The sequence below is a fragment of the Oryza brachyantha genome, chromosome 1 (genome assembly GCF_000231095.2).
Source record: "Oryza brachyantha chromosome 1, ObraRS2, whole genome shotgun sequence".
Taxonomy (NCBI): domain Eukaryota; kingdom Viridiplantae; phylum Streptophyta; class Magnoliopsida; order Poales; family Poaceae; genus Oryza; species Oryza brachyantha.
In genome coordinates, this window is record NC_023163.2 from 7,442,182 (window position 1) to 7,557,299 (window position 115,118).

The 115,118-nt window shown below is 39.5% G+C and overlaps 12 protein-coding genes, 2 long non-coding RNA genes and 4 other non-coding genes across 21 annotated transcripts; 5 read left to right on the top strand and 13 right to left on the bottom strand.

Annotated features, from left to right (window-relative positions):
• Nucleotides 1–6,471: 6,471 nt before the first annotated feature.
• LOC102709600 (protein argonaute 4A) lies at nt 6,472–13,820 on the bottom strand. Its single transcript, XM_006643989.3, has 23 exons — nt 13,699–13,820; nt 12,161–12,396; nt 11,861–12,066; nt 11,546–11,767; nt 11,297–11,433; nt 11,097–11,194; nt 10,894–10,991; nt 10,578–10,743; nt 10,381–10,497; nt 10,194–10,301; nt 10,030–10,092; nt 9,822–9,935; nt 9,580–9,745; nt 9,387–9,499; nt 9,155–9,292; nt 8,925–9,055; nt 8,734–8,799; nt 8,505–8,568; nt 8,278–8,389; nt 8,111–8,184; nt 7,057–7,151; nt 6,952–6,983; nt 6,472–6,865 (listed from the first exon to the last, which is right to left on the bottom strand). Exons 2-23 carry the CDS (start codon nt 12,380–12,382, stop codon nt 6,690–6,692), a joined length of 2,718 nt encoding a protein of 905 aa, XP_006644052.1. The 5' UTR covers nt 12,383–12,396; nt 13,699–13,820; the 3' UTR covers nt 6,472–6,689.
• A 6,554-nt stretch (nt 13,821–20,374) lies between these two features.
• LOC102704022 lies at nt 20,375–27,953 on the bottom strand. 2 transcript variants are annotated; one of them, XM_006645699.3, is made up of 10 exons: nt 27,315–27,953; nt 26,569–26,705; nt 26,407–26,469; nt 25,721–25,810; nt 24,838–25,003; nt 23,678–23,864; nt 22,279–23,117; nt 21,118–21,705; nt 20,954–21,019; nt 20,375–20,823 (listed from the first exon to the last, which is right to left on the bottom strand). In XM_006645699.3, the coding sequence occupies exons 1-10, from the start codon at nt 27,924–27,926 to the stop codon at nt 20,707–20,709; spliced, it is 2,865 nt and encodes a 954-aa protein (XP_006645762.1). In that variant the 5' UTR covers nt 27,927–27,953; the 3' UTR covers nt 20,375–20,706. The 2 variants fall into 2 exon arrangements, with proteins under 2 accessions (XP_006645762.1, XP_015699181.1); XM_015843695.2 differs by having other exon boundaries at nt 23,663–23,864; nt 27,315–27,937.
• On the top strand, nt 24,336–27,884 carry LOC107305589. Its single transcript, XR_001551799.2, has 3 exons — nt 24,336–24,608; nt 27,646–27,696; nt 27,797–27,884. It is a non-coding gene; the product is annotated as an uncharacterized LOC107305589 (long non-coding RNA).
• Nucleotides 27,954–28,599: 646 nt separating the features above from the next.
• Nucleotides 28,600–34,225, top strand: LOC107305590. Its single transcript, XR_001551800.2, has 5 exons — nt 28,600–28,851; nt 29,243–29,640; nt 29,736–29,802; nt 33,483–33,523; nt 33,959–34,225. It is a non-coding gene; the product is annotated as an uncharacterized LOC107305590 (long non-coding RNA).
• A 1,643-nt stretch (nt 34,226–35,868) lies between these two features.
• Nucleotides 35,869–35,954, bottom strand: LOC121053347. The gene has a single exon (XR_005811030.1). It is a non-coding gene; the product is annotated as a small nucleolar RNA Z102/R77 (small nucleolar RNA).
• A 137-nt stretch (nt 35,955–36,091) lies between these two features.
• On the bottom strand, nt 36,092–36,191 carry LOC121053346. Its single transcript, XR_005811029.1, has one exon. It is a non-coding gene; the product is annotated as a small nucleolar RNA Z101 (small nucleolar RNA).
• A 2,454-nt stretch (nt 36,192–38,645) lies between these two features.
• On the bottom strand, nt 38,646–41,228 carry LOC102709880 (60S ribosomal protein L30). Its single transcript, XM_006643990.2, has 5 exons — nt 41,117–41,228; nt 40,865–40,970; nt 39,428–39,529; nt 38,983–39,051; nt 38,646–38,894 (listed from the first exon to the last, which is right to left on the bottom strand). The coding sequence occupies exons 1-5, from the start codon at nt 41,135–41,137 to the stop codon at nt 38,857–38,859; spliced, it is 336 nt and encodes a 111-aa protein (XP_006644053.1). The 5' UTR covers nt 41,138–41,228; the 3' UTR covers nt 38,646–38,856.
• Nucleotides 40,107–40,199, bottom strand: LOC121053358. The gene has a single exon (XR_005811041.1). It is a non-coding gene; the product is annotated as a small nucleolar RNA Z103 (small nucleolar RNA).
• On the bottom strand, nt 40,298–40,394 carry LOC121053357. The gene has a single exon (XR_005811040.1). It is a non-coding gene; the product is annotated as a small nucleolar RNA Z103 (small nucleolar RNA).
• Nucleotides 41,229–43,630: 2,402 nt separating the features above from the next.
• On the top strand, nt 43,631–48,480 carry LOC102710341 (isocitrate dehydrogenase [NAD] catalytic subunit 5, mitochondrial-like). Its single transcript, XM_006643992.2, has 8 exons — nt 43,631–43,733; nt 44,042–44,223; nt 46,595–46,915; nt 46,991–47,152; nt 47,250–47,324; nt 47,509–47,618; nt 47,698–47,770; nt 47,968–48,480. Exons 2-8 carry the CDS (start codon nt 44,068–44,070, stop codon nt 48,157–48,159), a joined length of 1,089 nt encoding a protein of 362 aa, XP_006644055.1. The 5' UTR covers nt 43,631–43,733; nt 44,042–44,067; the 3' UTR covers nt 48,160–48,480.
• Nucleotides 48,481–49,042: 562 nt separating this feature from the next.
• LOC102710630 (mitochondrial import receptor subunit TOM40-1-like) lies at nt 49,043–53,578 on the bottom strand. Its single transcript, XM_006643993.3, has 11 exons — nt 53,365–53,578; nt 53,170–53,251; nt 52,966–53,065; nt 52,785–52,880; nt 52,628–52,678; nt 51,690–51,755; nt 51,125–51,226; nt 50,140–50,208; nt 49,973–50,056; nt 49,670–49,765; nt 49,043–49,359 (listed from the first exon to the last, which is right to left on the bottom strand). Exons 1-11 carry the CDS (start codon nt 53,558–53,560, stop codon nt 49,303–49,305), a joined length of 999 nt encoding a protein of 332 aa, XP_006644056.1. The 5' UTR covers nt 53,561–53,578; the 3' UTR covers nt 49,043–49,302.
• A 1,516-nt stretch (nt 53,579–55,094) lies between these two features.
• On the top strand, nt 55,095–55,988 carry LOC102704301 (embryonic protein DC-8-like). Its single transcript, XM_040530009.1, has 2 exons — nt 55,095–55,582; nt 55,673–55,988. Exons 1-2 carry the CDS (start codon nt 55,095–55,097, stop codon nt 55,986–55,988), a joined length of 804 nt encoding a protein of 267 aa, XP_040385943.1.
• A 4,739-nt stretch (nt 55,989–60,727) lies between these two features.
• LOC102710915 (presenilin-like protein At1g08700) lies at nt 60,728–62,537 on the bottom strand. The gene has a single exon (XM_040525879.1). It carries the CDS (start codon nt 62,458–62,460, stop codon nt 60,988–60,990), a length of 1,473 nt encoding a protein of 490 aa, XP_040381813.1. The 5' UTR covers nt 62,461–62,537; the 3' UTR covers nt 60,728–60,987.
• An 881-nt stretch (nt 62,538–63,418) lies between these two features.
• On the bottom strand, nt 63,419–67,299 carry LOC102704578 (histidine biosynthesis bifunctional protein hisIE, chloroplastic). The gene is made up of 5 exons (XM_006645701.2): nt 67,054–67,299; nt 65,443–65,688; nt 65,252–65,347; nt 65,029–65,180; nt 63,419–63,857 (listed from the first exon to the last, which is right to left on the bottom strand). Exons 1-5 carry the CDS (start codon nt 67,282–67,284, stop codon nt 63,656–63,658), a joined length of 927 nt encoding a protein of 308 aa, XP_006645764.2. The 5' UTR covers nt 67,285–67,299; the 3' UTR covers nt 63,419–63,655.
• A 3,047-nt stretch (nt 67,300–70,346) lies between these two features.
• LOC121054955 (E3 ubiquitin-protein ligase SIRP1-like) lies at nt 70,347–72,615 on the top strand. 3 transcript variants are annotated; one of them, XM_040526173.1, is made up of 2 exons: nt 70,347–70,535; nt 71,135–72,615. In XM_040526173.1, the coding sequence occupies exon 2, from the start codon at nt 71,204–71,206 to the stop codon at nt 72,257–72,259; it is 1,056 nt and encodes a 351-aa protein (XP_040382107.1). In that variant the 5' UTR covers nt 70,347–70,535; nt 71,135–71,203; the 3' UTR covers nt 72,260–72,615. The 3 variants fall into 3 exon arrangements, with proteins under 3 accessions (XP_040382107.1, XP_040382111.1, XP_040382114.1); XM_040526177.1 differs by lacking the exon at nt 70,347–70,535 and adding an exon at nt 70,550–70,667; XM_040526180.1 differs by lacking the exon at nt 70,347–70,535 and adding an exon at nt 70,674–71,032.
• Nucleotides 72,616–73,576: 961 nt separating this feature from the next.
• Nucleotides 73,577–79,275, bottom strand: LOC102711194 (pyruvate kinase, cytosolic isozyme-like). Its single transcript, XM_006643995.3, has 3 exons — nt 78,892–79,275; nt 74,730–75,191; nt 73,577–74,659 (listed from the first exon to the last, which is right to left on the bottom strand). The coding sequence occupies exons 1-3, from the start codon at nt 79,144–79,146 to the stop codon at nt 73,847–73,849; spliced, it is 1,530 nt and encodes a 509-aa protein (XP_006644058.1). The 5' UTR covers nt 79,147–79,275; the 3' UTR covers nt 73,577–73,846.
• A 3,932-nt stretch (nt 79,276–83,207) lies between these two features.
• LOC102704856 (glucosidase 2 subunit beta) lies at nt 83,208–90,539 on the bottom strand. Its single transcript, XM_006645702.3, has 16 exons — nt 90,388–90,539; nt 90,174–90,287; nt 89,862–89,957; nt 89,441–89,680; nt 89,135–89,313; nt 88,196–88,270; nt 88,008–88,100; nt 86,534–86,885; nt 86,341–86,445; nt 86,161–86,262; nt 85,451–85,508; nt 85,255–85,323; nt 84,132–84,219; nt 83,965–84,026; nt 83,822–83,873; nt 83,208–83,738 (listed from the first exon to the last, which is right to left on the bottom strand). The coding sequence occupies exons 1-16, from the start codon at nt 90,485–90,487 to the stop codon at nt 83,679–83,681; spliced, it is 1,845 nt and encodes a 614-aa protein (XP_006645765.2). The 5' UTR covers nt 90,488–90,539; the 3' UTR covers nt 83,208–83,678.
• Nucleotides 90,540–92,629: 2,090 nt separating this feature from the next.
• Nucleotides 92,630–93,504, bottom strand: LOC102711473. The gene is made up of 2 exons (XM_040519816.1): nt 93,202–93,504; nt 92,630–93,108 (listed from the first exon to the last, which is right to left on the bottom strand). The coding sequence occupies exons 1-2, from the start codon at nt 93,278–93,280 to the stop codon at nt 92,891–92,893; spliced, it is 297 nt and encodes a 98-aa protein (XP_040375750.1). The 5' UTR covers nt 93,281–93,504; the 3' UTR covers nt 92,630–92,890.
• Between the last annotated feature and the right edge of the window lie 21,614 nt (nt 93,505–115,118).

The following is a 115,118-nucleotide window of genomic DNA, read 5'->3' on the forward strand; positions in this document are numbered from 1 at the left end:
ATCAAAATAAAATTATTAATCGTAAATTTTTTAATAAAACGAAAAGTTAAACATTGTATCTAAAAACTGAAAAATTGATTTGTTTTGGAACGGAGGGAGTAGTATAGTAGTCGAGAACGCCGCCTACAGATGGAGCTCCTCTGACGAGGGTTTGTGTTACTGTGGATGGCTTCGAAACGGTTGTTTGACAGAGCACGATCATTGCGATTTTGGGCAATCTCTCGTCGCGTGTGGTTATCGCTATAATCGGGGTAACCACGAAGGAGGTATCGCTGGCTTTGGCAACCCTGCCTCTAACATACTTTTGCTCGTAACATACTAACATGGTCGTTGATATGTGGAGCCCATTATTGTTAGGTTGACATGTCAACCAGCACGCTCCTCTAATTTTAAGTCCGAGTATCTCAATCCGCATCTACTATTTATCCTAGAAATAAATGAATTCCTAGCTACATATCTAGATTTGTACCCAAGAATTCGTTGTTTTTTTTTTGAATGGAAGGAGTTAGTGATAGTCGTGGTTTCATCATCTATTGGTTAGCTTATAGCTAGTAGCCAAAATTAAAATTTTAAAAATAGATTTCAAAGTCTTGAGCTTTTCAACATTGGTTTTTAAGTTGATAAGAATATATATATATAATGATTTACCTATAAATTCTTTTTTCTATCTCATTATTTTATCCATGGCTTATTATTAGCCATAGAGTACACAATGAGAGGCATAGTTTACATTTTTTTTATTCTAAAACTTTTTAAATAAATAATTTTATTACTAAACCTTCTAGTTAAATATTTTTATCATCTGAACTATTTAGATACATCATCCTATCTAGGCCGAGTTTCGTTACCCCCCTCAAGTTAACTTATCTGTCTCGTTTTCCGCGCGTACGCTTCCCGAACTGCTAAACGGTGTACTTTTTGCAAAAATATTCTATAGGAAAGTTGTTTAAAAAAATCATATTAATTTATTTTATATTTTTTTAACAATTAATAATTAATTTATCATGTAGTAATCTATTATTATATTTTCCGTGCCGGGGATAAGTTAACTTACCCCTCCATCCGAACGCGGCCCTAGTGTGAAAACATAACGCAGTCGTGCTTGAGTAGTTGGCATAACAGCGTGTCCTACCTCGCCAGCCAATTTGGGGTGACAACTATTTTTATCATGCCAGGAGGGATAGCGTGACAAAAAAAGTTCAAAGGGTGAAAAAATTTACGTAAGAGATTTAGTAATAAAATTATTTATTAAAAATATTTAAAAAATTCTTAATTTTTTTTTCCCCTTTTATTCCTACTGTAGCCTCCAATATAGAAACGGGGGGGAGGAGACTGACGGCACGCCAATTTTCGTGTCATATCATCGCAGATCAGATGTTGGGCTTGTTAGAAATTATTGGGCCTAGCCCACTGGGCCGGGAAGAAAGAAAAGAACTTGGGTACTACAACCTCCATTCAAAAATAAACGAATTTATTTGTTTTTATAAAATTTTTGACTCTTCGTCTTATTTGAAAATATTTTATGATTAATATTTTTATTGTTACTACATGATAAAACATGAATAGTATTTTACCTGCAACTAATTTTTTCAATTTTTTAATAAAATTTTTAAATAAGACGGATGGTCCAACACTCAACCTGCCAAACCCAGAAATCCTTTTTTTTTGGACGGAGTAATACGTTTCTATGAAGATTTACATATTACATCTCCACATTCCAGATTAGGCCTCTTAATTGTTTGTGCTAAGGTTAATCAGTCGTGGGGAAAAAAGGAACGGAGCAATACAAATTACTTTATGGGTAGAACTATTATACTCCTTCCGTTTTATAATGTAACATGTTTGACTTTTTTCTTGTAAGTTTGATCATTTGTCTTATTCATAAAATTATGAAAATATCATTTATTTTGCTTGTGACTTACTTTATTATCAAAAGAATTTTAAGCACAACTTAACATTTTTTACATTTGTACTAAATTTTTGAATATGACGAATAGTCAAACGTTGCAACCAAAAAAAATCAAACATCTTACATTATGAAACGGAGGAAGTATGTGTTACTAGCGATTCTAAGATTAAGATTTAAATTTTAAATTTTAGCTGCAACTAGGTAATCTAATGAGAAAACAGCGAGAGACTAAAGCCCTTGTTGGTGGAGTTTTTGTTAACTGCAACTTCTCCCAAAATTCCCAATTTCCAAGATAGTTGCTTCCTCTGTCCTAAAATATATGACGTCAAAAATTGTCGTAAAATAAGTAACTACTTTGACTTAGAAAGGAAAAAAAAACCCAAAGAAAGTATGCACAATTATTGCACCTATTGAGGAGTAATGTTAGCATATCATCCTATCACCAAAATGATAGATACACTTGTATTCTCATCTCAGCGATTCAAAAACAAAGCGAAGTGCAGAAACAACGAAAAATTCAAAACTGGAGCTCGATCATACGATCAGGCCTAGTTGCAGTGTTCCGGGCCTTGGGCCTTCTGTCTGAACCTGGGCCTGAAATTTCAAGGAGCCCAGAGATCGGCCCAATGACAAAAACAGCAAGACTCGGCTGAGCTAGCAGAAGAACATGAACAAGCGCCAAATCGTCTGGTTTATCTGATCTGTGCGTGCTTAGATCATTACCAAATGAGATGGCCGTCGTGCTCCTCTGATACCTGACTCGAGTTCACAAGCATCACCAAGCTAAACTAGATTTCAGAAGAGAATTAAGAACGCATGAAGTGAGTCGAATGATCGTGAGACTACTGGTTTTTTTTTCCTTTTCTTGTGCAGTTTCAGAGTTTCAGTGTGCATGGCTTACACGTATGGGAGTCATCAGGGAAGAAATTGTTCTCATCATGCAGCACATGGCAATGCGTCGGCCTTGTAGTACCCTGTCAAATGCAAATCCTCCAATAATTCATCTACATAATTAGAGCAACAGATTGCACTTGCATTTGATAGTAATGTTGCATGTAAGAATATTTCAGCAAATTTGTCAGAGAATGGCATATGGAGCCCACAGATGTACATTGTCACCGGCGCGTGGATGGGCTTTTTTTTTCCTGATTATGTAGTATTGGTGATGGTACTGAGCTGTGAGGAATTTAGACCTCCGATAGAGAACTTTGGTGGTGTTTAGTTGCCAAATTTTTTTAGCAAAAAAACATCACATCAAATTTTTGACCGGATGTCAGAAGGGGTTTTCGGACACGAATGAAAAAATGAATTTCACGATTAGTCTAGGAACCGCGAGACAAATCTTTTGAGCCTAATTAATCCGTCATTAGCACACGTTGGTTACTGTAGCACTTATGGCTAATCATGGACTAATTAGGCTCAAAAGATTCGTCTCAAGATTCCTTCCATAACTATGTAATTAGTTTTTTGGTTCATCTATGTTAAATGCTTTATTTAGATATCCAAAAATTCGATGCGATGTTTTTAGAAAAAAATTTTGGGAACTAAACAAAGTCCTTAGGCCACGTTCGGTGAGATGCTGGATAAGTTAATTTACCTCGGCAAGGAAAACGTAGCAATATATTAGTATTTGATTAATTAGTTATTAATTATTAAAAAATATATAATAAATTAATATGATTATTTAAAACAACTTTGTTATAAAAAATTTTTGCAAAAAATACACCGTTTAGCAGTTTGAGAAGCGTCCGTGCGAAAAACGAGGTAGATAAGTTAACTTACCGCCCCCGACGAACCAGCCTTATGCCTTGTTCGTTTTGAGTGAGGATAAGTTAACTTACCCTGGTACGGAAAATATAGTAATAGATTAATACATAATTAAATAATTATTAATTATTTAAAAAATATAAAATAGATTAATATGATTTTTAAAACAACTGTTCTATAAAAAATTTTCGCAAAAAATATACCGTTTAGCGGTTCGAAAAACGTACGCGTGAAAAACGAGAGGATAAGTTAACTTACAATGGTCAAATGAACGCGGCCTTACAATCATCCCAGCATGAGCACACATGTAGAAATCACAGTTCCTGGGGTGAGAGATTCCCTTGTCAATAACAATACCTACAGACTAATGGCACATCTTAAAGAATGAGGTGAAAATTTTGATGGTTGGTACCTGACCAAAGTGAGGCCTAATTTAGTTTGCAAAAAGTTTTTGCAAAAACATCACATCAAATCTTTAAATATATATTTGAAGTATTAAGTGTAGTCTAATTACAAAATAAATTTCAGATTCCGCTTGGAAACCGCGAGACGAATCTTTTGAGTCAAATTAATCCGTCATTACACGTTGGTTACTGTAGCACTTACGGCTAATTACGTCATAATTAAACTCAAAAGATTCGTTTCATGATTTCTCACATAACTGTGCAATTAGTTTTTCGTTTCATCTATATTTAATGTTTTATTTATATGTCCAAAGATTTGATGTGATGTTTTTTGGAGGCCTGAGATGAACCTGAGATGAAGTACGAAGTAACTGTTACCAGGAGGGACATTGACAATATTGTTGGATCGATCTGACGGAAAAAAGAAAAATTGGTGTGATGATTCTTCTGCGCAGCGCAGCTATCACCGTGAACTTGGGGGACCAATCCCTGTGACTGTGATTGTACTCGCCGCCACCGGCAAGCAATTCGCATGCTAGTGACGATTCAAAATGCATAGCCATCGCAGAAATTGTTGTGTGTTAAGTAAGAGCACAGGGCTGTCCACCAAAGTTGCAGGGTCTCTACATATAACATAGCTCAGCAGAATGCGATCAGTTGTTTTCTCAACACTCTCTCCGGCGTCGGCCAAAACTAGAGACGGCAATGGGACCCGCAACCCAAGACTCGATGGATATTTACTCTCTATCAGGGTATGGATATAAGCTAAATATATTATCCGTGAGTAAGTAATTGGACAAATAGTTTTACCCGATGGGTATGCGGGTATAAAAACGTTCTTATGATCCCCATACCCGTTTACCCATGGGTAATAAATACCCAAAAGTTTAAATGCATGTCATGGCCTAATATCATGTTAGTCTAGCCTAATTAACCAAAACCATAGGTATTTAAACCGTACATATATTTTCCAGCACACTATATGAATGTGTGATACCCTAAGTATCTGGCGTCTATACATATACTATATGGAAAATGTGATATATGGAAAATATGATATTTAGATTGTTTTGAACTTTTGCGGATATATGGGTAACCCGATGGGTAAGATTTACCCAAGTGGATATGGGTATAAGGACCTTTTCTTACCCGTGATAGGTATTTTAATGATACAAAATTTTACTAGTGATATAGATATGAGACAGCACTACCCGATGGATATTTACCCATTGCCATCCCTAGCCAAAACCACTCGGATTGGACGCGACTACTTCCTCTAGCTTCGGTGCGAGTCGCAGGCACAGAATTTAGACGAGTCTGGGGAAGCTGTGGAGCAGGCTGATCGGCCGGAAATCTTCGGCCGAGGCGGCGTCACTTTTCTTGGGCAACAGAGTGATGAGAGTGCGATTCACCCGATCTGTCAAATTTTGAATTTTAATTTTAAATTTAAAGTTAATTTTAAGATTTTTTTACCAAAATTTATTTTCAAACATTAGGTTTTAGTTCGCTAAGAATACGTTTATAAACATTTTATCTATAAATTATTTTTAATTTGTAAATATATCTGTTGACAAACCACCATGTGGAAAGAACCATCTAATCTATGAAGCTGCTCTAGGGCCTCCATCGCATCCCCTTTGATATCTGGACTAGTTAACCTGACTAAACTGGCTCTCACTGACCCCGAGGCATTTAATTTTTTGCCACTATTAAAAATGACACCTAACATATTTACCACCCACCCGCTGTCATCTGTGACATGTGGACCCTCATATGTCTATAACACATGTGGACCCTCATATGTCTATAACACATAGACACAATAACAAATATACAAAAAGTTAATTATTCCCTAAAAACTACCTGGGATCTTATGTTAATCAAGTCACTGCAACCACTAAGCTCCATGTCCTTTCACAAAAGGGTATAAATTAGAAATTGCTAAAGTTGATTTTTTTTTTCTGGTTTTCGGTTAGAACTGTTGTAGAAGGGCATTAGTAACTCCCTGAGGACAACAATTCCGACTCTCAGAAAGCAAAACAATTATGTAAGTATAAAAAATTTCCCTCCAAAAATATAATTACCAAGCCGATATCACGCCCCCATGTGTTATGCAAAATCTGCATTGGCACGCTGTAGGGCTAAGAGATCTGCTTATCTCCAGTCCGGGTCCTAAAAAGACTTAATTGTACTAGAGCCTGATTTGGAGCCAACCAATATCTCCTATCAATTATATATATTGGGCTTCCAAACTTGTGCTCCAATACATGAAAGAAAGAAACTATCTGCAACATCTATGGTATCAACGTCTATCAGTTAAACACATAGATGGTACCAAAAATGCAATAAGGGGTAAAAATAAAAGGCAATTCACAATCAGACTAGCAGAAAGCCAAAGCAAATGGCATCAAACAAGCTACGATTAAGTTCAGAGATTCAGCAGTACCCTAACAGGTTCAAGTTCAGGTGCACCAAGTGCGGCATCCAGCCTAACAACATTCACATCCATCCGAGTGGAAAGTGTACTCAAAACAACTACAGAACATAAAACGACCAAAACATCCACAAGTTCAGCACAGCCCGTAGCGTAACGGCTGATCTGCTCATCTTCAGCAGAAGAACATGGAGCTCCTGACCTTGTTATGCAGGCGAGGAAGCTCGGGCACTGGAGCACTGCCCACCGAGGTATGCCCGCCCTGGCTCGAAGAAGCGTCCGACATATCGTCGAACTTTATGAACTGGCTAACCTGAGCAGCAGCGAGATGCGCATAGCAAATGGGTGCAACTGCAAGGAAACAGGAAAACGGTAAACAAACAATGCTATACAAAAGTTAGAAGCAACGTCAGTAACTAGAGCATGTCTTGGCTTACCGACTGATATGGCTGTAGTGCTCCTCTGGTAGCTGAAACGTGTAAAACTTGGATGTCAGAAAACCTTCTTTCAAAACTGAAAATGGATCGTGGAAAATATCTTACACATAGGAAAGGGAGTGAACCAACTCCTGCAAGTCATCCGCTGAAAAGCCTATCTCATCATGAAGGATATGGTAATGTGTTGGCCTTGTAGTTCCCTGATACAGACAAGCACAGGTACTTAGCTCTATCGATTCAAGTGGGGGATATAAAACCACATTCCAATTAAACAGGGCTAGCAAAAATCAAAACTTGATTAGAAAAACAAAAATTATAAAAGATGAAACACAAACAAACTTGATTAGAATAATAAACACTATAAAAAAATGAAAGACAAACAACATAAAAGCAAAAACACCTATAGAAGTTTTGAAAAAAGCTATAATAGCCAGTGGCAACTTTTCACACATGCTACTTCAGCCAAGATAGATGGTATCATCAATGAATTCATTCCTTCAACCTAAATCAGTAGAATGCACATATTACATAAGTTACCAGCTGTAGCAATACAATTAAGGCCCTGCTTCTTTCAGCTTGGGATTATTATAATCTAGATTATTGGAAGTAAGCTAAAAGAAACAGACAACTTATGAAGTAGCTTAATCTAGAGCCTGGCTTATTATAATCTGATAAGCTCATTTAGATGAGCTTTTTCCAGATTATTGGGTGAAAAATTACCCACCATGCCACCTCCACTGCCTCTTTAGACTTGCAAACCCAATAATCTAAACTCTAATAATCTAGGAAAGAAACAACTCACAGCTTATTCTACTACAGATTATAACAATCTAACTAATCTAGATTATAATAATCTTAAGCTGAAAGCAACAGGGCCTAAAACTCCTTGCTGATCAAGGAGTCCTTAGATACCGATTCAATTGTGCAAGGGACACTCATACAAACATATATGTAAAAATAGTTCAAAAATTGGCATGACGGGATCAAGGCAAGTCCAAGAGCATTCCAGGTTAATTTTGTAGAGACAAGTACACAACATTGTAAATACTATCAAGCACAAAAGACAGGGAAAGGATTGAACAACGCAAAAGCAGATAAGTGCTCATGAATCACAGCCCATTAAAGCCAGCCTGAATAAATAACACAAGATGACACTTACAATCATTCCAGCATGTGAACACATGTAGAAGTCGTTGTTCCTAGGATGACAAACTGCGTTGTCCACAACAGTACCTAACAGATTCCATCATTCATATAAGAAAATTATATATTATTAAGGTTGTGCAGCTGTCAGTTTGTCAGATCATAAAGAGCAATGCAATTTACCAGGAGGAACGTTATTTTGAGATCCAGGCACAAAAAATTTGGTATGGTGATTTTTCTGTGCAACAATCAGTGTGAACTTTGGAGACCAATTTTCATCAAGAAACTTGCATGCCTACAATGATTACGGATACAACATGAGTCCAGCAAGTGATACTTTGTAGTCCTGCATACAAACATAAGAACTGGAGTCTAGAAGCAAATGGTCACAAAGCTATAATGAACAGTACCTCAATTATTTGATCCAACTCAATGTTCAGCACCTGGGTAAACTGGCTCTCGCTGACTCCATCTCTATATTAAAGGCACCAAATAAGTGCCAACATATAAAACAGTTGCACGAAGGTCCATTAAGTCAAAACATAAAGTATAATAACCCATAATTTAGCTGTTGCTTTTACAATTCTACACTTAAGCTTATTAATGTCATTTACAAGTAGCATACATAGAGAAACCGACCTGAAGATAATAACCTGATCAGGCTTACGTTTACCAGTACTGGTATAGAAGTCCACTAATAACTCCCTGAAATAATTTCCAGCACGAGTTGCAGAAGATATCATTAGCACCGACTCTGAATTTAAAGAAACATTGAAACATGCAATGAAATGTTAATATAATTGCACCATGGCCCAGATAAAATTGCTTACCGAATGAGGCCATCATCATCCTGAGTTCCTTGTGGCTTAAACAGTCCATCAATCATTTCCAACTTGGGTGACTGAGAACGGACCGAAGCCCTGTATTTCGATACAAGAGGCCATTCACGAGAACTAACAACCTAAAAAAAGTGAGGTATCAAAATCCATGGCACTCTTCATTATAATTCAAAACCTTCAGTTTCTGGTACAGCAGAAAATTAGAAAGGTCAATTACTTACTGCAGCAATAGAAGGTATATCAGACTGTCCAGGTGAACCATGGGAAACATCCATTCCCAAAATTATTGTTGGGACCTTTGATACAAGAGGAATGGAAGGTGACGTTTCAATTTGCAGCAATGAATTCAAGCCCCCAAGCTGATTAAAAAAACCACCAGAAATGGATGTTAATACCGACCAGATAAAATGGGTTGAAAATGCAAAAGGGAGGATGGGGGAAGCCACAACAAACCTTTGCATTTATCTTTAGCAGTACATTTGTAATATATTGATCATTAATTCTCGTAGGGGCCACACATTGTGTAATAATTCCAAATTCAGCAAGACATTTTCGCTTCCAGGGACCTAATAGAAAGGGAAAATGTGAGAATGACATAAAGGGTAGCTTATTTGAACAAGCACTGCACAATGATAGTATAACTGACCATAAATATCAGAATTCTTCCTCTCAGCAAGAATACATAGCAGAAACTTTGGTTGCCCAGGAAGCTTTTTTTGCATCTTGTCAATCATCTCTTCTACCCTTTTTGCAGCAGGAGCTCGTCGCATTGAAGGGTCCTCTTCAATGACATCAAATGGATCTTCTACTTTCTGCAAATCCAGTAGGTAAAGTGAGAGGAACACATTTGATGAAACATGCAAAATTACATGAAACGGAGAAACCCACAATTCCTTTCATGCCACCACACTTGATGATGTCCCGAACAAGATCCCTAACATTACACCGTGCAGAAAAGTTAACCACTGCCCATTTCTCAATACTGCTAGCTTTGATGAGCCTCTGGAAATATATATATATATAACAGAAGTTACAATATGAGTGACAACACGGAAGACTAAAGAGTAAAGTAGGAGTAGAATTGAGAAACACTTACCTTATTGTTAAAGTTCCAGCGCCCATTACGTGCAAAAAGATCTTCACCATTTCCAGCTTTTAGCTGCCAGAGATAAGCATCCAATTGATCTAAACCATATACATATATGGGATAACACCACAAAATGTTGACTAAAAACCACAGCACAACTAGTTCTCACTGACCTTAGGGGGCTGAAGCACCCTACCAGCAACTTGTGTGAAACTTCGAGCAATTGATATACCACATGAATTCAGCATAGGCTCTGAATCATAGTTGCTGCGTTTCAGTACCTGCAAATTTGCCATCGATGATTATTCAGCCAGGAAAGAGGCACGACAGCCCTTAAGCTGACATAGAGAGGTAACTCACATCAGACAAAACCGACATCCGTTCTTCAGGTTTCTGCCTGGACTTCTCAACAAGTGAAGATCTTTGAAGTGTACTCAAGGCCTTAGTATACCTTTGCAAAGGCACGAGAGAGCAGAGCTGGCAAACATAGGAACTTTCACCACTATCAGAAAGGATATCAGTTGGAAGAATCTATGTTAGAATAAGAAGAAACAAACCTCAATTGGAAAATAAGTTGGTCGCTTTGGTTTCCCCACATTGATACAGGGAAAATCACCAGAGTATCTCAACTCTATGCCCCGATTCTTCACAAAATAATCATAAACAGACACCTCCAGACCTTCAGTGTCACCATTGTCACTGTTTCTTTGCTTTAGAGTAAACCTAGATAATCATGAGAAGACAAGACCTCAATAAAGCATATTTCTTAAAGTACATGAAAAACAAAGTTGTACTTGCAAGTTGCAAAAGGGCAAATATCCAGAAGCACAGCAATATAATAATCATAAAAACAAAAAATGAACATGTTCGCACTGTTGATCATAGCAGTTTCTCTCACTCAAACCAACAATCTTGTATTCAGTATTTGCTGGACTTGTTTTTATCCTTAAATTCTTCAGAGAGCGCTTGGCCTACAGAATTGCAATAAGGATATGGTTCAGTATCTTAAATGGTTCACATGGTTTTTACCATTCATTCTTAAATTATTGTTTTACTCGATTAAATGAAGACACTACCTTTGCCCAGTCAATCTTGTTTGGGTGATCAACCTTCTGGTTGGCAAGTAGAAAATCAATTACAGGACCAGGTTTCACAATCATCGTTGTGGACACATCTGCACAAATTAAACAGAACATGCAAACATGTATATCAGTTATTGCATACATGTGGCCACATACAAAGTATAAAATTGGGATCATGTATGGCAAAAGTCCACCGATATTAAGAGATAGTCCACTCTGTGTAGCTCGGAAGCTCGAGTGGAATCCTCTGCAGCCCATCACACCACCACCCAAGTCCACAAAGTTGGAAGGATTGTTATGGAAAAAGGATTGACGGACCAAAAGGCAACCTCTGCAAACAAGGAAATGTTCAGAAAAATGTAAATCAGCCATAATGTCAATGATCCAAACAATATACAAGAAAATTTGCAAACTAGGGATTTCCGAAAGATATGGAAACATACTGTTTTGCAGAGTGCTGCCTTAAGATGATATCAATAACTCTGATTGCTTCCTGGGTGTTCTCAGATTCCTGGCCCCTCAAGGCCTGAGCAATGGCACTCATAGGAATTTTTGCTGCAAAGTTCAGCTCCACTTTGAAAGTTTTTGTCTGGTATGGCCTTCTAACCCTTTTCTTGTCATTTCCAGGACTCTCATTGCCAGGGCTGCCACCATTTGCCGCTGACCTAATAGCAGTAAAGTTCTGTGAGAAATGGGAACAAGCAAAACCAATGTTTGTATCATGGAAAGTAGCCCAAATAGTTCAGATAGATAATTACTTTCCAGTATTGACATCTTCCAGCACTACAGTGAACTCATTGTTCACTTGTGGAAGAGCACCAATGGTGAACAGGCTTTTCTCACCATCATATGCAAAATCTTTATTTGCAAGCTCAGATGCATAAGTCTGCTGGAGTTTGTCAATCACTTTTCTGCCTACGCCTTTTCCATCCACTGGCCTGTCATCTTCGTACTTCAGATTCACCTGTGTTCAATCAAACAAAGCAGTGACAATCAGACATGAACACAAGGAATTCAAAAGAGAACAAAAGAAACTGTTGCGAGGGCTAGAGACGCACATAGTAGTGATAGAAAAATTCATCTGTTGTCTTCAAAGATACTTTGAAATGGTTGGTTAACAGTTGTATCGGCTGGCCTTTTTTGCCATAGCCAGCACGGGGCATCAAGGCCCTCTTAGGTTTTGAGGGCTTTTTTGTTTCATCAGTTTTAAGTGGCTCGACATTTGGTGGCACGGGTGGTGGGGGTGGCAACTCCTCAACCTCGCCACTGTTGGACTCCATGTAAGCACAAGTCTCTGAAATAGAGCATAAAAGTAAATCAAATAAGCTCAAGACTCAAAATAGAAACAAAAGAAACAAACTTCAATTGTGTTGATCATAGCAAGCCAACTTTCTAAAAGAAATCATACAAGAGAAGAAGAAAGCTCTCCAGCCAAGCCATTCACACAGTAAGTTCATCATACTGATCATGGAAAAAGCTTAGCTTTTTATCAAACTAAACAGTCTGTTCTACTCCCTTCATTTCATATTGTTAGATATTTCATCTCAATGTAGTATATTGTTTGTATATAATCTAAACAATGCTAGAAAGTTATTGTGAAAACGTAGGTAGCATCAGTTACTTCATACCAGTTAATTTTGGTACTAGAACACTCCATAACACGCAAAAATGCAGAAGCCTATTATCAACAACAGATACATATAACAGTGAAATAAAGGTATAACATACTACTACATGTCTAACCTACATAAAGATAAATCATTTTTTTCCACTCAAGATGCATATAACAGTGAAATAAAGGCATACCATACTACTACCTGTCTAAACTCGATAAAGATAAATCATTTTTTTCCACTCAAGATCGGTACCATAAACCTCCCTAAACCCCCAAAACCCCAAACAGAACCACCAACAAGTAGACAACCACAAAAACAAGACACAAAAGAGGAGCCTTCCGAACGAAAATGTATACGAACCCCAAACAGAAGTACACAAGAAATACCCAAGAAAGTAGACAACCACAAAAACAAACACAAAAGAGGAGCGTCCGAAACAAGTTTGGAAACATCAATCAAAGAACAAAAGAAATAGAAAAAGACTCGCACAACCACTGTTTTGGATGAACTTTCCAACACAAAAAAAAAATCAAAACAGAACCGATGCCATAAACCGCGAAAGAACAGGACGAACAAACCCACAAAAACAACGCCAAGAACGGAAACAAGAAAAAAAAAAGCCCAATCCAAACCCCTTCACACCATGCACCAAAATGCAGCGATCTTTCAACCAAGAACGGGGAGAAAACGCACAACCACCCAAAAGAGCGGAGAGCCTTCAACGCTAAAACCCCATGAATCCGGCCCCCGACAAAAAAAAAAGCGCCACCAACAAAAAAGAACGAAATTTCCACGGTAAAAACCCCCCGACGAATCCACCCACCGAAAGAACAAAAGAAAAAACTCGCCACCAAGAACCACACCAAAAGACACAGCCAGTCCATCCCACAAACACGCACCAACACCAATCTAATCTGCAAACAACAACGAACCGCGCCAAGAACCCTAGATTTTGGGAGAGGGGCCACCCCTCGGCTTACCAAAGAAAAGGATGGATGCAGGGACGGCGGCGACCTCCCCGAGAGGGTGGGCTTGCTGCTCCCCCCTCCTCCCGTTGTCTCCTCGCACTCGGAACTCGAACGCCTCGCCCCCCTCCACTGCCCCCACCCTTCTTGTAGTAGGGAGGCCGACGCAGGCGCAGCAGCCGCAGCAGGAGGCGGAGGCGACGAAGGGCATAACGGTAATAACCCCCACACGCCGCAGCGCCGCGGCCGCATCGGGGTCGTCCACGTGTCTGAGCCTCCCATCACGTGGCTCGCGGGGGACACGTGGACGGCCCAGATGGCTCCCCGGCGCGCGCACGGCGGACGCTTTTTTGCTTCCCCCCGTGCTCCTCCACTTCCCCGCTGGAAACCTGTCGCCGCACCGCTGCCGCCTCACTGACACGTGGGCCACGCACGGTTCTGGCCCCCATCTGTCATCGAAGTGCGTGGTTTTGCGGGTGCTGCGGCGTCGGCTTTTCGCAACGGAAGAGGAGTGTTTCCTGATGCGGCGGCACGTACCCCCCTACCTGTGGGCCCACACGACGCTGTGGCCCCACCTGTAAGTGAGAGGGGTTGGTAACCCTTACTCCCTTAGCCCATCCGCCTGCAACGCACGGCGTCACCGCGACGGTGAGGCGAGGAATCCGAAGCTTCGAGGGATCCAACGGCCGGAACCGCCTCCGCACCGTACGCGCGCGGTGCGATCTCAGCCGTCGGACCTCACGCCGTCCAGAGCCGTTACCACGACCACCGAGGTATCCTATCCACGTGGGCCCCCCCCACATCCAAAAGGCAGCTGCCGCCGCGCGGGGCGAAGGAACCCGGTCTACGTACGCCGTTCCACCGACGCGTGGGTCCCACCGCGCTGCACTCCTCTCGGCGGGGCCGTGGACGCGGCGCATTCAACGCGGAGAGGGGAAGAGGGTGTACAGGTACAGGTACGAGCGGTGGGCTGCGTGTGTGTTGTCTGGCCTGGTTTTGATCGGAGGAAGCGAAAGCCGGGTCGGTGCATTTCCCCTCCTCCATTGCTGCTGCTACCTACCTGCACCATGCTAGTACTGTCCCCTGCAATTGCCACATTTGGAAGCCAAGCCTCCAAACCCCTGTGTGTGCCTGATGGGCTGCCAGAATTCTCCCTCCGTCCCATATAAACCAATTCATTTGGCTTCTATGTCCAGCATTTGACTATCTGTCTTATTCGAAAAATTTTAAAAAAAATTAAAAAATAATCACATGTTAAGAACTGTTCATGATTTATCATCTAATAAAAATAAAAATGTTAATCATAAATAATTTTTAATAAGACAAAGAGTTAAACATTATAGATAAAAAGTGGAAAATTGGTTTGTTTTGAAACGGAAGGAGTATCTTTTTACTACTCCTACTGCTACTTCCAGTATTTTTGTTGTAGTTTTGGGGTGTTTATGTTAAGAGAGGTAGAGTATGATGTATTGGGATCTAGAGAGGAATGGTACCGTGAATTTGGACTGTTTTTTAATTATTGGATAAAAAAATAGGTGGACCCGATCGAGCGCTACCGTTATACTATAGTGCCTAAATCGTTATGTCTATAATGTTTGTGCCATTGTTTATGGCATTTTTACTATTCCACCCACATAAACCGTGTCTACCTACAAGATACGATCCATACTTGAATATTACTTGAATATGATAGGAAGGATTTAAAGTTTCAATAATTGGTTGTTTGTGGGAGGAGAGGTACAGTATAATGGGAAGGGTTTGAATTCTGAGTAATGGGAGGATAGGGTGGAGCATACATGGCTGTGGATTTTAATTATTTGTTTTTGTATGTACAGATAAGGACTCTTTTGAATAACAAATATATTTGGAAAGCAACAGTGCAAATATTCAATAAGGACTAATATTGGTTTGGGTTTTTTTAATTAAAAAATGGGGAAAGTAATGATATTACATATTTACTGTCAGCATTTCAATCTTTCCGATGTTAACTTTTGTCGATAAACTGATATTTAGAAAGAAAGATTAATTAATTGTGTGTGCATTCAGGATAAGACAGTTTTGCATTTAGTATGTAATAACCAAATTTCTTTAAGGCACACATAGATCATTTTATCTCTAATAGAACTATAACTAGAAGCTGTTGTGGTTTCATTTAATTCTATGTTTCATACCCTCTAGAATTGCAAAAGGAAATCATCAACCTAACCAAACCAACAAATGAAAATAAATTATTAGAGAGTAAGGCTAATGTAGGCGACAATCATAACATACCATCTCCGCAGCTTTCGTTGATGTTATTGATCTGTCTCCATTACTGCACGTCTGGTGTACCATGATATTGGATCTCTTTGTTATCTTAATGGATGTCGCACCACCAAAGATCATCGCTCCACCCCATGGATCTTACAATCTCTTCAAAAAGAATGGATATATCGAGAACAGTGAAGTTGTGACACAAATATGGAGTTCAATGAGGACACATCAGAGCAATAATGTGAATATTCAATGAGGGGAAGTAATATTGGTATGTTCTTTTTAAAAGGGGTAATGATATTACATATTTACTATCAACATTTCAGTCTTTACGTCGTTAACTATATTGAATAAAACTTATATTTTAAAAAGTAAAGATTAATTAATTATGTGTGCATCCAGGGCAAAGGCAAGCTTGGATTTAGTATATATTGGCAAGATTTCTTCAAGGCACATATGGATCCTACAATTCCAAAAAATATATTACATTCTCATCTCCAATAGAACTACAACCAATTGCGGTTATATTCAATTGTAAACATGTTTCACACATTCTAGAATTACAAAAGGAAATCATCAACCTAACCAAACCAACAAATGAAAAGAGATTATTAAAGAGTAAGGACGATGTGGGCAACAATCAAAACTTACCATCTCCATTGCTTTCGTTGATGTTGTTGATCTGTCTCCATTACCGCACACCCAGTCTACCATGATATTTGATCTCTTTGTTATCTTTAATGGATGCCGTGTCACCCAAGATCATTGTTCCACCCCCATGGATCTTATGATCTCTTCGGAAATGATGGATCTATTGATAAGAGTGAAGTCATGACACAAATATGGGGTTAAAGGAGGATGCAGAAAAGCACAATTGAAGCTTGAGGCCAAAATGTTGTGCTTGTTGATGAAGCAAATCAAGGTCCAATAAACTACAACATGAGGGAAGGATGCCGAGGTGTCAACAAAACACATGACAAGTAGGTTGCACCGGCGACGACGATGGTGGCGGTGACGCACATTTGGAGGAGGTTAGAGAGATGCAGGGGTGGAGGCTAGAGTGTCTAGCTTATAATTCGTCGAAAGGGGAGGAGCAGGGTCCTCTGGCAAATGAGATCGCGAAATGACATTTCTTAGCCCAATTTATAGAATCCAAATGGGCCCTTAAAGTATTCATTTGCTTCGACATTTTAATTCTTCCATTACTTGCCCCGAGATTTTCGGTGTTAAACATGTAATCATGTTATTATGTTTAAGAGAAACCAAACTAACACATGGTAAATACTAGCTCATCTTATCGAAATCCCACATAGTCAGCCGTCAACGTCCCTTTGCTTTGTCAAAGTGGAACACATGTGATTGATTGTGTTTCAAGGTGGTCGCATGACATCTAACATAGCTTCATGTTGGCTCAACATTAGTCAACAATTCTGAAATTGATATCATCGGCGAGCTTCAAATGAGTTTACCGTGACATATATATTGATCATGTGAACTAATACATGTAAACATGTGACAAATGGATATGGACCTAAACAGATAGTGAGGAAGTAAGTTATGTTGACATTTAGGTGTTCAATGAAAAACAAGGTTTAGTGGATACAAAGCAACAAACCAGCAACCCAGCTATAAAGGTTGCAGTTGAACCAAAAGCGACTGAATGTGCATCTAGACCCATCTAGACCCCTAGTGGGTTTTGGATGATTGATGATTGATGACAAACTAATGAGGGACTAATGATCTTTGATGAGCGAAGCACATGTTTAGACACTAAGGAGATTTGGAGTATGCTTGCTAACCCCTACAGAAGAAAGAAAAGGCTCAAGGTAGATAAATTTGTTTTGATTTTGGATTTGAGTCCTACGTAAGCCATAATGTTAGGAGGGGGTCATGCCCTCAATTTGTAGAATGAGAGAAATAAAACATCTCATTCACAAGGGAAAATGCTCTCAGTTGTTAAGTGGTGATCGGAAGTTCTGGTTGAGGTGACCGGCAATTTTGATCGGCCTCCTCTGTTTGAACGAGAGATCTAATCAGAAGTTTCAATTATGGTCATCGAAATTCATATCAAGGCCCTTTGCTAGACAGAGATTGTTTATTGAAAGTTCTAATCAAAAGTTCTGCTTTGATCTTCTAAGAGTGTTCCTAAGTATTGAGTTAGCTCTAATACAATATTTCCCCGCAAAGAAAAGCTTTAATACAATCTTACCGTTCGAAACGACATATAAAAGTGACTGGATGGAGTATTTGACAACCAGTGCAACCCCTTGGTAAAAGGAAATGGCCACTAATTACTCACAATGAGTTTCATTCAAAGAGTATGATCCATTCAAAATGTAGGAATATCTTTTTATCGTTATTCATTCAATAGCCAACACTAAGGCTGCGTTCGAACTAGTGGTTCGACTGGACTACTCTCTTGTCAGCTGGAGCACACCTTTTGAATTAGACTATGTTTTTTTTGCAATATATATAAGTTTATTTAAAAATCATATCAATATATTATTTAAATTTCAAATGACCGATACTCAATCAATCATAAGCTAATGGTATTTTGAGTGTGTGCTAGATAATGGCGAGGATAGAAGGGGTGACGAGCGGCCTAGCCATCTCCAATAATTGCATATAATCATCTAGTTAATTAGGCTGTTAACCCAAATAATAGTGTACTAGGCCTTCTCCAAGATTCAAGAGGGTGAAAAAATAATCCCAAGTTAAGACAAGTCCAACCAAGCCTAAGGGATGATACTTCGGCATATTTGGAAATAAAAAATATGTTGTGATTAAAACTTTTATAATATGTGTTCTTAGCGATCTAAAAATCAAGGCTAAAAATAAACTACGATGAAAAAACATCAGAATCAAGTCTAAATTTAAGATAAAAAATTTAAAATTTGGTTTATAAGCATAAGCAGACGAGGGTGTAAGTATTTGTCGAGCTATTTCAGACTTTCATATGCTCTGATAAGTTAGGTTGCTGGCATGATATTTGTTACAAAGGTCCATCAAGAGCCCTAAGCGTGTACTGTACCTAAATAGACTATTAATCCTTAAAAATACTCGTATTAATTACGGTGTACTATACTTGTATCGCTACTCTTACTATGCAACTAGCCTATACTGGCACAGTACAATTGTACACGTATTACCGGAGCACACTTTCCTAATTATATTATGTTTTTTTGCAATATATATATCCTTTAAAATCATATCAATACATTATTTAATTTTAAAATAACTAATACTCAATCATTTATGTGCTAACGACATATCTTGTTTTTTTAGTGCGTGCTAGATAATGGTGGAGAGACGGAGGGGGTGGCCAGTGGCCTAGCCATCTCCGATAATTGCATATAGTCATCTAGTTAATTAGGTAGTTAACCCAAATAAGGGCATATTTAGCGTGGAGTGCTAAGACAAGTGCTTAGAAAAGAGAAAAGGTTAAGCACCTTGCATAAGAGCTCGGTGTTTCAACGCAAGGAAGCTAGCTGGACGCTTGATTGTCTATGTGTTTGTGCTTGTTTGCCGTTACATATATGTAGTTGAAGTGCTCAAGCGTCGATGTCAAAGAAAGCAGCGCCTTCTAGTATAAGTGTCGTACAGTTAGGATGTGAAAGAAAAAACCGATTTCTCTCTCTTAAGCATTCATCTAAGCATCGCGTTGTGGATGTCTTAATAGTGTATTAGGCCTTCTCCTAGACTTGAGAGGGTGCCCGAATATGGTTGGCAATAGGGCAAGACGGGGCCGGGGATGACCGTAACGCCCCTGGCCTCATTCTCGCTGGGTTCCCGATCTCGTACGGGCCCTTAATTTTCTGAAATGAAATGAATACCCTCACAGAACACCATCAAACACAATAATACACAAAAATGAAATGAATACTCTCACATATATGCATCGGGTGACACTCCATTTGAGAATGGGGCGACGTCAGGGCCTTAGGGGATGGGGCCCGACGGAGGAGGGTGGGTGACGAAGAGCAGATTGGAGGAGGCGGAGGAGGAGTGAGGTTGTGAGGGATTGAGGGTATCGGTGGCACAAGATACAACAAACATGCATATGTTTGCTAATTGTTATTTTTGGGCCTAACCAAACTATTTTCATTTTCCAAAAAATCGGGGCCCGTGGGGATCCCCGCGGGGATTTTTCGTCCCCGAACAAAACGGCCCCGATCTCAATTCCATGCGGGCCAAAATGGTCCCCGGCCCTAGGCCTTGGCATGGAACTTGTTAAGCCTACGTTAAAATAATGACGAGTAAAACCAAGCCTATGAAAGTGATCATTTCGGCATATTTGAAGATGAAAAATAAATTGTGAATAAACTTTTATATACGTGTACTTATTTATCTAAAAGTCTAGGCTAAAAATGACCAAATAAGCTCTAAATTTAAGATAGAAAAAATTAAATTTTGATTTATAAGTATAACTAGAAACAAAAATATGAGCCTGCGAGTATTCAAAGAGCTATTTGGGTTTTTCATATGCTTTGATAAGTTAGGACGCGTCATGAACTCATGATGTTTGATACGAAGGCCCATCAAGAACCCTGAGCGTGTACATTCTACTCTACCTAAATAGACTATTAATCCTTAAAATATACTCGTATTAATACGGTGTACAGTGTACTATACCCGTATCGCCCTACTGTGCAACTAGCCTATACTGGCACAGTACAACTTACTGTACACGTATTACACCTTTCGCTCGCGCCAAAATTTCAGCGCCGCCCGCGCGCGCTGCGCTCTCGCTTCGGCGGGCGGCGGCGGCGGCTACGTGGCGACGGCCGTCCAGTAGCTGGTCATGCAGGCGCTGGCCGGCGTGCCGATGATCCGCGCCCACTCCCAGCCGCCGCACCCGTCCGCTCCTCCTCGCCGCAGCTCCGCCAGCTGCAGCCACAGCACAAGGGCCGGTAATCAGTCAAACCTATTATCTCTATCTCCCTCCTCGATCGAGGCGAGGGTGAGGAGCGGGTTGGGGGGGGGGGGAGGGGGGCTCGATCTCGATCGCTTTGCTTACCCTGCCATCCCGTAGCTCGAAGACCACCGCTTCCTCCGAGAACGGCACCGGCCGCGCGCCCGCCACCTGTTCGTCGAATTGCCCCAGCGCCAAGGGGCGGCTTTAGCTGGCACAGTACCAAGAAAGAGCGAAATGGGAAGGGCCGGGGTTGCAGGTGCGCATACCTTTTCGTCACAGTTCCCCACGAAGCCGTCCGCGTAGTGCGCGTCGGCGGAGCCCGGGGTGGCACAGCTCTTGTCGCCGCCACCCGCCGTGTCCAGCGCCGGCACGGCGGGCGGTGCCGACGGGTGCCCGTGGTTCGTCCACTTCCACGTCCAGTCTTCAAGGTGTCGCCGGTAGGCGTTGCCGTCGGACCCGATGACGAACAGCTGGGAGCCGTCGAAGCACGGCCCCGGGGCGCCGGCGATGGTCACGTCCCGGTGGGGAGTCCCGTGCTCCACCCACTCCCACCCGTCCTGGGGGCTGAAATGGTACTCAACTAGGCCGCCGTGCTCTGATACCATGAAGATTGAACCGGTGAGGGAGAGATGGGACGGCCTCATTGCTGTCCCTGGTGATCGTGAGAGGATGAGATGAGGTGATTGGTAGTGCTTATGCCATAGCTCTGTGATTCTGTTGTACTGGTATAGGCGGCCATTGCGGCCAACCACAAAGATGACATTTCGTCTGAAGACTTCCTGATCCACTATGAATGCAACCTTGGTATCTGGAGGGCTTTGGCAGTCCTTCCACTTGAATTTCCGTAATGCAACCTGCACAAGTTTATAAGGGCATCAGCAAGATGCTGTTCTGAACAGAAGTTAGCATACTGACGTATTAAATAGTTAACTTGATGTACTTTCCCATTTAATCATAGAGTACTTTGTTTATGGTTCGTATTATTAATAAAAAAAAGTATATTAAACTCTTTAGCTACTGTCTATCTTGTCTCATCTGCAAGGAATGCGAGTTATGATTGTTTAAAATTCTGATGTTCCTGAATATGAATCCTCTTTATTTTTTTGTTGCATTGCTCATACATGCTAGCTGCTAAGAATGTGGAAAGATGTATGGTTCAAGAAAATAAAATGCCCATCCCTTAACTGCTTCTCTACTCTAGATCAGTATGATGCATAGACATGCCATTATCTTGAGTAATGCATTCATCATTTGTTCATTTAATCGTTATTCACCAAGTGCTAATCAATTTTTGCTGCCAAATTATGCATGTTTTTAAATCTTGGGGTAAAACAATAGCTCAATTGAAAATGGGCACAGTCGAAATCTTATTTTGTAATAAGGTTAACAATGACATGAATGAGATTATAGCATGTTTGGACTTCTACCGTGAACTGTAGCAGCCTGCCTCTCTTGTTAACAAAGAAGAGTGCGTCATCTGTCGTCACTCTGCGTGGTAAACCTGGGATGCCATCCCATGGAGACCCACTCGCGACCTGTCTTCCCTTCCTCATTGCTGTGCAATTGATCCATAATAGTTCATCTCCATTTCTTTCTCTAATATGCAGGTTCCCGTAAACGTCGACAAGATACAAGCTGCCATTATAGCTTCCTACTGTACCTTTCATGGAAGTACTGTGTTCATGTCTTAGCCATAGCCAGACACCGTTGTTGTTTAGATATTCAAAAGTAAAGCCATTATCTGTTATGAGAAAAAGTGATCTATCTGCATGCATCACCCGCATATGGAAGTTTAGATCAATACTTCTTGATAGAAAGTAATATGATTCCGTGTCATCTCTCTCATGGGTAGTAACATACAGGTATTGTTGCTTATCGTCTTCTTTACGCCTTCTGGAAGGCGGGATATTGCTCAAGTCATTTGGTTTGGTATCTGCAGCTACATTTTTTGCTCCGGTAATACAGTTTATTGGACCATGCTCCTCTGTGCAATATTCTGCATTCCACCCTTCTGTTTCTGGTGCATCTAGAATGGACCACTCATACTTGTTTGGCACTTTCCTTTTCATGCTATAGTGTTGACTTGGACCAAAATCGTCACCACCCATACCAGGCAAATGCAGCTCCCCAAGCCTGCCATCATCCAGTGGGAATATCATTCGGCTAACTTGAATCTGTACACCCTGGACGTTTCTTGCGACCTTTGTATTCTCAGGAGACATATGATTGACCCATAGCCCTCTGATCTTATTGCTTTGAGCTCCACCTTGTCCATTGAAATGATAGACCATGTCAGGTCTGTTTTAGCTTGATATATCAATAATAAATTGTTGCTCTGGTATAAGAATTAAAATAATTGAATATACATTTTGTTCAAAGAAGAAGTTTACATGAGAATGTTCAACAATCATTAATCTAGTTGACCTGCATCTAATGCATGATTCTATTGTAGTTTTACTGTTGCTGTTTTCATATAACACGACTTCTATATTGATTAAACAAGAGCATGAAGTAAGAACAACCTTTTTTTTACAACATCAAATCATGATCAATGATTTAGATAGAAGAAATTTTTACTGGAGATATCAATTAACTACCTGTATGGAGTAGTTTCTTCCTTTTTATTTTTCTTTCGTTTTTCAAATTGAAGCCACACACTGAAATAAATAAATAAATGGCTCTGCTATGAAATTTTCTTCAAATTCACATTTATTGTTTGATTGTTTTTATTGACCTTTTTAAGGGAAACAATATGGGAGAGCTCTGCTGGAATGTTTGAATGACCTTGAAGGCTTGAGCAAATGATTATACCTTTGGAGTTTATACCTCTGTATTTTGGGAATTGATACTCATATACTTTTCCTGTGGTTGTCGTAAAATACATTGAAGGTGCGTCATTAGATTCATCCTGTTGCACTTCTGTAATGGAACTAAGTCTTTGACTCTTAGGAGCTCCATGTTTATACCATTTCCACTTCCTTCTATGCAAGCGACGCTCCACTAATAAACCATCCTGCCAATCTATAAAATATCTTTAGCAAACAGATAAATACTGTTCTGTAATAGAAATGGAGGTTCTAGTCACGACAAAATCTTGCTTTACTGGTGAACAAAGAATTCCTATTTTTACATATACATTCATCTGAACTTATAAGTCTCTCATTGCTTGCTTGTTAGCTTATGAGCCACAACCAACATTTGAATTTTCAAAACTTAACTTTTGAAGTCGATTTTGAGGTTTTTTTTTTCATTGTAGTCTGTTTCCACTATTGGCTTTTAAACTGCTAATAACACAAATTTAAAAGTTCAAGCCATAAATTATTTTCAGGTGTTTCATTCATTTTTCATGGCTTATCAGCCATAGCTCAAACGTCCATGGCTTTTATCGATGGTGAGTTTATGAATGAGTCATCAATTTTCTTAAATTGTATAATATGATTGGTCATAATGTTCTTTTCAACACTCTATTTTTATTGTTCTGCTACTAGATATCCAACTAAGAAACCACAAACATGTTTCTTTTCGTTAGTACATTTCTTGAGACTATGCTTATTTATGCAAAACTATCACAAAACCATTATTTTAAGACAGGATTTTAATGAACCATACGAACTTCTCTAAAATATTTCTCAGATAATGGACTTTCAGTCAAGGTGGCTCTGATACTTTGGACCAGATGAAAGAGATACAGGGCACATTCTTCCTGTTTTCTTGACATGGGGGCATATTCCACTTGAGGCCAAAAGATGCACATCAGGTACATTAAAAGGATTTTTAACATGTCTTAAAGTTTTGCTCCAAAAACATGGTCTCAAGAAGTATATTATTTTGTAAGGACCTTTCATCAGCTCCATCAGTCTATCAGGAATAGCTATTATATCATTTTCAGATTATAACAATCAGTATCGCAAGAACATATACATTTATAATCTTGCTGTATTAGCACAGTTCCATTAAGTCCTTTATGAAAGCAAATTCTTACATACCTTTGTTATCAGGAAAAGGGACACTGAGTTAGATCCTAGCAGGCCATGCAAAGCACATCCAATTGATGAGCTTAATGAGACATTTTCTGCTGTTTCTTCACTCCATATGTGCTTTTTCCATGATGGTCTTGACTCTTTGTCAAACTCATACAAGTCTCCCATAGAACTGCACCGCAATATCCCATATTAGCACTGGAGTGCAGGAATGGTGCAAGGTACTTTACATTTTGGATAAAAAACGTAAAAAGTATAGCCCTTTCTTGTATGAAAAACTAAGCATAGTTTAACTAGCAGGAGGTGTGAATGTGCTTCCTGTGAATGACCTAATCTGAAAATGTAAGCATGGCTGAGCTGGTGGAGGGGTGGATGTACTACCCTACTACCCGGTTTGGTCTTCTTCCATTTGGATTTGGCTGTTTTTCTTCTTCCTAATGACATCCTCATAACTCTAGATATATTTTACTTGTCTAATAGTTGGATCATATAGCCATAACACATGAATGACTCTAGGAAGCTATACCTTTACTTTACAGAAATATCAACCGTTGATCACCTTTAAGGTACACCTAATACCTTCCAAGTACTGTAAAACATCTCAACCGTGATGTTTCTCAAAATAAAGGAGCTGCTAGTCCCTTCAAGCACCATAAAATATCTTGGATGTCTAAATTCTAATGTAATCAGAGCAGGGCAGAAGATATGTTAATGAAAGTAGGGCATAAACATTTGGCTTCCTCTCCCCTCTTTTCTGCAAGTTGACTTTGTTTCAGACATTCATGACACACAAGGACAACAGAAAACTGATTTTATAGTACCAGTTTTGTTTTCCTAAAGTAGTTTGGACTGACACAGACCATCAACTCCGAAAGAACACATGACATACCTTACTGTGAACACTGTCCCTGGTCTTGCGTTCCCAGCATCAGATATATATGATACATCTCCTCCTGGTGGGCGGCCATGGTAAATCCACCTGTGCATCAGTAACATTGGTCCATTGTATGGTGTCAATAGGCTGCAAATTATCTAATTCCCAAAGAAATTTTAGCAGTTGTCACTTAAATTAACCAATTGGTAGGCATGAATCTGCTGAGAACTTTAAATGTATTATCAGTATTTTAATCAGTGCAAGAATAAAAGTCAACCCTTTATTATGACATGTTATTATTATTTTTTAAGTACCATGGATTGCCATCTAACAACACTGACATTTGTGATGATGTGGCACATTCATATACTTTGTTATGTACTTAGCTCTATAGATGATTAAAGATGTAGTGTCTTCAATCTCATATGTTTTCTTATATATTAGATGCACTTACACAGCAATGATGGTAATTAACTTTTTTATGTGAGATAGTTATTAAATATTCATAAAACATGACTTTATTATACTCATTTATCCTGTCAAATTCGAATAGAACATTATATGCTTTCCAGATGGCTATCCAGTCTCCCCTACTGTGTCTTTTTTCCCAAAAAGAACATCGTATGCTAGTTTTCATTGAATATTGAACAAGATATGGCAGCCATGTGAATTAATACAAATTCAATAATACTTCTTCATACCTTAGGGGCTGAAGTTCTGTGACCTCTAGCAGGGATCCATTTGTGATAGATAGGAAAAGTTTCCTGTTTGAGAGGAACAATAATTACCTAATTAATCTTCTTGTGTGCACAAATTACACTAGGAAGGACCGAAGGAGGCATTAGGGTAGAAAGTAGACTCACCTTCCATCATAGGATACTATCCCGTTTCTTATGTACATAGCTTGACTTTGTGTTTTTTCTCCAAGGTCTGTGAATTGTTGTTCGGAGTTGAATGTCACCTCTGTCCAGATAGGCTGTGCATGTTCATTTAACTGTAGCTGAAAGGGTGTAGGACTATTAGGTCTGTGAATTAATTCAGAAGCCCATTTCACAGGACATTGAATGAATTTCGTTATATTAAAAAAGAAAGTGCCTCATTTTTAGGGAGAAACGAGGTGAAACATAACATTGCTCACCTAATTAGCGGAAAGCAAGCTAAAACCGCCATTATACATGATATTGTTATTATACTAGGTGCCTAATCATTTTCTTGGCACTTTTTCTCATGAATTAATGTTGGAATTATCTATACATATTGCAGCATAACCAATTCTCAACTTTCTTGTTTTGTACTATGGGGAAACTACTTTCTTAATTTATATACAGCTCTTATTCCTCTGCTATTCATGTAAGACTTCATATGGTCTTAATTAATCATGACTACATGTCCTTTGCTCTTTGCTTAATTTCAAATTTTAAACACATGTAGGCAGTCCAATAAAATAATAGAAATGGGTTGGGGAAAAAGGAGGGTGGGATAAACTACTGTTCTATTATTGAACTTAAACAGTTCTAGAAAACCATACAGCAAAAAAGATAAACCAACGGTATTGCAATAGTCATGATAATCGGTATTGTTCTGTTTGATAGCTAGAGATGCAACTTACTTGATAGAGGATTCCAGCCTCAGAGAGAGCAAGAATAGTTGTATTAACAATGAAAGTTGCTGTAGCATAGCCAGCTGAAATCGGTAGTTCATGAGGAGCAATCACCCATACCAGCCCGTTCCAGAACCTCTCATATATTGATCCACTTTGCCCTGTCACCCACACAGATGATTCTGACATTCTTGTCAAGGAAATCCTTTTTCTTATTGGTAAGACTGGATCATTTCTATCAGCTTGATCACTGCCATCAAGCTCTATGTTCTTCTGACTAGAAATAGAAGCATGTCCATGTCTCCTTTCCAGTTGCTCGATTGATCCTACCTTTGTGCAGGTATCATTGATGCAGGACATCAAATTGAAAGGCATGCTTATTTCCACCCAGGTATTGCTCTGTTCCTTGTACTCCCAAAACTTGTTTGTCTTCTGCTTAAACTTTGCTTCCTGCCCCGGGCTGGGATGTAACGGACACCATGAATGAACAGAAGCAGCAGACTCCAGGAGAACACATGCTACAAAACATAGCAACAGCAACAACAGGAATCTGCAACTGCAAGATGGATCATCCATGGCCACCTTGTAGAACTTATCTTCGATGTTGATGCATGCCCACATCCAAGGTGTTCTCCATATCAGCAAAGATCTTGCAGAGGTAGCCCTTGAACCTGGAAGGTTGGAAGCTATATATCATGAGCTTTTTCTGTAGGAGAATGAAATATGGGAAGGACCCTCTCCTGTACTTGGCTGTCCTGCGGCTTAACATGCAGTGCAAATAAATGTTGCAGAAAGAGGAAGAGAGAGGAGGTAGGGAGGAGGGTACCAATATCTCGGTGTGAGACATCAACTGTCATTTGATGAAGAGGCCATAAAGTCATTAGCACAGGCCTGGGTGGTTCGCTTTCCTTTTCAATATTTCTTTTTTGCCTACAACTTTCTCACCAGTCGCTGTTAATTTCTCCAAACAATTTCTTTTAAGTAGACAGTTGCAACCCACACATTTCAGTACTGTTAGGCAGTAGTCCTAATCTTTTTCTAGTGAAAGAACTTTATGCCTATACGGTAGGGAGGGGGAAAGGCATGAGAATCTTGGATATTTCTATTGGACAAGTTTGTGTGGAACCTGATGTTAAAATTCATTGGGACCGAATAAATAAAGTTGTAGCCTTTTGTATTACTTGTGCTTAAATCGTCCTTTTCTCGTTCTATTCCTGAAGTTGATGGTTGCTTGAGAGTTCAAATGTCCATGTGCAACTTGCCAAACGCTAACCACTGCCGATGACTGCAGGTACTTGAAAATCAGGGAAAAGAGCTTCACTGCTGATATCATACCTGGGAATTTCTTTTACACCCGTTTGTCATCACTTGCTGAAAAGAATATTAAGACCTGATCGATTGATTGATCACCCTGTGTCAGCTAAAGCTTGCGGTTGGCGAAGGGTAAGTGCAACGTGAGCCCTGCGTCATTGACTCTTGACTTCTACTGCGATCCATTATTGGTGGCATGGAAATTCTTAATCCAATCTCAATGATCAGCAGTCAGGTAAGTTAATCACCTCTTTTATGATGCGTTTAGTGATTTGCAGTCAATCTTGACCCCTCTTCCAAAAATATAGATGAAAAATATCCTTGATAAGTTAATACTCTCTCCGTTTTAAAATATAAATATATTTTATTTTCTTAAGAGAAGACTTGGACTAAATATATTAATCTATTAATATACCATTTATGTGACAAAAGGATAATCATAAGATAGTACTTTTCAATATGAATCTAATAGCATCAATTTTAAGTCAAAAAATTTATTCCAATAGACTAATGGTTTGTCAAACTCTTATTCTAATAAAACAAAATATGTCTTATATTTTGAAATATAAACGGAAGAGTACATGAGTAGTTGATTACCCTCTCTTCTTTCTGTTGGTATTTCACAGTCATAGCCACTGGCCATATGATTGAGCTTCCCACGTGGCCCAAAGTCCCTAACTTGTGGTAGCACAGACAGCAGCCACAGCAAGGCATCACCACCAAACTATTTCAATTACACTGCCCTTAATGCCATATATCTCCTTTAAAATGCTATGGCTGACAACTTAACATGCATTTTAGGTACAACACTCCATGCTATTTCAGTTCGTCAGAGGTGAAGAAGTCTATCCTGTTCTTGTGGGAGGTCACGGTGATTCATTGCCTGATATGTCGAAGCGTCTCTGAGCAGTCATCAGTCATAACTAATTAACTATGAGGATGCATTCCAACTACCTTTTTCTTTCTTTTGCTGCTGGGCTGGATCAGGCCACCAACTCGTCAGAAGCCAAGCAGTGTAGGCAAGGTAATTCTTATACTCCCATTTACCGATGACAAACTAATTCCGTACTCCCATTTACTGGCGATTGCTATCAATTGGTCTTTGACACTGCCGTGCAGCACTGGCAGTTCAGCTTCATCTGCGACGTCTCTCTCTCATGACATCTGGAACTACTACTGGTTACTGGTGAGTGTCCCTCGCTCGAAAGTACTGTAGTAGTCCACGGGCAGGAGTGGATATTTTTCATGTGAGTGAAGCAGGTTGCTTTGAAGGATGAGACCGAAAGATTGTGTGAAAACTCACTGGATATTATGAATTTACTTCCACCAAAATTAAATTACAAAAAAATAATAGTGTTTCTTTTCACCGTCAGTACGCAGCTGATTCAATTACACAATCTGCTAGCAATTTTTTCCCTACCGTAAAAATATCCACCGTATGGGCAGTCCGTGATAGGGTCACTGTGTCAAACAACATATTTCAAAATAAAAAATGATTTATAAATGAAAATTTTATATACAGATTTTTAGTGATCTAAAAGCTAAGGCTAGAAAATAAATTTTATTAAAACATTCCAAAAATTAACTTCAAATTTAAGAATTATTTTTTAAATTTTAGCTTATAAGCAAAAGCAAGAAGATATGAATGTATGTATCTTCAATGGCCACTTAATAATAATAATTAAAGGCATCACAAAACTTCATAGTTACCGGCACCGTACCAAGTAAACGTGAAGTTTATGTCGCACTCTCTTAAGATTGATATATAAAAATAAGTATAAGACCGCGAATTTTTCATTCCTCTAGAATGGAACACATCATTCAGCGAACATGCCGCTACTAAATTTAAATTTTAAATTTCATTACTGCAACAAAGAGCACCTAAGAGGACATGGCTAAAATTTGTCAATCTAAATCTTAATTTAATCATTCATATTAAAAAATTATTTAAATTGATGTATACTTCAAGCAGACTCCGTTCTCTACTCTAAATCCTAACAGATACAGACTCTGTATTAAGTTTGTTAATCATGATAAGAGTCAAAAATTAATTCCTAAAATTGCTATGTTGAGAATAGTTCCAAAAAAAATTCTTTAACTCTTTTCCAATTCCAAATTCCAATAGTGTTTCTATATTTAGATTTCTAAAATTAGTTAGTTTGTCATGTTGGCAGTCATGGGATTGGTTATTGATTTATGATTTTTATTAATTACTCCATCCGTTTTATAATATAAGATGTTTGTTTTTGGTTCTAATATTTAATCATTTGTCTTATCCAAAAAAATATGAAGATATCATTTATTTTTCTTGTGGCTTACTTTATTACTTTAAACACGACTTATCGATTTTTTATATTTATACTAAATTTTTAAATAAGACGAATAATCAAACGTTACCACCAATAAAATCAAACATTTTTCATTATAAACCAGAGGTAGAATATTTCATACACACGTGGCCATGACTATTCTTTTTATCGGCTTAGAGGATCATCCACACCGTATTTTTCGTTTTCGCGTAGACTGACATGGTCATCTTTTCTCTTGGTACGCCCCGCTACTAATTGATGCTGGCACCGTCCTAAAATATGTTCATTTCTAGTGGTTAGATATAATATTTTGACTATTTGTTTTATTTGAAATTTTTTAGATTAATATTTTATTGTTACTGGATAATAAAATATGAATTGTATTATGCAGAACTTTTTTAAAGTTTTTTATAAAGTTTTTAAATGAGGTGAATGGAATTTTAGTATAAAAGTTGTTTGATTATTCTATCGAAGATTCTGCAAAAACATACCAACCCAGTGGTGACCCAATAGAGAAAAGGGGAATCTCGCATAAATGCGAGTAGAGAATCACCCCGCGAGGCCCCACGATGTAGCCAAAGATTCCTCCCGTCACGTCGCAGCAGCAACCACTAGCGGGTGCTTAATTAAGGCGAGGTAGTTACGTCTTTCATTAATCATCAAATTAATAATCCCTCAAATCAATTACTTTATTTATACCTCTAACTACTTCTTCGTACCTCCATATTACTTGAGTAGTACGCTAATCGTGAGGTTATTATTAAACTCACCGTAAATTCATATCATACTTTTGAACTTTTGCCACGGTAGGGATGATTTTTTTTTGTATGGTTTCATAACGACCACGTAACCAGTATTTAACGAAAAATAGTTGAAATTCTGATGAATTTTATCCAAGAAAACTACAGGTCATCCCAAACAGTTTTCAGCAGCGACACTAGCTAGCAACCAAAACCGTGATCGACAAACAAACATTTGTCTTCACCGAAATTCAAATGAATGTGAATTTGACCCGTACTTGCAATTTAAAGTTGGAATAGCCGAAATTTGATGGACCTGTCCTTGGCCGAATTGGGATGGGCCAACTGATAGACGGGATTCAACTCATCTAGATTTACAAGTTGACTAAAATCGGTAGCCAAGGCATCTTTATTCGGCCAAAAACCAGATTAACATGTAGGGCAACATCTAGAATGGAACATTTACTATCATAAAAGTATAACATTCGGTGATCTGAACTCAAAACATAGATAGCTACCAATCTCGTTAAATTGATGGCTTCCAAAGGATGCGTCGCTGCATATCAATTCAATATTTTAAGGTCATATCAATTTCGTGTACAATTCAAGTCTTAAAGGTTTAGCTATGGTAAATAAACATAGATTGACGTGGAACATTAAAAACCAAAAGAACAACGAAAAAGCTTTAGAAAACAGAAAAAAAAGAAATTCATATCACACATACTTTTGTACATTCGCCACGGTAGGCATGATTTTTTTTTACGAGCACCCTAAACGTGTCGGCAAACGGCAAACAAAAATTCAGAAATTTGATGGACCTGCCATCCAACTGATTGACGGGATTCAAGTCATCTAGATTTGGTGGATCAAAATTCAGATTTACAAGTTGACTAAAAAATTGATAGCCAGGCCATCTTTATTGGGCCAAAAATCGGGCTACGGCAGCAGGATGATCCGCATCGACGTCAACGAATTGCCAACTAAATTCAGCTCCAAAAATGCAACATTAGAAACAATCTATACTAATATAAAAAGAAGAAGTTGAAATTTTTCTATGGCCATCCCCAACAAATATACACAGAATTGGCGCAATCGATTTTTTACTGTTAGATGTAGACATCCAATGGCCTCAAATGATCTAAAATATCTCTCTCCTACAATCCTACATAGGACACACCCCTCTAACCAATCTATCTGCGCGTCTATCACGCAGTCAACCAATCCCAACCTCTGTCGCCCTCCACCCCGTCTCTTCCCCATCACCGGTCGTCCCCACGGCTCCGCTGGCCGCACCCCCACGCCACCAGCCGCCGCCACGCCAACGCCAGCTGCCGACCACCCCCATGAAGCCGCCAGTCGCCGGCTGCCGCCCCCAAGTCTTCTCCACCGCTGGTCATCTCCACGTCCCACTCGATGCGGGCTATTGTTGTGCCGCTGCCGAGCACATCCACGCCACAGCCCTCAACTCAAAATCCTTTGTTGCTCTACTTTTCTCCTATTGAATTTGATGGAAAATTCACGATGCTCACCTCAACTCCATACGATTCCATGTAAGGTTTGCACGATTCTCTCCCTCCACTGAGACACTTCTCTCTGTGATCTCTTCCTTTGGTGCGCTATGCTCTGTCGGCTCGCCCTCCGTTTGTCATCGTCGTCAAACTTCCTTTGGCACAATTTCAATGCAGCAATTTCACCGCAACATATAACACATGCAGCGATGAGGTGGCCCTGGCCAACTGGCAACATTTCCTTAGCTTGTGGATTCCATCTAAAAGATCTGATGATTGGGTTGCTCATGAGATGTTAGTGCTTTGCAGATTGATGGGGAACACTTATACTGAAAGATCGTGACTTGTAGGTATGTTTTATCAACCTATGAATTCTCTTAAACATGGTCAACTGCTAATATCTCTTCTAAAGTGAAAGTACATCTATACTGGAGTACTCTCTAAGCACGGTAAAACACCCCATTAGTTGATGTAGTGTAAATAATTTGATGCAGTTCCATATGCAAGAGAGAGCAGGTGAAACTATTGTAAGGCCTTGCATGAATGTGATTATGTAGGGAGTTAAACAGTTGTGGCTATGTCTAAAAATATATGTTCTGAACATGAAGATGATTATGTGGATTTATAAAAAAACAGGTGATTATGTAGGGAGGTAGTTAGCGGTGACTGTCAAAAAATTGTTTGGACTATTTTTTCTTTGAAAGCTGTACTTAGAAATCTTGAGACAATTTCCTTTCCAGAGTTTGAGTTGACTGAAATTGTGGTGATCTTCGATTGAGTTGCAGGAAGAGAAGCTCTTTTCGATGCAACCAATGATTTTTCAGAAGAGCCAATAATCCTTCTCTAAAATTTTCTTTCATCCAGAAAGAGAATTGGTTGTTCAGTATGCTTCTATCTACGCGTGCATGTTGTTTCTGGTTAATTTTATTTGCAGAGAGACTAGAGAATGGCTAGGTACAGAATTTATGGATATATATTTGACAAAGGTCATTATGTCCTTTACCTGCAAAGATACATTATAAATAAATCATAATATGCTTACTTCTCTTTGATGCACAATTACTAGCTGCCTGTGTGTTTATGAAAGATCTTCTATAGGGTAAAAAAAGGGAGCTTTGGAAACCAGTAAACACTACTATGCATGCTATGAACCTTTCCATCAGCAAAAAATGCAGGTCAGAAGGCTAGCTAGCCATTGCTACCCATGCATTCAAATTAACAACTAAAACTGCTAGAGATAGCAACATGAAGTATTTACCGTAGTTAATCATTCCATTCTCTTCATTCTCATGTATAAAATATTCAATGCTTATTATCTTTGTTCGGCCGATGAGAACATTCCTATGTAAGGTGCATACAAATTTGTACTTGAAAGTAACTGCTACCTACCTATAGTGAGAAATTAGCAAGAAGTTGCATGGTTTGTCTTCCTCTTTACACTCTTAAGACAATACATAGTTTTACCTTGATCTATGCTTTATATGGTAAAACGAAAGGTAATTTGCACAAGTGCATCATTGTCATTAATTTGATACGGCAAGGATAGCTATAATAATGGATGAAGATAATTTTCACAAGAGCATCAATGGTCTATGATAGTGCAATGGTGACTGGGATGGGAGATGCAGATGGTTGGGTTACTCTTCAAAAGATTTTGACTCATTTAAATAGTACTTAACTAGACAAACCATCTTTTTATGACAGAGAACAAATTTACTCTTTTTTTCTTTTGGAAGGAGAGAAAATTTATTTTAAAGGCCACTCGACAACTATGATGAAGCATATATGCTTGTCCTTACTAATTTTGCGCTTATAAAAGCATTCATTACACAAGTTCACTTTTAATATGCATGGAAGAAACAATAATTATAAGTTCTTATATTTATGACATGAAATAAAAATAAAAATAATGCTTTGTATTTTTAGTATTATTTTAGATGAAAACAAAATAAACTGTAGATGAAAACAAAATAAACTAGTATAGCTTTTCCATATGGTTTCTAAGAATTATTTGGATATAATTAACGACTTAACTAATATATATTCAAACGTGCTTTGCACGTGCATGAGTACGGTAGAACTAAAAGTTCAGTTCAGTTTTTCTTTTAGTAATATATATTCAAATTGAACTTGTGTAAATTATATCTATTCGTCTGAAAATTTTCTTGTATTCAAATCGAATGCCCCTCCAAAAACAAATTTTGAACTGATTCATTTTTTCTCCAAATATTTGAACTGAAATTTATTTTTCCTCCCAACGAATTCAGTTTCAGGTGCAAACCAGACAGATATCATTGTTCAGAATAGCGTGTGAATTAGCTCTGCTCATCAGAAAATTTATTGATACCCAAATTTCGTGACCTAAAATAGGGTCTTATCGTGCAGGCTGAAGCTGATTCCAAACCGGTGTAAAAGCAACACTCACCGGCTTGGTTTAGGAATCGATAGCCTACACAAGAAATAAAAGCAAAGGAAAAGCAGTCCCAATCCGCTTCAAAGCTTCAGTCCTGGGATGCGTCGCTAAAAATCGCAGATCACATATCAAATCAACATTTTATTTTAATGGCCTCTCATCTTTTTAATGGCATATCAATTTCGTGTATAATTAATGATAACTAAACAAACATTGACATGGTACATTAATAACCAAAAGACCGGATGAAAACAGTAAAAATATTGATGAAAAAATGAGGCCGGATGATCAGATAGAGCTAATACGTTTGAGGCCATCATGGCGGCCAATCAAACCAATAGGGAAACAATTCAATCATCATATCATCCAAACGACATCACATCTTTGCACGGATCAGTAACTAAACAATTCTCACTAAAGAACCAAAAAAAGATAAGAAGAGATTAAAAATGACAGAACCCAAAAGAAGGAATCGACGACAAGAAGAGGATCCGGAAGATTAGTGTGGATGCATCAGATCTCCAAGGTGAAAAAGGGTGTGACATCACAGAGATGCCTCAGACGCAAATTACCCATTAAATCTTGTGCCTCCTCATCTGCATCATCCACCTTTCCAATCAAAACCAAAATCCCATCGCCAAACCAACACACAAAACACAAGATTTTTAAAAAATGAAGAACGAATCGAATCAACACGCTAGGAAAAAATCGGATCAGCGGCGCGAGCAGGCAGCGAGCTCAGCAATCACGAAAAACCGAGAGGCGAAGAGGTAGACCGAGCCGGCGAAGGCGAAGGCGAAGGCGAAGGCGAAGGGGCGAAGCGGATGGGAGAGCGGCGGCGCGGCGGCCTCGGCTTTATAGGTGGAGCGAACGGCGGCGGGAAGCGGTAGGGTTTCGTTAGGGTTTTTCCCACTCCCCACGCCCCAGATCCGACGGCGTCGGCGAGGCACGCACGGGCTGGGCGGCCCAGATCGGTTTGGTGTTATGTGGGCATTCGTGGGCCTTGAATTCTCGGCGTGTGGTCCGGACTGGGCTGGGCTGGGTACGAGGGGCAATGGACCCAGCCATTTTGCCTGACCGAGCTTAAAACGGGTCGAAAATAGAATTGTATAGAATTTTGAGCTGAATGTTTTTTCAGGAATTAAATAGGATTGTGAAAGAACCCACAGATCTGGGTCTATTACCACTTTTTTTAAGGGTACAACACGAGACGCACACGAACACACACCACGACACACGCATCCACGCTTAGGATTTTGGGGTGCGTACGCGTGTGAGGAGAAAATCCTCGGATAAGAGACGCGAGTTGCGATTCCGGGGATCGAACTCGCGCTGGCAGCTCGCACGCCCTCGTGGCTGACCACCCGAGCGCCGCATAGTCCTCGTTCATTACCACTTCTAGTTGGGTCGTCAGCGTGACGAGCCCATGTTGCTCAGGTTGTTTGTCTCGCGGCTGGCGAGCGACGAGCGACCGGGCGTGGGTTCTGCGTGCATCGCCACCGATCTTGTTTTTCACCGGCTTTGTGTGTGTGCGTGGTGTTGTGTGAGTGTGAACTGTGAAGTGTGTTCGGTGTGTGTCATTGGTTATACCCTTTATAAAATAAATATGCAAAGAACTTCGATTTTTTCGGAGTAATCGATATTTAAAAAACAACGATGGAATGTGAGTTTCGGCTCGTCATAAGTTTTCAATAATGACAAAATTTTAGATCCTTGATAAAGGGTAAAATTTTGATAATTTTATATACATACTTAATTCTTTTTACGATTAATTTGATCCGTGTCCTTGCAACCATACGTATTTAGATAAATATCATTATAATTCGTCTATTTATGTCCGTGCCACTCAAGTTTTTTAAAATTAAAATCATGCCATCGTCGTCGTGTTTTCCATATTTTTTTCCATTTGTATGTGAGGGGGCCACCCATCAAATTCATCTTTTTCCTCATATTCACTTCCCCGGCTAAGATGAATCCGATAGGTGGGTCCCACGTTCGGATGGAAAAGGAAGATGGAAAACATGACACCGATGTCACGGTTCTAATTTTACAAAATTTGAGCGGCATGACTATTAAATAGATGAATTATAATGTCATTTTATCTAAATACACGTAGCTATGATAGCACGAATCAAATTAACACTTCTTTTTAAGTTACATGACAACTTATGAGTTCGTAATGTTGGTGTACACTAGAATTGAAATCATGCACATACGAACTCCACCGTCACATGCATGCCGAGAAAGTAGAGCGCACTGGTGTAGTCGCGCATGCGAACCATTGATGTGCAGAGAGGAGAATGGTGCTGAAGCCATGGTTTCCGTGCTCTTGCTCAGTTACTCGCCATACATTTCCTTTAATTTTTCCATATCCATATCCATACTAGGTAAGGTATATGTCAGAGTGTGGACTCTTTAGTGAGAGGCTAATGGACCCCTCGTGCTCTTTTGAGTTCAGCCCATGGAACACAGGTGAAATTGCGAGATTACGCTACTTTGTGATGTTCTTATGATTTGGTGGAATACAATGGCTAAGGACTAGGTTCATGAGTTGGTTACAATGGCTAAGGGTTACGTATATGTTAAGGACAACTCCACTCCACTTCGCCGATGTTACAATGACCAATCACACATGCTCATGCTCGCTAACTTAATTTACACATGCTCATGCTCGCTAACCCCTTAGGAGCGGGTCACTCTAAAAAGTTGCCGTTTAGAGGCATCCTTGACCTAAGAATGCAAGATCACTGGACTGCCACTGTACCTATACGAGGATAGATGTCTGGCTTACGAACGAAAATTTCAATCTGCCCTACAACTGAAAAAAATAAATCGGACAGACACAACATTGCCAATTATGTGCAGCTCCTGAAATTGTATTTCCATGTTCTTAATTCTGATAGTTTTAGGTCAAGCAGGCTCAAATAAGCATACAGTTCGAACTAACGTTGCTAGGATTTGGGAGTTGGCAATTGGATCGATCATAATAAGTGATCTCTAGTAGCACCACCACCACGCAGCATGGCAAGAAAAGACACTAAGCAACCACGATCGAGGAGGTGATCACACAGCCAAGCAAGCAGTTCAATTAAAAACATGATTCGAGCCAGGAACAAAAATTTTCCAAACCAAAAACAATGTTCCCACGAAACTTTGGTTGACTGGTAAATGCTGTTCGATACACGAGATCAAAGCAAGTCCGGCAACAACTACAATGTCTAGAACAGCTCAGTGCGACAGCAGCATCCGAATTGCCACTCCAACCGCACCTTACTGCTCACCCGTGGTCTTGATGATGTCGGAGTCACCTGAAATCAAGCGCATCGTACCGGATTACTACCAAAGAAGGGGGTGTGGTTTTATTTCTTTGAAATAGTAAGTTATATATGAAGTTACCCGGATCAATAATGCTGAGGCAGCAGACCCGGAAATATTTACCACAGGCTGTCCCCAGATCAACGTTATCTGAAAACAAACATATAATCGACGTTATCTAGGAGCAAACAAAATTAGATAAAAAGACTGGTGTTTACAGATTAATTTATCCTAAAAATGAGTAAACAACCAAACATCATAGATATGGTGCTTAAGCGTGTACCAAGGTCCAGTCTGCAATTGCTAGAACTACAAAGCAGATTTGCCAAAGCAATACTAGAGAGAGAACCGTTAAACTTATTTCAGTGTCATTTTAAAAAAATGCATTAAAACCAATTAGCATGGTGTTTCTAATTGATGTCATATGACTGCCAAACATATGACTGTTACTTTTCTTCCAAGCATGAATAATTGTTGAAATATTGGCAGATGTCAAAGAGATGCTGAAAAGCAAGAGCTGACTTACTTCCGTGGAAGTGGTGAACAGTGACCTTGGCCAACATAGCATAGTACTCAATTTCTGACTTCCGAAGAGGAGGGCAGTTGTTAGAGATGATGACTAGCTTCGCTGTAATCAAGATACATGAGCTACATTAGATATCAGTCTGCCCGACAACATGACAAAACAAAGTAGGACACTAATGTAGTGATGCTCTAAACTGTTTAGAAATTGCATAACAGACCAATGTCATAACTAAAGACAAGGAGAAAGAGGTTATGCAAGTAAAACAATACAAGCAAATGGCACCAAGTAAAAAAAAAGACACTAAATCAACAGCCATGGAGAATTTTTCCATGCATTAACACTGAAGACCCACAACAAAAATAAACTTTCGTCACAAAGCATATTTCCACTTCTGCTAATAAGCAGTGACATCACAGTTACTGTATGCAGAATATGGATAACCATTATGGCGTTGACTCATACACAATGGCCATATCAGTATTAGATCCACTGGTAATCAGTTTTCAACGCTAAATGTTTTAAAATCTGGAGTAACAAATTTGTATGGCATCATAGTAGACGATATTTCGTGGCATCATACTCAATCTAAACAATAGAACACATCGATACATCCATAACAATCTAGAAAATCACTAGCTGTTTGAAACAATTGAAGGAACAATGTTCTGCATGTGATTTGGAGAATCAGAATACTGGCTTGGTTCTCAAAAGAGAAATAATAGCGCTCAGTATGTTCATTGTCGATCATCTGGGGAAGGATCATCATATTCTCACCACAACATGTTCAAGTCATCAGGAGAAATAAGCATAATCAAACTAATCATAAATCAGTGAGTTTTCAGGTAAACAAATCTCTATGCAATAAACTTGGAGGATCAGAGTTCTGGCTTGATTATCTCTTAAGAGAAAACAATAGCGCACAGTATGTTCACGGTCGATCATCTGGGGAAAGGATCATCATGTCCTCCAGTACAGATGTATCCAAAATAGCAAAGGTGCAAATACAGTACACTACACACAGGCTACTCAGATATTACAACAACTGATAAACATGTTTACAAACAGCATAATAACATATTGAGATCTAAGTCCAATAAAAATCAAACACATAATATAATTTCCGTTTCAACTACTAGTTAAATTGCAAGTACCATAAAGGAATATATTCATTCTTTGCGAAGTAAATGGAAATATTAATCCTCCATGTGTTGATACACCACCGTCAGCTACTGAACCGCAATATGAAGAAGCACATTCAGACGAACAAAGACAGTGGCGCTAATCGCTATGGCATCGACTCATACGCGGGGGCGATGAGATCCACCGGTAATCAGTTACTACGATGCGCAAACTCACCCCAACATCCAACACCAATACCGACACGAACCTTAAAACCTACAATCTCGCGTGCAACGGAGCAAGGAAAATTCATCGTACCCTTGGAGTTCCTGAGGGTCCTGAGGACGGTCTTGTAGCCGAGCGTGTACTTGCCGCTCTTCATCACAAGCTGCAGCTTGTTGTTGATGTTGTCCGTGGACTTCTTCTGCAGCACCACCACCACCACCACGAACAGCAAAAACAACAAGGGTGTTAGCGCGCAGAAGGACCCATCGATCCGCGATTCGAAATGCAGGATCCCGCTCGCGCGGGCGGTCCAGTCGAGAGGAAATGGAGAGGCGCTGTGCTTACCGCCTTCTTTGGGGCCACCATGGCTGCGCCCCGGGGAGAAGCGACGGCGACGAGTGGCTTGGGCGGCGGCGGCGGCGGCGGCGAGGGGTGTCGTCTGCGTGGTGGAAGAGTGGGGGCGTTAGGGTTTGGTGCTTTATATAGGCATGGGGGGCTGAGGGTTTGGCTGGCTAATGGGGTATTGGGGTTATTGGGCTTGGGCTTCAATTTTCTGGATGGGCCAAATTGTTGGGCTTCTTTTTCACCAGGTTAGCAATATGTGGTTTTTTCTCCTGGAAACAAAGATGTGGGTTTTTTTTTGAAAATTTGCAAACGTGTCATTATAATTTTGTAAAGTTAGAGATTTGTCATTAGTATCTTAATGACATGTGGGACCATCATGAGTCAATGACACGTGGGTTAGAATAGCATATCTCCAGTTTTACAAAATTATAATTGCATCCTTACCATTTTCCCCTTTTTCCCCTATTGCTAGTCATTTGCGCTCTATATTTAGATATATTGAATTTTGAATGATTAAAATAACAAACGATATAAACTGACTAATGTAAAGTAGAATATGGACTAGAACATGTTTGGTTCATCTGATATTATGATTAACTTTGGGGTTACTGAGGCCCCTCCATTTATACGATTGTTGGGAAAATAAGCAAAAGCAACTACCTAAACTATTTTTAAAAATAAAAATTGCAATTTTAGAATTTTTTTATAATCCATAGTCAAATCATAATATTATTCAATCATTCTTAAAATGAAAATTTAAAATTTAAAATCATTTTGTGTGTTTGTACTTGTATCCAAACCAAGTAGGAGAGTAGGAAATTTGTTGATAGCAAAGCACGCCACCCCTTTCAAGAGTAGGTTGGACTATGCCACTAGTCAAGTCCATGTAAAATGGAGATTTCTATGCTAATCTAATGCGAATGGATAGCTTAGGGATTATCTCAAAGTTTATGGTTGATTGTTTGCAATGGAATTAAGAAGGGTATGCTCATTTGTAATAAAACTTCATAATTTATCATATAGTTGAGCAAAGGCCCTCTCTCTTATGCCACATACACCGTTGGTAGTATCAATTTTGCATCTATCTTCAGCATTCGTCATCATCATATCCCTTTTCCTTACTTCCAACTAAGTTTGATCAAACCCAACACTTACACCTACACTTGTTATCCTCCATGCTTAGTCTCCATCACTAGCCCATACATAGAGCTATGGATCCACACTTAGTGCTAACACTTGACTATGTGTCGAGTTCTAGTCTCCACCCATTACCTCACGTATGTTCATTCTCTGACCTTTTGCTCATGTGTCATGCCTTCACATTCCTAGATGGATTTGACACATAGCTTTTCCATCTGGTAGTAACTCGTGGGACAAGCTTTATCCACCATCCTAATAAATAGGACTTAGTTGCTAGAGTATGTACAAGGGTATACGTAATCGATGTGACAGCGATAAAGTTACGGTCAACATCAACGGCTACTAGTGCTTGAAGGTCTAAAGAGAGATTGAAGAGGAAATATATGAGAGAAGGTTGGATAGGAGGGGAGATTTAGTATTTTAACTGGTGTTGTGCGCCATACTTTGTGGCATTTTTTTAAAGGAGCAAACTAGTTTAGTGCTATATAACTGCATGTCTCTCGGATGCTTAGCAAATGAGCAATATTGCCAAAACTTGCACTATCTCATGACATGTTGTAACAATAGATAAACACGCTTTTGTATTTCATTGGTCACCCTCTGCATGGTTGTAATATATCCATGAAAATAGTGCATGAACTATCTTAGCTCAACTTGATATTGGTGGCATTAACTAGAGAATATGTTGGGAGCATGATAATCAATGCATGTTACTATGCTTCATAAATGTCTTTTTTTTCATCCCTATTGATTTCAAAGTTTAGTTCCATGCCAATGTTCTTGGTTTAGCTTTAGAATAATATGACAATATCTGTGTTGAGCAACTGTCGTTAAATATATGATGACTATATAGAAGACACACGTATATACAAACTACCAACCAAACCGACATAATAACTTGAAGCTATGTCGTTACTCTACATAGCCAAAAAATTGATCAACACGCTTAACGCACGTCACACTTATATGACCATACAAATACACCCGAGGCTAATCTTCAATCTTGCTTTTAAGTTAGCCCAAAAATCTTTATAATTACGAGAGACCGAATCATTTTTAAGCTACCAGATGACAAACCGATTACAACTTTTGTTCTACATTTTTTTTAGAGAAAACCCCAATTCATATATTTTTAAAACAAGAACAGCAAACCTAAATTCGTTGCACCTCCATCAACTTGGAATAAGAACCCCACCACATACCATCATTTTTATATCCATCTTTATCTTCCGCAAGAAAGAAACCCGCGGGGAGGGAGAGGATCGTCGCCGTCAACGGGCCGTGGGCCCGGGCAATCCCAGCCGTCCGATCCAGATCGACGGCCCAATAAATGGGAGGACGCAGGAGAAAAAGTCTCCTTCCACCACCACCACCATCCTCTCCTCCTCCTCCCCTTTCCCATCCGCCTCTCTCCTCCACCTCCTCGCCGCCGACGACCGCCGCCGCCGCCACCGCCGCCGAGAGCCTTCGCCGTCCGGTACATTCCCCGTTCTCCGATCTCGCTGTTCATCTCTATATCATTCGTTGGACCCAGATCGCCTCCGGTTCGATCGGGGGAGGCCCCGATCGATCGAATTGCGCGCGCGCGGGGGCTGTATCGATCGGGGGATTCCGTGTGTGGTAGGCCTCGCGCGCGCGCGCGGGTTGTATGGATGGAGAGGAGGGTGCGCTGGGTTTTTGATTTGGTTGATGGTGGTGGTCGGACTAGTTCTCCCCGTTCCGCGCCTGCTGGAGTCTAGGGTTGACGTGGGTGTTGTTTTTTTTCTTCTCTCTGTGGTGGCACAGGGTCGCGTGGGTGGGAAGGAGGAAGCATGGCGCTACGGAGGCTGCTCCAGGGGAGCGTCCTGCCGCGGATGACGGGGCGGGCTGCCGCGGCGCCCTTCTCCACGGCGTCCGGGGAGACCGTCCGCGCCACGCTCTTCCCCGGTGACGGCATCGGGCCGGAGATCGCCGAGTCGGTCAAGCAGGTATGGAATTTCGCTCCACGTCGTGATTTATTCTTCTTCTTCTTCTGTGACCTGGATGATTAGCTATTGCATTATGGTTATTTTCGTCATGACTTGCAGTGATATATCAGAAATGATTAATCTCCATCTCCTTTAGTTTTTCCTGTTGTCCGCAGTTTTTTGTACCTCAATCTGAAATGTCGGTAAATTTATGCCTGCCTGTAAATAATGATGAAAACAACAGGGACCATTTGCTTATCCCTCTTTTGTTGCTTCTCCGTGAAAACATAGATTTGAGTATTCGACTATGAGAATAAATAGTTTCCGCATTTGACATTTTTTCTGTTTCACCTAAAATGCTTGAAGGACTACAAATATGTCTGTAAGGAGTCGAAGGGCTTTGTAATTTCTCTCATCTACTCTCCTGCTTTCTGATATTGCAGTTGTTATCCAAGAGACAACATTTAGGCGCTTGAACTAAAATGCTATAAACTGAAACACGTTCCTCAATTAGGGAAGAGAAATCATGTTACAAATATTTTAATGGAATTAGGCCACACAAAAATGTGCACTTGAATAGTTTAAATCTCATTAAACTTTGTCCACTGTGGGCCCTGTACATTCAAGTTATTTCAGTTTAAATTTGAGACAGCATATTCTGTGGACAAGTCTATGTACAATATGTCAATATGCTACCCTTGAAAGTAGAGCTTCTGATTGTTGAAGAGGCAACTGACTTGGGCTGTTTTATGTAAAATTTGCTATTGCTGTCAGTTGGTCAAATAGGTTTTCTTACAGTTTTGATGTTTTAATCCCCCTGAAATTTTGAGTGATCGATATTTGTGGTTTCGTTCCACAACATATCCCCATCATTTATATAGGTCACATGCAAATGTTTTAGAGAGTTTATGGCTTATAATATGCATCTTGATACAGTGTTTTATTTAAAGTAAATTATATACATTATTCAATTATTAGTTGAATATGTGCTGATCTACTCAAATATTACAATTGCATTCATTGTGTTATTTCTGCACATTGGATTTAGTGCAGCAAATGCCAAAAGGCCCTCTTTCAGATGCTATGCTTATAACCTTTCTGGGACTCAAATAGACATAAGTGTGCCTACAAAACATCTCAGTGGAAACATAAATAAATCCAAAACCCCCAATACTTCTTTTGACAATTGAGTAAAGGTAGAAAATCCACAAGTGACATAGTTTGGAGTTCGAATCATCTAGGACACTGTTTCTGAGCTGTACCTAATTTGTCAATTGTAAGATTCCATCAGTACCCTTCCAGCATATGAATGAAGCAGTTCTTTATGGAAAAAAGTATTATTTTGATTAGCTTTTGCTTCCTTGGACTGTTTTGCATGCACTGAATCAATTGACCAAAAGGGCTGTGGTGAGTATGAATGGTGAGCTTCAGTGAGTTGTGAGTGCACACTTTCTGTTTGTGTGTGTAGTGAAAAGGATTAACTTCAAATTCTCCATGAAAGTAGCAGCCTCTCAACTTGCTGCTGATTTCTCTTATTTTGCTTTATTTGAATACATATGCTTAGTTAGTTTAACTTTATAAATAGAAAATTCAAATTCTCCAGGAAGATTACATCCTTCGACATGCTTGTGACCTCTCTTCTTTTGCTTGATCTGAATATGTGAGCATACTTAGTTTAACTTTACAGATAAGAAGGATAAAATTTGGGTTTAACTTAGCATAGCTTCAATATTGAGCTTCATTTAGACATATCAACCTATTCCTTTCGATTCTCTCTTTTTCACATCTGAAATCATGTTTGGTTGACTGCAAACACAGTCCTTGATATCTCTGGTTAGTGTACCTCCAACCGAACTGATAGCTGGCAACTGTCTTCTCTTGTGTACCCTCTCATAATCATCAAACCAAAATCAATCTCCTTGGGAATATGAATGTTAGAGCTAGTGTTGATGTGAACAGCCTGCTGCTTGCTTAAGATAGTAGATTTTACGTTTATGCTTCTTTTCCTAGTTCTTTTGGTGGATATAATTTGGTGGATATAATTAATTTTTTCATGTATCCTTTTTGGTCAAATAGAATTGGATTCATAACTTAATGATCAATGCTACTATGCTAGTCAACTCTTTTGTATGTAAATATCCCCATTCTTGCTAAATAGGATACATACCATATAGAACTCTTCTGGCTATTGATGCAATGAAGTCACACCCTGTTGATCCATAGATGGTGTCAAGTCAAGTGCTTTACTTATATAGCTTTTATTTTGCAACCAAGTTCCCTCATGATGCTGTAAGATTGACTGTTAATTTATTTTGTTGATGCATGCTTTCTGACAATGTAGCTTGTTTTACTATATATTGTATCGTCTTAACTTTTCCTCTTGCTGTTTCAGGTATTTAATGTTGCAGGGGTACCAATAGAATGGGAAGAACATTATGTTGGTACAGAAGTTGATCCCAGAACAGAGAGCTTCCTGACTTGGGAAAGCTTGGAGTCAGTGCGGAGAAACAAAGTTGGTTTGAAAGGTCCTATGGCTACACCTATCGGAAAAGGCCATCGTTCATTGAATCTTACACTAAGGAAGGAACTTGGTCTTTATGCAAACGTTAGACCTTGCAACAGCCTCCCAGGATACAAGACTCGATATGATGATGTGAACCTTGTGACTATTCGTGAAAATACTGAAGGAGAATATAGTGGCCTTGAGCATCAGGTAAGCATTAAAAGCAACATCATTTTCATTGTTCTTGTTGGCATTATTTGTCATTGTGAGCTATTTATTCTCCAGGTTGTGAGGGGTGTTGTGGAAAGCTTAAAAATTATTACTCGCCAAGCAAGTTTAAGAGTGGCAGAGTATGCTTTCCACTATGCCAAGACCAATGGGCGGGAGAGGGTGTCTGCAATACACAAAGCCAATATCATGAGGAAGACAGATGGTCTCTTCCTCAAGGTTTGATTACATGTTCCTTCTTATAACTTGATAGAGTGATGTCTTGTTTGCTTTCTGGTAGCTGATGTCTTGTTTGTTCTTAATATTGAACTTTCAGTGTTGTCGTGAAGTGGCTGAGAAATACCCTGAAATTGTCTACGAGGAGGTCATTATAGACAATTGTTGTATGACGGTATGTTCTGCCAATACCAAGACCCATGTGTTACTTGGTCTTAATGTTGAAGCATTATTCACACCGGTGTGCTGATTCATGAAAAATGCAAATTATCATACTTGCATAATTGCATTCTAACCATCTATTGCTATCATGTTAAGTAATGATACCATTGATTATTAATAATTTTATCCCCTTGCAGCTTGTGAAGAATCCTGGTCTTTTTGATGTATTGGTGATGCCAAATCTTTATGGTGACATTATTAGCGATCTTTGTGCTGGTTTGATTGGGGGCTTGGGCCTGACACCCAGGTAAATTTGTTTCTGTTTGTCTATATCAATTTGACACGCAGGTAATACAACGTCAACTAACAATTTTGCATTCCCCCAGCTGTAACATTGGTGAAGGTGGCATTTGTCTAGCAGAAGCTGTTCATGGTTCTGCTCCTGATATCGCCGGCAAGGTGAGCTAGAGATAAAACTGTTCTTGCTTCGTGGCTTCTTTACAATCTTCCAACCTGTTAAGATTTCTCATTACTTCTGGAGTCACTTTGGTTCACTTGATGATACATGAAAATTCCCAGTGTCAGTTATTGTACTAATCCCATTTTGTTTCTTATTGTTCTTACGCTTTGACTGAATGGTTCCTTGTTGTTTCCAGAACCTTGCAAACCCGACTGCTCTTCTGCTGAGTGCTGTTATGATGTTGCGCCACCTGCAATTCAATAACCAAGCAGATCGGATCCACAGCGCCATCCTCCAGACGATCTCCGAGGGAAAGTTCAGGACTGCTGATCTCGGTGGAAAGGCGACTACTTCCGACTTCACGAAAGCAGTTTGCGATCATATCTGAGCATCTGATGTGATTCTGTCCTCTTGATTGTTTTCCCACCCCCCCTAATTTTTGTTGCATACGGAGAGGAGCGTTAGCTTGAAGAGGTTAACTAGCGGCACCTCAATATTTCTTTGGGCTTCAGCATGGGTTAAGACCATCTAATAATCCTGTCGCATTCTTGCTCTTGGAAAAAGTTTCCTCCAACATTGCAGTCCAGTCAGAGAATGGTCTGTAATAATCAGTGAAAAAATTATAGCAGTAGATAGAATCTGTTCATTCAAGCTCTTCAAATTACTGGGCCATCAACATCAATGCCATTTTCTTATTTTTGTGTTTTAACTCGCGCCATGTTTTTACGCCCTGTTCTTTTAGCTGAAATGTGTTATTTGCATTGCTGGACAGGAGACGCTAACTCATTTTGTTTTCAACAAGATCGGAATCTCAATATAATACTAACAATCTATATAGAATCATCCATCCCAATCTTTTGTATGATCATAGAAACAAAATTTCAGAGGTGGAAAGTATAATTAGCTGATTGCCAGGTAGAAAAATGGTATCCTGTATACGGACTTGGAACGCACATTGAAATGAGTCATTTCATTAGCACCAGATATGCTCCACAGTCCATAGCGCATCCAAGTAGCAACTCGTTACATTCGTTCACAGCCTGTGCTTCAACAAGATGTGCTTTGGAAATTTGCATAGAAACATAGACACTTGATGCCTGATGGTACTTTCCGTCACATAGCTCCGCAAACCAGGGTGCCAAAGCAAACAATCAGAACGATGCAATTCGAGATTTAATCTAATCGAGAATATAGTTCTCAATTTAATCGCAAAACATATCGACCTCAAAGGGTTGGGTTATTTTTGTTATTGGGGTACAAAATTCTAACCATATCGCACAAAAAGATCAACGCGTTTGAATTATATTCAGGTTTGCTACTCCAGTCCAACACCAGCTCATAACTACATTATCCTAATCGAGCCTTTTCAAGTAATGAGGCCAGTACAATAGAAAAAAGGCCCCGTAGGCAAGAGCAACCCCATGAAGAACTGAAAACAATTGAATGCAAAACTAAAATTGTCTTAAATTTCTGTCGACAAATGCCAACTGCTATAATCGTACATGTGTCTCCGAAAACTGCCAACGCTGCCTCACTCTCCAAGAACCATACCAAACCCAAATTTGTAATCTTTCTTCCAGTGATCAAGCTGCAGAAGATTGTAGAAACAACATCAAGGATACGCCAATTCAAAATTGTATAACAAGCACAACATGCTTCTCATGCTAAATTCTAGTGCCTAAAAAGGCTCTATCTTGGAATTGGAATTTCAAGCATATGAGGTGGCTAGGATTTTGTAGGCATGTAAATCTTTCTTTATTTTTGCCATTATTTCGTTATTCTGCGTAAATCACAAGGAGGCTTTATATATTTCATCAATAGAGTTACATACTAGACTTATGTTAAAAACAGAGGACAAATAATCAGTAATAGGTAGGCTAGTAGGGATGCAAGCTGACCTCTGCAGAAAGAACAAAATTCACGCCTGTGACCAACCGCTCCTCCAAAAGAGCAGAAACTACGCCATTGGTATCAATCTTCCCCCTCAGACGACACTGCAAAGTTAAACACCAATATACTTTTGTTTAACTTTTCAGGTGGCTACAACTTCAATAATTAAAATTCTAATAAAAAATAGAATGTTCGAGTTTTTGAAAATATTTAGGTCCCACAGAAGATGCTAAATGTGCTCAACTTTACATCCCAAATAAATATCATATTGAAACAACACACAAAATAAAGTGAAAACAATCAAGATATACCTGTCTCAGCATATAGTCATAGCCAAAACTTGCTGTAACATCTTTTGCCATATGATTGTACATGAAATCAGATGCAAGGGAAACCTGCATGAAGAAACTTATATAGAGTAAGATGGTACAAAGGAAATAAAAGCAAGTGTAAATAAACATCATTACAGAAAACTGACCTTCTCTGATACTTTCTGGACGTAACTGAGTGAAACCAATCCAGTGGTTGCAATTTGTCCAGTTGCAACCTGCGCATATATGTCACATTTCCGCATCAGTTAAAGTGTACGGATTAGAAGAATATATGATTTTCAGTTTTAATGTCAATTTGACCATCCAGCTAATGAAGTAAACAGCATGAATCTTAATCCCTTACAATTTTAATGAATGAAAAAAATGGCCAATTCAATAATTCAAATATGTCTCGAAAAGCCCCTACCAGTTTACTAATCACATGAAACAACCATCTGAGCTTATCCAATACAATCCACGATTTGTATTTAAATCTGATGGAACATTTATCACTAATGCATGCTTATTGCACTAGGTCAGTAATAGACTTTGGTTTGTGAGAGGCAGCAGACTTCAAGGGGGAAAAGGCTGGCTGGCAGGACTAAATATCAGTAAATAGTCCGATTCATACACATGATCTTGTGCACCCTATTGTGATTAATTGCTTATAAAATATCCATACAAACAATTCTGGAAGTGCTTATTAAATTCGACCTGTCACCATAACTGTAAACTCATTCCCATGACTCAGCCCCCCCTAAAGTAGTAAATGTGTCCCCACAACTATAAATGGCTGAACGAAACTTCGTAGATTTTCAACCCAAAGTTCAGAGAGAACCATCTGATTGAACTCCAAAATTGACCATTATTTTGAAGCCGAAAAGGGAACAGTTTGGTAGCATTTTAAGCTTCTCAAAATGCAGACTGCACCTAATGTTGTCATGTGCCAATGATTTACTATACCCAAACAAAACTGAAAAGAAATAACAACACTTAGAAATCTATCCTATAAATCCTTGAATGTGGCCTTTTGAGGCCATGGGCATTAGTTGCATACTTGCATGGTATAGGAATTGTAAACTAACAACTTCGTATGGGTGGACACTCTAATCATGATTCTTAAATAGCTTAAAGATAGGCAAAGAAACTTACCATTTTTTTTGTGTCATATCGAGCAACAAAGCCAACTCCTGATTTTCTTTGTTGCCCAAGCCAGAAGGCTTCAGTTCCCAAGGAGAGGTTCTTAGTTACACTCTGAAGCACGTAAAAATATTAGTTTAATGTATGAATGATAGAATAAAAACATATTCTCTGCAACTCAATTCATGCAGTTACTAGTAAATCAGGCATTCTCTTTTGGATCATGACCCTAAGAAAGAAGGTCAACTAACTAATCACTTATATCCTCAAGTTTAATCAACAGAATCACATAGCAAACACCACGAATTTGCTTAAGAGATGTCTGGAGTTATAGCCTTGTACAAAGAAGCTACACAGCACATTATGTCTCTTTGAAAAATGTTTGGCATCTCTTAAACATTATTACTTACTTCATCTAGGTAAATTTTAAGTAGAGATAAGGGAAAAGAATATTGTCTATTCATTTCATCATATTACAAGAAATGTATGCATAGTATGAGCTGTCTATGCACTTACACAAAAATCTAAAATGTACTCAAAGGGCATGGTTATTGCATGCAAACACATGAACATATACCTGGATGTAGTTTCCTCCGTAGAAGGCATTATTCCCAAGTTGGAACTGCGATCGAAAATCTTTGCCCTGCAATCAAGGGTATAAGAGCACAAGTTATAAAATAAAGTATACTTTCAGATAGAAAATTTACGGGAAGAAACTAAATAAAGATATCTATATGAACTGCACTTTATCTCAAATACAACCCTTTACACTTGTGAGAAATTTAAAATGAAAAAAACACAGTTTCGTGAAAACAGAAGGTTAATTGCATTGGCCATTTGCAGTAGCATTCAGAACTAGATTATATAGAAAAGGAAGAGGTAAAACTGGGAGGGAAGGGAACAAAAGAAAACTGAGGAAATTATATGTGTTACCAAGATCCTAACCAAGAAATAAATTGCTACATCGACACATACGTCTATCAAATTAACGAACTAGTAAAATTTAGCAATAGGGGCATGTTTCAGAGTGTGCATTCTATCTTCAAATTCTTAATGTTTCCAATTGAAATTATAAACATAACATAAGGAATTTATTTGGAACACAAGGTAATGAACAGAAAATGAGCTATAATGCATCTCATTAAACCAGACATAGCTAAATTTCCTCTGAAACTATATTGTTCAGCATCAGCTAAAAAGAGTCATCTGTAATGACTTATGTTGTCATTATGAAAATACTATAAAAGCATTGATGGCATCTCTTTCTCAAAATCGTTCAACAATATACATGATTTATGCTGTCCCCAGTGGAAAAATCAAATATCCTCCATGCTTACATCATTTTTAGTAAAAAATAGCAACAATATAGGACACACTTTCATTAAGTGGAAAGTACTTCATACCATAGTGCAATAACTTGTTGATGTATGAAAAGAAAAATAAAATGTTTCACCCAAAATAAAATTACCAAAATAGGAAACCCCTAATCGCAAATACAAATGTACAAATACTGACCTTATAATCAAAGCTAAACATTCCTTGGGAATAATGGGGCTCGTTTGTCAGCTGCAAGGATACACAGAAAGCTAATTAGTAAGTACAAAAAGGATGGTATCAAGTAGCGCAAACCTCATACTGCAGATAGTATGGCTCATGGTTCCAAACAAATCACCTGAGCATTAACCTTCAGGCAAAGATTTTCCAATAGATCGCACTTGACGCGGGCGGTCAGCCTCCCATCGTGTGAAACCCTCCCAATGAGCATCATCTGGCAATGAACCACATTCGGATCAATATCGAAACCGACCATACAGAACGCCGAACGCGAACTTCTTCACAGAAAAAGGCACAACCTTGGGATCCATGAAGTTTGCGCCGAACTCGTAGTTGGAGGTGGGGACCTTGATCACCTCTGCCCCCTGCGATGGGAGCTCCATGGATCCCATGGACACACTAGCGACGTCCAGGGCGCCACAAGAATTGTCACAATACAGCGAAACCGCTAGTAATAGCTTGCAATACAGCACGATGCAACGAGACGAGGACGGCGAACGAACCTGTGGCTCAATCCGAAGAACGGGTTGAGGCCCTTGGTGAAATCGAAGCGCAAGCCCTCGAACGTGTCGGGCTTCAGCGACACTGCATCACAACGAACGACGGGATCAGACCGCTTCGCTCCACCACCGAACCAATCACCAGATCAAAGAAGGGGATGGGAAAAAGCGGCGGCGGCGGCGGAGGCGGAGGCTTACTGAAGGCCTCGCGCTGGATCTCCTCGTAGGGGACGGGGCAGGGGAGGTCCATGTAGTCCACCTCCTCGGCCGCCGCCTCGTGGGCGCTCGGCGGCGCCGCGGCGGCGGCGGCGTCCCCGAAGGGAGGAGGGTGCTGCGCGTAGCCCTGGGGAGGGGGAGGGGCCGCGGCGGAGGCGTGGCTGACGACCGCACCCATGGCGGCGGCGCGCGCTGGCGATTTGGGGGGCGGCGGCGGCGGCGAGAGAGAGAGAGAGAGAGAGGGGGTAGGTCGGGCCGAAATGGTGGGGTTTTAGGAGGGTTTTTTCTGGGTGGCGTTGCGCGGTGACGGGCTCGTCACTGGTGGGCGCCTCTACGCCGTCCGATTTGCATCGGGATCCGTGTGTTGTGTTGTAAGTTTTTCTGAATTGAGAGGGATGCTTCCTTCTTGTCCTTCAAGTATACGGTCCTACGTGTATCTTTATTAAAATTTGCTGATAAAATCCTTGGAAAACTAATGTAGTAATGGAGATATATTACAGTGGACAGCCAAACTCGTAAACACTTGATATGTGAAATAACGACTAAACATGAATCGAGTTGGTAATGGTAAGCACATGACCCAATGATATTATTAATATGATGCAATGCTAAAGTGCGTTAGTTCAGCCATAGATATTATGGAGCAGTTCCTATCCATCCCTATGGGCATCCATAATATAGCGTACGATGGATAATACTCTCTCTATCCTTATTATTACCGATTGATATAATGTTATATATTTATTATTATCGTTTTGATTTTGACCATTACTAACATTTAAACAATCAATTGATTATTAGCAAATGTTATGTTGTTATATATTTATAAGTTATACCACTAATATAACGTATTTTTAGATATACATAATTTTTTTTCCAACAAAGAAGAATGATTAAAATTATCAAATGAACCATAGTTGATGTCAATTATTTAAAACAAGAGGAAGTAAATAATTAATATACACTTCATAGCAGACAATGAACATTGGGAAAATGACATTAGGTAATACCAAGTATTTGATCATTATTTTATATTACAAAAATTTATATAATATTTTGATTTTAACTGATTATGAACTAAATTTTCAACATAATGTATCTAATGTTTTTTATATTTCTAAACTAAGTACGTTAAATTGAATTTCTGTGAAAGAAAAGAGTAACTAATTTGCTCCCACACTTTGGAAAAAGTGTATTTCCGGAAGATACTATCGGCAGCATGCCAGCATTAGGCATTCTCCAATAGATATCTATAAGCTATCTATAAAATGTAACAATATTAAAAGAAAGATAAAAAACTATCTCTTAATCAAGAGATAGTCTTTTACACATATTTTGATGTCAAGTGAGAATGAATTGTGGAGTCATTTATAATATATTATAAGCTATTTGCTAAAAGCTATATCATTAGAGAAGCTGAAGCTGTATTTTATTTTAGAATGCTTGAGACAGTGTGCTGTCTGTATATTTAGAGGTGGCCTTACGAAGACTATCGAGGATATGGATGCTGTGCCGTTGCCGTCGTTGGTTTGGCTGCCATGCGGCGGCAGCGGCACACGTATGCGCGGTACGTGTCCGTCGGAGTCACACGCGGCAGCGTCGCCGGCCACCGCGCCGTCTCTTTTATTCAGACCTCCCGCCCGCCCTCATCTCGTCGATCCACTTCGATCCCACACTCGCACGGACCAACGAGCTAGCATAGCATATCGATCATGGCGTCCATGCAGAAGAGCCGAGAGGAGCGCGCGGAGGCGGCGGCGCACAAGGCGGCCGACGAGCTGCACGCGGCGAGGCGGGAGGGCCTGCAGGAGCCCGGCGGCGGCGGCGGAGGAGGAGGGGGCATGATGGAGACCGTGCAGGAGAGCGCGCGGTCCCTCCTGGGCGCCGTCCGGGACAAGATCTCCGGGCCCGGCAGTGGCGGCGGCGCGACCGCGGAGGAAGGGAAGGGGATGGCGGACGCCGCTGCGGAGAAGGCCGCCGAGGCGAAGGACTTCGCGGCGGGCAAGGCGGAGGGAGCCGTGGAGCGCGCGGCCGACGTGAAGGAGCGCGCGCGGCGCACGATCGCCGGCTCCGCCCCCGGGAGGAAGGGGGAGACGAACGAGTCCGCGTGGCAGCAGGGGGAGGACGTGCGGCGGCGCGCGGCGGAGAAGGCGGAGGAGGCGCGGCGGAGCTCGCAGCACGAGCCGTCTGTGGAGGAGAAGTAGCCGCCGCCGCCACCGCCACCGCTGCCGTTCTTTCATGTTAGTTCTTCGAAAGCGCTCACCTCACCGGGAAAACTAAAAACCTGCAGGGGGCGGGCGGCGACGGAGAACATCTACGGGTCCGCGGCCGACGCGACGGAGGCGTTCAAGCAGAAGATGACGATGCCGGAGGACGTGGTGGAGCAGAAGCAGCGCGCCGTGGCCGCCGGCGGCAAGGGAGCTGGCGCCACGACGGCGACGGCGACGACGACCGGGAGGAGCAGCGGCGGCGAGGGTGAAGCGGAGGACGTGATGCTGCGGGTGAAGGCGGCGGACCAGATGACGGGGCAGGCGTTCAACGACGTGGGCAAGATGGGCGAGGAGGGCACCGGCATGGATGGCGCCGGAGCTCGGCGCGGGCACTGAGTTCGCCGCGTTCTGTTCGTCGCGTTTTCTGTAGTACGTAGTGTAATGTAATGTGGCAGTTAAAAAAGGTAATAAAATCTGTGTAAAACCATGATCGTGTGATGATATTTGATGGAATTGTTGCTTGGAAGATTTGGAGGGTGTGACGTGTCGGCGTGCTTGGAAGATCGGAGTTTGTTACGATATTTGTACATGAACCATTGTTTTGACCATGTGTGCACGGCGATGGAAGTCAACACCGGTGAAATGACAAGAACGGGACCTACTCGAACGGGTGAAATGGCGAGAACCGGAACGGAGGTCTAAATTCACCAGGATCAGGAGGCTATGAGATAAGACGAACAGATGAAGACCCCTTTAACTTTTAATAAAACTCATCCCTTCAACTTTTAATAAAACTCATCCATACTCTCTGACGGATTAACTTATTAAAACCCATCATATACTCTCTAACGGATCAAATAGATCTCATCCGAATATTCTCTAGTGGATCTACTGAGCCTAATCTACTGAGCCTAATTAGTTTAGGGTTAGCTATTGAGTCTAATTAATCCAGTGTTAACCTAATTTGTCCAGGGTTAGCTATTGAGCCTAATTAGTCTAGTGTTAGCGCTATTGAGCCTAATTAATCCAGTGTTAACCTAATTTGTCCAGGGTTAGCTATTGAGCCTAATTAGTCTAGTGTTAGCGAATGTGAGCCTAATTAGTCTAGTGTTAGCGAATGTGATGCTACAGTAACATTTGATAATCATGAGTTAATTAGGTTTCAAAAATTTGTTAAATAAAATAGCCTTTATTTATGAATTAGATTTGTTATTAGTCTATATTTAATACTTCTAATTAACGTTCAAACATCGTCCAAACATTCGATGTGACAAGAACTAAAAAAATTCCGGATCGTCTTGAGGTCATTCTTATTGTAAATTCTCATTGTAAGTTTCATAGATACGATTACCTAGATTCTCTTTCTCAATACATAGTTTCATCTATTGTTGTTTCCTAGGTTACATGTACGATATAAGCTGTTTAGGTAACTGTGCATATATGGTTTCGTCTCTATAAAACTCATTTCATCTTTTTATTAATATGTTGCCACATCAGCAAAAATATTGCATGCCATCTTATTTATTGCCTATAAACTCTCACGGAGACTGACCTAAGTAAAACTAGAACTATCCTCATGGAGGAGCAAATGTCTAAAGCAGTCGGAGCGGAGTTACTACCACCAATAGGCATGTTAACGGATCGGATAATATCCGATCCGATTCGACCCGAATCCGTTTGAATTAAGGATGTGGTAGGGGTTTACGACTATCCGGCGGATACGGAGTGGGATTCGGATAGTGAGTTGCGGATTCAGATACGGATGTGGTATTGTTAATATCCGGTGGGTGCGGATTATTCGATTTTATTATCGGATTATGCGATTGACATTTTAGCGGATAATCCGAGTTCCTCAATCAAAAGCCCAAGTATTTTTAATTTAATATTGAATGACAATGTATTAACTACATGTACATATCACATCCGGTCATAATAATCTGTTTTCGAGTCGACTCCACACCTACTCCACACCATTTCCGACATCGGCAATAATCCGCATATGAAAATATCCGCACCCGCTCCATATCCGCTTAAAAATTATGGTTTTCCGCTTCGTTAACACCCTGTCCACCAATCAGTCGGCTGAGACTTGGGGATTGCAAAACTGCCATGGAAAAGAGGTGCATTCGACTGAAGGAACACATATACACACAACACCCTGAGGGTGCGTTCAGTTTCCAAAAAAAATTGGAAGAGAGATTACATCGACACGTACGGTCATACATTTAAAGTCTTAAACATAGTTTAATTATAAAATAAATTTTAGATTCTGTTTGAAAACCACGAGACAATCTTTTAAGTTTAATTAATCTGTCATTAGCACATGTTGGTTACTGCAGCACTTATAACTAATCATATAGGCTTAAAAGATCAGTCTCACGATTTCTCCATAACTGTGTAATTAATTTAATATTAATGTATATTTAATGCTTTATTTAGGTGTCCAAAAATTCGATGTGATGTTTTTAGAAAAAAGTTTTTGGGAACTAAGGCCCTGTTTGTTTCCCTCCAACTTTTTTAGCCCCGGTTACATCGAATGTTTGGACACTAATTAAAAGTTTAAATATAGACTACTAATAAAATTTACCCCATACTCTAGACCATTTCGTGAGACGAATCTATTGAGCCTAATTAGTCCATAATTAGCGAATGTGATGCTACAGTAAACATTTGCTAATCGTGAATTAATTAGGCTTAAAAAATTTGTCTAATGAAATACTCTCTATTTACACAAATAGTTTTGTTATTAGTTTACATTTAATATCTAGTTAACATCCGATGTGACAAGTGACTATAAAAAGTCCATGGATCCAAACAGCAACTAAGGCTTTATTTAGTTTCCAAAAATTTTTCCAAAAACATCGCATCAAATTTTTAGACACATAAATAAAGCATTAAACATAGATGAACCAAAAAACTAATTGCACAGTTATGAAAAATCTTGAGACGAATCTTTTGAGCCTAATTAGCACATGATTAGACATAAGTGCTACAGTAACCAACATGTACTAATGACGGATTAATTAGGCTCAAAAGATTCGTCTCGCGGTTACTAGGCTAGCCGTGAAATTTATTTTTTCATTCGTGTCCGAAAACCCCTTCCAACATCCGGTCAAACATTTGGCGTGACATTTCTTCCAAAAAATTTTTCAATCTAAACACCACCTAAAACACTGCCTAAACGGTGCCTGAAATTTTTACCCATCAATATCACACCTGATGGCATCTTCCACATCAAGGAATCAAGCTGTTCTGCCAAGGCACGGCAATCATTTGTAACCATGGCCTGGAGACAAAACCTGCGTTAATTCTTTTAACATCGAAAGAAATAACATCTCCACAAAATCAACATATTATTATTCCCCTCCTTGTGATGATGGACCACACAAACATTCCAGCAACAGTATTCAGTCTGGGCAGAATGCTGTGCACAAGCAATGCCAACCGTAACAGCCTCAGTTTTCACTTCGGTATAACCCAAAATCTAAATTTTTAATCTTAAATTGGAGCAGATTTTGCAGGGTTTTTTAATCATAGTTTATTCCCAACCTGGACTTTTAGAACGCTAAGTACATGTACATAAATTTTTATTCACAAATTATTTTTATTTATAAATATGCCGGTTGTTTTTACCTGAATAAGCCAAAACAATCACCCCTAAAACTGCTATGAATAAACCATCTTTGTTTCACTTATGCTTATTATAAGCAATAATTACTTACTACATCTATTTTAAAACATTAAAACTGTACTGTGTATGATATAACTTAGTAACACTAGTAATATGTTGTGTCATATCCAGTAGCAGATCTTAATATTTTTAATATTTTGAGATGGAGAGAGTATTGAAAATAATTTACGGATATTTTTTTATTTATATGTGCTCAATGATTTAAATGCAAATGCTAGAAAATAATCTCCAATAAAAAATCCAAAATCAACTCTAAATTTAAAATTTAATTTTCCGCTCATGCTTTATAAGCTGAAGGGTAAATGATTCAGCCATATCGGCCCGATCTCATGTGTGAACCTTTAGCTTCCTGTTATACAGATGGCTATGATGGTGCCTATTTCCTCGTGAGCTCCAAAAGTTTCTAGTCTCTGAAAATATAAACTCAAGATGTAAGAAATGCCACTGCAATGCCTTCCCCTGTAAGTATCACCATAAGCTCATAGAACTCAGGAGTTTCATCCATGAATGATGGATCTTCTCAGCCATTCATAAAAATATTTATATATTTTTAATTCCATCGTGATTTTCAGTTATTTTGCACAAACATGTATGCTGATTACTTCTCCTTGAGAAGCTTACAGCGGCAATTTCCACTTTGCAAAGGCTACACTGAGGTATATGAATTTTTTTTATTTTTTAAACCTTTTTAATAAATAATTTTATTACTAAACCTCAAGAGAAAATATTTTCACTGGATGAACCTTTTAACCACGCTACCGATATTGGTGTGGCAAAACAACGCCGCCACGCGTAGTTTTTGATGTGGCAGGCTTGTCACGCCATTGTCAGCCATTGACACTCGCGTGGCAAGCCTGTCACGCCAACCGCGCTGCGTGGCAGCGTTGTCTTGCCACGCCACCAATATTGACGTGGCCAAAAGGTTCATACGGTGAAAATATTTTCTCCTGAGATTTAGTAATAAAATTATTTATTAAAAAGTTTAAAAAATAAAAAAATCCAAGGTATAAAGTTGTTGAAATGCTTAGGCTCACCTACACAGAAATATGTTGGGTTCTGAAATCAAATACACATAAAAAACATCTAGTTTCTAATTATTTATACTTCAAAATGCACAAATTGAGTGTATGCTAGATGAAGCAAAAAACTAGTAAAGGATGCCGAATTCTCAATTAGATGCTGAAGAGCGGCAAATCCTTGAGTTTCGAACTAATGGGGTGGCATATGTCGATTTTCCCATTTGAATGTCTGTAATACTGAAGAGTGCTAACAGTAACAGAAAGTTCTGATACAAGCAGTCCTAAGTTTTAGCTCCCATTTCACAAAATTAAGCTTATGGAAGGAATAAGAATATTAATTTGACTTCAGGTTGGTAAATGTGATGAATAGGTGATTACTTGACCACTGATTTTAGTGAGAGCAACCAAAAATATCAGTCAAAAAGTAATTAGGAGCACGTGAAAAGAAAATCCTTTCTTCTCAAATGTCATGCCATGTTGATAGAATCATACAAGACATGTAACTAGCTAATCCCTGACACTACCTTAAGAGCCTAAGGTCTTTATACTGGTAACAACATTTCCTAGTGATGGTAAATACAAATGACTGCTCTACGAAGTGACCAACAAAATACCAGCCACTGAAAAAATGCTGATCATTTCCTCTTTCTTGTTTCACATATATAAAATGGTGATAGCAGATTAGTCAGAACATCACCAGGTTGGTTGACGAGCCAACGACGAATGGCTCCATGAGCAATCGAGTCAGGAAGTAGAATGTGACACCCAGCATGATGGAGATTGGGAGTGCAGGCAATGCATGCTTGCATATTGACAGCAAGATAAGGGTGCAGCCAAGGCCAGCAATGATAGCAAGGTAGCATGCATAGACCGTCATCAGATCATACATTGCAGCCCTCCCCACAAGCACACTGTAGAAGATAAAATCACCAAGTCCCAGCTTGATGCCCCTGGTAGACTCAAACATCTCAAAGTCCAGAGGAGAGTCTTCCTCCGGCGAAGAACTTTGTCTGTGCTCCTCATTAGGGACTGAATTGTTCGCGGATGGTGCCGACACCAAAGGCGCCGTCTCTCCTTCTTCCTCATGCTGCTTAATTTGAATGACAGCATGCTGTGAACTCCCACCCTGATTTGTTGACTGCACCGGCACTCCCATAGGCACCTCTCTTTCGAGGTTCCTCATTTGTAATTCAGAACCACCTGAGCGGCTCCTGTCTCGAATGCTTGATTGGCTACCACCAAGATCCCTCATTTCCACTACGGCGCGGCTTGAATCATCCTCTTGCTCTACCCTGTCATACTGATTGCCACCCAACCGACCAGGATCAGGATCGGCCACTGGCTGCATCTCAACTGACCCCATTGCCGAGGCATAGGAGGAAGAACCGGAGACCGGCCCAACCGTAGGCCTCGACTCGTAGACGAGGGCAGGGAGCTCATCGTCCCTGGATGAGGCGAGCTCGACAAGCATCCTGAGGGGGCCCCGCGGCGCGAGCACGGCAACGAGGTCATACAGGGCGAGCGCGACGAGCATGATCCAGGTGGTCCACTCGGGCAGCCTGGAGAGCCAGGCGGCGACGATGACGGCGAGCGCGACCATGTAGCCCTGGCGCACGACGATGGGGACCGCCGAGGCGAAGACGGAGAGGACGCCGACGGCGGAGGCGTTGAAGAGGAGCACGAGCGCGGTGGCCGCGTCGAGCGGGGCGCCGAGGCGGCGGAGGACGGCGGCGGCGATGGCGCCGCCCATGGAGAAGAGGACGAAGAAGGCCGAGAAGCGCATGTAGTTCTTGAGGAACCCCGTGCAGCGGTAATAGTAGAGCGCGACGAGGACGAAGGTGACGACGGCGACGAGGGCGACGAAGACGGCGGCGTCGAGGAGCGCCCCGACAAACTTCTGCCCCGGGGAGTCGTTGGGGCTCTCGAGGTAGACGAGCGTCGCGGCGGTGACCGGCGGGGGCGCCGCCGCGGCGGACCCCGGGGAGGAGGGCGGCGCGAGGAGGGAGATGAGGAGCACGACGAGCGCCATGCAGATGGAGACCGGGGACATGACCGCCAGCACCTCCGCGCCGAGGCCGTCCAGGACGGTCGCCGCCGTGGAGGTCGCCCCCGGCGCCGGCGCCGGCGCCGGATCCGGCGACGCGGCGGCGGGATCCATGCGGGCGGCGGAGGAGTTGAGGGGAAGATTGGGGCTGTGGGGATCTTCCGTGTCTCCAGCCCCGACCGTGGTCAGAGTCTCCGCCTGCTTCCGGCTCACGCGTTTGGGTGAATTCGCGCGAAATTCATCAAATTTACGGGACTTTTTTCTTTTTCTTAAAAAAATGAATTGCTCCGTTTTTTTTATGTTGGGGATTTGTTTGCACGCGGTTTTTCTTTTATTTTTCTACTCTTCGTATTAAAATATAAGCATTAACACAAACCCAGAGTGAAGGATGTCTACAAGCATTTATATTTTAGAATGGTGATAGTGTTTGGGTTTTTATTGAAAAAAGGTATTTATAAATGAAAAATAATTTGTAAATAAAACTTATATATATATATATATATATTTTAGTGATCTAACAACCAATACTACAAATAAACTTTTAATGTGGCAAAATACACTTCGATAAAAATACTTTAAAATTAACTTTAAATTTAAGATTAAAAAATATTAAATTTTGACTATAAACATAAGCGAATGAGAAAAGACAAGGCGTGAACGTTGCTTGTGCACACATCTCAAAGCACGTGTGCTGGGGGCAATCAGGTTTTGAGTTTAAAATTTGTCAAAATTCAACGCAAAGCGGGCGGTTTGGGAGAGCTTCGAAGGCTGGAGGATGAAAATCGAAAAAAATTGTGAACCCTTCACAAATCGTGTCTATGCTTTGCCTTGTAACAAAAAGTAAAAACTGAACATAAAGCAGGGCGAGTCCAAGTAATAATTAATATAAAAAATGCAGAATATAAGGCAGGGCGAGTTCAACTAATAATTAATAAAAAAATGCAGCACACTTACGACTAGTATGCCTTGGCATTTTCCCAAATTCATGTGGATATTGAACTTTGCACGGCGTTGAAATAATAGCAATGGTTTGACAATATAATTAAAAAAAGCCATCAAATCAGAATAATGCTTGACTAATGAGCTGATTTTATTAGCGAAAGCAAGAACGGCACTGCAAATTACAGCCTCTCCGGTTGGCAGACATGTTTATTCTCTTATTGGAGGAATAGCAAAAGCATAACCACAATTCAGAACTGGCGGTCTAAGAATACCAAACTATTCCATGGTGTACACTTGGCACCAGTGGTGAGGTGATACGAGATATAGTAGCAAACTGGCAAATTTGATCGACCGAAATGCGAGCATGCTAAGATTTATGGCGACTAGCCTTTTCCTCAATACCAGACTGCGAAAACCGTTTCCTGAGGACCTCCAACACCTCTTCCATCTTCACGCCCTTGACCCTCAGCAGCACCATCGCATGGTATAGCAAATCGCCCATCTCAGATATTGTGCGGCTTTTGTCCTCGTTTTCAAGCAGTGTTTGGTTTAGCTCTCCAGCTTCTTCACTGAAAAATATGAAATCAATTCAGTAAAAGATCTATGGGATAAACATATGGGCATTTGCATTGAGAGAGAGATAGGAAAAGGAAAAGAAATAATAACAGCAACATGACAATAGAATGTATGAAATATGCATGTTAATCGCTTCCACGCACATGGACCAACAATAACCATATGCATGCTAACAAATAAACCCAGACAACAGGGCGAAGCAATTCACAATAAACAAGGTGCATGAGTGCATGACACAGTCAATGGCTATAAGAATATATATATATATATATCCTCCCTTTTGTATATGATAATATGTTTGTTCATTAAAACGATAGGGAAATATGACAACAATATACTAAGAGAATTCCTGTATATTGATCCAAATTCCAATGTTGACAACTTCAATCAGGTTGACTGAGATGGATTTTATTATCTAGTCACACCCAAGATACCTTTTAAACCTTTGTTGAACCATCTACTAATGTAATCTTGAAAATGGTACCCACTGATGGTGTTCAAGCTTACGACTAAATCAACAAAACTTTGATTGATACCACTAAATGCAACATCCAGTAATGATTAAATGGACTAAGAACAAGTGTTGTGTGCTAAGTTCCCATTTGACCATTTTTAAATGCAGATAAGAATCTGAGAGAAATGTTGTAAATTGTGAAAGTTTGGACCATAATGGATTCGCTCAACAGGATTTACTTGCAACAACACATTTAAATTGTTCAGATTTCATGTTGTGCTATGCAAAAGAATGATTCTTCTAGAGGACCATACTAAAAAGATGTTTGTCATTATAGAATCATCAAATACCTTTTGCTCCACAGCAATATTAGAGGGAGTACATAGTATCCCATAATACCATGCAAGCTGACGATATTAAACAAAAACCATGGGACATGGGTAAAGAAAAACTGTGAACTATATTGGATCTCGAGCTAGCATACATAACTGCACAACAATTAACTCACCAATCAACATATAAGCGTCAGATAATGATGAGTTGATGACTGAACTAGAATATGAGAAGTAATGACAGGAAATCATGCAAAGTTTTATCCTGAATGTGCAGTATGGTAAACCATGCTACAAAATGTAAGAATATGTATGCTTATCTGTTTAATGTTTTGACCATTAGCTTTATAAGTGGGTTTTAAATATAACATCACACACCTTATTTTTGAGCAAAGTAGCTGATTATCAAGTATTAGTTTTTTGGTCCATGATGGCTTGCCACTTCCTTCAGTAACTATCTCCTCCTTCCGTCTACTAATTGTATCTTCAAGTGAGTACAGAGTAGTGGCGACCTGTCTATCTTGATTGGGCTGTGAAGGAATCACACAGTTAGGATACATGTAAAGGCCTATTACAGAAAGGGTAACTCCAGAATGAATACCTTTGAACCTTGTAGAGCATCAAAGACTGAAGAATAATAACAAGTCTCTGCTCCTGTATGGCAGGTAGGTCCATCTGGCTTCCCAAGGTATATAATCTATGTTTCAGGAAAGAAATAAATCACCACAATTGGCAGTTAGTATCCACCAAACCAAAACGGAGTACTGTGATGCACAAGGCAGAAATGTTTACAGAATCACGGTCACAGTCCAAGAAAATGTCATGCACGTTGATGAAGTTCATCGATGTCTCCCCTTTAGTCCACAATGAAGACCGTGAACGGCTATAGAATGTAGCTTTCCTGGTAGATATAGTTGTTGCAAGGGCTTCTTTGTTGGCAAAGCCCTGCATGAGAATGGCTCCAGTATCCACATTTTGGGCAATTGCAACAGCCAACCCTTTGCTGTCCCACTTCACACTGTCTAGTAATGCTTCGACCTAAAATTTTTTTAGGATGAAAAAACCCGTGTTAGATACTGATTGTAGCTTTACCTCTGTCTCTAAGTTGACAACACAGCTCTACGACTGAGGAAGTGAGAAATAGCCTCTTTCTACTACAACAGTGACAAAATTAAACATATATTTCTGCATTTCCAAAAACATACACCTAGATGAAACAAAAACCCATCCAGCAATGACAAGTAATTAAGCAAACCAACCGCACACAGTCCACAATGTTTAACTACACTGCACCTTAAGCAAGTTTAGCTGTGAAAATTGTTTCTTCTGTTCCGCAAAGATAGGCAAAAACTGGCATTCTCATATTCTATCTTAGCTCCCCTAGAACCCATGAGAAATTAGCTTTGTGGCACTGTGAAAGTTCCTGTTCAGTGGATAACTGTTGCATCTGTGTCAATTCATTCAGGAGGTAGTTTAAATTCACGAGAACATAGCAACATTCGCTTTACTCAAGTACACGACTACCACCAATAGTAACCAAGATATGCATAATTAGGGCGCGTAGTTAAAATTCATGAGAACATAACAATATTTGCTTTACTCAAGTACACGACTACAATCAAGAGTAACCAAGATATGCATAAATACTGAACAAATGTTTGCTACAAACTAAAGAACACATCATCATGCTCCTGAAAATACAAAGTATATTTAGCACATACAAGGCAGTGAAATACTCAATAGTCATCCCATGAATGAATTGGCTGATAACTATGAACCTTGGAACAATCATCACTTGAAAAAAAAAATCCATGAAGCCAATATGCCATTGAAAACATTGTGGAACGCTAATATTAATCGGGATTGCTATCGAATGGGTTGGACACTAGGAGACATAACAGGGTCACTCGGTTATATTCATCTTTCTTCATACATACAAATAAAAGGGCTCATAATGATGAATTGCATGCAGTCCACTCCAGTAGCTGAATCATTGTTAGTGCACACATCAACGTAATTGTGCATTGAGTTAAAACGAAGTCCAATTGTACCCCTAGTCAGCTTGAACTAAGGCCTTCTACTAGCAGTATCGTTCTTTTCAATAACTAGTGTGATATTTGCAGGAACAAAGTAAGCTTTGCTGAAAGTAAGAATTCACAATCCACAGCACAAGAAATCCAATACATTCTTCCATCTCTACCTGAACAGAATAGAATGAAGCTTAACGTTACACAACACTAATTGAGCTGGATCCTCATGTAGGAATTGCACCGAACATGTGGCGTTCGCCATGCTCAGTCTTCAAGGTCACTGAATTACTGTGGGGGAGGGGAAAGGTGGCAAGTCTCCATCCCGAATTGCCTTCCACCTTCCGCCGAGAACAGAAAAGAATAAGAAACCAACCTTAGCGTCGACGGCAACCGCCCCCGGCGTCGACCCCGCCGAGCGCGCCGCTACGGAGCCAGCCGGGAACGGCTGCACCCCGCGGCGCCGCCAACCCGGGGCCGCCGCCACGCCAGCGCATCTGCTAGCCCGACATGGTGCTCCCCCGCGGAGGACAAAGAAGCGGCTCGCCGGAGAGGCCGCGGAGGAGGAGGAGGAGACGGGTACTCGGGGAAGCGGAGCCGCCGCCATCAGAAGCAAAAGCAGCGGAGAGCTAGTGACGCGACGGGGCGAAGAAGAGCGTCGTCGGGTGCTCGTGGGCGCATCGTCGGGCCCACCATAACTGGCCCAGTTACGGCCCATCCAATATAGGCCCCTAAGGCCCGCTATTTTACTTAGCGAAGTAAGGCCCCGTTCGGTAGGAGGGCATAAGTTAACTTAATGCTCTGGCACGAAAAACGTAGTAATAAATTAATATGTAATTAATTAATTATTAATTATTAAAAATATAAAATAGATTAATATTTTTTTAAAACAACTTTCCTATAGAAATTTTTTGTAAAAAATACACTGTTTAGCAGTTCTGGAAGCGTGCGCGCGGAAAACGAGGGAGGCTTAGTTAACTTATGGCATGGCCGAACTCGGACAAACTCTATTCCGAACTACTCCCTCCATTTCATAATGTAAGATGTTTGTTTTTTTCTTGTAATGTTTGATCATTTGTCTTATTCAAAAAATTATGGAAATATCATTTATTTTGCTTGTGATTTACTTTATTATCAAAAGAACTTTAAGCACGACTTATTATTTTTTATATTTGTACTAATTTTTAATAAACGAATGGTCAAAAGTTGTAACCAAAAGAATCAAACATATTACATTATGAAACGGAGACAGTAGTAAAATCAAGAAATTGAGGTATTCTAGATTGTTTTAGAGAAATTAAGGATATATATTAAAGTGGCAATAGTGTCCATCATTAATATGGAGAACAGAGGGTGGTGGTGGGGGTAAAATAGATATAAATTTGAGTGGGGTGATTGATGTGATAAATATGTGGTGCATGAAACCTTACACTTAAAAGGTTAATTGGATCTAAGTTATTATAAATTTATCTATTTTGAAAAATATCATTATTATTTAACTATTTAGAAGTACGTCGTTACAATGTCATGACTATTTAAGACATGCCATCTATGTTTTGCTGTCATTTGGTCATAGTCGATAGCCATCGGCTCATTATGTTGATAGTTAACTTAGATCTATTAAAATTTTGATATGTTCTTATTAATCGTAATTTTATAGTATCTTAGTTAAATCCGGTCTATCAAGATTTTATAAATTTAAGTTATTTATTGGTTGATTGTAGTTGATGATAACTTTTACACATTTATTGCTTGCACATTGATAAATATCCGATTATCCCGTTACAATGCTTTTAGACCAATTAATTGGTCACAACAACGTCGATCAACACATCGCCAATCAACTAGTTGGTCTAATCGAATTTTTTCAATCTTTCTTGTCAATTGCAATGTTAAATTTGAACCTAGAAGATTTTAGGACCTGCAATTGAGTTAAGCATATCTCTTAGGCATTTCACGTGTTGGTGCGAATTTTGCCTCAAACATCGCATATACGATATTGAGTGGTTACTATTGAAAAGTTCAAAAATGCTTGTTTAAACATCTAATGATCACAATGTGCAACACCCAATGCAAGTCCTCAAATGCAACCCGTAATCTTGGAAACATACGACTACTATTTCACACGACTAAAAGACTAAGGCCGCGTTTTCTACGCGCACGCTTTCTAAACGGTTAAACGAGGTATTTTTTATAAAAAATTTCTATAAGAAAGTTGTTTTAAAAATTATATTAATCTATTTTTATATTCTTTTAGTAATTAATAACTAATTAATTATATACTAATCTTTTTCCGCGCCGGAGTAAGTTAATTTACCAGCATGCAAATTAATAACTAATTAATTATATACTAATCTTTTTTTCGCGCTGGAGTAAGTTAACTTACCAGCATGCAACGAACGCGACCTAAAAGCATGTGGGATTATCTTTTTTTAAAAAAAAGTTGAATGACATATTTATAAATATAAAATAATTTATAAATAAAACTTGTATGTATATGTACATTATGATCTAAAAGTTAATGCTGAAAATAAACTATAATAAAAATCTCAAAATCAATTCCAAATTTAAGGTTAAAAATTTAAACTTTAGCTTATAAGCATAAGCAAAAGCCAAAAGATGAGGGTATTGATTGAAAATCCTAAAAAAAAAGTTTTAGGATTCTATTTTGGCAACGGTTGGCAATGCTCTTGAAACTATGATGAAAAAAATAAACCCAAAGTTCAATTTGTTCCTTTTTAAAAAAAATCGCTTAAGTTCAATTTGTGCATTTAATACATTTATTTTTAAGTATGGGTAGAACTGTACGAGAGACAATCTTTCTCGTTTTTTTTTATCTTTTCTCTCCTTCATTTATTTATGATTGTAGCTGGCTTACAATGACTATTATACTTGATCTAACTATGCATAGCTAAGCACGCCTAAATATGCTGGGGTCTTGTTGACACAAACAATCCGAATCGCTTATAAATTTTGTGTATTAAGAAAAAAATGTATGTTAAGTACGGGTTTAGTGAAAAGCTTAATTAGCACTGTTGGTTCCCACGAAATTGTTCGCTTAATTTCTCGTTCTTGATTAATTAGCTGGTTCGATTTTCTGCTTTTCTGCAGTTAAAAGCTTTCCTTAATTTCCTCAGTGAAGTTTGATTAATCTATTGGTTAAGAACAATGGCTAACTACATTTGTTCCATGACACAAACAAATGATTTTACCTAAAATTTATTATATTATGAGACAAATATAATAACAAACTAACGATCAATTGAACATTGGCGCATAATTTAAATAGAATGCCAGCCTATCGAGGCAATTTTATAACAGAGAAGCTGAATTTTCTGGTCCCCTAAACCAAAAAGGGGCTGAATTCTCTGTTCATTGGTCATTTAATCAGTGTACGAGGGCACTGCTAGACACCAGAATCAGAGATGGCACCCACAACTTTTTTCCTGTTTATGATGAAATTGATTAGAGAAGGAACATATAGTTCGTTTTTTCTGTTTACTCAAATTACTTCTTTTTTCCTTTCTGCTTTTCTTTTTGGTGATCTATTTCTGGATTGGATGGAAAGCGAAATAGCACCACCACTGAACTTTTTCCGCAGGAGAGAAAAAAAAAAGCAGCGTAGTCATGAATCAACAGCAACAAAAAAAATTTGTTGGGGAGTTCAAAATTAGGATGACAGAGCATCCCAGGCAATAATTGAGCAGACAAACCCCTCTTAATCACTGCCAAAAAAATGTGTTGTAATTAGGAGGAGGAGGAGGAGGTCACTGTAATAAAGAGGAGGCTGGTGGTGACAGCCCTCCTTGGCCCTGTTCTCCTCCTTCCTCCCCCTCCTCCTCACATGCCCTGCCTGAGGTGAGCAATTGATTTGATTGATTGATTGATGCTTTGCTTGATTCGTTCTTCTTCGTGTTCTTTCCACCATGCAGCAAGGCTGCAGAAGATTTTCAGCCTCTGGATTTGTGCTGTTCTTCTTTTTTGATTGGGGTTTGTCTCTGTTCATCTTGTCAGGGGAGCTTGAGGTTGAATCTGTGTGCTCGCTCTGTTGAATTCTTGATAGTGCTGTTCTTGGTTGAGCTCTTTCTTGAATGTGTTGTAGAATTGGTGTTGATTTTTCCCCCTTTTTTGTTTCCTGGTTGGATCTGAGTGGTTTTGTTTCTTGTTGATGGAGCTTTTTTTTGGATTGCTGTGATGTCACTTTGGCAGGAATTATCCTTCCTGTTGATTTTCTGAGCTCGCAGAGAAATGGGGATGCCTTTCGATGATTGTAAACAGAAAGGCCAATTTTTTGAGCTTCGATTTAGTAAAATTTTTGTAAAGATTCATACTCGAAGTTTTCCGGTCAAGAAATGGTGCATTGTTGCATTGGATTTTGATTTATCGGATTTGTTCAAAGTTGCAGCGGCAAGCTCTAATCTTTTTCATGTTCGATTCTTGGTTTCTTCCCTTCGCAGCTAAACAGAGGAATCCAAGCTGCTGCATTGACGGCGGAGGAGACAGCGGCGGCGAGGAGATCGGAGGCAATGGCGGAGGAGGCGGCGGCGGCCGGCGGGTGGTATTGGTGCCACATGTGCGCCTCGGCGGTGAGCGCCGTCGCGGCGGCGGAGGGGGAGGCGGAGATCAAGTGCCCGTACTGCCAAAGCGGCTTCCTCGAGGAGATGGAGACCGCCCGCGGCGCGGCCGCCGTTGACGGCGGTGGCAGCGCGGACGGGACGGACTCCGGCGCCGGCAGCGCGATCTCGGTCTGGGCCCCCGTCATCGACGGCATGGTTGGCGGCGACCCCGTCCGCCGCCGCCGCAGCCGGCGGCACGCGGACGCCAGCACCGGCGGCGGCTACCACCGCGAGCTGGACCATTTGGTTCATTTCGACTTCTCCGAGCGCCGGCGGCGCACCGCCGCGCTGCTGCTGCTCCTGCAGGAGTTCCGAGAGCGCCAGCTCCAGCGCCTGGAGTCCGCCGCCGCCGCCGCCGCAGCAGCCTCCTCCGCCGGCAGCGGCGGCGGCGGAAGCTTGGACGGGGAGGGCATGGCGCTGGCCGACTACTTCCTCGGCCCCGGCCTGGACGCCCTGATGCAGCGGCTGGGCGACGGCGACGCGGGCCGCCAGGGCACGCTGCCGGCCAAGAAGGAGGCCATCGATGCGATGCCGACCGTGGAGGTGACGGCGCCCGGCGACGACTCCGCGGCCGCCTCCGCCTGCGCCGTCTGCCTCGAGGACTACGCCGTCGGCGAGCGCGCCATGGAGATGCCCTGCAGGCACAGGTTCCACGGCAAGTGCATCGTGCCGTGGCTGGAGATGCACAGCTCGTGCCCCGTCTGCCGTTTCCAGCTCCCCACCGACGACGACCCCAAGGCCGCGTGCGGCGGCAGCGGCGACCACGCCGGCGCCGTCATCAGCTACACCAATGCCGAAGACTCCGCGGACGCCGGAGCCAACGCGAGCAGGTTGCCGGCGGCGATACAACGGCTCAGCAGCCTCTTCTCCTCCCAGCCACAGCCTGGCCCGTCGCCCTCGCCGTCGTCGTCGTCTGCTGCACCGGCGTCGACTTCCGGCACCAGCTCGCAGCATAGTGATGACTGATGACTGACCGATGATCGTCGCCGCCGGCGATGGTCGCTTGCTGCTCCGGCGGCGGAGCTCATGGTTGCCACCTACCTCAATGTACATAAAGGAGTTTGTCGCTGTTGGCTGGGTTTGATTGGTGCCATGAATTTTCATTTTTCTTGTCATGTTTATTATGCTCGTGATTTAATCTTGTCACATATTTCGTGATTTAACACAATTATTATGCTCGCTGGAATCACATATTAGTAGTTTCTGTTTACAAGATGGTTGCAGTCTGAAATGCCTCATTTGATGCTGTGCTGACTGCAATTAGTTAAAAATATACTAACACTGTTTGAAAATAGATCTCATTAAGTTCAAATTTTGTAGGAGCAAATATACCCGATCATTTATCCTATTATCTATACTGAAAATAAATGATATGAGGAAAAAATAATTCCTGGAGGTCATCTATCCCATTATGGAAAAGAGCAGCATTCGTATTGAAAAGAAAAACTTCAAACATAAACGTTCTATTTTCTTCCTCCATATCTCAACATCCAATCCCAATCAAGGTAGGAGAGCAATAATAACATAATAAGAGAAGTTGATTGCAAAATACTAATAGAATATGTATAAATGATGTAATATGGATATTTTGTTAAAATGATATATTATATGATAAATAATTTATTTTGGATGATTATCCAAATGATAATATAGATAATAAAATTTGAATCAGTGGCTGAAAATGCTCTAACACATTATAAACATCCTTTACGTTGTAATCTCAATGATTACTCATGCGTGCTTGATAAGGGAATATAAGTCATTTAAAAATAAAAAACTAACCACTAAACAGGGAAAATTATATATGGAATATTAATTTAGCTTTAGTATTTACTAAACAACTTAGAATAACTTAGAAATAATCTAAAAGAAACTTTTCTTGAATAAGTAGTTTAGAATCGAGCGAGTAAATTTTACTAGTTTCAGCAAACTCTACCTTTTAAAAGAGAGAGAAGGGCAAACGAAAAATAAGTAATGGGCATCCAAAAAATTTAGGGTAATTTAAAAGCAACTTTCTTGCATAAGTATTCAACTCCAACACAACACCTACATGTTTTGATTTGTTCTATTCATTTTTGTCAAAGATCCAATTCATTATATCTACCAGAATTCAACACTCCCTCGCTTTCCCGTGGAGACTTCTAAGGCTTCGTACCAGATTTTGCAGTAAACTACCAATGAAATCATATTCAGAACTCGGATGTCATCGACTGATTACTGATACGCGACCATTGCTCATCAAAACTAAACAAATTCAACAAATGCATCTCAGACAAGGAAACAGAAGAGAATAACGAACAAATTGCGTAATAGCTGTCATGTTCAATACTCTAGTAGCAGCAGAGGCAGCAAAATAAGCTGCTATAGCGATAATGAATTTCAACTTGTTTCAATGGTTAAACCCATCAACGGTAAACACCCAAAGGTGTGCCAGAATGCAAAATGGCACTATCATGGCGACAAAAAAGAGCTATAGATATGCGTGGTTAAGTAGACCCATCAAAAAATTTCCCCCGAGCAAAATTGTGGTTACTGTTGTCATGCCGTCTGCCACTAGTTCACGGTCAGGAGCTTGATGACAGACGCAATTCCGATCCGGTGGAGGGCGACGACGGACTCACCGGCGTTGCAGAGGCCCATCGCCTTGGCGTTGCTGATGGCGAAGCCGAGAGCTTCTTCGGTGGCTTCGTTGTCAAAGGCCTTGGCAGTAGCTGCACTCAACATTGGGATCACCCCCCTCACAATGAGGCTGTGCCTCGCAGGCCCTTCGTCGCTGCAGGTCCAGTCGAAGGAGTCGGTCTTCAGCTCAGGAACCACGACGGACAGAATCGGCATCGATGGCCTGTACTTGGCAACAAGCCTAGCAGTTGTTCCTCCCCTGGTCAGGACCAGGATAAGCGCTGCCTTCGCGGAGTTTGCCGTGCGCACAGCTGATGATGCAAGGCTCTCCAATGGACTCATGGGAATTGGGGCTGACGCAGTGATGTATTTGAAAACAGCAGCATGATCAACGCAGGACTCTGCTTGAAGGCAGATCTTGGCCATGGTCCGAACTGCCAGCTCTGGGTAAGCCCCAGCAGCTGTCTCGCCACTAAGCATGACACAGTCGGTGCCGTCAAGAACTGCATTGGCGACGTCAGTTGCTTCTGCTCTAGTAGGGCGTGGAGACTTGATCATAGATTCCAACATCTGGGTTGCAGTCACAACTGGCTTTCCCTGAATATTGCACTTGAAAATCATCACCTTTTGTGCATAAAAGATCTTCTCTATAGGAATTTCCATCCCCAGATCACCTCTTGCAACCATAAAAGCATCAGAGTTTGCTAGGATATCATCAAAATTAGCAACTCCCTCTTGATTCTCAACCTGAAAATTATATGGGTTATAATCATGCAAAGTACAGCTTAGAAGTGCAACACACAAGAGAATGCTATACCTTTGACATCAGCATTATTGACTTTGCGTGCTCCCCAAGCACCTTCCTGACCTCTACAAGGTCTGAGCCTTTGCGAACAAAAGACAGAGCAATCATGTCAATCTTATTCGGAACACCCCATTTAAGAATATCCTCCTTGTCCTTTTCAGTAAGTGTTGGGAGATCAACAATAACTCCTGGAAGGTTAACATTCTTCCTCTCACCAAGCATAGCAGTGTTCTCACAACGGCAGCGAACCAAGCCTTGCTCTTTATCGCAGCGAAGCACGGTAAGTGTGATGGTGCCATCAGCACATAATATTACACTGCCTGGTTTAAGATCCACTGCTAGCTTCTTGTAGCTCATTGATATCATGTTGTCATCACCCTTTATGCTATAATCAGTGGAAACTGTGATTTCTTGACCCTTCTTCAGCTGTATAGGTTTTCCATCTTTCAAAAATCCAGTTCGGATCTCTGGTCCCTGTATTTGAAGCAAATCCAATAACTCATCAGTACATATTTGACAATATAGTTGTACACAAAACAAGGCTTATATTTCAACAATAGTCCTCTTAAAAGATATTCAGGAGATCGAATATAATTTCATTAATCATAGGGACCTATGTTCAAGGTATTTGTTTGTAAAAAGCAACTAATGCTGTTTTGTACACCATTATAACCCCGACGTCCATGTAACCATGTATATTTAAATTTGCTATGTTCAAACAAGAATGCTACATCTAAAAAGAAGAAATCCAAAGAAAAGCAGCAATAAAACATACCCTACCAGTGCATCACATACTATGGCAATCGAAACTCATCTTTCAACTTTAACTATTAGTCTCATACTCTTGGAGAGTTGTCAGCTGTATTATATTGTATTTTCACTTTGCATTCTTCTTATAGACCCATAGTATATCAATTCAAACTCATCATTCAACTATAGATAGTGTATATTGGTTATCTACATTCGCACGAGACAGTTACTACAAAAGTGGCCCACTGTTTCCTCCCATAATAACTTCATTGTTCAATTCCTGTGTTTATCGTATGACCATTCGTCTTATTTAAAATATTTATATAAAAACTTAAAAAAAATAGTCACGCATAAATACTATTCGAGTTTTATCATCTAGTAAAAATAAAAATATTAATCATAAAAAACTTTCAAATAAGACGAAGTCAAATCAATATATATAAAAAAAACTGAAAAAAAAAATTAGGACGGAGGTACTACTAGAATGACTAATTTTTCTCGAACATAAAATCATTTCTATATTTAAATTATACCTTTCTACTTTAAAACATAAATACTGCATGTTGCATGATGAATGTATTTTTCACGGTTTATAATCATTTAATCGTTCCTTTTATTTTAAAAATATGATTAGTATTTTCATTGCTATTATATTATAAAACATGATTTTGATTTTATGTCTGACTGTTTTTAAAATTTTGTGAAAATTTTTTAATATGGATATGGGATGAATGATCAAACGTTGGGCACAAAAATCCATAAATGCAGTTAAAATGGAGCGGAGATAGTATATTTTTAGAGCAGGATAGAGATTAAGAAAGTATGTGGTAATGATTGAAAAAATATTACGATTGGTTGAAAAAACAATATAAATCAGAAAATTGAATAGAGAATGATTGTAATTGGTTAAAAATGATGAGTTAGGTAGCGAATAATTTTATTTTGATATAAATGGCAAGGGATGTAAATAACTTTATTTTGAATAGACTGAGTGCCACCATAATATTATGAACTAATTCGTTTTTGTGGAAAAATGAATGATTTGAATTCCTAAAATATACTTATTATGTGTATAGTTCAGTTTGTAGAAATAAAGTGCAGAAAAATTAAAAAAACTTCCTAAAAGGAGAAAAAATTTCCATTCACTATTATCTTTGAATTTTTTTATAAATTTATATATGCATGTATTTTTTTTACTTTTCTATCCCTAGATTGAAATTTCTCCAAGCAGATGTCGTAAGTATTAATGCGTTGATTCCATGATTTTCATCAATTACCTAGTAACAATAAGCTTGGAAAATAAATCTAAATCATCTAAAATTCAAAATTTGATCAATGAAGTGACTAATTCGACTCCATCGTAATATTTAATAAATAATTTAGAAATACTTATATTTTAAAACAGATGGAGTATTTGGAATTCAAAATATACATAGTCGATAACAGTCCCACACTACCTTCACTTAGACAAACACCAAAAAAGTTGTCACCTACTTTAATGAACTCTAATATATTCTTTCCTCCGCTCTCACAAAGCTCAATATCATTGCTTGAAAACTAAAACTTTTTTGACAAATAAAGTGGAAAAGGATGAACTTTTTGTGCTAGAGTTAGTAGAACAAATCGCAACGTCTTCTCCATTTTGAACCTAATCATTCCCAACCCCCCAAGATTATTGGGGGTAATTGTTTAACTTTTTTATAAAAAAAACCAAATGATATATTTGCAAATGAAAACATAATTTGTAAATAAAATTTTATGTACGTATTCTTAGATATCTAAAAGTCTTCGCTGAAACTTCGTTAAAGAACTCACAATCAACTCTAGATTTAATGTTAAATTCAAATTTAAGCTTAAGCGGAAGCGAGAAGACTTAATTAACGTTGTCTCCATCATGTTTACACCTGCTGTATTTGTCTTAACACACAAATGCACACAAATACACAGTGGCGGAGGACAAAATAAAAATGGGGTATGGCACGTGGTTAAGTTTGAAACAAAATGCTCAATAAAATTCTATCAATTACACGATAATACTGGGTTAAAATTAGATTAAGGAGTCAAACATTTCACTTGCAAACATAGAATCGAGCATTCAAATTTGAATTGTACCTCAACAAAAATGAAGAATTAGCGTTATAGCTAGAATTAGCGTTATAGCTAGAGGAGAGGAGTACGGATATATCAATAATCTTTCAGTTTTGTGCTTAAATAGACTGATCAAAATTCCTAAATCTACCTCTTTGTGATGCTTGTGCCTTTCCATCTCTCAAATCTCAAAAAAGAGCCAACAATCAAAATCAGGGATCAAAATTCATAGAAATCCTAAATTCCTCCACTAAACTACAACGACTAAAGAGTGAAGATCCTAAGCCATGCGGCTGGCGGCTCGGCACCACGACGCCACCCTGTGCCGCCGTCGCTCGCCGTTGTGGCTGGCTGCTACCTGTGCAAAGCGCAGATGTTGTCTAGGCCTGGCTGGGTGTGTGCCTTCCCGCATGGCTCGCCAAGATGCCGACGGCGCGATGCCGCCTCCGCTCGAGCTTGGACGCCTCCATGGACCATGAGCTAGGGAATCAGGGTTCTAACTTTAAGTCCACTAGACTCGAGCTATTCACTTGATGGAGGACAGAAGTCGGAGGAGGAGAAGAACGCCGCCTGGGGGAGGAGAGTTGCCCGCGCCATGGTTGAGGTACGGCAGCGACCTGGCAGCGGGAGGCGGCCACGGCGGTTCTGCGTGTGGCGGAGGCGGCTCTGCGGGCGGCAGCGGCGGCGAAGCGAAGGGGCGATGCGGCAAGGCGGCGATACGGGCGGCGAGGCGGGTGGCAGCCGTGGCGCGGAGGGCGGCGGAGGCAGCGGCGCAGAGGGGCGGCGGTGCGGCGGGGCGACCCGGCGTTGGCGGTGGCGAGGCCGGAGGTCGGCGCTGGCGAGACCGAGCCGCCCAGATCCGTCGCTCGCCCGGTCCGAGCTCAGGCCGCCACCGCGGCGCCTCGATCTGCCGCCCGGCCGCCTCCGAGCTCTGGCGGCCGCCCCAAGACCTCCGGCCGCTGTCCCCTGCCGCCGGGCCCCGAGCCGGCCAGAGCCACCTCGGTCCGTGCTCCAGACGCCGCCCCGGCGCCTCGATGTCACCCGGCCGCCTCCGAGATCCGGTCATCGCCGCGGCGCCTCGATCCGTCGTCGCCGTGCCTCCAGCTCCGCCCGCCACCTGCTCAAGCCGGCGCCGTCCGGCTCTGCTCGGGCTCGACGGGAGGGAGGGCGTCGCTGGCGTTTCAACGATAGAATCGTTCGCGTAGAACACACCGCAATCACCGGATCGATAAATAAACGAAATGTTTTCTCTGAAAACCTAACTCGAGCGCAGAACCTGGCGCGATCACCACCACCAAAAGAGAAACCACCGAGATGAGATCAAAGACAGACGGACCTTGGTGTCGAGCATGACGGCGCAGAGGATGCCGGTGTCCTCCATGGCGGCGCGGAGGTTGTCGAGCGTCTCCTGGTGGTACTCGTGGGAGCCGTGGGAGAAGTTGAAGCGGGCGACGCACATCCCGGCGCGCAGCAGGCGGCCGATCATCTCCACCGACCTCGACGCCGGGCCCAGCGTGCACACGATCTTGCTCTTGGGACGCCGCCGCATCACCCCGACGGCCGCCTCCTGCTGCTCCTCCACCACCGTCATGTCTCCTCTCTCGCTCGCTCGCTGGGATCTACCCCGCCCCTCGCTCGCGCTGGACTTGGTCGGCGACGGAGGAGGAGGGAGGGCTTCTTGTTCTCCAAGAAGGGAGGCGAGATGAGAGGTTAAATAAATAAAAAATATTGATAACAAAATGGGGAAAGAAACCAATGGGTGGCCGAAGTGTGGGTCAAAATCGTGGGACGCCATGACAGACGGGGCTCCAGGGGGCAAAAAGCACCAGCATGTTTCTTTTTTTTATTTAACTCTTGAGATGGAATATTGCGTATTCACGCTGGTGTGGTGGATGCTCAGGTTGCTGTTTTTTTTTGTTACCTTAACTTTATTTTTTGTTTTTTTCCAATATTTAATCACTCGTTTTATTTTAAAATTTAGTAAAAAACTTAAAAAATTAGTTAATAAAAATATTAATCACAAAAATAATTCAAATAAGACGAAGAGTCAAAATATTATATAAAAAACTAAAAAATAATCTTATTTTAGGACAGGACAAAAGTAACTCTGATTGTTTCCGCTTTGGATTCTTTCCCAGATAGTGGCAAAAGGCGTAGGATGGTTTGATTTTCTTTCATAAATAGTTAATGGTATAAATAATAAAAATAACTGAATAAAATTATAAAAATTATGTTAAAGATATGAGATGATGATTTTTTTTAAAAAAATAAACAATTTAACAATTCAAGAGATATAGGCGTAAAAGCTAAGAAAAGGGTCGAGAAAAGTCCATGATGAAGAGTGAAGCCTTATAACTATAGTAATTTTGATATTTTGGTAGTTTTTGTATTTTTTAGAAAGTGATGCAGTCTCCCAGTTGAGCCATGATTCAATGACTGTATATTTCATTCATATTGGTTATACATCAATGCCTCATGAATAGCCTAGATTTCTCTTATTAATATAAAAGGAAAAAAAATGTTTGCTGGGCATCATGAACCTTTGTTGTTAGTATTTTAGAATTAGAACTAAAATGTTGCAATGCTGGTTTGTGTTGCATACTTGCGTGGTGTAAAACTGGTGTAACGGTATACTTATGCTGTGTTCAGTTTGCAAAATATATATTTAAAGTATTAAACGTAATCTAATTACAAAACAAGTTTTAGATTCTGTCTGGAAACCGTGAGATGAATATTTTGAGTCTAATTATCTGTCATTAGCATGTATTGGTTACTGTAGCACTTATGGCTAATTACATGCTAATTAGGTTCAAAAATTCGTCTCATGGTTTTCCCATAACTATGTAATTAATTTTAATATTCATATATATTTAATGGTTTATTTAGATGTCTAAATATTCGATGATATCTTTTAGAAAACTTTTGGAAACTAAACCGGGCCTAACCAATTCTGCAATTCTACCAAAAAAAATGCAATGCCAACTCGCAGCTGCAGTAGTAGTACACTAGTACTGGTTTGTGGAATTCCCTGGTTTGTGCGTTGCGTTGGGCCGTTGGAGGTTGGCTGTCTCCGGTTAACCGTACACGCGCGCATTGGGAGCGAAGACGCGTCGCACGCTGGAATTGACCGGGCGTGTTGCAAAAAGTGGCACACTGTTTCCTACCACTAGGAGTAGACTACTTTATAATTAGTATTTATATATTTAAATTATGTCTAAAAGGCGTATTATTGTACCGTTTATATTTAATGTCCGTCTTTAAAAAAATCATAATTAGTATTTTCATGGTTATTAAATGATAAAATATGAATTTTATTTTATGCATGTTTGTTTCATAATTTTGTAATAAAATTTTCTAAATAAGACGAACAATCAAATTTTTGACAAGAAATCCATAAATGCAGTTAAAATGGGATGGATGTAGTATATTTTTAGGGCTGGACGGAGATTAAGAAAATAGGTAGTAGTGATGAAAAGAATAGTATGATTGGTTGAAAAACAACGTAAATCGGAAAATTAAATAGAGAATGATTGCTTAAAATGATGAGTTATGTGGAGGAATAACTTTATTTTGAGATAAAAGACCAGGGATATAAATAACTTTATTTGAGACAGAGAGTACCGCCATATTGCAATGAACTCATTCGTTTTAGAGGAAAAATAAATGTTTTGGATTCCTAAAAGATACTTGTATGGTGTATAGTTCAGTTTGTAGAAATGAAGTGTTGAAAAATAAAAAGAATTTTTTTTCTTCCTACAAGTCACAGAGAAAAAAGGAGAAAATTTTCCATCCACTCTTATCTTTGAATTTTTTTATAAATTAATATATGCACGTATTTTTATTTTCTTTACTTTTTCCATCCCTATATTGAAATTTCTCCAAGCAGAAGAAGTCGTAAGTATTAATGTGTTTGATTCCATAATTTTCATTGATTACCCAGCAACAATAAGCTTAGAAAAGAAATCTAAATCATTTAAAATTCAAAACCCGATCAATGAAGTGACTAAAAGAGTGTATTTTGATTCAATCATAATATTTACTAAATAATTTAGAAAAACTTGTATTTTGATACAAATGGAGTATTTTGAATTCAAAATATACATAGTCTATAATAGTACCACAATACCTTCACTTTCACTAACACAAAAAAAGACTGTCACCTATATTCTTTCTTCCACTCTCACAAAGTTCAATATCATGGTTACTCGAAAATTATTTTTTTTGACAAACTAGCATATCGCACATGTGTTACAATGGAATTTTACTAAAAATATCATTATCATGTTATAAAAGTAAAGTTAATAAAAATAGTTTGATATATAGGTCCACTTATTTTCTTTTTAAAAAATATGAGGGATTGGTGGTGGGATAGGTGATGGATTTAGCACCATCACTACTCCTCTCTATAAAATATAGATAACGTGGAAAAGAACGAACTTTTTTGTGCTAGAGTTAGTAGAACAAATCACAATGTCTTCCATTTTGGACCTAATCATCCCCCACTCACAAAAATATTGAGGATGATTGTTTGGCCAAACGGCATATTTGCAAATACAAATAATTTATAAATAAAAAATATATATAAACATTAGTAAAAAAATCTTAAAATCAATTTTAAATTAAGGTTAAAAATTAAAATTTTGATTTATAAGTATAAGCAGAAAGGAAAAGAGCATGATAATTAATGTCGTCTCCATCATGTTTACGCCTGCCACATGTCTTATAACACACAAATACACAATGACAACCTTTGGGAGTCAAATTAGTGCTTTTTGTTGGCTTAGAGAAGAGTTCAACCCAATTCTTTATTATTGAACCGGTGGAGCACTTGATCTTCCTTCCCTTGTTAACAATAATTCCCTGCATCTGCATGATGTGCATCCTGCAATGGGCGGCGTGGCCAGCACTACGTAGATCTGGTCCCACAAATCAGCCACAGCCACTGCCACTGCAGGGACGCCACACTTGCTTGTCCAGGATCAATTGCTTTGATTAAATTAATTAAGCCATCTCATCGTATTCTCTTCTCGAGCATTCTCTTTAAAATTTATGCTCTTTCCACCGAATCAGCCTACGTGCATCAATTCTGCCCACACATTCTCTACTGGCACACTTGTCCCCAACTGGTATACACGACTGATTTTTATATCAACCCCATTCTTTTCTTACGATTACAGTCTGGGACTCTGGGTAAGCATAGGCTATAATAGAAAGAACCTGGTAAGAATTAATAAAGGTTCCTCCGTTGGGTTAAGCGACTTTATTAACATTTAAAGTTTTGGTTTTTAAAAATAATTTTAGGAGTGAATTATCACACACCATCAAAGAGAATCAGACAATGTAAGTGGCAAAAAAGAACCAACAGTTTGAATTTGAATTTAAAATTTAAAATCCGTGTTGGATCATAGTTCAACGACAGCCAAGCATACTCGAGTACACAACACCACGCAACAACCACAAACTTTACGAGCTATTTCCCTCCGTATTCTATTGTAGTTACATTTATAACTAAAAATTTTAAGTATAATTTATTTTTTTGCATATTTACATAATATTTTTGAATAAGATACATAGTTAAACACATAAAAAAATCAACGACGTCATCTATTAAAGAACAGATACTGAGCGAGTATTACCTAATAGAACTAGATATTCTGGATAATTAGTAGTATTACATATTCTGGAGTAGTGGTAAATAAACGACAGAAATAGTTCATAAATATCCACCGGCCGATGCTCAATCCACAAACTAAGTTTCTGAAGTATCCAGGATATAGTTCATAAATATACTATGCATAACTCAGAAACACTCAGATTTTTACAAACAACAGTCTAGCATCTTCGGGATGGCCTAGAAAAATTGAGTAAAACGTTTACAGTGGTATGAAATTCTACCGACAAATCAGGGTGAGGAATTTTGCGATATCGATATCCTACGGCTTTGTTAAAAAATTTTCTTGCCAAACTAACACTGCTTCGGTGGCAATCCGAGAGCTGAATTCCAAGAATTCCAATTTCATGCTACTCTATTCATATAACCTGCCAACCTCTCTTATGAGTATGGCTGTAATGGTGAGAGTTGTTTCCTGGTTCATTATTAGAGTTCTCTCCACCCGTAATAGTTTAGAGTTCATCATGGCCACTCTGGTTCAAAGACATGCCCTCAAGCTTCTGTTCCAATTCCTGTTACATTAGCACAGCTCTGTAAGTTCCGATCTATATTAAAAAGGGAAACAGAAGGCATCAACTGGAGGATGAGAAAGAACCTTCAGCTTCTCTTCAACGCAGAGCGCTGGAGTAGATAATACAGCCACATACCTGTCACATGAAATAAAATAGGCATGTAAGTTTAAAGAGTAATGTGCAGTTCCAGGAAACGTAGAAGCCGTATCTAGAGGCATCAACATACTCGCATCTGCTAGGTTCGTCGACGTCATTAATCTCATTACTCAACCCACATCTGAGTCTAACCTGTATCATAAGGTAAGCCATAAAAGCGGTTACATTCCAAGGCTTCCAAACAGAAACAGACAATGCATGTTAACATAACGGGCATGCTGGTGTGAAAAGAAGCACCTTCAAACTTCGGTCAGGGCCATTCCAGCATCTGTCTCCATTTGAAAATTGCATTAGTCTGTAGGATTCTTCAAATTTATCCCAGCGCCTGACAACAGAAGATTTTATGTTATCGCACAAGATAATTGCATAGCACTATTCTGAGAGTAATAAAGTATTGCTTAATATACATGCTTGTATGAAGCATGCAGAGAGTTAATGTTGAGGCTATGCAGTCAATTTATGGAGGATGGAATAAGCAAATCTAGAACTTCCATTCGATAAGCTCAGATAAAATCCTTAGAGCATCTCCAACAGTCTCTCTAAATTCAACTCTCCAAATGTCTATTTGGTCACTCTCTATTTCATTTGTCCATTCAAATTTAATTTTTACTACAACAGTCTCTCCATCCATCTCTCTATTCTGACTCAATGACACGCGTCAACCTCTATTTCGTCCTTCTACTCTCTCCTCTTTCTTTCTCGTCCTCTCTCTCCCCAATCTGGAGGACGGAGGCCAGAGCGGCGAGCGGAGGCCGGCAGAGGCGTGCGGGACGGCGGCGGCGAGGCAGAGGCCGGTGCGCGCCGCGTAGACCGACGGCGGCGGTGACGGAGGCGGGCGGCCTGCCATGGCGGACGGCACGCGCGGACCGTGCGGAGGTCGGCGGCGCGCGCGGGTGCGGAGGCCAGTGGCAGGCGCGAGGGCGGAGGCCGGCGGCAGGCGCGGGGGCGGAGGCCGGCGACGGACGCGGCGAGCTGACTGGACGCCGTGCATCGCCTCAGGAGCATTGCGAGTGCAAAGGTGGGAGGAGGAGAGAGAAGCCGTGGGGCACACTTTTGGCAAGTCTTTTTTAGATGGCCAAAGTTGGCCAGTGGCGGTTGGCCACTCTATTGGATTGCAACTTTGAGACTAAATCTCCAAATTTTAGCTTGGAGAGGCATTTGGCAAATCTGTTGGAGATGCTCTTATGCAGTATGTAAAACTAGTTGGTGGTCTGACTAGCCAAAACTGGGAAAGCCAGTTATTCTGAACTCTACGACTCTTTGCAAAGTGATCCAATACATCATTAGGAATAACTGAATGAGATATCTGCAGTGACAATAAGGAAAAATAGTAAATTTGAAAGGAGGCTAACAAACATACCCCAGGCTGGTGGTACTATGTCCTTCAACCTGTGAAGCTTTCTTGAATGGACATACCTTGTAAACATACCTACAAATAAGAATCCCAGCACACATACGATAGTAGTTAACCAAATACAGAACGGTAATGAAGGAAACAAATCATTGGAATATTTACAAAAAAAGATGTGAGGTTGGATGCCTATAAGCATACTTACTTGCCCTCCTTGCTTTCAAAGCACTGGTCATAAAAGTAATAGAACTCCTTCTCCTTACCTAATAAGAATTTATTCCTTCAATTAGTTTTGATATTTTACGCATTTCAAAGTGATGTATGAACTACACTGATACATCTGAGGAAGTCAAAATCTAGAATGGCTATTAACTCAATAATTCTTAACAATGCATTTTTCTACAGTAATGAACTAACGAAGGCTCAATGGTAAAATATACTTAAGGATTAGGTTTTTTTTTCAGAAGGTATTACTCCGTATGTAATGAAACACACTGCTGTCAATTGCCCACCACTGAAGACATTACTGCTCAAATTGGTGATGTTAATGACAGAAAAATAGGACATGTCTTGCCTGCGTAAGAGATGGCTTGATTTAGAAAAGCTCTTGTTCATTGTTTATGGTAAGGAGTACTTTCCTGCTAGTGCTTCTATTGACTTTGAGAGTATTTATTTGCCATTTTGAAGATAGAAATTTTCAGTCCACGACTTAGTAATCCAGTCTAGGTCAATTCATGCTGATTGCTATTCCTAAGTATCGTCAATTTTAACATTAAAAACCTCAACTAGATGACTTGAGCCGTATTCTCGCTGGTATAAGCATGTCAGTATATATACTTGCAATGCAGCCAAAACAGAATAAACAAGTGACTTGCGCATTCAATCACCAAGTTAACAAAGTTTCCATTGACTTACCAAAGTCATGTTTTAGCTTATCGGTAAGAGTGGATATCCTAGACTGAATTTTGGACAGCTTTGAGCTTGCATCATCATACTCCTTACGAACATGAGAAGCCTCTAAAAAGGAGACGCATAAGTTATACATCATCTCACATGATTTTGGAAGGATCATCACAAAAAGAATTAACCACATACCAGATAAATCAACAGGGGTCTTGAAAAAGTTGAATGCTTGTAAAACATTTTGTACAGTTTGCTGAATTTTGTCCAGCCATGATGCTTGCCCGGAGGCAGTTAAATCTGATAGAACAGAAAAGGAAAATCAATAGCCAAATGTAGGAAGACGTCAAAGGACAGAAACAATACTTAAGTTACATAAACCATATACCTGAATGGTCGTCACTTTTTTTATCATCATCAGACTTGTATGATTCAACATGCTCATCATGATCATCAGCATATTCATTGTCTGATTCATGCGAGAAGTCTTCATCATCATATTTATGTCTGTCATCCTCAATTTCTGAATGGTAACCGCTATAGTTGTCTTCTGCATGTTCTGATATATCAAATTCATCTTCATTTGTTCCTTCTGAAGGCTCTGGCATGTCATGCTCAGCTTCGTGCTCCTTTTTATCATCTTTACTGGCCTCACCAACCTTTTCTCCAGTCCATCGGGAAGCCACCAGGCGACCCAACTCCTCCCTTGATAAACCTTCTGTGTCAGCAGGAGTGGGTTCCTGAAAAATTAATCAGCCACATTTCTTCAACCCTTTCAGTGCATTGGAAACACCAATGAAAGATCAATGCTTGGACTGATACTTGTAATGTAATAATCCCTAAATAAGTTTTAACTTTCTTTAACTGATTATAATTGGGTATAAGGACAGCAATGATGTGCATCTACTAGCAAGTGCTGGTGCAATGCACGACTATTTTTTTTAGCAATAATGCATGACTGGTTGATTTTGCAGAGCTTATTAATTGGACAGACCTACAAAGATAGCTATTATCTCTACTACTACTGAAACTTGAAAACATTATATCTACTACTGTGAAAGCAGAGTCGTCCTCCTTCCACCCCCTCCCCCACCGCACAGGCATATTACTAGTTAAAAGGGAAATGGCTTGGTGCACAGCCGGGCCTGCATCCCCATTAGTATGATGGATCCAACATCTTCCAATGTTTCGAAATTCAGAAAAAAAAAACATGAATGTAATGTAATGCACATAAAATTATCTAAACCCGAAAAATTCAGTTTCAAAATGATTGCTCACATAGAGACCTAATGCCAGCTTGACTGGTTGTCCTTTTAATTTCGTGACACAGGACGAATTCGGAAGTGATGGTTTTGTATACTTGCTTAACTTTATGTGCACCATATAGTGCACACATGGTTTTGGTTGAACCTTTCAGTTTTAAACATTGCAAATGGTGAATTTGCTGATGGAAATGTTGATTCCCTTCACACAGAAACAATCACATACCAAAGAATAGATCAACAATATTGTAAACTTAGATTACAGTAACTGTCATTGAAATGCAAATGAATGGTCCATATCCCATCGTGTAGCTCAACTCACAACAGCCAATTAGCTTTGATGGCCGTTAGCTTGGCCTATTGGAGGGATGTCTACAAGGCGGAGCACTAAACAGCAGAGTTAATACACATTTAAGGAAGGTGTTTTAGGATGTAAGTTTTGAGTTGTAATAGATAAGTACACAATAGTTTTTAAAGCAGATTAAATACCTGGAGATTATATCACTAAATTTATCTCTACTGTTGATTCTAAAGAACAGGAAAAAATATCTATTAAAAGGGCTGAAAGAAGACTCAGATGCAAAGCGATCAGTACGGCACCTGCTCCTGGGTAGGTGCTGCAGGTATCTCCTTTGGTGGTGATTCATCACCATCTTCACCTTTGCTAATGTCATCTTGGTTCTCAGGAACATGCTGACATAGAAACCAAAATACATAACTAGAAAATTTCCTTAATGAATTATGTAGCATTTAGAATTGTGATATTATAATAATGGAATTAAATATACCTCCTCAGCAGATGACTGGCTTTCTGGTGTGTAATTTTCATGACTTGTAACATGTCCATCATGATGTGGATCTTCCTAAATACATCAGTAATAATAAAACAATATAAAGGAACTCTCTATTGCAGGTGGTTCAGTAAGTTCCTACAATTCTTAAGTGAGGATTAGTATGACATTGTTACCAAAGTGATGATCATTTTAGTGTTATTAATAAATGCACATTCCTGGTAAACCGTGATTAAAGCAACATTTATAAATTGCTTTGATGGAACATCCAGTCCATAGGATACATGGTGACCATCTGTTCTTGATACTCCCTCCATTCCCAAATGTAAGCATTTCTAGGTTGTCTAGCAAAGATTATGGTTGAGAAGAAAAGACTATAGTGATCCTCATTAAATGCGGAGTTGTTGGGAGTGGAGGTAGTTGAGGTAAGATGGCGAGAAATTTGAATGATAGGCATTCGATGCAGCAAGTAGTACTCTAGAAACACTTATATTGCGTACAAAAATTTGAATCCTACAAATGTTCATATTCAGGAACTCTGATGTTGGCAGTTAATGATTCAGATTGTCTAGCCGAAAAACCTACAATGAAGCCAACAGATTAAGATTTGAAGTGCCATTGAGAAACTAAGGATTGTGCACAATGACAACACAAAACCTATAATTTTCAGTAAACCATTCTTACAGAAAGCCACAAATTGGCTTTTCTTCGTACATATGTGAATCATTTTGACAAGTAAGTGCATTAAAACCATTGGAAGAATGGTGGTTCTCTCCCAAAGCATATGATTTTATGAGTACACGGCTGCATCATATTAGACATGCCAACATGCTAAAACCAATTTAACTCGGTTTATGATATTAATGGTGAGGAGGATGAGTTCATCAGATTAAGGTATTTATGGGAATCTAACGAATTTATAGAAAAAATGCTAACCTTGTTTTCATCTTCTTGCACGTCCACATGATTTTCGTGAGAATCTACCTCCTGAGAGACATCTGATACTTTCTTTTCATCAGCGGCTTGCTTTTCTGCTTCTTCTTTCATCCTCTTTTCTTCCTTTTCTTTTCTTAAGCGTTCCTCTTCCTCTGCCTTTTCAATCAATCTCTTTTGTTCTGCATAACATGACAACTCATAATTTAACATAAAAAACTATCCATAGGTAATTAGCAGCCTCAACAGCACTTGCCAACATAGCACTCTTGGTAAATGACTCAATATGAATTGTCACGAAGAGCGCACCTTTGAGCTTGTCAACAAGGCCTTGGAGTATTTTCTCTTCACCCTTCAATTTTGCTAGCTCTGCATCGTCTTTAGTAAATGCCACTTTTGCCTTTTGAACTTCCTGGTTACGAATAACGACTCCACTTTTATAAGTAGCTACTTTTTTCTTCAATTTCTCCCTTGCCACTTTACCAGCCTCCCAGCACGTATTCTTGCAAGTGACATTGCTATCATACTCATCACTCCCATCACAGCAATCTAAGAGGCAGCGACGAACACATATAGCTAATTAGATAAATATAAAGGAAATTGTGACGGGAGCGCTATGTTCATGGAATAAAAGCGCCTACCAGATTCCTACTCTCTAGCCTCACATTTGAGTAAATTTAGTAACAACAAGGAATGAAACATGGAACACCATCGATTATAAGCCTCTTACCACAGATACCATCATTCACCCGTGACGAGAAGATCGTGATAGGAGAATGGCCGGCATTCTGGCAGTAGAACTTCCCCTCCGGGCACGCCGATGTCCCTGCGCAGGAAAAGGAAAATTCAAACGCTGTGCTGCAGTAGATTCGAGCACAATGTCACAGCCACGGGAACCTAAACCAGCACGGGCCACTAAACCACCGACGCCTCCCTCCACCAGCAACCGCAGGGAGATCAAAGCTCCCCCACCAGCAAATCAAGCGAAAAAAAGGGGAAAAAGATAATCTTTTTTAAGGCGGCGAGAGGAAGGCAGCAAAACCTGGCTCGTCGGTGCCGTCGGGGCAGTCGCAGAAGTCGTCGTTGAGCTTGTCCCTGGTGAACCTGCCCGATCCGTCCCTGCACTTGATCACGCCGCCCCTGAAGTACGCCTCATCTGCACAAGGCCAATCCCCCAGCAGCGCCAAATCAAGAACCGCATCTACGCACACGCATCGCAAGATCCGGATGAGGAAAAGAAGAAGAAGGCAACGAACCTTGCGGCGGGATGCCGAGGGTGTCGAGCGGCGGCCTGGACGCCGCGGCGGCGGAGATCCAGAGGAGGAGGGCGGCGAGGAGGAGCGCGCGGTGGCTCATGGCCGCCGCGGGAGGCAGCAGGGGATGGGGTGGGGTGGGCGAGGCGACGGGCCGACGGCTTTCCCACGGAAACGGGAAAGTAGAGCAGCGGTGCCCCGCGTACTGTACCCGTCTACCGATGCCGTACTTGATTCCAGTAATAATAAATAATTTATGGTTACAATTTTATATACATATTTTTAGCGGTTTAAAACCAAATACTGAAAAATAAATTATAATAAAAAAATTTAAATCAACTTCAAATATAAATATAAGTTTTAATATTTTAAATTCTAATATATAAGTATAAGCGAAAGATGAGTGGTGTATACTTGCATTAATTTATTATAACGATTATAATTAGTAGGGTGATACAAACGAGTTATAAGAATATGGAAAAGGGAGGGACGGGAAAATGAGTTACATAGTTGAATATGATAAAAAAAACTGCACAAGAAGTGAGCTATGTACTCGTGTCATAGTGAGATCTACGGTGAATTATTGTATAAATCGATTATTAGATCAACTGTAAGATAATGTATTGCGTATTTGATGACATTGAGTTTTATATTTATATTTAATAGCTCATCTTATTTATCTTTTTAAATATGCAAAAATATAAGTGACGATTAAACTTTCTTTAGTAATAAATTAAATCGTAACTAAATTAATTAATAATTATATAACTTTTTAAATAAGGTGGACGGTCGAATATATATTTAAAAATTAATGGTGTTAAATAAAAAAAACCATTAAAGAGAGTAGGGAATCCGTAAAACAAGTGTAGGGGGAGAGTAGCAATTTTAGAGGTAACAGTTAGCCAAGTATAAAAAATACATGTAATTGTAATAGTTATAAACTTATACTGCAGTAACGCTGTCACCCATGGCTCCAAGCCGTTGCTTCACGAGAGGGAGGGGAAGAGAGAGTATAAAGTTGATGTGTTTTTTTACTCTCTTTTTTTTTATTTTTTACTGACATATACACCTCGCAAATTTCTATTATTTTCTGATAGAATTTTCGCATAAGCTTCATGTCGATGAGGTGGATGAAGTTAATGTGCCATGCTAGATAAGAGTGCTGAATGTAATACCATATAGTACAAATACAATTCGTGGAGGTAAAATGAGCTGGTTTTGGTAGCTAAAAGAGCACATAATAAGTTTTGTAGTTGAGTTAGCAAAATCAAACTCTCCATACTGTATGGGGAAAAGTCAAATAGACTTTTTTTTTTCTTTTCCTTACGTGAACCCACGAAGGCCATTCAGGCGGGCCTTCCCCCAAATTCATGACACAGATTAAGGCCTACCCAGCGGCCCGGCCAACTAATCCCTTCGCATCGCTCCAGAGTGGAAGTATTTTATCCGGTTTTTCTATTCGACGTTATTGATGAATCTATGTTTGATTATTTGTTATTGATAAAATTTATATAAGTATGTAATATTATAAGTCATTAGTAATAAGTTAAATCACAACATAATAATTAATAATAATATATTTTTTAGTAAAACGAATAATTAAATTTATATGCAAAAGTCAATGGCCTTAATGGAGTAGTTAAGTGAGCCTTCACCCAACTCATGGCGCAGATAAAGGGGCAAGTACAAAAAGGTGTCTATTAGCTGACTCTCTCAATCGCCACATAAACAAATTTGGTGACATGAAGGAGGAGGGAAGAAAAGAGAAAAACTGTTGTCATACATGGCAACGGCTTAGAGTCGACTCTTAGTATTTATTAAAAAAACTTTCTTGCATGGAAATATACAAAAAGGAAACTAGCTTAATAAAAAATATTTTATTGTATTAATGAAGAGACCACACCTGACTATATCTTTGTATGTATCATTTTAAAATAGACTCTTGTTATTAAATGGCTTAAGATAGAGCACATAATAAGCTCTACTGTTTAATATGCCCTAAATGTCTTCAGATTTCTAAAACTACGCAGCAGTGCAGCTAGCGAACAGATGATCACATATGTACACCAAAACGACTTCTCTATATATGCACGACTTTGACAAATATGAAATATAATTCTCTTTACTTTTTTTTCCTAACATAAAGGCTAACATGTGGGCCGTGGACTGTATAGTCATCGAGCCCACACGCAGAGTGAAGTTAGGTGAGAGGAAATTTGTCTAACAAATATGTACTACTCTAATTTTTAACAGATAACTTCGACAAATTTTGAACAGGATTACGTTTTAGATAATGTTTAATTTGATCTGTATACGACAGTTACATGCAATACCGTACCATACAACTGTGAGCAAAATTAATTAATTGTGTGATAATATAACTCAACAGCATGCGTTTGCCGCATGTGTGCTACTGCTATAAATATTGTACAGTCATATCAAGCTCGACCAGAGAGCTAGAGGCATCGTCACATCGATCAACGGTAGAGAGCTAGCTGCACGAATCTCAATGCGGGTTCCGCGGGTCGTGGCGGCTGTTGGCGCCAGAGCCCGGGTAGTCCTGCGTCGTCTGCATGTCCACCCGCCTCACCACCGTCTCCTCGTCGGCGACCGGCAGCTCTCCCTCCACTCCGGCCATCCCCGCCGCCGCCGCCGCCGCCTCCCTGGGAAGCAGCGACCTCCGGTAGCCGATGCCGCTGGTGGGAGCCGCCACCGCCGCCGCCGCTGCGAGGACGAGAAAACACAAGGCAAAGATGAGGAGCGTGGCCTCCGGCGAGAGGTCCGGCGAGCCGAAGAGCTCGATCAAGCCGTACAAACCGTGGACGAGGAAGACGCAGGAGAGGACGGCCAGCGCCGCCAGGACGAAGGGCACCGAGCACGCCTTCATCGTCCTCATCGGCGGCCGGCCCACCACCGCAAATCAACTAATGGAGATCGATCGAGTCCAACCCAAGCAGCACGAAGCAGAAGCTAGCTCAGCTACCTACCAATCTGACCTCTCTCTCTCTCTCTCTCTCTCTAAAACTCCTCGTTTTCCTAGCTAGAGCTTATGTGCAGTGACGACGAGCAGATCGACCGGTTGGTTGCCTTTATATAGCCGAAGAAATGGAATGGAATATATGGTTGCTGTGGCTAGGAAGCGGCCATAGTGAGCTAGATATATATGCAAGAAAGACGAGAGGTGGCGAGGAAGAAGAAGGGTCAACATCGATGGAGGTCAAACGAGCACACACACTCAAAACACTCCTACGTGTGTGTTAGAGTGGTACTCGTTTATGGTTTTCCAGCGAGCAAATAAAATACTCTCGTCTTTTCCAAAAATATAAAAACTCACGATTCAAATCATATCTCACAGTATAAAAAATTTCTAACGATATGTACGATGTCACTTATGTCGTCGATCATTCTTATCCATGTCTTTTTAATTCCATCACATATCACTTGTTCTCTCATGATTTTTTTAAACCTATATTTTAGAGCGGAGGAACGAAGAAGCAGGTCGTATTCAGCTCTCCATTTCTAATCCCAGATTTACTCATTTTTTTATACACGTTTTCCGAACGATTAAACGATGTATTATTTTTTGCGAAAATTTTCTATAGAAAAGTTGTTTTAAAAATTATATTAATCTATTTTATATTTTTAAATAATTAAATAACTATTATTTCCTCAGTTTCACGATGTAATACTTTCTAGTTTTGTTTAGATTCATATGGATGCTAATGAATTAGATATATATATATAAACTATATATGTCTATTAATTGATGAATTTAGATCAGACTAAAAACTCTTACAATATAAAATGAAGATAATAGTAATATACTAATATGTTTTTGCCCACTGGATAACTAGCCGACCTCTTCCTACCGCCGAACGCGGCCGCAGAGGATGATGGCCCTTTTTGGCGCGAAAAGGTGGGGCTGTCGTTCGTGGGCACGAACTCCACTACCATGTACACGCGGGTCGTCACCAATAATAGGTGAGGCGCACCAGAAATGGGCGGGATTACGGCCACGTACGACCATGCAATGCAAGCACGCACACATGTGTTCGTCGGTCGATCGTCGTTGCAATGTTTCACTGGCATCCACTACCGCCTCTGCTTGCTAGCTACTCCTAGCTACTGTGTGTCGTTGCGCCGTGATCCTGGCTGGAAATTTCGGTCGATCGGGTAAGGCCCTGTTCGTTACGAATTTTTTTCCCTGTCACATTAAATATTTAGATGGATCCTAATTAGAAGTATTAAAAATATACTATTAATAAAATCCACCTTATACTCTGGACTATTTCGCGAGACGAATCTATTGAGTCTAATTAGTACATGATTAGCGAATGTGATGCTACAGTAAACATTTGCTAATCGTGGCTTAATTAGGCTTAAAAAATGTCTAATGAAATAACCTTTATTTATGCAATTAGTTTTTATTATCTATCTATATTTAATACTCATAATTAACGTCTAAACATTTGATGTGACAAGAAACTAAAAAGTCCTGAATCTAAACAGCTACTTAGCTGTGCTTTTTGGCCATGGATCGTGATCGATCCTCCACACCGTGGAAAATGGCATTGAGAAAAATATCGCCGGCCGGCCGGGAAAGACGATGACGATGAAGATTTGACTAAGGTCGCGTTATTTAGTTAGGTCCAGTAACTCGTATTCTCTCGTTTTTTAACACATATTTTTTGAACGGCTAAAATATATGTTCTTAAAAATCATAAAAAAATTTAAAAAATATATCAATATATTTTTAATTTTTATAGCTAATATTTAATTAATCAAATGGTAATACACGTACTGCTACGTTTTTTTTCATGTTAATCACCATCTAAAGAACAGTACTGGCATAAATTGTGGATTATCCGGTGGACAGATCACACGTTTTCAACGTCGAACTATCTCGATCGATCTGACATCTTCGTGGTAGTGGCAGTGGATCTGTATTTATATATGTATGTATGTGATAGAGTTTTGTACGTGTGCGTGTGATAGTACTGATCCTATTTAGGCAGCAGCCATAGAGATCTCTGGGAGATGTTGGCTGATCCGCATGATGATGATCTGACACAGACATAAGCATTGACCCTGAACCTGATACTGCAAGTGATAACACTTTATGGCTTTTATGCTCGACGGCTACGGACACAAGTACAACAAGAACTAATCAAGATTGCGTTTGAGGATAAGTGGAGAAGAAAAGGAAAAAGAATAAGATAGGTAAAACGAGATATCTCATTAATGAATTAATGACAAATCCAAAAAATATATTAATATGGTTGTTCAAATCATTTTTAGGTATTCTTTTTCTTTAAAAGGTGACCGGCAGTTTAATTTATCAGTTTGTAAATCTTACTAAAGAGAAATAAGAAAACATGTCCTCCCAAATGAACTGTGCCTAATTAAGTAGTTTAATTAAGACCGATCCTACATAATACGGAGTACATGTCATTCCACATGTATTTCCACTTTTTATCCTTTTGAAGAAATCCCTGCAAGATCTGCATCGATCTGCATCTGACAACGAAACTAGAAATTCTCTCACAGCTGCAAAAAGAATAATAAGAAGAAGAAATTAGGCAGAGTAGGGTCTGCATGAAGTTTCGTCCAGGACGGGCTCCATGCATGAATTAATTCAAGCTAGCCAGGAGACGCATCGATCGATATATCACACAATTAATTGGCCATGACCTAATTTCTTTCGGCCACGGAATTTATCCAAGCTGTGTTCATACAGCTAGACCCCTATATGATCGAACACGTGTGCCAATTAGCTGTTCATACGACCGACAGCAAGCTTGCTAGAACCGTTGCTACCAAACACCACCAGATCTACCTTTATACCACCTCCGTTTCACGTTTAATTTTTTTTATAACATTTGACTATTCGTCTTATTAAAATTTAGTACAAATATAAAAATAACAATTCACATTTAAAGTTCTAGAAAAAACTCACATTGAATTTAGGGATAATCAGGCTCGAACTGATGACTTCCACCACGTCAAGGTGGCAATCTACCGCTGAGTTATATCCCTTCTCCGTTACCTCGAGAAAGAGAATTAACGAATCCTAAGCCAAAGGGGGCGAGAAACTCAATGCCACTCTTCCTCCGGGCTTTCTTTCCACACTATTATGGGATGATAATAAAGTAAGTTACAAGCAAAATAAATAATATTTTCATATTTTTAAATAAGACAAATGGTTAAACATTACAAAAAAAAAAGTCAAACACATCACATTATGAAACGGAGGAAGTACAAGATATCAGATACAGATAAAAAAGTTAATTAAATTAATCTCGTTTGAGTCAAACCACTTACAAATTAAAGTCATCGATCAGTATATGGAAATGAAGAAAGCGACGGACACATATATAGATCGACTTAATTTTTAGATTTATCGAGGTGATGATCAAATCTACGCCAATAAATAAATAAATATACTTGTCTAATTAATCTAGAATTAACTAGACTAGAGTCAATCGAAGAGATAAACACATGGACAAATATACAGACAATTATACTAGCTAGGGTCCATGCTTAGTCCACACTGAACACCCATAAGCATGAGCAACTTGCACGTGTCGTCAATTCTACCAGATATACGCGAGGATTCGGGCATATATTCAACAATTAATGGAGATGCACCGCCTTTCATTTTATTACTCTTTCTCCGTTTTTAAATATATAATGTTACTGTTACCTTTTAATTTCTACGAACGTATAATCATCTGTCTTATTATTTATTATATATATATATATATATATTATATGACATGTTTAAAATACCTTTAAAAAAACACGAGTAACAGATACATACATATACTTAATTATTAATTATTACTCCCTTCGTTTCATATTATGACACTTTCTAAATTTGTTTAGAATAACCCATATATTAATTTATATGTTTTGTACATGTGTCTAGTTATATTCATTAGCTCATATATAAAATTATGCGATACCAAAATATCTTATACTAATTATGTCCCTAAATGTTTAACGCCGTTGATTTTTTATACACGTTTCACCATTCGTCTTATTCAATTTTTTTAAAAATATATTAATATATATGTATAAAAGTATAATAATGAATAAAATAATATAAAAATAATTAATAATTATGAGATTTTTTGAAATAAGACGAATGATCAAACGTATATAAAAAAGTCAATGACGTCAAACATTTAGAGACGAATGGAGTAATATGTACGTGAGGAAATACACAATTATCTTTAATAATATAAATAACTAAATGTTATATTTAAAAGTCAATGATATCGTATATTGAGCGAGTTCTTTGAGCCAAAACAGATCGAATTAACCAATTTGTCCACGCAAAATGATAAGGCATTAGCCCATAATTAATTATATACTAATTATTTCAAACTTGATATACACGAGTTTATTTGTGCTTTTAAAGAAACATTTCTATGTAAAACTTAAAAAAAACATAATCACTCATGCGCTAATTAATAGCGTATTTCGGGCGAGACTTGTCAAATCACGTAGTATCTCGATCGGTGGCGGTAGTGGCGGCGCATGCGCTAAGCTAATCAGCCGCACTGTTAGCTAGCCACACGCATGCCCAACCCAACCTAGATATATAGCCAACCCCACACAGAGTGCATCACCACATCATGCATCTTTGGAAAGCTAATTAATTAATTTGATACACGCAATAGTCCACTCAGCTGGGTATATGTACGTACACCAGCAGCTACGTACGTACCTAGCCAGCAATATATGGCCGATTCGTTTGACAATATGGGATACAGTGGTGGCTAAGAGGAACTTTTATATATATGCATGGCGAATTGCGAAGACTATATATGTGTTCGGATATATAATTGAGCTAGCTGGTCGAAGGTCATCCTGTTTTGTTTTCCTTCGTAGATTTTGGGTTTTTCGCGTACGCACTTTTCAAACATAAGGGTGTAAGCGAACTAATTAACAAAACCACTTAAATATTAATTAAGTGGGCAATCTCCTGAGTTACTTAATTAATTGGCCCACGAAACGGGTTTGCATGCTGGCTTATTTACATCCTTACCCAAACATATAAACCTTTCGTATTATTAAAAAAATTATATAATTATTAATTATTTTGTTGTAATATGATTTATTATTATAGAAACTTTAAGTATGCTTTATAATTTTGTATATTTAGATATAAATTTTGAATAAGACGAATGGTCAAACGTTGACTCAAAAGTCAATGGCATCATATAAAAAAAATTGAGGTAGTATTATTTAATTAATTTAATGGTATCCTCGAATAGCTATCATAAAAACCAAATAATCCAAAAATCTAAAATCCTAGTCACTTTAAAACGGAGCCTCGTGTATGGGTATCCTTAGGATAAGGAGATATTTGGTTGCATGGCTGATAGACTAATTTATATAAGCATGCGGTTCATACATGAATGAACACACTGTCAAAATTTGTGTGGTGGTAAAGTGCGAATAATTTCTCTCCTTGTCTTCTACCAATTCCTTCGTCCCAACGCTTGTCAACGTTGCATCCAAATATCTCCACCCTAGTACCTCCATTGATTCTAGCATCCATGGCATCGATTGTTGCTCCCTCCATACCTAGCATCGACGGACACTCGTTCTCCTTACCTCAACACATGTCATATATCACATTATGAGCTATGGTGTTCAACTGTTACGGATAAGTTTCCACATTAGTCGCCATTAATCTATGACATCAGCCATGGCCGTCAGGATGAGTATCATTACTCATTGCCGACGAGGATTTCCTCAGTTGTGAAATATGCAAAAATATAAGTCATGCTTGACGTAATCTTTAGGTATAAAATAAGTCACAACAAGATAAATTAAATGATATTTGTGTAATTTTGAATACAATGAATAATCAAGTACCATATCAAAAAGTCAACAACATTGTACATTAAAAAAAAGGTAATAGCTGGCTAGTAAGAGATATTGTCCACTGTAGTATGTTCTAAGATACTCCCTCACATCTTTTTTTGTTTGACGTTGGCCGATTTCATTTTTATACTAGCAAACGTCAAACATTTGCATATGAAGGGAGTATAAAGGATTTTGCTATATTAATTGTGCTATCAATTAATTCTAATTCATATTTCTTCCTACCCAACCCCTATTATCCTCCTACCCTTGAACCATCTCTTATTTACTAGGGGTGTCTTCTCTATCTAACCTTATATTATATTGTCTAAAAAATGGCATAATCTTAAGGACTGAAGGAGTAAGTTGTACTGTTATTCTCCCCCTTGTGTGTGTGTGTCAAAAGTGTTGTTTTTTTTCACATAGCAGCATCATTCTCTCTTTTACACCCTAACAGATCCAACCAAATCTGAATAGATCAAGCCATAGTATGTGTGTGTATACATGAATGGGAGAAAGAAGCAAGGCCCACCTGCCACCACCAAAATCCCTAGAAAAGGATGTGGTGTGCTTTGTTGTGGCATGCGAATTCGGATGATTGGATACTTTATAGGTAAACCAATGGTTAGTGTGGCCCATATAGTTTTTGGTAGCATAGAAATGGAAAAGAAGATGTTTGGTTTGATTCCAAACCTATGTTAATACGAAGAGATGACATATATGATTATTGAAATTTTTGTAAAGCACTATGCTAACAGAGCAGGTTCAGTTTGCTAATTAACTAAAATTCAGGTCTCCTTTGAATCAGAGGATATGGTAGATATTTTATTGGATTCAGATTCTATAGAAAATATTCCTACGTAGCCCTTTGAAACAAATGATTTTAGTTCCCTAAATCCTATTAAATTGGCACAATACGTAAAGTTTTTAGAGAAAAGCTAGCAAGACCTACAACCTCTTGGAATTATTTTTGGTCCATCTCTCTCATCAAATTCCTGCATTTATTATGAGGTCTAATCAAACTATCATTCTTACATTTTTCTACATTTTACATTTGTATTTTCTTTTCTATTTTATAATCATCCGTTTTTTCTATAATCATGTGTTTCAAACAAATCCTGAGCGTTACTAAACAAATTTTAGTAAGACAAACGAAACAATATAGCCCAATCAAACAAACCAAACCAAACCAGTCAGGCAAAATGGGGGTTCCCGTGAGATCAACCTCTCGACCTAAGCTAGTGGACGCTATGTACCATGATGTCATAGTCAGTCTCCATGTACATCCCTCTCTGTGCTGTACAATGCACAATGGAATGTGGCTAGTACCTTAGCTGATGTGCATCTCACAGGTGTCGCCACTCTGCCTCAAATAGTGCTGTGCCTTTCGATTTTTGTTCTCTGCTCTGAGCAACAGTGCCAATTTGATGTGCACACAGCAGAAAGATCACCCTATCTCTCTCATGAGTGTGACTGTGTACTAGACTACTATATAGCTGGTACATACATTTTTGTTTGTGACCAAAATGCTACTATCTATTCTTTTCTTTTGAGAAAAAAACAAAAAAATGGAACTAGTATTAGTGGGTTTTGGTGGTGCACATATGCATTAGGTCATGTATGAGGTGAGATGAGAGGAGGAAGCTTCCAGGTGTGTTGGGCGATCATTGTTAGTTTGGTGGTGGTAGCCAAGGGGGAATAGAGCAAATGTAATTGGTGCCTGATATTTTGTTTTCTTGAGTGACTGAGTGTTAAGATCTACTCCCTCCACAAATAAAAATTTTATTTTTAGTTATTTTCAGATTCATAACTAGAATAACTAGAAGTATGTTTTTTTTTTACAAGGGCATACAAATCATATATCGAGGCCTAACGAACAAAAGTTGAGACAAAAGGTTAAATGTGCAACTGCGACCATACAAAAATGAATAATATAACTGTCCGATAAATTTCATCCCAATGCTCACTCGATAGCCTTTTTGCATATTCTCCCTCCTCCTCCCTTAGAGCATCTTCAATGCAGTGTCTAAAGCATGTGTATATGGAGAGAAAATAATTAACGTCTCTGCACAAGAATTATGTTCTCCAATGCAACGTGCTTGGAACTCCTTCCATTCTTTGGGTGTGTCAGTTTATGGATGATGCATTTTTCTAGCAGACGAACGTAAAAATATTATTAGTGCATAATAAATTAAATATTAGTTATTATAATCTTAAAATATAGATTAGTTTAATTTTTTAAAGCAACCTCTTAATAAAATATCTTTATACAAAACATACCGTTTAGCCGTTTAGCGGTTTAAAACGCATGCTAATGAAAATAACAAGCAGCTAAGCTTAATGAGCTTATTATAACTGATACTTGATCAAGGTGTTGTCCGTCTAAATCTAGGAAGTGGAACCTCTAACATACTGCTCGCTCTGATTTAGTCACTGATATATGGGATACACCACTACTAGGCTCACATGTCAATCACCATGTATATATCTCTAACTTTACATCACACTCTACTCTCTAAACCAGTAGCCATGCATGCAAAGAGGAGCTCAGCTGACTGCCATCATTTTGATGCAGATTAGCAAATTTGTCCGACGTGGCTCTGATTAAATGAGGAAAGAAAGTCATGTCATCGTTTTGTTCATCGACAAAGGGGAGCTCATGCTTAGAGGGCGACGTGCCTCTCTATAGCGTGTAGGGACGGTATTGTAGGATTTGGTGAGCACGGTGGGTGAGGGATTTCCCGACGAAAAGATAGCAGCTATCTAAATTATTGTATAAATTGTCTGTTGTACTCTCTATGTCAAGTATAAAGGCAACAATCTTAACCATCTTTCCTATGTGTGTGTCCGGTGGATGCAATGTTCAGCCTAGTCCTTGTCATTGTGTGCCTTAGCATCGAGCTGCGTGGGCATGCTCCCTGGACGACGTAATAGTAGCTAAGCATGTTCAAGTTGGGCCCGACTTGATCGATCCGACATAGTTCAACCGTGCATCGGACTAAGCCTAAGTTTAGCTATTAAAGCCTAAAAAAGCCAAAAATTTATGAAAAAATTGAAAAAAAATCTAGAGTTAGGCTAGGCCTAAGCTTTGTTTTTATCACGAATTGTTAGGCTCGGGTAGTCTCGTGGCTTGGTTTTTTCTAGGCTTGGCTTGAATCCCGACCTAGCTAGGGTTTGAACGTGCCTAGTACCGCCACATCCACGCGAGCACACCCTACTGTCATGATGTTGAACGCGTCGAAGGACGTAAACCCAGCCAACACTAGCATGGGCTAAAGATCATTGGCACCGGCGTCGCCACGACCAACACCATCATCGTCCTAGTCACCATCAGCACCATCATTGACCATACCGGCCTACCGTGACCACGCCCTTTGCCACAGACAAGGCCATCGGAGGTTTCTCGTACTGCTCGTCATCCCATTGGTCGTAGTCGCTTGTGGTGGATTCGCGTCGTTGTCGCCAATCTCACCATAAGGCTGTACAACATTCTGCGAGAGATGAGTTGGCATTGGAGCACGGGTCGAACCCGTCGATGAACAAGAAGACCGCAACACCCTCTTTCTTTACTTAATGAGGGCCACGTCATCCAAAATTTGCTGAGGTGGACTCAAATATACGATTGTTGGTCAGCACCGTGAGTTTGTGACTCTGGAAGAGCTCTCAAAATATGTACTCTTGAAGAAGCATCGCACGCCTAGGGCTAGCATCCCACTAACCTTAACAGCGGAGAAAAAAAAATCGTCTTATTTTGTAAGCGCCTTTCTATGCCATGTGTTGGGGGGAGGCCTTAAGCGCAAGTGCGCAACGCACTCATTGGGCCGTGTTGGGCCCAAATGAATACGGCCCAACAAATTGGACGGACCTGCTGGCTCTTTGATTCAGACCTTCCGGAAACTCGAGCTCCGCGAACGCCGCCGCCGTGCGGTTTGTGCAGGACATCGCCGCCGGCGACTCCCGGCGGCGGCTGCGCGGTTCCGGCCAGCGGTGAAGTGGGCCCGGATCCCCACAACCACCCACCCACCCATGCATGCGTCGCTCAACTTGGTTTCAGTAATCACACTGAGGCCTGAGCCCATTTACAGTGCGGATTCAGCTTCAGGTTTTGTTCAGAAATTCTCCGCGGATTTTTCTTCAGAATCTCCACGAGTTTTTCAGCACATACTGTATACATCAATCATTTTTCGATCAAAATTTCCTGGAAGCTCGTTCTGTCAGTCATGCGGGGTCTGATATACCTGAATCCGATCTGATGGACATGTTCAGATTTCAGAACTTTCACGTGCTGATTGGAGTCACTGCTTTGAACTATTTATTCCTTAAGATGTTTCAGTAGTTTTAACTGGGTGATTGTTTTGTAACAAGAATATACCAGACGGTAGGAGAAGCTGTAGGATATGAAGCTATTATATATACCACCTCTATCCCATAATAAATACATTTATGAAATTCATATTTGTTCCATAAATAGTACATTTGTGAAGTACTATTTGTTCCATTGATCGCCTCGTATTCAAATTTCTATCCATTTTACCCCTATCTGCCTCTCGTTCCATACTCCATACCATCTCCTTATTTAATAAGCAACATTTAAGTTATTTTTTCTTACAACTAATTTGCTTCTATATTAATAGAAATACACTAATATTGGGATATAGCCTATAGGGAGTAGATCAGAACATGGTTCTGACTTTTGCAGATGTGACCCTGACGTTGCCAAACCAGATACTAATAATTGTTATCTTTCTGCATTTTTTTTTGTAATCAGGACACTGTTTTGTTGCTTGAGTTTGTAATATCGCTTAGGTTTAGGAGCTGTTTGGTTGAGAACTAAGTTTGCCAAGCCACACGTTAGACACCGTATGCGTTTGGTCCATGTCACAATCTTGATCCATATGTTATAGACTCGAAACATTGTCTCGCTTTGTAATAATTGCGGCCAACAATTTGTTAGTCATAAAAAGCGTGGCAAAATCACAACTAAGATGAATTGTGGTAATGTTAGACATAAACCAAACAACAGACCAAAGGAGCCCTTATTGTATGGGTTTCCTACCCTGTTTAAAACAAAAGTAATGTTACCTACTGGATATATTAGCAAGCAAGCCTAAATACTGGAGTTCTGAATATTTAGCTGAGTGGTCACATGGCAGAACAACATTTTCAGACGGTGCTTTGAGTACTCGCATAAATCTCAAAAAAAAAAGAAAAAAAGAATAATAAGAAGAAAGCATCCATTACCTGTAACTTTACTTCTTCATAGTCATTCAAAATCCATTTGCCTCTTTACATCTTCCATTTCATCCATCCAAAATTCCCATGGCCTGATGAATGCTGTAATTATCAAAAGAAGGCCTGGCTTAGCCATCTAAACCCATCTTTTGACAAAGCTGTAGACCTTTAGTGTTTTGTGTGTGTGTGTTTGGGGGGGGGGGGGGGGGGGGTGGGTGTCCGGGTACACTAACACTGAATGCTTTGATAACTATATGTAGGGCATGTGGGGCATGCTTTGATTCAATCTCTTGCATGGACAGCACTAGATTACTTCTCACCTGTAACATTCTGAAAATCTCGCTCTACTACTACACAGTTTTCGTACACCTGAGAAGAAACTCCCCATTCTTCAGTCTGACCTGCCCCAGTTATTACACTTGAGATCAAATAAAACTAATAAACCCTATAAATCTTTATCAAACATCACTAACAGAGCATCTCAAATGGTACTAGCTAGCTACCCTGCCATTTCCTTTCCTCCCTGTGCAAAGTTGGGCAAAGGCTTGATTGAACAACCTTTAACTTCCCCTGGCCCCTGCATCAACTTTACTTAGCTGAGTGCAAAGCTTCAGTCATGGAAGGCCACACATTGCAAAATCTCAAGGCCAAAGTACACAGCTTAAATGCAGATCCAAGCATCATGCATGCATGCACCTGTGACCTATGTAAAGCAAAGGACCTCCACAGCTTGGCAAAGAGAAAAGGCCAGGGTTGAGGGCCACACAACACATGATTCTCTGTACAGTTTACTCAGAGCATTTGCTGTGAAATTCTGTACAGCAATATATATCTGCAAATTAATATAGGGAATCCAATTCTAGATATGACTGCATGTCTGCAATTCATATTTGTGTAGGGATATAGGCTCCCATCGTTTCACAGTTACAACTACTTATAAACCAAAATTTGAATTTTTGAACTTAATTTTGGATTTGATTTTGTGGTTTTTTCATCATGTTTTTTTATAACTTTCGCTTTTGAGTTACTATGAACACGTATATAAAAATTTTACCTGTAAATTATTTTTTAAAAAAAAACATGTTTTCGCTTTTCTTCTAGAAAGCGAAACGACAGAAGTCATACATTCTTGATACCTGTGAGTTTTTTTTAATCCAATGCGTCCACCAATTCTATCAATCTAAAATGCAGGACCATCGTGCAGTGGTGAAATCATGGATGCATGATTTCATCCACCAAGGTTTAAATCCCAATACCCCAAACATAGCTGTCGTGTGTCCTTAGTCGGTTTATACTTTTGTAATTTTTCTAATGCAGGGTCACCACACATACATGCTTGTCCTCTAGCCACATGAATGGCAATACGGCATTGTCTTTCTGTAACACCATCTTATCATCTTATTGTGACTTCTGAAAGGAACTTTTAACACTAATTCCATTCATAAGCAGCCACACACTAAGGGGTCGTTTAGATGGAGCTAAAGTTTTTAGCCCTATGTCACATCGGATGTTTGGATACTAATTTAAAGTATTAAATATAGTCTAATAAAAAAATTAATTTCATAAATGAGAGCTAATCCGCGAGACGAATTTTCTAAGCCTAATTAGTCCATAATTAGCAAGTGTTTACTGTAGCATCACATAAGCTAATCATGGATTAATTAGGCTCATTAGATTCGTCTTGCGAATTAGCCCAAGATTATGGATGGTTTCATTAATAGACTATGTTTACTATTTATAATAAGTGTCCAAACATCCGATGTGACTGGGGGCTAAACTTTAGCCCCTAGAAACAAACACCCCCCTAAGTTGCCTTTTCTTTTTGAAACCGAGGGCTCCTTTGGAGTGCTGGAAATGGAAAAGACTTATCATATGATTTACCTATAGGAATTGAAAATGCATAAATTTATTGAATTGCACCATCATCTTTTCGTTTCTGCTTATGCTTATAAGCCCAAATTTGAATTTTTAACTTTAGATTTGGAGTTGATTGGGTTTTTTCATCGTAGCTTATTTTTCAGCTTTGGCTTTTAGATCGCTAAGAATACATATATAAAATGTTTATTCATAAATTATTTTTCATTTGCAAATATGCCATTTGGATTATTCTCCTAAAAGACCAAACAATCACCCCCTCGCATGCGGATACTAGACAGGAAACTCAATAAGAATTTTAGAGGAAAAATATCATTAGACTAGAGTTAGGGGGGGGAGGGGGAGGGAGAGACATAGGGACATGTTCTCTTCAACTTCTCAAAGGAATTGAAACCTGGGGTTTGAGCTCATGTTTAAAATCCTCCAAAAAGTAAAGAAAAAAAAGGTATAGCTATGAAACGTTTTGAACCAAATCCTATAAACCAAAGGGCTACATAAGAAATAATATGAATCCTTTGAAATGCAAATATCCCACGTTCCAAAGAAGCCTGGATTATATTGATCATGGAAATTTAATAATTGGGTGCAACTCACTTTTGTAGTTTTTGTAGGTGGCCCATTTTGTTGGAGGATCGTTTCCATCTTCTTTGGCTTGTGGTGGTGGAGAGCTGTAGATTGATGCGGATCTGTACTGGTTAGTGATGTGAATTTCTCCTATTAATGACGTGACATTTGAGATAAGCCTATCGCTTTGTTTTAGTTTAGACCCACCCATTTCAAAGCATATTACTCCCCGTTTTCACGGGGTAAGATTTTTTACACGTGTAGATTAATACAGAATTACTGATGCTAATGAATCTAGATATATATAAATTATATGTATTTATCAATGGATGAATAATCTAAAAGGTCTTACAATACGAAATGAAGGCGATACTTTATAAATTTATTTATAATCTTATCAAGATTCATATGGATATTAATGAATCACACTGGTTCACGAATAAATCTAAGCAAGACTAAGGAGGTGATTGTTTGGCTTTTCATAGAAAAAGACACATGATATTCGCAACTAAAAAATTAATTTATGAATATAATTTTTATATACATATTCTTAGCGATCTAAAAATCAATGCTGAAAATAAACTTCGGTAAGAAATCCTAAAATTTACTTCAAATTTTGGCTTATGAGCATAAGCATAAAAATGGGGGTGTGAAAATTTAAAATGGAGGGAAAAGTACGGAGCATTGAACGTTTTTCATCTTTGATAGATATAATTTGTGTCGAACATACATTGGCCTTTCTTTTTCCAAGGAAACAAAAGTTGGTACGTTTTTCTTTATAAGGGAAGTCATAAATTTATAAGGGCACGCACAAATATGTTTATTAGTTGAATCTCTCGGTCGTCACGTAAGCAAATTTGGTGACGTGAAGGAAAGAGAGGGAAGGAGAGAGAAAAGTTGTTGTCATAACGACTTAGATCCGATTCTTAGCATTTATTAAAGAAAACTTTCTTGCATAAGGGTGGATAAAAAGAAAGCTAACGTAATAAAAAATATTTTATTGCATTAACAAAAAGACCATGTCCGGCTCTATATTTGTATGTATCATTATAGCATAGATTATTGTTACTGACGTGAATCATATAAGAGTCTATAATGGGCTCTATCTTTAAACATGCCTTAATGTCCGCACCAACTAAGCAATGCATAGTATAAAGGCTAATATAAAAGTTATATTATACTTCACCATACATTAATAAAGGGTATGTTAGACATAATACAGGGTATTCCAGTAATTTCCCTTCAATCATTAATTCCTCTAAAATAATTCAGCTTGTGGTATTTTAGGATGGGGAGAGTAACGTGAAATTGATTTTCTAGGGAATCATGACGAATTGGCTATCGCTTTGGAATTAAATATACTCGGTTTTCCCTTTTTCAGTCTCGAGTGGCTATAATTAATTCAAAGAAAACAGAATATTGAAGCCCAATTTAGAGAACACATTTCCTTCCCTGTAACCACTAGGCGGCAGCGACGGCGATCGGAGCTCGGGCGACTGCTGAGGTGGTCGGGCGACGGAGGCGGGCACTCGGGCGGTGGCGTGGCCTCGCGAGGAGGAGCTCGGGCGTGGCGCGGCCTCACCGGGAAGAGCTCGGGGCGGTGGCGCTGCTTTGCGGGGAGGAGTTCGGGCGGCGGTGTGGCCTCGCCGGGACGAGCTCGGGGCGGCGCTGATTCGCGGGGAGGAGCTCGGGCGGAGGCGCTATGGGCCTATGCCAGGGCGTGCGGAGGCGGAGACAAGACCTCCCAGCGCCGTGCCCTGTCGTGTCCTAGCTCAAAACTCTTCGAGGTTCTCATCTCCTGCCGAGTACGCGTGCGTCTTGATAAAGCTACACACTCTTCTCCCTCTCTCCGCCACGACGACCGGCGGCGGACATGCTGTGGTGAGACCACGCGCCAAGTCCGCCGCAATGACCTAAGACGTCTTCCTTCGAAGAGAAGGTTGTGGGTATGATCCCAATCTATATGCTCTTTATAATGACGTGGCCCTCATATTCTATCATAAAACTAAATAAATAGTGTCTAATAGCTCCTTTGGTTAGAGACCTACGTGAAGAAAGTTTTAACTTTTTTACACATTCTTATTGGATAATTAAAATTAACTTAACCCGTGTAATACTCTGATATAAATATTCCCATTTTAAAAAATATCAATGTATTTGTTCCTCACTTTTACAAATTACAAATTATTTGTTTTCCTGTTTTCTACAATTTCTAATGTATTAATTGACAAAAGGCATTCACCTATATAAGACAAATGAGAATGATAGAAGTAGAATATTTGTGAGAAAGAGAGTAAAAACAAGCTGAGGTAGTCAATTTTCACTGTAATTTTCCCTCAATTTACTTCGAACAGCTCATAGAGCACCCATAAACATATATAATATAAAGGTACGTATAACAGTGAGACCACAACAGTATGCATCTATGTTAAATTAATTATTTTATGTGTTATCATTAACTAAATAAAAACTTGGCCAATGTCTCTTCATTTGTTGATTGCTAGTGTGCATGCTCTCAAGCCATATGCAATATGTTTGCAGAAAAATTTTATGTATTGATTAAATGCAACAAATACAAAACATAAAAAAATAATGTATCAAATATGATATAGGTCGCGTTCGATTGAAGCAAGGTAAGTTAACTTACCCTGGTACGGAAAAGGTAGCAATAGATTAGTACATAATTAATTAAGTATTACTTATTAAAAAATATAAAATAGACTAATATATGATTTCTTAAAACAACTTTTCTATAGAATTTTTTTTATAAAAAATACACCGTTTAGCAGTTTGGGAAGCGTACGCGCGGAAAACGAGGGGGTAAGTTAATTTAGGGGCAGCAAACGAACGCGACCATAGACAACTAAATATATAGACCATGTTTGTTTCCCTCTGACTGTTTTAGTCCATGTCATATCGAATGTTTGAACACTAAATAAAAATATTAAACATAGACTATTAATAAAACTCATTTCATACTCTGGACTATTTCGTGAAACAGATCTATTGAGCCTAATTAATTCATAATTAGCGAATACGTTGCAACAGTGAACATTTACTAATCGTGAATTAATTAGGCTTAAAAAAATTGTCCAATGAAATAGCCTTTATTATATAATTAATTTTATTATTAGTCTATATTTAATACTTCTAATTAATATTTAAATCTCCGATGTAACAAACACCGTAAAATGTCTCTCGAGCCAACCAACCACAGAGTCTATTATACTCTTAGTTATCTATAAAGACAATACCTATAGACAGTTATACATGCCCTTGCGCCGTCTCTCCATTAAAAGAAACAAACATTAATACATTGTGCTGTCCCTAGCCTCGCATAATTGCGCTGTTTCTCCTATCATAGTAATTTTTCCCAAATAAAAAGTTTCAAGAAATCGACGAATTATTTCCCTTTTCGCTCGACGAAAGCCCCGAATCCGGACGGGCAGGCGCGCCCACGTGCGGATGCCTTCGCCAGTCGCCAGTTCGCCACCCACAGAACCAAGTGGGACCCACCACCCCAGCGACTGCAGGTGGGTCCCACGTGCAGTGGGACCGGGTTGGGCACGTGGGCGTGTCGAGGCGACTTTCCCGGGCTCTCGCCTCTCTCTCACGGCCGTCGCTGTCGCTTTATCCTTCTTTTTTGGGGTGTGCCCAAATAAAGGCCAGCCATGCCAAAAATAATGTTATGCCCACACGTAACTCCTACACAGCCCCGACTGTAAGTGATATTTGGGACAAGAGACTCTCTGGTCCTATTAAATGTTTGGACGCTTATTTTAAATAGTAAACTAAATTATTAATAAAACATATCTATAATCTTGGACTAATTCGCGAGACGAATCTATTGAGCCTAATTAATCCATGATTAGCATATGTGATGCTACAGTAAACATGCTCTAATTATAGATTAATTAGGCTTAAAAAATTCGTCTCACGGATTACCACTTATTTATAAAATTAGTTTTTTAATTAGTCTATGTTTAATACTTCAAATTAGTGTCCAAACATCCGATGTGACATGAGGCTATAAAGTTTAGCCCCATCTAAATAACCCCTAAATCTGTAATAGTATCCACTATCCAGTCACTAATTTTGTTTACAAATATTATAAGACATGTTTGCTAAATTATTTATTTACTGATCAATTATAATATTTATATATATGTTTAGTTTTATTAGAATATATATGAATCTAGATGGTACTAGAAATTATTACATGGTAAAACATTGATGCTAAACTTTTATGTTAGGAGTATTTACCTCAGCATACCACTGGAAAATACTCTTGTTTAATACTACTTCTGTCTAATAAAACTTTATTTTTCGATTTATGTGTCTAACGTTTGACCATTCGCCTTATTTGAAAAAATTATTATGAAAAACTTTTAAAACACAATCATGTATAAAGTACTATCCATGCTTTATCATCTAGTACAAAAAATTATTAATTACAAAAAAATTCAAATAAAATGAAGAGTCAATATTGTATCTAAAAACTGAAAAATGAACTTATCTAGGGACAACGGAAGTAATAATAGTCGAGGGAGGAACCCATAATTAACTAAGAGTATAGCTTAAATAATGTAGTTTGCTGAATCTTTAAATTTTAGTTAGTTTTTTACAAACCTATGGCTCAAAAGCCCTATCTACCGTAGGTTTGGTTCCATCACCGGATTGGAACAATAGCAATACAAATTATGCAAAGCATATACATACTAACATAGACACAAATAAAACTCTTTCATATGCATATGGTGTGCTCTCAAAAAGGGTTACTACTTATTTGTATACATATCCAGACATAGTATATCGAGTAATTTGCTAAAAAAAAAGTAGGTCATCGCTAACTTTCCTATACGTGGCTGTTTGAATTTTTGAGTTGAGCATCAATTCAGCAAAATGCTTTCAGTGCAACATCACACGGTGATTTAGATATGGGTAGGGACTCGTAAACTACCCCTGATTTTCGGCCCATGAACACACCCCTCTCCATAGGCCCAAAAATATTTGCTCAAATTACCATCTGCCTCGACGTCTACCCTGACCCTATCTGTTCCTCTACAGCATCACCTTCAGCTCTCTCTCTCCCCGGTTGGCCACCGTCATTCCTCTTCTCCATGGGGAGTAGAGGCACATAGCCGGCACATGTGCTGGCGTACGTAGATCGGTAGATGCTTGCCGCTCGGTCGCTCGCTCTCGGTGGTCACATGGCTCGGCGCCAACCACTACTATTTGGCTCGGTCGGCTCCCACAGCGGCAACCGCCTGCATCTGACCGCCCTCCACTCCTTCGCACCTCTTGCCCTCCACTCCTCCAGCTCTCCTATCCGGGTAGTGATTATGTGACAGTGAGGGATGATAATTTGATATATTTCCAAAGTACCAACTTATGGTCCTTGAATTGTCATGGTTTGTGAATTGTGCTAAATTGATTGTGAATGACTTAAAGTGACTAATTAAATCACTGCTATTGCAGGATTGGGAATGGATATTAATTATAAAAAGGAGTTAGGACATTGCATCACTCTTGTGAAAACATAAAGCTAAAGGAAAGAAAAAGATTGCAGCCTCATCTTTGAATCAACTAATTGATTTCCCAGCCAGAAATATATATGACAAGCAACGATAATTCAACTTTGTTTGGTTTCATAAGCACACTTTAAATTTAGTAGCTAAATTAGTCGATTACTGGTGCTACCATTTTATTATTGGAAGTTTTGTATGATTGTATCGTCTTTTAACTAAATTTAGACTCATACATGAGATTTGCGGTATTAGAAGTTTTTGCTAGGTTATACGTACGTATGAGGCAGACCGCCCATTAAAATTCTTTTGGTTACGTCACTACGGTTACATATAAAATAGCATTTCCTTTTTATTCCATGCGTTCTGTCCCAAGAAAATTTGATTAGAACACATTTTAGAATGGCAAAAGTTGCTACAGGACATCGAAAAAAGCATAATTAGCCGGTGGACATAGTAAGATCACGAATTTGCTGTAGGACACTACAAAAATATGGTAATTAGCTGCTAGACACTCCAGCCATTATTTTATTTATTTCTAAGTAAAAATTTTAAAAATAATGAGATTGCCCTCGGTGGCCAACTCGTTATGCCGACTGGGTCCGGTCAAATTAGACCCGGTCAGTCTAGGCGCCGCACCACACCCGAATCCTAGCCTACAGGGCGAGTGAGCCGGTGGCAGCGGCGACCACCCAGCTGCGGCGAGGACAACGGCGACCTGGCCACCGAGGGCAATCTCGTTATTTTTAAATTTTTTTACTTAGAAATAAATAAAATAATGGCCAGAGTGTCTACTGGTTAATTATCACATTTTTATGGTGCCTTCCAGTAAATTCCTGATCTTACGGTGTCCACTGGCTAATTACGTATTTTTTCGATGCCCTATAGTAAATTTTGTCTTTTAATAACTTGAATATATGGAACTGCAGGTGATAATAATCACGAAAAAACCGTGTTGACATAGCGTTGTTTGCGTAAAGGTGCTAATATTATTTATATTTTAGTCATATAAAATTTGATTATTTTAAAATTATATCTAAATTATGCTATGATTGATTTAAAATAATCATATAGATAAATTTAGACATTTGCTTTCTCAATTGATCGAAACGTCAATTCCATAGATATGGAACCGATTCCGACCACATTGTTTTCCATAGATACACTACCAATTTCGACCATTCCGGTTTTGTTTGCACCCTGCTGTAGAACGGAAGTAGAAAAATTGGTAGAGCGTGGAAGTAAAAAAGGCAAGTCGATGTGTGGGAGAAGCAAATAGTGGAAACACGATTAGTTCGAGTAGGGCCCACTTGAGATGCCTCGTCAAAAGCGCCCCGTGACGTGGATCCGCCATGACCGGCTGCAGCAGGTCACACTACCCGTCAATTCCGGACGTGTCGGCTGCTTTCCTTTTTTTCCCTTAAAATATTTACTCATGATTTCGGAATTCTAAACGTTATACTCGGTATCAGGTTTCCGCTTCCCGACTCTGCCGTCTCTAGGTAACTGCTTAAAAATTTAAATTCAAAATCATATGATAATCATGGTTACTGTATAGTTTTACGTGGTTATCGTGTGATTTCGCATGGTAACCACGACTAATGCCTGCTGAAACAACACATGAGAATAGTAAAAACCATGCAAAACGGTGTGGTTTCGGGTGCGAAAACCATAGTTACCGCGAGAAAACCTCGGGAGATAGAAGATTTGAAAACGAGAAAATCTGTGTGATGTCAAATAAAAAAACTTTAAAAAAATCTCAAAAAATACAGAAAAATAAGAAAACTATTTCGTGACTATATTTATGACATTTAGGACATGTTACAGAGAAAACAAGAAAATTTTGACATGATCTTTTCTAAATTCTTGGCATTGCAACATACAAACATACACTATCATATCAGCATTAACCAAATAATTCACATTAATAACGAGTAACAACAACTTCCTTTTAATTGTTGCATCACAAATATACCTATTACATTATTACTAACAAAACGATTATGTATGTACTAACATGCACATATAATTTTTCTCCATACGTATTTTTTCTATATCCATCATTGTATATTTGTATTTCAACATTATATACAACGTGTTTTAGTGCAAATTTATAATGACTCAACCATCAAATATTATTTACAATAGACTATTTTTAAATTTTTTCCCTTTGAAATTTTTGGTTATGATTTTTAATTGCGCCAAAAATACACCTTTCTCATGAATTTCTTTGACAAAACCATACAATATATCAATCTATATAACATATATTTTTCCATTAAATTTCCTAAAAAAATTTAAATTTTTCTCAAATTTAAACTCAAAACCACGGTACATACCGTACCGCACATTCGCGAAGAGGCCGGTTACTGCGGTAACGGAAACCTTGCTATGTAATACTACCTTTTTAAAAAAATAGTATACAGTAGCAGAGTAGATTTTTAACTTTATAATATTTAATTTTATTATTTATAGCATAAAATAATTATAATAAAAATTAAATATTTTAATATTTATCTAATAAAAGAACGCAACCGTCCTCCAAAAGCCAACTCAAATTCGTAAGATTTTTTCGTTATTTTTCTTTGTTGCAAAACTTGTGCATTACTATGGTATAATTGCACAAAACTATAGTAATAAAATCGGATACGTGAAACATAA

What these genes read in the sequence shown, in the direction of transcription:
- LOC102710341 (XM_006643992.2), top strand. Translation starts at nt 44,068, where the DNA reads ATGGCGCTACGGAGGCTGCTCCAGGGGAGCGTCCTGCCGCGGATGACG. An exon ending in TCGCCGAGTCGGTCAAGCAG is followed by an intron (nt 44,224 to 46,594) that starts GTATGGAATTTC and finishes TTGCTGTTTCAG; the next exon opens with GTATTTAATGTTGCAGGGGT. An exon ending in ATAGTGGCCTTGAGCATCAG is followed by an intron (nt 46,916 to 46,990) that starts GTAAGCATTAAA and finishes TTTATTCTCCAG; the next exon opens with GTTGTGAGGGGTGTTGTGGA.
- LOC102710630 (XM_006643993.3), bottom strand. Translation starts at nt 53,560, where the DNA reads ATGGGTGCGGTCGTCAGCCACGCCTCCGCCGCGGCCCCTCCCCCTCCC. An exon ending in GATCCAGCGCGAGGCCTTCA is followed by an intron (nt 53,252 to 53,364) that starts GTAAGCCTCCGC and finishes GTTGTGATGCAG; the next exon opens with TGTCGCTGAAGCCCGACACG. An exon ending in ACGGAGGAAACTACATCCAG is followed by an intron (nt 51,227 to 51,689) that starts GTATATGTTCAT and finishes TACGTGCTTCAG; the next exon opens with AGTGTAACTAAGAACCTCTC.
- LOC102704022 (XM_015843695.2), bottom strand. Translation starts at nt 27,926, where the DNA reads ATGTGGGCATGCATCAACATCGAAGATAAGTTCTACAAGGTGGCCATG. An exon ending in ACAGAACTTCAGCCCCTAAG is followed by an intron (nt 25,811 to 26,406) that starts GTATGAAGAAGT and finishes ACTGATGCACAG; the next exon opens with GTGGATTTACCATGGCCGCC. An exon ending in TCGAGCTACGGGATGGCAGG is followed by an intron (nt 20,824 to 20,953) that starts GTAAGCAAAGCG and finishes CTGTGGCTGCAG; the next exon opens with CTGGCGGAGCTGCGGCGAGG.
- LOC102709600 (XM_006643989.3), bottom strand. Translation starts at nt 12,382, where the DNA reads ATGGAGTCCAACAGTGGCGAGGTTGAGGAGTTGCCACCCCCACCACCC. An exon ending in ACAAGATTGACTGGGCAAAG is followed by an intron (nt 10,992 to 11,096) that starts GTAGTGTCTTCA and finishes GCAATTCTGTAG; the next exon opens with GCCAAGCGCTCTCTGAAGAA. An exon ending in TCAAAATAACGTTCCTCCTG is followed by an intron (nt 8,185 to 8,277) that starts GTAAATTGCATT and finishes GGAATCTGTTAG; the next exon opens with GTACTGTTGTGGACAACGCA.
- LOC102704856 (XM_006645702.3), bottom strand. Translation starts at nt 90,487, where the DNA reads ATGAGCCACCGCGCGCTCCTCCTCGCCGCCCTCCTCCTCTGGATCTCC. An exon ending in TAAGCTAAAACATGACTTTG is followed by an intron (nt 85,509 to 86,160) that starts GTAAGTCAATGG and finishes AATTCTTATTAG; the next exon opens with GTAAGGAGAAGGAGTTCTAT. An exon ending in TTTGAAAGCAAGGAGGGCAA is followed by an intron (nt 85,324 to 85,450) that starts GTAAGTATGCTT and finishes TCTTATTTGTAG; the next exon opens with GTATGTTTACAAGGTATGTC.
- LOC102704578 (XM_006645701.2), bottom strand. Translation starts at nt 67,284, where the DNA reads ATGGCGGCGGCTCCGCTTCCCCGAGTACCCGTCTCCTCCTCCTCCTCC. An exon ending in TGGACTGTGACCGTGATTCT is followed by an intron (nt 65,348 to 65,442) that starts GTAAACATTTCT and finishes CCTGAAACATAG; the next exon opens with ATTATATACCTTGGGAAGCC. An exon ending in ATGCTCTACAAGGTTCAAAG is followed by an intron (nt 65,181 to 65,251) that starts GTATTCATTCTG and finishes ATTCCTTCACAG; the next exon opens with CCCAATCAAGATAGACAGGT.
- LOC102709880 (XM_006643990.2), bottom strand. Translation starts at nt 41,137, where the DNA reads ATGGTGGCCCCAAAGAAGGCG. An exon ending in TGGTGGCCCCAAAGAAGGCG is followed by an intron (nt 40,971 to 41,116) that starts GTAAGCACAGCG and finishes GTGGTGCTGCAG; the next exon opens with AAGAAGTCCACGGACAACAT. An exon ending in CCTCAGCATTATTGATCCGG is followed by an intron (nt 38,895 to 38,982) that starts GTAACTTCATAT and finishes GCTTGATTTCAG; the next exon opens with GTGACTCCGACATCATCAAG.
- LOC102704301 (XM_040530009.1), top strand. Translation starts at nt 55,095, where the DNA reads ATGGCGTCCATGCAGAAGAGCCGAGAGGAGCGCGCGGAGGCGGCGGCG. An exon ending in GAGCCGTCTGTGGAGGAGAA is followed by an intron (nt 55,583 to 55,672) that starts GTAGCCGCCGCC and finishes AAAAACCTGCAG; the next exon opens with GGGGCGGGCGGCGACGGAGA.
- LOC102710915 (XM_040525879.1), bottom strand. Translation starts at nt 62,460, where the DNA reads ATGGATCCCGCCGCCGCGTCGCCGGATCCGGCGCCGGCGCCGGCGCCG.
- LOC102711473 (XM_040519816.1), bottom strand. Translation starts at nt 93,280, where the DNA reads ATGAGGACGATGAAGGCGTGCTCGGTGCCCTTCGTCCTGGCGGCGCTG. An exon ending in CTGCGTCTTCCTCGTCCACG is followed by an intron (nt 93,109 to 93,201) that starts GTTTGTACGGCT and finishes TCGTCCTCGCAG; the next exon opens with CGGCGGCGGCGGTGGCGGCT.
- LOC102711194 (XM_006643995.3), bottom strand. Translation starts at nt 79,146, where the DNA reads ATGACGGTGGTGGAGGAGCAGCAGGAGGCGGCCGTCGGGGTGATGCGG. An exon ending in CCGTCATGCTCGACACCAAG is followed by an intron (nt 75,192 to 78,891) that starts GTCCGTCTGTCT and finishes CTTCAAATACAG; the next exon opens with GGACCAGAGATCCGAACTGG. An exon ending in CAATAATGCTGATGTCAAAG is followed by an intron (nt 74,660 to 74,729) that starts GTATAGCATTCT and finishes TATAATTTTCAG; the next exon opens with GTTGAGAATCAAGAGGGAGT.